The sequence below is a fragment of the Medicago truncatula genome, chromosome 8 (assembly GCF_003473485.1).
Source record: "Medicago truncatula cultivar Jemalong A17 chromosome 8, MtrunA17r5.0-ANR, whole genome shotgun sequence".
Classification (NCBI taxonomy): Eukaryota; Viridiplantae; Streptophyta; class Magnoliopsida; order Fabales; family Fabaceae; genus Medicago; species Medicago truncatula.
This window is the reverse complement of record NC_053049.1, coordinates 40,407,892-40,513,824: the sequence shown is the minus strand read 5'-3', so window position 1 is coordinate 40,513,824 and position 105,933 is coordinate 40,407,892. Positions and strand designations below refer to the sequence as shown.

The 105,933-nt window shown below is 32.7% G+C and overlaps 10 protein-coding genes, 1 long non-coding RNA gene and 1 pseudogene across 16 annotated transcripts; 7 read left to right on the top strand and 5 right to left on the bottom strand.

Annotated features, from left to right (window-relative positions):
* Positions 1 to 1,693: 1,693 nt before the first annotated feature.
* LOC11415882 (stachyose synthase-like) lies at positions 1,694 to 5,186 on the top strand (annotated as a pseudogene).
* Positions 5,187 to 10,548: 5,362 nt separating this feature from the next.
* Positions 10,549 to 15,882, top strand: LOC11406787 (SH3 domain-containing protein 3). 2 transcript variants are annotated; one of them, XM_039829385.1, is made up of 11 exons: positions 10,549 to 10,772; positions 11,124 to 11,246; positions 12,372 to 12,441; positions 12,559 to 12,704; positions 13,357 to 13,458; positions 14,318 to 14,515; positions 14,612 to 14,674; positions 14,778 to 14,867; positions 15,117 to 15,191; positions 15,343 to 15,462; positions 15,603 to 15,882. In XM_039829385.1, exons 1-10 carry the CDS (start codon positions 10,713 to 10,715, stop codon positions 15,460 to 15,462), a joined length of 1,047 nt encoding a protein of 348 aa, XP_039685319.1. In that variant the 5' UTR covers positions 10,549 to 10,712; the 3' UTR covers positions 15,603 to 15,882. The 2 variants fall into 2 exon arrangements, with proteins under 2 accessions (XP_039685319.1, XP_039685320.1); XM_039829386.1 differs by having other exon boundaries at positions 10,553 to 10,772; positions 12,555 to 12,704; positions 15,343 to 15,882.
* Positions 15,883 to 17,900: 2,018 nt separating this feature from the next.
* On the top strand, positions 17,901 to 20,166 carry LOC112417564 (uncharacterized). The gene is made up of 2 exons (XR_003008157.2): positions 17,901 to 18,141; positions 19,857 to 20,166. It is a non-coding gene; the product is annotated as an uncharacterized lncRNA (long non-coding RNA).
* A 1,730-nt stretch (positions 20,167 to 21,896) lies between these two features.
* On the top strand, positions 21,897 to 23,444 carry LOC11408342 (pentatricopeptide repeat-containing protein At5g66520). Its single transcript, XM_003629840.3, has one exon. The coding sequence runs from the start codon at positions 21,897 to 21,899 to the stop codon at positions 23,442 to 23,444; it is 1,548 nt and encodes a 515-aa protein (XP_003629888.1).
* Positions 23,445 to 32,759: 9,315 nt separating this feature from the next.
* LOC11406169 (elongation factor 1-alpha) lies at positions 32,760 to 41,702 on the bottom strand. 2 transcript variants are annotated; one of them, XM_003629838.4, is made up of 11 exons: positions 41,284 to 41,702; positions 41,035 to 41,193; positions 38,886 to 39,104; positions 38,303 to 38,380; positions 37,276 to 37,784; positions 37,079 to 37,189; positions 36,500 to 36,987; positions 34,891 to 35,059; positions 33,594 to 33,833; positions 33,379 to 33,513; positions 32,760 to 33,273 (listed from the first exon to the last, which is right to left on the bottom strand). In XM_003629838.4, exons 1-11 carry the CDS (start codon positions 41,375 to 41,377, stop codon positions 33,142 to 33,144), a joined length of 2,334 nt encoding a protein of 777 aa, XP_003629886.2. In that variant the 5' UTR covers positions 41,378 to 41,702; the 3' UTR covers positions 32,760 to 33,141. The 2 variants fall into 2 exon arrangements, with proteins under 2 accessions (XP_003629886.2, XP_003629885.1); XM_003629837.4 differs by lacking the exon at positions 38,886 to 39,104 and having other exon boundaries at positions 41,284 to 41,700.
* A 2,838-nt stretch (positions 41,703 to 44,540) lies between these two features.
* LOC11411391 (exonuclease 1) lies at positions 44,541 to 50,243 on the top strand. Of its 2 annotated transcripts, none has more exons than XM_024771901.2 (15): positions 44,541 to 44,888; positions 45,083 to 45,202; positions 45,301 to 45,424; positions 45,613 to 45,750; positions 45,878 to 46,087; positions 46,239 to 46,414; positions 46,517 to 46,589; positions 47,221 to 47,344; positions 47,691 to 47,893; positions 47,997 to 48,051; positions 48,168 to 48,508; positions 48,595 to 48,646; positions 49,337 to 49,556; positions 49,651 to 49,746; positions 49,844 to 50,243. In XM_024771901.2, the coding sequence occupies exons 1-15, from the start codon at positions 44,728 to 44,730 to the stop codon at positions 49,902 to 49,904; spliced, it is 2,154 nt and encodes a 717-aa protein (XP_024627669.1). In that variant the 5' UTR covers positions 44,541 to 44,727; the 3' UTR covers positions 49,905 to 50,243. The 2 variants fall into 2 exon arrangements, with proteins under 2 accessions (XP_024627669.1, XP_013446674.1); XM_013591220.3 differs by having other exon boundaries at positions 48,156 to 48,508.
* Positions 50,244 to 50,860: 617 nt separating this feature from the next.
* Positions 50,861 to 60,798, bottom strand: LOC11406168 (alpha,alpha-trehalose-phosphate synthase [UDP-forming] 1). The gene is made up of 17 exons (XM_024772452.2): positions 60,460 to 60,798; positions 59,829 to 59,926; positions 59,327 to 59,715; positions 58,870 to 58,984; positions 58,620 to 58,721; positions 58,334 to 58,484; positions 54,623 to 54,711; positions 54,307 to 54,355; positions 54,014 to 54,114; positions 53,638 to 53,825; positions 53,075 to 53,192; positions 52,654 to 52,827; positions 52,451 to 52,573; positions 52,275 to 52,362; positions 51,994 to 52,124; positions 51,770 to 51,868; positions 50,861 to 51,409 (listed from the first exon to the last, which is right to left on the bottom strand). The coding sequence occupies exons 1-17, from the start codon at positions 60,791 to 60,793 to the stop codon at positions 51,011 to 51,013; spliced, it is 2,748 nt and encodes a 915-aa protein (XP_024628220.1). The 5' UTR covers positions 60,794 to 60,798; the 3' UTR covers positions 50,861 to 51,010.
* Positions 60,799 to 70,698: 9,900 nt separating this feature from the next.
* Positions 70,699 to 73,602, top strand: LOC11413818 (GDSL esterase/lipase At5g45670). The gene is made up of 5 exons (XM_003629832.3): positions 70,699 to 71,025; positions 72,167 to 72,291; positions 72,390 to 72,635; positions 72,799 to 73,054; positions 73,158 to 73,602. The coding sequence occupies exons 1-5, from the start codon at positions 70,785 to 70,787 to the stop codon at positions 73,379 to 73,381; spliced, it is 1,092 nt and encodes a 363-aa protein (XP_003629880.1). The 5' UTR covers positions 70,699 to 70,784; the 3' UTR covers positions 73,382 to 73,602.
* Positions 73,603 to 76,542: 2,940 nt separating this feature from the next.
* Positions 76,543 to 79,135, top strand: LOC11411285 (GDSL esterase/lipase At1g29670). Its single transcript, XM_003629830.2, has 5 exons — positions 76,543 to 76,900; positions 77,241 to 77,365; positions 77,574 to 77,816; positions 78,407 to 78,653; positions 78,900 to 79,135. Exons 1-5 carry the CDS (start codon positions 76,663 to 76,665, stop codon positions 79,100 to 79,102), a joined length of 1,056 nt encoding a protein of 351 aa, XP_003629878.1. The 5' UTR covers positions 76,543 to 76,662; the 3' UTR covers positions 79,103 to 79,135.
* Positions 79,136 to 79,198: 63 nt separating this feature from the next.
* On the bottom strand, positions 79,199 to 85,402 carry LOC11418011 (floral homeotic protein AGAMOUS). Of its 3 annotated transcripts, none has more exons than XM_003629829.4 (9): positions 84,938 to 85,095; positions 84,395 to 84,633; positions 81,306 to 81,387; positions 81,087 to 81,148; positions 80,882 to 80,981; positions 80,721 to 80,762; positions 80,359 to 80,400; positions 80,086 to 80,263; positions 79,199 to 79,498 (listed from the first exon to the last, which is right to left on the bottom strand). In XM_003629829.4, the coding sequence occupies exons 2-8, from the start codon at positions 84,622 to 84,624 to the stop codon at positions 80,087 to 80,089; spliced, it is 735 nt and encodes a 244-aa protein (XP_003629877.1). In that variant the 5' UTR covers positions 84,625 to 84,633; positions 84,938 to 85,095; the 3' UTR covers positions 79,199 to 79,498; position 80,086. The 3 variants fall into 3 exon arrangements, with proteins under 3 accessions (XP_003629877.1, XP_039684904.1, XP_024628106.1); XM_039828970.1 differs by lacking the exon at positions 84,938 to 85,095 and adding an exon at positions 85,263 to 85,402 and having other exon boundaries at positions 79,248 to 79,498; XM_024772338.2 differs by lacking the exon at positions 80,359 to 80,400 and having other exon boundaries at positions 79,248 to 79,498.
* A 14,272-nt stretch (positions 85,403 to 99,674) lies between these two features.
* Positions 99,675 to 101,411, bottom strand: LOC11410369 (cyclic phosphodiesterase). Its single transcript, XM_003629825.4, has 2 exons — positions 100,940 to 101,411; positions 99,675 to 100,049 (listed from the first exon to the last, which is right to left on the bottom strand). Exons 1-2 carry the CDS (start codon positions 101,286 to 101,288, stop codon positions 99,844 to 99,846), a joined length of 555 nt encoding a protein of 184 aa, XP_003629873.1. The 5' UTR covers positions 101,289 to 101,411; the 3' UTR covers positions 99,675 to 99,843.
* Positions 101,412 to 102,247: 836 nt separating this feature from the next.
* LOC11406786 (protein NRT1/ PTR FAMILY 4.5) lies at positions 102,248 to 105,719 on the bottom strand. The gene is made up of 5 exons (XM_024772112.2): positions 105,602 to 105,719; positions 105,252 to 105,469; positions 104,083 to 104,526; positions 103,526 to 103,653; positions 102,248 to 103,232 (listed from the first exon to the last, which is right to left on the bottom strand). Exons 1-5 carry the CDS (start codon positions 105,717 to 105,719, stop codon positions 102,356 to 102,358), a joined length of 1,785 nt encoding a protein of 594 aa, XP_024627880.2. The 3' UTR covers positions 102,248 to 102,355.
* Between the last annotated feature and the right edge of the window lie 214 nt (positions 105,720 to 105,933).

Here is a 105,933-nt window from a genome sequence, read left to right as displayed (position 1 = left end):
GGGTAAGAAACTCGAAAGAAGAAATATTCTTTAAAATTTTGTGCATTCAATTTATAAAAAAGTGAAAGATTAAAATGCAATGCACACATTTCAATAAATTATTTTTATATTTGAATCATTAACATGTGCCTTAAGGGCGCAGTTAATATTTCCCTTTATTAAATTATTGAAAGGAAAGAACACTTCGAGATCCCAAGCCAATACAACCAGGCCAACCAAACTCAATGGGTTTAATCTAATATGTAAAACGAGTGATTTTAGTTTATATATATATATATATATATATATATATATATATATATATATATATATATATATTGAAGGAAATATGTAAAATACTTGAAATAATAACCTAAATCCCGAGAATTTCTAAACGGAATAAATAAACAAAAAAATGAGTGAAGAATTGGTATTTTTATGACAGAATAATGATTCATTAATTTTTTTTGACAGAATAAACAATTTTTTCAAAGGAGTGATTTCTAGTTTTTTTTTTTGTTGACCGAACTTCTAGTGTTTTTTTTTTTATATTGAAGGAAATCGAAGGAAAATTGCATACACCAATAATGCAAAAAAAAAAAAAATTACACACGTCCGATCAAATTGCTTCATTTTCAGTTAGTTCATAAAATATCTTTACAAATGACTATTTGAGATTATTCTTTATTTTTTTTGGTGCAAAACTATTTGAGATTATTAATTTGATGTATATGTAAAAAAAAATCTATACTATCACAAAATAGAAATTAATGTCATGTAAATATTTCTGAAGGTTTTTTAAGAACTAACATAGTAAAGTGGCACAGGGGTTCATAAAAAAAAAGTGGCACTGTGGTGTAAATTTAATTGGATACACGTGTAAAACTAATAATAGTAATAATCTCTAAAATATTTGTGTGAAAATTCATTTTTTTGGTTGTACAATCTTTTATGACATGAGTTTTTGAGACAATCATTGAATTAAATTATTCCTCTTTTGCAATTACTAGTAATTACTACTAATTATTAATTATAGTAAGTCAGGTACGGTTTTTCCGTAGTAGTACAAAATAACATCAATTTGTTCCAAAAATATAAAATAAGAGAATATCAATGGTAATAGTAGTACATCAATTTGTTCCAAAAAAACTTTCTTTTTTGTCCAGTAGTATAGTGGTTAAAACTCACACAATTAAATGTGGAGAAATGGGGTGTCCGAGATTCGAACCCCCAACCCCTGTATAAATTATACAATGTCCCTATCAATTGAGTTAAGTTTACTGGGACAAATTTAAACTTTTTATAGGTGTGTTTGATTTACTAAAACCAAAGGAATAATTTCAACAAGGGAGTCCCCTATTTGTACTCTGATTGGTTGAGTATACACTGTCTACACACGTGTTTCATACACCAAACATACTTGTAACAACAAAAATCATTTCTTGCAAAACAAGCCACTGATCATGCATATCCGTATCACCATTTATCTACTACTCCCTATTATCTCTCTCGCTAATTATTATTTCCTTCAATATACCTCAGCTCTCGGGATTTTTAGTGATAAATTGCATTCATTTCTTTTCCGAATTTTTCTTTGCAAAAAAAAAATAACATTGAGAATTCTACTATAAATACCCCATCATAGAGCAGAGTTTTTCCACACTTCACTCACTGTTTTTTCTTATTCTCTGTTCTCGTTCTTGTCCATTTGGCTTTGTTTTTGTTTTCCATGGCTCCTCCCAACACAACCCTTGATATTGTCAAAACTGAGTCATTGCTTGATTTATCCGAGGGAAAATTCACTGTTAGGGGTGTTCCTTTGTTTCATGATGTTCCTGAGAATGTTTCTTTCAGTTCATTCTCTTCTATATGTAAACCCTCTGAGTCAAATGCACCACCTTCACTCGTTGACCGTGTTCTTTCTTTTTCTCACAAAGGTGGTTTCTTTGGATTCTCCAATGAAACCCCATCTGATAGATTCATGAATTCATTAGGTAGTTTCAATGGTAGAAACTTTGTCAGTATTTTTAGGTTCAAAACTTGGTGGTCTACTCAATGGATAGGAAGATCTGGTTCTGATTTGCAAATGGAAACTCAATGGATTCTTTTTGAGATTCCTGAAATCAGATCCTATGCTGTGATCATTCCTATCATTGAAAACGGTTTTAGGTCTGCACTTCATCCTGGTTCTGATGACCATTTTATGATTTGTGCTGAGAGTGGTTCAACAAAGGTGAAAGCATTGAGTTTCAATGCTATTGCTTATGTTCATTTTTCTGAAAATCCTTATGATTTGATGAAAGAAGCTTATAGTGCTTTGAGGGTTCATCTCAACACTTTTAGGCTACTGGAAGAGAAAACACTTCCAAATTTGGTTGATAAATTTGGTTGGTGTACATGGGATGCTTTTTATTTGACTGTGAATCCTATTGGTGTTTTTCATGGTCTCGATGATTTCTCAAAAGGCGGCGTTGAGCCAAGATTTGTTGTCATTGACGATGGATGGCAAAGTATTATCTTGGATGGTGATGATCCTAATGTGGATGCAAAGAATCTTGTTCTTGGTGGTGAACAGATGACTGGGAGGCTTCATAGGCTTGATGAAGGTGACAAGTTCAAAAAATACGAAAGTGGATTGGTGTTGGGTCCTAATTCACCTCCTTTTAATCCGAAAACAATTAAGGAGTTGATTACAAAGGGAATTGAACATGAGCATTTGGAGAGACAAAGAGAGGAGGCAGTTTTATCCAAGAGTTCTGATTTGGCTGAGATTGAGTCAAAGATCAAGCAATTAGTCAAAGAAATTGATGATCTCTTTGGTGGAGAAGAAAGTAGTGGTGCTCCAAAAAGTGAATTGAAGGACTATGGATTGAAGGCTTTCACAAGGGATTTGAGGACTAAGTTCAAAGGTTTGGATGATGTTTATGTTTGGCATGCACTTTGTGGTGCTTGGGGTGGTGTGAGACCTGGAGCCACACACCTTGATGCCAAAATTATCCCTTGCAAACTTTCACCTGGCCTTGATGGGACAATGCATGATCTTGCTGTTGTTAACATTGTCAAAGGTGCAATTGGGCTAGTTCATCCTGATCATGTCAGTGACTTTTATGATTCCATGCACTCTTTTCTTGCTGAATCTGGTGTCACAGGAGTCAAAGTTGATGTCATTCATGTGAGTTCTCTAATTTGAATTTTCCTTTACTTTGCCATTATTGACCATGATAATTATTGTAGTGTGTTTTGTGGAGAAATAATAATCATTAGTCTTTTATTGTTATTGTAGACTCTTGAATATGTGCATGATGAATTCTTTGGATATAAGTTATAACTGCGTCACGATACGAAACATAATGAAAAATATATAATCCATGATCAGTGATAAATCGTCATATTTTAGTTAGTTCAATAAAACCAGGGTGCTGAAAACATGAAAAGGGGTCTTTTTTCAATTTTTATTTTCAGATTAAAAGCATATGGGATTTACTTACAAAATTTAGATCGTATAGCACTATTATTGAAGTGTTTGTTGTATGACCAAATAATCATTAATAGTTTTGTTTATTATGCAGACTCTTAAATATGTTTGTGATGAATATGGAGGCAGAGTTAACCTTGCTAAAGCTTATTACGAAGGGTTGACAAAATCCATTGCTAAGAATTTCAATGGAAGTGGAATTATTGCTAGCATGCAACAATGCAATGACTTTTTCTTCCTTGGAACAAAGCAAGTTTCCATGGGGAGAGTTGGTAAGCATTAAGCACCAATGTACAAACATAGTATCAATGAACTTTGCTATTTTTATTTATTCATTCACACATATGCAAGCAAAAAATATTTTATTAAACTAATAGTTACAACTTTTTTTTTGTAGGGGATGACTTTTGGTTCCAAGATCCTAATGGTGATTCAATGGGAGTTTTTTGGTTACAAGGTGTACACATGATTCATTGTTCCTACAATAGCTTATGGATGGGACAAATGATTCAACCTGATTGGGACATGTTCCAATCAGACCATATTTGTGCCAAATTTCATGCAGGTTCAAGAGCTATCTGTGGTGGTCCAGTTTATTTGAGTGATAATGTTGGCTCTCATGACTTTGATCTGATTAAGAAGCTTGTTTTCCCTGATGGTACAATTCCTAAGTGCATACATTTTCCCCTTCCAACAAGAGATTGCCTTTTCAAGAACCCTCTATTTGACCAAACCTCTGTCCTCAAAATCTGGAACTTCAACAAGGTACCTTTCTCTCACCCACATTTTTTTTTTATACCAAACTTCAATTCTAGGTGCTAATAAAATATTTTCCATATTTAAATACTCCCTCCGTCCCTATATGTAAGCACAAGGTGCCTCTAATAAAAGGGTGCTTAAATATAGGGACGGAGGAAGTACTATCTATGTAGTACTGTCACCTCAAATTGATGGCATGTTTGGTGTTTGGTACATGCTTGACACCGACCAACATGATAGTGACATAGTTCAATTCAAATATTTTTATTTTCTTAAATTACTATCAGTATCCATGTATCAATGTCGTAATCGTATTCGTTGTTTCAACATGTTTTTTTATAGGTTACTATATGTTAATATGTAATAACCAAATTTTGGTCATATATTGCGCAGTATGGAGGAGTGATTGGTGCTTTCAACTGTCAAGGGGCCGGGTGGGATCCAAAAGAGCACAAGTTTAGGGGATTCCCTGAATGCTACAAGCCAATAACTGGAACTGTGCATGTAACTGAAGTTGAATGGGCTCAAAAGAAATAGGCATCTCATTTGGGTAAGGCAGAAGAGTATGTAGTCTACTTCAATCAAGCTGAAGAACTTCGTTTGATGACCCCAAAATCTGAACCAATCAAGTATATCATTCAGCCATCCACCTTTGAGTTATACAATTTTGTTCCACTTACAAAGCTAGGGGGCAACATCAAATTTGCACCAATTGGGTTGACAAATATGTTCAACAGTGGTGGAACAGTTCTAGATTTGGAATATGCTGAGAGTGGTGCTAAGATTCAGGTTAAAGGTGGTGGAAATTTCCTTGCTTATTCAAGTGAATCACCAAAGAAGTTTCAATTGAATGGTTCTGAAGTGGCTTTTGAGTGGCTGGGTGATGGAAAACTGTCTCTCAATGTTTCTTGGATTGAAGAGGCTAGTGGTGTGTCTGAATTGGCAATTTTCTTCTAGAGTACTAGAATATTACTACAATTTGCTTTGCTTCTGTTTCGTTTTTTTTTTTTTTTGAAGGATTTGTTTCTGTTTCGTTTTTTTTTTAAGGATTTCCTTCTGTTTCTTGTATACCAAGAAATAGAAGTTAATTTATGAATAATACAATGTGTGAATGTTGTTCACACTTCTCTTAATCTAAATATTGATCAAAAGTGCTAGAATATTATTACCATAACAATGTACTTCTGTGTCTTACATGCCAAGAAAAGGAAGTTAATTTATGAATTTATGAATAATACACTGTGTGAATATTGATCACACTTCTCTTATATCATATATATTAGCCTAATGAAAGTAATGCTATGAATAGTTGTAAACGTGCTAAAGATTTTTCCCTTCTTTTATTGCAAACTCTTACATGATACACCGAAGTTTTCATGGATCTTTAGAAGTTGCATTCACACAGTGTTCTTGATGTACAAATTTGCACAAACCTTTACTTGAGTTTGCCGTAAATCACATTCCCCTTTCTTCTTGATATGGAATTCAATGGTTTAACTCTTAAAATTTAGAGAATTTGCTTAATAACCCTGAAGCTTTTAATTCTTGAATTTTTGTTCTCAATTCAATTTGAGTATGAAAAATGTTGAACAAATCATGAGATGCTTTCGAAGATTTGTATTTTTCATTATAATTTCAGTTTTGTTATGTCTACTATTTTATAAAACTAACGATATTTGATTTTAATAAATTTCATATGCAAATTTGAAATTGAAATGATCTTTAGACAAATCATGGTTCTTTTCTTATTTTTACTCACTATATTGATCTATTTAAATTTATGTTTAATTTGAATATATTTCAATTTTTCTTTTATTGATTAACATCAATAAATAAATTGATCAATATATATTACTAAACATAATATATGCAAGGTCAGGGGTTCAAACCCCGCCACCACAAAAAACACATAATACATGATAACGAGTACTATACATTTTTTAAAGGAGCAAATATTATACATGAATGCAATATATAAAATATATGTTAATAAAAAATACATAAAATATATGAGAATAAATAGTTTACAAAAAAATAATATAAACATTTTGTATTTTAGTTAGTTTTTGCATTTTAGTTAAAAAGAGAATTGTGTTGTATTAATGTGATCCATGAATCGATTATCATTTATTTTTTATTCAATTTTTTTATTTATTTTTAATAAAAATATGCCAATTTTTATTATGTTAAAATCTTAAGCGTTGAATATCTGAGTCATCGAATGTTCAGATTATTACTCTTATAATTTATAATAAATGATTTAGACAAAATTTCTAAATTATTACTCATATAAGGAAGGTAAATTCTTAGGTATCATGAAGTTTTGATCGGGTACCAATACTTCATAGGCAAAATTCATTTAAAATTAAATTTTATTTTCAAATAAATTAATACAAAAATATTATATGTTATTTTTTTTTTTGAAACTGCAAAATTGATTTAACGCAACGGAAGGGTGCAAGCCGCACAAAACCAACCGCCTTTGCCACCTAAAGCTAGAGAGTGATGCCACCTAAACAAATCCGGAAAATACATTCGGACAAAAGAGATAACCCCCTACGCATACCACCGCATCAAACCCAACCCCCAAACACACCAAAGCACACAGACCCGCAACACAGCAGCTGCTGGCAGCAGCAACCCCAGCTGACAGCAAAAGCAAACAACAGCTACTCAAACAGAAGGTTGCAAACCTGCTAACAACACCAGAAACCAGCACAGAAGACAAAAACACTAGGCGGCAGCAATGCCAAACCACCAGAATTTCACCCAGAACACAGTTACTGAATGCCACATTCACGCGCGTTCCAAATCCACTCATACAGCAGACACAGATACAGGTGTAGCCTATGTAAAGCCCAACGCCACGACAGCACCTTAATCTCCTTCACCAATTCATCACTACAACGAACCTCATTATTAAAGATCCTGTTATTACGCACGTTCCACAACACCCAAACAGTTGCATGCCAAACAAGCCGCAATGCCTTCTTGAGCCTCTTCCTACATCCTACTCTCCACCCTATTCCAACCCGCCCAATGAACAAACAAATTCGGAGGCATCACCAAACTGAAATTCCACCAAACCTCCATTGCCAAGTCACAATGTAGAAATAAATGCACCATCGACTCCTCCACTCCCCCACACCACACATAAAAGGTAGTAGTCTCCCCCGGAAGGACGTTCCTAATCCTAAGATTATCTTTAGTTGGAATGCGGTTGTGAAACGCCTTCCAAGAAAACACCACCACTTTCAATGGCACCAGACTCTTCCAAATACCTCCAAAAACAATCTTCTCATCATCATTCCACATCTCCTCCGCCAACATCAAATCAATCAACTTCTCATAAGTCGATTTCACCGAGAAGACCCCATCCTCCGTAAGTTTCCAACGCCACCTATCCTCCTCCCCCGGGGACCACACAAAACCATCCAACTTCTCATTCAACGAAGCAAACAATTGCTCCTCCCAATGAAAGAAGCAACGTCTCCACTCAAACACCCAATCGCCACTACCACCCATCTCCCTCACATATGCCCCTTGTTGAATAGAAATGGAGAAAAGCCTAGGATATTTATGACGGAAAGATACCCTTCCTCTCCAAGCCACATTCCAAAAACTAGTGGTAGCCCCATTACCCACCTCCCTCACAACCTCCAAATTAAACCACGTCTCACCCATACCCTCCTCCAATTTAACTATAGCCTTCCACCACAAAGATGAGAGTCTTGAGTTAAAAGTAGCCGGATAATCCATAAGGTTCCCCACACCATCACCATATTTCTCCCTAAGGACATCTTTCCAAAGGAACTCACCACCCCCCAAAAGTCTCCAACGCCACTTTGCCAAAAGGTTCACATTAACCACCCTCACATCTCTAACACCAAGCCCACCATCCCTCTTTGGTTGGCAAATCGACTTCCAACTCACAAGAGATCTTCTTTCCTGCATTCACTCCACCCTAAAGAAATTCCCTTTGGATACGCACTATCTTTTTCCAAACCGACACCGGAAGCTTCAAGAAGGAAAGATCAAAAATTGGGATTGAATTAAGCACGGAGGATCGAATTATATGTTATTGAAAAATTGAATCTCTTTCAATTTAACTAGAGGATCTTATGGTGTGTTTGATTTGCAAAACAATAAGTATTGAATAGAACAGTACAAGAAAGAACAACACATACAAAATTTTATGATATTGAATAATCTTCGGTTTTATATGGTTTTTTTTGTGGACAAAAGACTATTTTGGTATTTTAGACAACTTGTATGTGAGACAAAAAGATGTGTTGTGGTTTAGTAAATGACAAAATTTTTAGTTTTTGTCTTATCCCTTGCCTCAAGATTGTCGTGTCTGAACCAATTTTACAAATCAAACACGATACATCTTGAGTTATCATATCATGTTCCTAGTTTTTTGAGCAAACCAAACGCACCATTAGTTTGAATCCAACTCTAAAAGTGCAACTGTAGTTTGTGTTAAATATTTGAGAAATGATATTTGAACATCCATTTAAAGACAACTTTTGTGACAACTTTCTCACTCATACTCACTGATGTTGTATTTTTGCATCAAACAATTGTAAGTATTTATATCGTCTCCTCAGGGACTAGTGCGATATCGCGGACCGTTCGACACCAAATACCATTCCAAGTTAAAAAGATAATTGGTTGTTTGTTTTAGTAACTCATTTGCAAACGATAAAATTGAGATTAATAGGGCGTGAAACTTGTTAGGATTAGAGTTCCTTGATCAAGCGTCGCACGTAACCTAATGATCATACATGGATTCTAGCTTTTCTTTGATATTATCACGTATCCCTCGACAACACTATTCGTGTCCAAACAATATTGTGAAATCAATTGTATCATTCAATCGTCGATGTCTCAAACTATTGAATGATTCAAGAGTCGATCTTATCGTCCAATCGATGATTTCTTGATCTATTGAATGCTAAGAAAGCTTTAGGTTTGGATACACAAAGTGATTATCAAAACATCGATTCCATGTCTAGAACCTATGTTTTGATAGATGGTTATTCTAAACCTAGATTCAAAAGTATTTCTCAATCACAATTAAACCAAAGATAAAGATTAAAGTGCAAGAATAACATCAATATCAAATCAAATGCTAGAACCATATATTTATAGATCAAAAGATTACATGTTAAGCTAAGATCAAGTACCTCTAATCCCAACAAAGGAGATTTAGCTACTCATTGTCATGGAAGCCTTGCAAGAATGAATTGAAGGAGAAAGATTCATTTACAACTTGTGATTTCTCAACAAAGAATGAAGAATCCACTCTCTATCATTCTCACTCTATGAAGAACAAGCCCTATCTCTCTCTCTAGAAATATTACAAGTGAAAAACTCAGAGAAAAACTAAGTAAAAAACTATATATCAATGAAATGGTTGAGTGGGCTATTTATACAATTCTGACTCTGCATCAACTCGCCTCGCGAGCTCATTCATTCGCCATGGCGAGTTGAGGTTCCTTCGCCATTGGGTTTGTGCCACGTCAGCTGTGAGAGGCTAAACCGCCCTAACTCGCCTCGCGAGTCATTCCACTCGCCATGGCGAGTTTTCTCGCCTTCCACTCGCCATTGCGAGTTGGTGGCGAAAGATCTTTGATGCTTACTGGAATTGCTCGCCTTTGATGCTTGCCATGGCGAGTTGGAGGCGAAGGATCTTTGATGCTTACTGGAATTGCTCGCCTTTGATGCTTGCCATGGCGAGTTGGAGGCGAGTGATCTCATTTTTCTACCTTTTTGTACTCTTCTCCATTTTCTTCTCTTTGCTTGATGTCTTGAGTTCGAATCCTGCACAAATGGGTGAAGTAAGATAGATAAAGCGTAAAAGGGCAATAATCACTTATTTCTCGGCTTTTCCCTCAATAACTTGCAAAACAAGTAACAAAAGTGCCTAAAATATATCACTTAAAATACAACTTTCTAGCACTTATCACTCACATTATTTTTACTTTATCTCTCTATTGTTTTGGTTTCCGTGCAAATACATATTTTTTCTTTATAAATTATGGTTGTCACAAAAGTTATCAATCAAATTAGTTGTTCAAATAATACTCCGCTAAATATTTACAGGGAGAGTTTTCATATCCCGATCATTTTATCCGATTCATGTTAAAAAAACTTTACTTTAAAATATCGTTGTATTTTTCAATGTTTTTTTTAAAGGTGTTTATCTATGATTAATCTTTTTTTGCAATAACTTCTAAATTTTTTTGAATAAATTCTCCTAAAAATCAATTTTATTTATTTTTGACTATCCTAAAAATCAATTTTAGAAATATAAAGTTTGTAATTGTTTTCTTTCTTAGCTGTCTCGCTTTGTCAAAAGAAGACTTCACACTGTGTTGCGAGTGTTCTTGTGAAACCAAATTAGTAATCTTTAATTCTGAACTTTCTTTTCTCAGATAACAACATAACATTGGATTGGATCTGATTTTGCTACTCTCACTGTCACTGTACCGCCATGGACGCTTTTAGGAAACAAGCTAGCAAGCTCAGAGAGCAAGTTGTCAAACAACAACAGGTTTCACTGTTTTGCTTCCTTTACCGACTCATTTCACAAGTTTACGTTTTTCTTTCTTCTAACTTCAAATCCGCATCTGGGTTGTCAAAAAAATTCAAAATTGATAATGGGTTTTGAAACATTGTGATTCATTCTTCTCAATTGCATTTCAAAATGGGTTTTCTTCATATGTGCTGTCTCAGTTGAATTTAGCTGAATCAAGATGCATTCTTTAACTCAATTATTGCATCTTTGTTGCTTCAGAGCTTGTTGTGAATGAATGCTGTGTTATCTTGATGGTTTAAATTTAGCTACCATATAATATAATAGTGTTTTACAGTTTGTGATCTAAGTTTAAATACTTGTTTGCAGGCTGTGATTAAACAGTTCAGTGGTAGTGGTTACGAGAGCTCAGATGTCGTGGTTATTGATGAAGTTGAAATGCAGAGACATCAACATATGGAGAAGCTGTACAGGGCCACTCGTGCCGGGAGGGTAGACATTTTTATCTTGTTTTTAGATTTTAATCATTAGCTTACTATTTTTGAGATGCAAAGTGTTTCCTTGTAAGCTCGTAATTGTAGGTTGTATGTGTGTGTTAGGAAAGTATATTCAGTATTAATGGATTGTGATTGTGAGTGACATTATTGTGGCTGTCTGATTAGGTTTATGATCTCATATCTATATCTATATGTGTGCGTATATAGAAAGAGAACAACTTTTTAATCCACTTTATATTAAGTTTGGCTCTAGTGGAATTTGGATACTCAGAAGTGAATACAATGTAAAGTGAGAAAATCAAGAGTTATTGCTTCAACAAACTCATTAATTAGCTTCCATGTACTTTTAATATCCAGCTTTGATTTGTCAATCAATGGTTAATAACACTTACTTTACACTGTAAAGTGAGTTGCTCACATTAGAGGAGCCAGATCTGCTCGCGTGATCGGTAGATAATCTGGTTACAAAGTATAGAAAATATATTAAAAAAAGAAGGAAAATATATCAGAGAAGTGTGGCTTCTTTGTGACAACATCCACACACAAACATCCCAAAAAGACGGTCTAAGGTTCATACCGCCCCCTCATCCTCTTCATTTTAACATTCCCTTGCATAACTCATTGCATCTTCACTGCTGATTTCTTCATGATAGCTGTCCATTCTATTAGGTCCATCCTCTTCCTCTCTAACAGAACGCCTATTCCTAATTATGCCACTATTCCCTTTTTTCTTTCTTCTGTAGACTTTGATTGGAGGCCAAATTGTTGCGGGCCCATAAGATTTCCTTATTGGTTCCCTCAATACCCCCAAATATTGATATCCTGTTTTGGCCTTATTTCTTTCAAATATATCTTAGTTATGGGAGATTTATATTTAATCGACGGGCTTAACCTTAGGTGAGGTAGTGAGAGAGGAAGGGGCCATATAAATTGATGGGGGATTTTTAGACATGCCTTCTGAATCATACTTTTGTAGTGGAAGTTTTAATATAATATATATATATATATATATATATATGTATGTATGTATGTATGTATGTATATGAATTGTTATTTCATCGAGTTACCTTTTTGTGTCTATTCTGTTTATTGATATACACAAAACTGTCCTCTGATGCAGGACTTCCAAAAAGAAATTGTTAAAGCAGCAGAAACATTTACAGCTATATCTTATAAGCATATTGAAACAGGTGAAAATTAGTTTTTGTTTCTTTTTCCTGTGATTTGTGGTGGAATTAGAAGCACCACACAGTTTTTGTTTATTCAATTGTGAGTAAATCCTCATAAACAATAGTCATGGTAGACAGGAACAAAACTTTCTGAGGAGTGCTGTAGATATGGAGCAGAGAACAACAGTGACAACATATTAGCTAAGGCCGCATCAGTATATGGTGATGCTCGCAAACATGTAGAAAAGGAGCACGAAGAATTGAATCGGCTTTTATCTTCCCAGGTAAACTTTTCATATGTTGTCTAGTTGTATAATTTTTAGTGGAAGTTTAACATGTGATCTGTTTTTTGTTTTTTTTTGCGGATACAATAACTGTCATACAGTTTGTAGACTAAGTAATTTATGCCGAAGTTTCTAGTGGAACATAACAAGAGATAAAGTCCCAGAATGACCAAATTTCATGTGCCAATTGTCAAACAATTGGCTAGCTGACTAAGTAATATTTTACAAAGATGATAAGGAATGCTTAAAATATGAAGCTCTGGAAAAATCCTTACAATAAGGTTTCAATATGGATCTCTTGATTAGTTTAGAATATCAAATAGATCACACTACAGCGTAGCTAGTTTTGATACTAGAATTAGAGTTGTAAATTAGACCAACATCTGTTAAGGTTTCAAAATATCGTGCTGACTTCTTACTTTGAAAACCTATACGTGCTCCCTTTTTTAACTCTTATCGAACACACATGCCGTTCTCAACCCCCTTCTGCACAGATTCAAATAAAATAACATGACTATTTCTTTGTTTTGACTTTTGATACTATAGAGGAGGTCTATTTGATAGTACTTGAAATTTTTCAGGGAGGTAATTTACTATTCACATAATTGTCAAATTTTGAGAGAAATATGAATCAAATGGTTTCAGTTTCCAGGTTTTGGATCCTTTGAGACAAATGATCAACGGCCCACCTTTGGAGGATGCTCGCCATCTTGCTCAACGGTATAGTCGGATGAGACAAGAAGCGGAGACACATGTAAGTTAAAATTCTGAATGGTTTAGCAATCACTTAACTTGAATCAACCATTAATAATCTGATGCAGTTTTAACTTCATATCTCATGTATGGAATGTAATCAACATTGAAAGCTTGGATTCATATGTTTATTTTGTTTGTTGCATTAAAAAACTAGTAAAACAGACACAAATATGCTTTATAAATAGAGGAAAAGAGATAAGGAAATACTCTGAATAACTCTGAAGTGATAGGATGCGTTATGTCATATGTGAGATACGAAACTTTAAACTAATACTATTTGTTCTGATATTCTTGGTCGAGTACATGGGGAGTACTTCAACAAGCATTTAACAAGAAAAAAAGGTTCAGTCTTACAATGACTATAAATCTTCTAAACAATAGCTTCCTGCATAAGGCAAAATCAACTGCGCACTTCAACTTTTTTAGAAGCTCCCTCGTCTAACTCATCAATAAAAGGGTTTTTACACGAGTAATAAAACAAATATTTATCTCAGCTGAGGAGCTCCAATAAGCTAGAATGAAATCCAAATGGACCTAGATCAAGTAATAGTGTAATACAACTGGTATGAGTTCAATGACACTTCTAACCCCGCGCTATCAGTATTACACCTGTGTGCATTATATAGCTGCCCAAAGTCTGAGGGAAAAAGGAGGATTGTTTTCAGCTTTTGATAGCCAATAAAAAGGCTTAATCTTTATTGCATGGATCATCAAGGACCCCCGAAATAATTAAAATTATAATATTCTAATACTTTATTTAGATCATGGTTCTGCTCAACAAAATTCATTTCATAATTTGGAGTTCGTACTTATTTCTTCTTAATCTTATTACTCGTTGGTTTTTGAAATTCAATCAGAAAGAGGAGATTTCTAGAAGACAAGCACGGGTTAGGGAATCTCCAACTGCTGAGCAGGTTGCCAAACTGCATGCTGCAGAAGCAAAGATGCAGGAGCTGAAAGCCAACATGGCAGTTCTAGGTAAAGAAGCTTCGGCTGCATTGGCTGCTGTTGATGCACAACAGCAAAGACTGACTTTTCAAAGGCTTGTTGCTATGGTATGATAATACATATGATTGTTCTTATATCAGCTTATGCCAAACTTGTAATTGTTTTGGATTTTTATTTCAAAGATCATGCTTATGATTTTATAGGTGGAATCAGAGAAGACATTTCATTTAAGAGTTGCCGCTATTTTTGGTGAAATTGAAACTGAGGTGAGAACCGACCATCCTGAGATATATTATCTATTAAATATTTTTCTTGTTTGATTTTATTGTTTTATTTCTACGATTGTTAACACTTGGAGCTTTCTCTCAGATTGTCTCTGACAGACAGAAGAAAGAATCGGCCCCTCCAGTCGTTATGTCCCAGAATGGCTCAGAGAAAACAATGTACTTCTTGGCTGAGGTATGCCACATTTATCTAAACCTAAGATGATGGTTACTATTGTTATTGTTATGTGGTTGCTGTTGTTATTGTTGTTTTTGTTGTTGTTGTGAGTACCAAATTTTGGGAAACTGTCATTTGCAATTCTGTATGATCTTAAAAAATTGTTTTTTGGAATCGCTTGGTTCTGACGATGTGAGTGAGGCCTTATGAACCGTGTAATTTATTTCTTTATGAACTGATCTTTGGTGGCTGGTGCATCTCTTGCAGGCAATGCATCCTTACGATGCTGAAACGGAAAAGGAACTTAGCTTTTCAAAGGGTGATTTTATTGTCGTGCGGAAGGTGCATTTTCATCTCATCATCCTGTTATATATTTTTTTCTAGGGAACCAATTCATCTACCACTGTCATAATGAAATTTGGTTGATGAATTGGATTTGATCTTATATTCTCTTCAAGTCTCTATGTTTACCAAAATTCTAAATGTTACGCAGGTGAGCCAAACAGGGTGGTCAGAAGGAGAATGCAATGGTAAAGGAGGGTGGTTTCCTTCTGGCTACGTGGAAAAACGGCAAAGAATCCCATCTAGCAACATGGCTGGAGAAGTTTACTAGGTTCTCTTCTTTGTGCTGTTCATTCTTTGCTTTGTCTCCATTTTTTGGTTTTGCATTGCACTATTCAAAGAAGATGAACAAAAGGAATGTAGAGGATGGTGGAATTGATGGGAGATGTTACCTCTTGTCTGTTATCACAGAATGAAAAGAAGAAAAATGTGTCAAGCTGTGGGGTAACTTACATACGGTGGCTGTTGTATCAAGTTGTTCAAACAGTTTTTCAATGTCACATTCACAATTATTTTACGTTATCCTTTGTAATTGATTGATTTGAAATACATGTCTTTTTTTGTGCTTATGGTAATGCCTATTGATTGAATGAAGGATGATAGGATTTTGATGTAACTGAGGGTTGTAGTCTACAATTTGTACTATCTAATTAATATTATGCAAACAATTATCAATTTCTTTTAAACATTATTAACCACAATTTTAGATGTTTCAACTACATATAGATTTTTTAGATGCAAAGCAAAATTACTTCATTAACACGGGGCAAGATTCTAACTAATATTATGCTCTAGACTATGAACAACTCAACATTTCTTCTGAAAAAAATAAGATGCTAATCATCATGTGAGCAAGAATTTCACGACATTATTTCAAAATCCGTTCAAGTTCAAACCTAAGGACTGAGCTAGCTTGAGCTTCACCCAATCCAAGATATGTGAGCAACGATAAATTCTCCTGCAGACAGACGTCAACGCCAATTTTATTCTCACCTTGTCAAGGTTAATCACGGTGAAATTTGTGGTTAGTAAAACTCAATAGATGATTAATAAGCTAGACATCTAGTTTAGCCCCTCTATCCCTTTTTTTTATGTATTTTTAGTTTTAAATAATTATTAGATTCTTTCAGAAACTTTAAAAAATTATTAGATCGTTATGAGCAAATTCCCTTTTTTTTCCCTTCAAATTTATATATATTTTTTGTGGTTCTTGAAGAAAGTAGTTACATTTTCAAAGACCTTTTGTCCCAAAAGCACATCACTTTTGATTTAAATGTATCATCTAATTGATAGTTAATTCACGTGATCACTAAGTTATTATTTTTTTTTTAAACGATGTTAGTCTTTAAATGGATCTCACGTGTGCACATCATTTATTTATTACTTTTAAATAAAAGTACATATTATAGACTCCATGACTTAAATGATATTAAGCTAAAGAGTCTTTTAAAGTTGTGCAAAGTTTTTTAAAAAAATGATTAGTTGTATTGATTTTAATGGTAACTTTTTTTAAACACCATTATTAATTGTAGTTACAAAATTTTACAGTCCAGATTTTTAATATATGTAAATCTGACAAATTATCCCTATCGTGGACTGAATTTCTAATGGGATAATTTGTATGATTGACTAATGTGAAAAACTTGGATAGTAGAAATAAATAAAAAGAAATTGATAAAAGAAAGAATCACATCAACTTGAGATGGTGAGATCAACTATTATCGACTTTATTTCCTATTTTAATTATGAGACTCGATAGTTGCTGAAGAGAGGGAGTTCTTATATAGTTGTCGGTAACTAATATACCCATTTTTTTCTTTCTTCAATGATGGTCCTTCACATGTTGTGGTATTTGTTAAGTAAAGGACTCCCCGTTGAAGATGCTCCGAGTATACTAGTAGTTACTAATGAGGTTAATTTCAGATGATCGAACTTTGTTTATCTTTCGGCCTAATTACAGATTACTACCTGGTTAACAAAAAAAAGGTTGATTTCGAACAATTATCATTTCATTTCATATATGAAGAAGGCTAGTAACACTCTTTTTTTAACACTCACTCTCTTATCGGGTGAAATCAACGTAGATTCCATCATTTTATGAGTTTCATTTTCAAAGTGTAAGACCCGCATTGATTTAACTTAATAAAAAAGTAGTATTAAAGTCTGTAAAAGAAAATGTTGTTAGCATTACTCTTTCATATATTTATGATTTTACTTTAATCATTTACTATGATAGCAACCCACTTGAGTTCGCTTTCTTACGTTGGCTTAAGACTATAGTGTATTTTTCTTAAAATCTCACGTTTGATCCTCCGATGTCAATTTTGATGGGTTAGTCAATACAAAACTTTGTTTAGACCTTAAATGAGACCCACACAAATGAACAGTAGAATTAAATCTCTTAATTTAGTCTACCTTTAGACCAAATACCAAATTTTAACAAACTTTTTTTTTTTTTTTACCATGACAGCTATTGTTGGTGGGAGTGTCTATTAACCAGATCTAAACACTTTATTTAGTGTAACCAGATATAAACAGCTTATTAACCAAATGTGTGTGAATTGCATTAACATCTCTAATTTTATTGTTATTTTCAATTAACCTTTCACAGACAAAGTCCGTGTGTGCCATCATGTCAGCACACAACAACAGAACAGAAAAGAAAGAAAGGTGTGTTTGTTTGGCTTTTCATTTTCAAAACATCAAATTTAATTACCTCGTAATACGTAAAAAAAATAAAAAATAAAAAACCACTTTTCTCTCTCACATACAGACAAAGTGGCCATGACAGTAGTAATATAACACCAGTCTCAGGTTTCACATTTCTCTCCTTCTCCCTGTGTTGCTTTGTTCTCTCTGCACAATACAAATTTACCAATCAGTGGCCTTCACACTCCTGCCATGGCATTTTCCACACCCACCTCCCCAACTCATGTTTTCTGCTTTAAAGGTATATTTTTTACCCTCCTCTTTCTCACCCATTTTCTATTCTTATAGGGTTTTGGTTGGTTAAAATAGTACTATTAATATAAACTCTCTTATTTGATTTTGAGCTTTTTGTGTGTGTAATGTGTATACTAAAACCCTTAAGTGGGCTTCATTTTCTGATGTGGGTGTATCTATGTACATTCTATTTTCTGCTAGTAATTCTCATGTGGGTTTCTTTTTGTAGTCATTCTTATTGATAAAGCATGTGTCTTTTTTATTTTTGCTTAAGGATTGATTGTGTTTCTTTTATTTTGTGAAATGGGTTGGAGGGGTTAGATTAAATCAACTTTCTGTGATGTAAGAAATTCACATAAATGGATCTTAGGAAATGGGATAATAAGTCCTCTTTATTTTTGCTTTATGGTTCTGTATTGTTGTGTCCAACAATATCCGTTGTTGGTTAATATTGTTAATGATAGTCATTCCATTATGTTGCATTTAGGAGATGTCACTTGCTTGTAGAATTGTTTGTGATGTGTAAGAAGAGATAGTTGATTGGACATGTGAAGAGAGTCCTTTTGTGCCGAAAGTGTTTAATATTTTTTGTCTTGAAGAGGGTCCTTTTGAGTTAGTTGGGTTGCTTTTTTTGTAGGCTTTCTCTTGTTCCATAACTTACTGATTGAAAGCATTCTTTTCAAGATTATCCTTTGCCGCGAGTAATTTCTTTTGCAGTCTTAAATGATAGGAAAATTATCAAGCAAAAATACCTTTTGGTTTTACATTATATTCTTTTCAGTTTTCTGTCAATCCAGGGATGAGAAATTCGACCACAGATTCATTTGGACTGTTTTCTTGTAAATACGCATGTCCTTTTGTTACTCATTCTGAGATATACTTTAAATAAAGTGATTCAGAAGTTAAGTCAAGTCTTTTTGTTTAGATCACAGCAATGTTGTTAAATAGCTGCCTCGGTGCTGTGATGTAGTGGATTCCGAGCCAAACTCGATTTTATGGCTATGGTGTTGCTGGTTTCTCATGCCACAATAATACGGCGATGCTATGATGCAGTGGCCACAATTCAATTCAATTCAAATCGTGACAGCGTACATGTTGCTATTAGAGTGCTCTGCGCCAAAATAATAAAAAGCTGCACCATACGCATTTAAGAGAGTAGAGGTTGAGGTTTTGTTTTGCATTGTGGTAACATAATAGCAGCAGCTACTCAGTCGTTAGTATACACATTACACACACAAAAAGCTTAAAATTGGTTTAACATAATCAGTTAGGCACTTGTTTTTGCATTGCGATGCTGTTATTTTCATATGGAATGGATCATTTTTCCCTCCTACACTAAAACAACTTTCTACTATTGGTTTAACATTCTAGTAATAATAATAAAGAGGCAGAAAATGTGTGCAAATGTTTAGAGTATTTTTTTTCCCCTTCAAAATAATAAGGATAGGTAGGATTGTGTTACGGACTATTGCTGATGTTCTTTACATTTATCTTTGTTTTCATCCTTATGTCCTTTGTTCACTCTGCTTTCATGGATTTTTGTTCCTTTTTTCGTGTGTTTTCTCTCTTTTTTTATATACAAATATTCTGTGTTAAGAAAGAAAAAGTTGAAGCCGAAAATCTGGTTTTGATTTTTCTTTTCCCTGATATTACTGTTTGATTTGCTCGCAATTTTGCTTCCTCTCTTAATATTTTATCTTAACAACTTCTAATGGATTTTAGGTTCGGCAAAACTAATGGTGCCTGCTGCAAGGTATCAATCCTCGCGCGCAACACATGAAAAATTTATTGTCATTTGACAGTAATGAAGTTATGCATTAATATACCTAAAGTTTGGTATTGGGAATGAAGCCATCGGTCCAGATAGAGTTTATTTATTATTATGTATTTATATTGAAATTTTTGTACATTATTGATGTAGTCTTCTGGATCAATGATTTGTTGTACATCAATTTGCTATATAAATAGTGAGTTGTTTACATGTTTTTAGTTTCAATGCTTTTTGAATCACAAAGGTATATTGCTACTAGCACCTAATGCATCCTTTTGCAATTTTTCTGCACTTGGATCTGTTTTCTTCACAACATGATGATGCTAACATTAGTAGTTTCTATGGTACTTTAAAAGCCAATAGCAACCTTGCTATCATCTCCAAAGAATCTTCTTGTGCTTAAAAACATTTCTCAATGCAGACCAAAGCTTTCCAAACACAAGCGGTATTGTCCAATAAACCAAAAAACTTCCAAGTCCCTTTGAATTCACAAGCTAAACTTGAGACATATGCTTAATATCTCCAACGATCTGCATGTGTAGTTTCTAGTGTCTCATACAATTTTTATTACAAAGTTTAGAAGCCTCTGTGAGCAGAATTTTCTCATTCTTCACTCGTGTGAATTCAGACTGGATGATGGTGGGTGGAAAGTGATGACAATAGGGAACTTTTTGGTCAAGCTTTCCTCGTCTTCCTTGACATATTTTCTATAATAAGTATGTGCAAATGGCTAGTTTTGAGGACTATCCTTTTTCCCCCCAAGAGTGTTGATGTATGTATACAATCCTTGGTTTGACAATTGGATTTCGAATAATCCTACTCAATAGGTAAATATTCAAGTGTCTCTAAGGTCACATATTTTCAGAATAATATTAACTACCTAAATAAATTTAAATAATCTGAACTTGATCTTACTTACCAAATCATTATAGAATATTGAATCAAAATAATAACCATGTCTCATGGTTATTCAAAATCAAAATACTTATCTCAATAATAATTCTTAAGCTTTCACGCTTTTCTGCTGGAGTAGGTCTTTCAAAGGAAAAAATAACTTATAGCTACTATTTACCGTCTCATGTTGTTATCCCTTTTGTTTTCCATATAGTTTACTTGGCTTCATTCTCGCTAGGATGACATAGAGGACTTTGTAGGTCAGAAAACTAGCAGCTTCAAACTTTATCAATGGTCACTCGCTGTGGTAAAAGTAAGATTTGGAAATCCACATTAGGGTGGCAAGAATTGCAAATGATCTCATTTTTATCTTCATTTTAGAGGAAGGTTTTGTGCATGTTATCAAACCACTCAAGTCAATATGTTTTGCTTTGTATTTCAATTTTAGGTTATATACCTTTTAAGAAATGTATTTTTTTCTTTTAATGAAAAGATCATATTAACTTTCCAAAACACGAACAACAAGAGGAATGAATTCTTTCGTACGTTTGCACATATTACTATATTGTCGAGTACACAACATCACATCGACATCAAAATAAACACGATATGCAATAAACACAACAGGCATTAATTGAAATCAAAAGCAAACCAAACACAATAAAATCAAATTGAGTTGATTCTAATAATCTTAAAAAAAGAAAAGAAAAAAAAAACTTGCAATAACCAAATAGAAATATAACAAATCACACGGAAAGTTCATACTTAAATCACATATGCTTCATTATCCATCCAATATTATAAAATATTAATTGCCGATGATGATGTTGAATCATTTACGTCTAATAAAATATTGATCGTTGATGATAATCTTGATTGTTGTGATATATTTGTGATTTTCAATTAAAAGTTTGCTATATTATACTAGTTGTTAAACTCTTAATTTTGATTTACTACCATACATAGATTAAATCATTGTCATTTGTAATCGTTGCTGAGTTTCTAAGTGAAACTTATGTATTAAGCAACATCATATGGTAGGCTCAATCAGAAACAATCCATGTCTTCATCTCTTACAACAATGGCAAAACCTAACCATGAAACAAACAAAACAAATCCACGCTCATGCCATCACCAACAACCTCACTCGTTTCTCCTACATTTCCAGCAGAATCCTAGCATTCTTCGCTCTCTCACCACGCGGCGATTTTCGCTATGCAGAAACTCTTTTCACACACATTCCCAATCCAAATATCTTCGATTACAACTCCATAATCACTTCTTACACAACAAACTCACAATTCCATAAATTATTCTTCGTTTTCACCAAAATGCTTAACACCAACATTCGCCCCAATTCTCATACCTTCACCACGCTGGTAAAAGCATGCGTTTCTCTTTCTTCTCTCGAACAAGTTTTCACTCTATCCATGAAGTTGGGGAATTCATCTGACGTGTATTTCGTGAGTTCTGTTATCAATGCGTTTTCAAAACACAGTGCCATACACCTTGCACGTCAAGTGTTTGACGAATGTTCTAACAGAAATGTTGTTTGTTGGACAAGTCTCGTCAGTGGATATTGTAGTTGCGGTTTGGTTAATGAAGCGAGGGATGTTTTTGACAAAATGCCACTTAGAAATGAAGCGTCGTATAGTGCTATGGTTTCTGGGTATGTTAGGAACGGTTTTTTCAGTGAGGGAGTTCAACTATTCCGGGAGTTGAAGAAGAAGGACAAGGGTTGTGCATGTTTGAAATTCAATGGGGCTCTTTTGGTGAGTGTTCTTAACGCGTGTACAATGGTGGGTGCTTTTGAAGAAGGGAAATGGATTCATTCTTATGTTGAGGAAAATGGGTTGGAATATGATCTTGAGCTTGGAACTGCACTGATTGATTTCTACATGAAATGTGGATGGGTGAAGGGTGCAGAGAAAGTTTTTAATAAAATGCCTGTTAAAGATGTTGCTACATGGAGTGCTATGATTTTGGGTTTGGCTATTAACGGGAATAATAAAATGGCACTGGAACTGTTTGAGAAGATGGAGAAGGTTGGACCAAAACCTAATGAGGTTACTTTCGTTGGGGTTCTTACCGCTTGCAATCATAAAAGTTTGTTTGGGGAGTCAGCTCGGTTATTTGGAATTATGAGTGAAAAATATAACATCACACCATCTATTGAACACTATGGATGTGTTGTTGATGTTTTGGCTCGAAGCGGACAAGTGAAAAAGGCCTTAACTTTTATTAATAGTATGCATATTGAACCAGATGGAGCCATATGGGGGTCTTTGCTCAATGGATGTTTGATGCATGGTCATTATGAATTGGGGCAGAAAGTTGGCAAGTATTTGATAGAGTTTGAGCCTAAACATAGCGGTAGGTACGTCCTTTTGGCGAACATGTATGCCAATATGGGCAAGTGGGAAGGTGTTTCTGAGGTAAGAAAACTGATGAAAGATAGGGGAGTGATGATTGTTTCTGGTTGGAGTTTCATTGAAATCGATCAAACCATACACAAGTTTTTTGCTGATGATAAATGTTGTTTGTATTCAAGGGAAATTTATGATGTTTTAAGCCACCTGGGAAAGAAAGTTGAGGATATTTCAGGAGACAATGATGCTTTTTTTATTTGCAATTTGAATCAATAATTTGATAGGTAAAGAATTTGTAAATGAATTTTATATGTACATTGACACATTTTCAAGGTAAATGAAAGCAATTTGCAGGGTTAGATATTATCAAATTAGTAAATAATTCAGCATGTGCTGGTTGACATTGACACATTTTCAAGGTAAGTGAAAGCTTTATTTTTAGCAGGACTCTTCTCTTTACATCTATGGGTTGAACGTGTCATTATTTCGTCTGTAAAGATGGCTGAAGTGAAATCCTTGTTTGTTGCCCCAAACAAACAAAAAAGTATTGAAAATGAGGAAAATGTTATAGCAATCCTGTTGGTCAAATCTGGAATCAAGCCTAACAAGTATTTTCCTTAGTCTTGGTGGCACTATTAGGCTACATCTGTTCTATGATAGAGTCTAGAAACATATTGCTTCTTGATACACTGAAGTTCTGTTGATGATGTGTTTACTGATATTGAAGACGTGGCTTTCGTTTCACTGCTTCCAGATAAAATGTCATGATGTTGCTGTTTCGCTGCCTTCTGGATTTAGCTGATGAAGTTGTGGAATTTTATCTATTATGCTGTATGTATTGGTTGGTGTGCTGAAATTCTTCTTAATCTTGTTTGTTATGTTGTATTGGTTGGTTTGTTATGCAGTCAAAGTCTGTTTGACATTATAGCAGCGGGAAGGTTTGGTTTATTCGATTTTAAACATTCTGCACTGGTCTTTAGTGGAGTATGCTACCCAGAGTTTTGGGTTATAGTTTATATAAGATTTTGAACAGAGAACTTTTTATCATGCTGGAGAAGTCTCGTCTGATCCTACATATGTAGCTCCTTCTTTTCATAGTTAGTGACCTGTTAAGAGGCTTTGTGGAGCAATCCTATATATTATTTGACTATATCATTTCTCATCTGTTTGTAATTGTTGGTTGGTTAGAAATTAGTTTGTGTTGGTTATACATAAATGTGGGAAGTAGAGTATCTTTGTGGTGGAGCAGAATTCGGGTAGGCGCATGTAGAGTGATTGCTGGTGCCGTTACTCCCATTACACATAACGTTGGTGTTTTCGCCACCAGGAACAATGGCTTTGGAAACCCGTTGCAAATCTCCTTTTCTCAGTATCAAATCACAGACGCCTTGGGTGAACGGTTTACAAACCATAAAATTAGTAGACTGTGACACTGTGTTATTAATTTTTCCATTGAAATCCCCTAATTGTGGGAAACTGTAAAAAAGCAATGGAGGAGGGTTTGGCGGGTTTTTAAAAACTCCCAAACCCTTCCCCTCTTTTTATTTTTTTAAATTCCCGAACTAGGGGAGAGCCTATCATAACCCTCTGCCCTCAAAAACTCCCTAACAAAGCTTTAGTGTCTAAGGAAAGGAGTAAAGATGCCTCATTGATTGTCTTGTTTAATATGGAATATCATTTCTCGTCCTGTTATTTTTGGTATGGGAATATGGGACATGGAATCTCTTGGAATTTAAAAGTTTCTAAATTCGCGGGACCGTCCCTTTACCAAAATTACGGAGATTAAGAAAGTTGGTTGTAGTATTAAATTTGTATAAAATTACTATTGTTTTTACAATTTTATTCTTAAGAGAGAGAATTAATTTATGTTTTTAATATGATATTTATTGTTGATTGAAGAAAAAAATGCAAAATAAATAAGGGCAGTGGCGGAGCTAGGAAATTTATAGAGCCCGGGCGAAAAATTTATCGCAAATTCACATGTGAAAATATATAAACAGTCATAAATCGATTTTTTTTCTTTTTTAAATTTTAACTTTTTTTTCCTCAAAAAATCGAAATAAAAGAGGTTTATCATTTTGTCAACAAAAGTACAATTTAAAATAGGTTATTAATTGAAATTGACCATGTAATATACGTGAAGTCTGAAAATTGACCTTGTAAATTAAATCACATGTATTCTGACCATGTAATTCAAGATTTTTATTATTTATAACCTGTAATATACGAGAAGTACAAAAAAGCAACCGAGAGATTGAATTTTTTCATGATTTCTTAGAGGCGAGTTATGGTTTTACACAAAAAAAATATAATTTTTCGACAAACGACAAACTAATTATGAATTTTTAAAGTGTCAAAAGCTCAAAAAACAAAACAACGGCAATCTCGACCTATAAATCGAATTTTGAGCTCATTATTTGCAGAGACATCTATAAAAATACACAAAAAGAATCTGTAAAGTTTCATAGCATTTCGAAGTCGTTTATTTATTTTGATTTTTCAACCAAAACATGCAAAATTGAAATTTTGTTCCGCATGACTAGAACATGATTAGAACCTTCACAATGAAATTTTGTAGTTTTTAAACGAGATACAAATTAATTATAAGTTATAAGTTAGTTTAAGAAATTCATAATTATGAGGGAATAAAAATTCATAATTAATTTATCCCTAGTCGAAGAAATTTAATTTTTTGTGTAAAGCTATATTTTAACGTGCTAAACATGTATGAAAAAAATAGTGAAAAAATTCAACCTGTAGGTCACATTTTTAGACTACACGTATATTATAGGGTGGTCAAAAATAAGAAGAAATTCAAGTTACATATGTTTTATATTTTATTGGGTCATTTTTCAGACATAAAGTATATTACAGGGTCAATTTGAACAATTAACCTGTTAAAATAAGAGAGATGAATCCGGCAATAGTGTGTTAAATAAAATTCTGAGACCTATTAGCGTGTAAGAATTTTCAAATTGCCAAAAATTTTCTTTTTGTAAATGTGTTAATGGACTTTTGGGTTGGATCTAATGTGCAAAAATTATCGATCGAGCCCGGGCGACCGCCCGAGGTCGCCGGGCGGTGAAACCACCCCTGAATAAGGGTATGATGGTAAAGAAATAATTAATGTACTAGAAAATATCAAAGGGGTCTTATAAAAAGGGATAAATTATTTTTTCAAAAAGGTCTTATAATTAGGGACGGAGGTAGTATTTATATTAAAAATTTTGTACATTATTGATGTACTCCTTCCGGCCCTATTTATAAGAAAATTTTCAAAAAAAAACTTTGGTCTTATATATAAGAAAAAGTCACAACTTTAAGGTACATTTATTGTTTAACAAACTTTTTTAACCCTCGTTTAATGTTTGTCTTTTTAATATTAGTGGATATAATTAATACTTAACAAATTTTTATGAGGGTATATTTGTAAAAACATTCAAAAAATTATAACTACTAATAATTGTCTTAGTTTTGATGATTTTTGGTTTCTCTTCATACTGTAGGGAGTATTCTTCTGGATCAATCATTTGTTGTACATCAATTTGCTATATAAATAGTGACCTCTTTAGCATGTCTTGTTTACATACTTTCAATTTATTTTTTCTTTTAGTTTCAATGCTTTCTGAATCACAAAAGTAGATTGCTACTAGCACCTAATCCCTGCAGAAGCCATCTTGCATCTTTTTGCAATTTTTCTGCACATGGATCTGTTTTCTTCACAGCATATTGCTAACATGAGTAGTTTCTACAATAAGTATGTGCAAATGGCTAGTTTTGAGGACTATCCTTTTTCCCCCCAAGAGTGTTGATGTATGTACAAACCAATCCTTGGTTTGACAATTGGATTTCGAAAAATCCTACTCAATAGGTAAATATTTAAGTGTCTCTAAGGTCACATATTTTCAGAATAATATTAACTACCTAAACAAATTTAAATAATTTGAACTTGATCTTAGTTACAAATCATTGTAGAATATTGATTCAAAATAATAATCATGTATCATGGTTATTCAAAATTCAAAATCAAGATACATATCACAATAATAATTCTTGAGATTTCACGCTTTTCTGCTAGAGTAAGTCTTTTGTGGTTGGTGACGTTGTTCAACCACAATGTTACAAGTCCAATTATTAAGGAAGAGCCTTAGAAACTTTGTCTCGGCATAAAATAAGGAGAAAAAAAAATCAAGGATCATGACCCCCTTAGAATTTTAGAATTGTTTGGTGATATTTTTATGATTTTATTTGACAAGTTTTTATCATTTTTTACTTTGTTTTTTGGTTGTTTTTAAAAGCAAAATTCAAAAATGCTGAAATGGGAGAGATTCTGATTGCTGATTATACATAAGCATATTTAGGATTATAAAATTCGAACTTGTAACACCTCGTTTTCCCAACATGCAAAATAATACATAATAATCAGAGTATTAAGCTTAAACAGAATGTCACACTTTTTTTTTTAAAGATAAATAGAGTAAAATTACTATTTATTTAAAACATCTGCTGCCAATAATTTTCAAAAAACGTCGCAGCGGAAAATAATTATTCTTTCAACAAAATTGGCATTAAGGTCTCAACATAAACAACGTCATTAAAATCCAACAAAAAGGTTCAACAATGAAATCATAAGAAATACGTAACAATGGAAATAAATATCAAAGTCCCCATCCTGTTACGTATCAGAGCGACTCCTAAGACGACACAAGGAATCAACTCACATCAGCGGTTACTCCTGGTTATCTGCACATTACCCATGTAGAGGCAACATTCAAACAGAAGGGGTGAGATTTCACATTCAATAATAATAAGCATATAATTCTTAAAAGAATTCAACAACACATAACAACATCTCTTCATCATTAGTAAAACTAATAAACAATAATTTAAGTAAGAGAATTTATCACCATAAACAACAACAATTAAACAATGTTAATGCCAGGGGCGGAGCCACCCCCCAGCTAGCCTGGGCTAGTGCCCAGGCTCGGCTCCAACTTTCTTTGTAGCAAGCCCAAACATTACTATAATTTTTAGCTTTTCCTGTGGATTTACCTGCGGATATTTGTGTAAATTCCGTAGGAAACACATTTCCTGCAGATTTTGCCAAGGATTGAGGTTCCGCAGGAAAGATATATCCGTAGGAAATGTGAAATTATCTGCAAGAAATGTGAAATTATTCGCAGGAAGGAAGTAACGTTTTGCGATAAATTTTTTGCCCAGGCTCTATAAAATTCCTGGCTCCGCCACTTGTTAATGCTTCACATAATTCCATCTATAAATCATCAATTAATTTCAAATCATCATTAACAATGCTTCACATAAACAACAACAATAAATACTATTGATACTTCACATAATTCCAACTATAAATCATTAATTATTTCGACAACTTGACAACACGACGACAACACCGACAACTCGACATCAACGACAATGCAACGACAGCAACATCAACTTGACAAATGCAATATGCATGTGGTACCAATCAGGGCATCAAACCCCCAACGTATAGAGCAAATAGGCTCACAGGGCATCAAACCCTCAACTTAATAGAGCAAATAGGCTCACAAGGCATCAAGCCATCAACTTAAGAGAGCAAATAGGCTCACAGGGCATCAAGCCCCCAACTTTAATTAGTATGCATGGACTCAGCAACCAACAACTTTAACAACTTCGACAACTTCAACAACTTATACGACTTCAACAACTTAGAACAACAACTTACAACTTTAACGACATTGACGACAACAACGACGACTTCGCATCATAATATCATAATTCATTAATTATGAACAACATCATGTAACATCATATTCATCAACATATACATTCATATAATAATTCATCAATCATGAACAACATCATAGGACATCATATTCATTAACGTATACATTCATATAATAATTCATCAATCATGAACAACATCATATAACATCATAACTTAGGTTAAATACTATTAAACACATTAATTGAACTCATAGTACACAAGCTTTGAAGTTTGGAGACAATTCATAAGTTTTGGGTTGACCTAGAAATAGTTATGCGGAATTTTCATAAAATTTCACTAAGACCTCCTTGGAGTATTTTCATCATAACTCAAAAAACAAAAATCATTTTCAAATCAATTCAAAGCCACGGGAAAGCTAACACAATTATCTACAATTTTCATGTTTACACCAAAGGTCAATTCAAAACAGAAACGTGTGAAAAAGACGCAAGAACATGAAACAGGAGATGCTGTCACCGTGCAGCTCTCGGGAAAAAACCATTTTTCACCCCAAAATCCCAATTTTGACCTCCCAATGCCCAAATTTGATTCCAAAACTTGTCTAACCATTTCTATACATGATAAGGCACTCAAAATCATACTACAATCAATTTTAGTTTCAAACCATAATTCTACGACATCAAAACCTATTAACAACTACAAGGTTAAACCCTTTTCAGGGATTACATACTTATGATTAAAGAAAGTTAGTCACACCCTTACCTTAGATTGATTGATCGCAAGGTTCTATCGCTCTTTTCTGACTCTTCTCTTTTCTTGGTTTCTCCCTTTTCTTCCAAACACTGTTTTCACGTATTCTGTTTCTCTATTCCTAACCTCTCTTTTTATAAACCTAACATATTCTCCCTTATTCCAAATCTGCCCCTCACATCTCAATATTCTATTTTAATATATATATATATATATATATATATATATATATATATATATATATATATAATATTTCTATCCCAAATAACAAATATATCTCTATAATAAATATATTTCTACACCAGATAACATATATATTTCTACATCAAATAACAAATATATTTCTACACCACATAACATGTATATTTCTACACCAAATAACAAATATATTATACTAATAAATATCAACATATAACATAACAAAATATCACTCATCAAAATAAATCGACTAAATTATAAAAAAGACATCTAAACTCAATAAAATAAATAAATAATAAAATAGGGTGTTACAGAACTCACTTAAGATTTTATAATCTGAAAAGCGGAGGCCATTTTTAAAAATTTTACAAGGTACGTGAGAATGTCATAGGATGGAAAAAGTAATAGTCATATCTTTAATATCTTGCAAGGGTATGAGCAATACTGCCTTCTAATGAAATTAATGTTATAGTTTGCATAAAGATAAGATAATTACTTTTCCCACCCTATAGTTTTCCTCGCGCGCCCTATTTTTTCAAAAAATGCTCTTGAAGTTCCGGATTTTATAATCCGGAATGGAGTTTCCCTTTGTTAAAGGGTGAAAAAATGAGTTACGGATTATTCCGGATTTTGTAATCCGAAAATCTCAAAAAATAGGGCGTGTTACATGATTTTTCGGATTATATAATCCGAAAACTCCTAAACACCCTTTTTTTCATGGTGCTGATGCAATCCGGACAGCACCAGCACCAATTCTGAACATGTTTGTGAATGAAATCAAAGTGGTATCTTGGTTTTGGGCGTTGAGTAGACTTAAGATAGCTTCCTTCCTCTTCTACGAGTGGACTTGGAATCCTAGAGAATGTTTAAATAGAAGATGAAGGTGACTGTTTTTTTAGCTCTGCTATAGGGCTCTGTTGTGTTTTGTATCAGCTGTTATGGCAGGGCAGGTTTGCGCTGCAGCTCAGTGTTCTGTGCTTGGGTTTTTTTTGGTTTTGCATGTGTTTCAAAGCCATGTACAGCAGCTTTGCTGTTTGTTTTTGCCTCTTGTAACAGTTGGCCTTTGCACATCTTGTGCTAGGCACTTTTCTATGTATATATATAAGCTGATTCCAAAAAAAAAAAAAAAAATTCTTAGCTTTCGTTTTTGTGTTTTTATGATCAAGACTCCTTTATAAAGGATTTCTTACGGGACTCAAATTCCATCATTTACACCCTTTTTTTTTATGGTGTTAATGCAATCCGGATTACGTAATCCGGACTGCAAAGGGGCATTTTTGAAAATTTTACAAGGCGCGCGAGAAGGCTATAGGGTGGGAAAAGTAACTCTCTAAACATAATTGGCTTTGCGTAAAATATAGAAATTTAGAATTAGTACGTGAATTAAATTTATATTTACATAAATGCATTTATACAGAGTTTACATAATCCTATCGTGCTTAAATTGAGTTTTCGTAAACGTATTTGAATTAAGTTTGTGCAAGATTAAAAAAACTCAAACCTGCTTAGATTGGTCTAGTGAGCTAATTTACCTTTTTGAAAAAGAAAAAAAAAAACTCAATCTACACGTGGTATGTATACCAAGTTTAGTAAACGTACTTAGAACTATGTTTATGAAATATCTAAAAACACATAATTTACATAGGGCACATGAGCTAATTTTTAGATATGTAAGATAAAATAGTGGAATAAAGGAGAATTGTTTCAGCTGTTTATAACCAATGTAAGGCTTATTGAATCTTTATTGCATGGATCATCAAAAGCAACTCATAGGAGTTATTATGCACCAGACTATAAAGATTAATTTCATTAGAAAGCAAATCAAAAACTTTCAATTCCACATAAATTATATGCTAAAAAGTCTATAATTTGGTGGATTCTAGAGTGAGGGTCCAATTAGGTCCCTCACCGGTGGACCACGAGAAAAACACAGTTAGATAAAATAGATGGTTAAGATTTATTCAAATTAAAAGTGAGAACATATACAATTACTCATATTCAATCCTATCCTAACATGGTTTCCACCTCTGTTACTGTTAATGTTGTACATCTGTCCATAAACATGTACGCTTTTCCCCTCAAATCATCATCTTAGACTAAAACCATCAAAATTGAAAATCAAGTTATGAACCCTACAATTAACAAATTTCTTCTTCTGTTAAACAAAATCTCTTACAAAATCTCATTTATTCATCAAAGTCTCTATAATATCTGACATGGAGGTTCCATTCCTAGCACAATCATGGTGTGAAATGAAATGAGGGAATTGATGTGTTCATAAAATTAAACCCTTCTTGAATTGTTTGATAACACTTTTAATTTGATGGAAGGTGATGTTTGGTTGCATAAGAAATGGATTTAGGAGATGCCAAACTAGTAAGAATTTTCATATTTTTCTCCTCCAAATCTTTGATTTCTATTTCATAGTCTGATTTTGGACTGAAAAGAGGAATTGATGTCTGAAGAATAAGAAATTTCTAAATTTAGGATTCATAATTTGATATCAGATTTTATGGTTTGAGTGCATAATCATTGGAAGTAAAGAGAGTGTCTTATTTTGAAGGAAGAATAGTAGGAATTGTAAACATAAGTGAAAACCATCTGAGGATAATATTGAATGTGAAAAGTTTGACATGTTCTCCCTCTTAATTTGAATGAATTTAAACCATTTATTTAATCTATTGGTGTTTTTTTCGTGGTCCACCGGTGTGGGACCTAATTGGACCCTCACCCTAAAATCCACCAAATTATAGACCCTCGCCCTATAATTTATTTCAAAGAAGTAAACACCATAAAAAAATTATTAGTCATCCTAATTGACAAACTACAAGAAAAAATTATAAAAGGAAAAAAAAAAAAAAACTTGAGGGATATAAACATGAGTACATGACCAAGAACAAAAACAAGAAACAAAATTTAAGAAAAATAAACAAAACCGTTGGCAGAAAAATCCTAACCAATAAAGGATGGAATTGAATCCCATCAAGTGTGAAGCATTTAGAAGTAACCTCAAAAGAAGTCAATTTATCTGTTCAACAAGTCTAGACTATTGATGAGAAGAGCTCTCTTATGAGCTATCTATGATACATATATGGTTAAAGCATTTCTAAAAAGAAAGAAAGAAACTCAACATTTAACCATCTTTACATAATTCACATGTTGACCAGAGAAGCTCAACAAGAATTACATAGCCGACATTGTCTATTCTAGCTAAAGTAGATGGAAAACAAAGATTTTACCGGAACAACATACATGGTATACAGGGAACCTCTCCAATGTCATCACCGTCCGCATAAACTAATCTTGTTCTTCGATTATTCTTGACACAAGTCCAACAGCAATTGTTCTTCCTAAAGATCTAAGGGATACTCTTCCAAGAGCTTTACATCTAGAAAACTCTACCACACAGACTGGCTCATGCAAAATCACCTGAATATTAGAAACAATAGAAGCCAGTTTTGAGTCAGTTGCACTGTAGACGAAAAGATATTCACATGTTTACATTGAAATTACAAGTTTAGCTATGTTATTCACCTCAATTACTGCACTTTGTTTTGACGTGAGACAACGAGGGTTCTTTTTGGTCACCTTACCAGTCTTGGGATCAAGTACTGACAATATTCTTGAAACTCTAGCAGGCTCTTTTGCATGATGTATGTGAAACTCTAACTGCCAATATAGAAAAAAGAAAATTGACATTTGTCCCAATAAGCAATATTAAAAAATAAAGTGCAGGGAATAAAGCACACCTGAGCGCCGATCAATATGGGACTTGTACCATCCAAGACAAGCAATTTCAACTCCAAATGCTTTGCAACTGCAACAGGAAAGTCAGGATGGCATAATACGCCTCCAGCCAATACATGACTTCCGTCAACACCATGCAAGGTTACAGCTACATTATCTCCAGCTCTTGCAACAGAGCAGACGTTAGAGTCACGCTCCAATGTACGTACTGTTCCAACAACATCTGAAGGCCTAACTAACACCTATAATTATTAAGGTGTACAGTTAGGCAAGAAATAATTTCATTTCAAGCTTGAGCATAACTGACCACGCATATTACAAGAAATAGTGGGGAAATAGTTTATCATGTTTATTTTTAAATATGATAGGATCACTTCCTGATCCAAGAGGTAGGCCATAGGCCCATGATTGAACATGGGATTGATACAAATAAATGATCGGGCAAGCAAAGATTTATGCTTCAGAACAAGGAATAGCTGGAAAAACATTTACGGACCTGGGGAAAAGGCACATTTGCGAAGAACTACATAAAATGAGTTCATCAAGTACTTTTGTTTCATCATCCTGATGAAACTTGTTGTCCTTGTATTTTCAGTTGTCCTTTTCCAAATTTTAGTCTCTTAATTTACCAACTATATACAAAATTGTCTATACAGTAATTCTTCATCCAAATTATTTTGTTAAATATTTAAATTGTGACATAATTTTGAAAAAAAAAAGTCCCTATGGCTATTCATGTGGTAGTCTTGCATGAAAAAAAAAAAAGGTTTTTGTGACTGTCATGCCAAAATTTTTAAAATAAAAATTTAAATGGAAAATCACAATGACGGCAACAAATAAACAGGTGATTTGATGTAATTTGTAAATTAATGGACTAAAATGAACATGTTGATAAAGAAAAAACTAAATAAACACAATAAAAGCATTGGGTGTGAGGGACTAACTTTAACGGGAAGTTATTAATTCCTATCAGATGATAGCAACAAAGAGCATTATCCACCATTTGTCATGCCTAAAAAGATGACTAAGTTTAAGTGGGTGTTAGAAGGCAGATTTGGTACCAAAGATGAGTTCAAGGAAGCAATTACCAACTATGCTATCTACAATATGACTTGTTTGAAACGATTCAAAAACTAAAAGGACTTGTTTGGGACTTTTGAAACTTAAAGGACGACTTTGGGAAAAACGAAAAACTTAAAAGGACCTTTAGATGCATTTGACCTTCTAATTATTAGTGAGAATCTTTCATTTGGTTTTTCAGTTATAGTAAATTAGTCACAGCACAATCCAGTTTTATACCTTTGTTCCACTTCGAAGAGCTCCTGCTTCCAGTTTCCCACAAGCAGACACCTGTCCTTGTGCAGTTGATTTGATAACATCACATATTGGCATTAGCAGAGGTTTTGCGAATTCTCTAGTAGGAGGTTGTAGTGAGTCAACTGCATCTAACAGATAAGGTCCAGTATACCTGTTTCATAATGAAACAACCATCAAGTTTTAGCATACTATAAAATGCATAGATGCACTCAGTTTGATTTCCTATCAAATAATCACTCTTTGGTTTGATTTTCGTAAGTTTCAAGAACAAAGTGCATGTGACCCTAATTTTGATTTGGGTAAATTGGACATTTCTACAAAAAAAAATAGTACAAAACATGATTAGAGTTTGACTGAATAAAACATGGACAAATATACACTGCATGTCCGAAAGATTAGGACTCGCGTTGCACATATTAAGTTAGGTTTTAGGACCAAAGTAGCTTCAGTTGGAGGGTATAAATTGGACTTTTTTGCAATTAAAATATGAGAACCATAAATCGAGGTGAGAAGGACAACATACTAATAAATCAATATGGCCAAAATCTATTTTCTCAATTGGGATTTCAAAGCAGCAGCAACAGGCAAGCACTGGGCAACTAAGCTAAACGGATCAAATAGGATTTACAGAAAATAAGATGCCTTCTGTGAGACGTTAAACTTTCTACATAACTGTTTTATGCTTCAGAAATAGAGGAAGTTCAGCCTTTCTGAGGTGGGATTTACAAATTCATTACAAGGTGCGCACATAGCTATTTCTACCAAGGTGAGATATTAAAGTAAAGCAAAATAAATTATATATAGGAAACAGTCTGAAGCCAGTCTTTCTGGAACTAACACAATTAACAAAATGGCTGCATATGCTGCTTGTGGCAGCCAACTTAGAGACAAACCGGCTCCTTGGGAAACCATTTAAGTTGGGTTCCACTAAACAAAGATTAAGTTAAAACTAAATACATAATAATCTGAACTTATATGAATAGTTTATTTAAAATAGTTCTAAGTAAGTTTTTGAGAGTTATCAAACTATCCAATTTTACCATTAGATTTAGAATGATTATTGGGGTAAGTCCATTAGCATGCTAAGTTTGGGTTAAATCTAATTACAAAATAATATGAATTTATGAGTTGTTTAGAAGAAGATCTATACTAGCTTCGAGAGTTGTCAAACTACTCTTATGTCACCATCTATGAAGCCCAGATACATAGTACGGCTATGTGTACAATATGACACAGATATGAGGGGATACAGGAATTTTTTTAACTCATAATATGATATGGTCTAAGATACGTTAACAAAATTAAAATACACATACACACACAAATATAGAAAACTTGTAAAGAAAGAGACATTGATCATTCTTTCACAATTTACAAAAAAAAAAAATTAAAATTGTAAACACAAATTATAGAATTTAAGTCTAAATCATAATATTTTTTGAACACCTCATAAACAAAAGCATGATTGAAAAACTCAACAAAAGCCTTGGTTTTAGGCAATAGCCAACAATTCAAAAGCATTTTTAATAAATTATAGTCTAATGCCCACCAAGGGAAGTTAAAATTGCATCTTGAGTAATCAGTGACATACCAGTTTTTGAAATGAGCATCAGAAGGGGATGCTACCAAATTTTGATTTTCCATGGCACTCAAGGGAATCCATGAGAGTGAAGAATCTTTGAACCCACATGAGCGGAGAAACATTCCCAGCTGATGTCTTATAAAATCAAATCGGTCTTTGGAGTATGACACAGCATCCATCTTATTTACTGCAACTATAACATGGTCTACACCGAAACTTCTAATAAGTTGTGCATGCTCTCTTGTTTGTCCTTTGCCACCATCCATACCAGCTTCAAATGCACCAAGTGACGCATCTATAACAAGAACTGCAGCATCAGCTTGTGTAGCTCCAGAAATCATGTTTGGGATAAAATCTTTATGACCAGGAGAGTCAAGCACAACAACGTGATATTTCTTAGTGTCAAAATATGCCACAGCCACTGTCATGGTTATTCCCCTTTCCCTTTCTTCAGAACTTTCATCAAGTGCCCAAGCATAAGCAAAGGATCCTTTGCCCTGATTAAAAGAAAAGAGGAAGCAGAAATTGACACATGAATTCATAAGCATCAAGCACCAAAGAATAAAAATGACTCCACGGTGAAATTACCTGTAACTTGGCCTCCTTTTCATATTTGTGCATTTCTTTCTTGGAAATTCGTCCCAATAGGTGTAATAACCTACCAGATAGTGTTGATTTTCCAGAATCAACATGACCAACCTACAATTAACAGATTAAGCACTGTGAGACATTTCTTCCTTGAAATATAGTCCTGGGATATATGAAAGAATAGGTCATTTGCGTACAATTGCGAGATTCAACTGAGTCAACGTATCTTCAGATTGTTGAGGAAGCATCCACTTTTCTGGCTGGTAAGAAACTTGTTGATGAGGTCCCTTAGCATTAGTATTATCAGAATTTTGAGATCTTGCATCAGGAACCGTGTGGTTAAAACTGCTGGAAGCACTTTCAGACTTTCCGTCTTTGTTAGAAGACAAACTAAGTTTATCACTCTCTTCAACTTTTGGCAGTGCAGACAAACTACCAGACTTTTCTTCGCTTGATTGGATACCATTTGTACCATTTTTTGAAGAATTTATTTTATTCGCATTGTTTCCTTTGTCCTTTGGCAAAGAGGCTGATAAGCTGTTTGAAGTTTTACCAAATTTTTCGTGATCAATTTCTACATTTTTGGAAAGCTTGTTCTTTTGCATTAAGGACGATAAGTTGTCTGCACTTTCAGTATTGGTTTCTAGTTCATTCTTCTCTCTGCTGCTTGATGAAAGCCGAGAATCTTTAGAGTTTTTAACTTTGTCTGACAGCATAGTGAAATAAGATTCGTCGATATTTATCCAAAAGGAACTAAAACACGAAGATACTAAGGCTGCGTTTGTTTCAGATTTTTCTTAAAAAAAATCTATTTTTTTTTTCCTTAAAAATATCACTTTTTTCTATTTAAGTGCTTGTTTAGGATTTTTAGAAAAATCATTTTATCAAAAAAATCTATTTTGACCCTAAAATGAAAAGCTATTAGGATTAGCTTTTCTCAAAATCTATTTTTCTCAAACACAAGAAGGTAACACATGTACAAGTTAAAACTCATTTTTTTTAAAAAATGGATTTTTATAGGTAGTAGGCAAACAAAAATAACTTCAGATTGTTTTTAAAATCTCTAAAAAAAAATCTCTAGATTCTTTTAACACAAAATCTATTTTTTTAAAGCTGAAACAACCGCACCCTAAATGTGGGGAAAAATCTACTTTTTTTTTTTTTTGGTTAAAGCAAGGGTGTCAAAGTTACAGCCTGAAGACAGATAGGTTGAGGGAGGGATACCTTTCAAACCCATTTTTGAAGAATGTAGGCCGGTATGAACCACATCATCTGGGGATGGAACGTCAAACTTGAAAGGATCTGTGCACTCCAGTAAAAAAGATTTTATCAATATTGTTTAAAAATAAATGGCTAAGTAAGGTTTGCTCTCATGTACAAGGAGTTCCAAAAACTAAAACATAGCACATCATTAAAACAAACTCAAAACTTCACCTAATAAGATCTTTTATTCTAATCAGTACTCCTTCCGTCTCATATTAAGTGTCATGCTTGGAATATTTGCTTGTTTCATATTGTTTATCATTTTAGATTACAAATGAAGCATTACTTGCCTATTTCTACTAATACTACCCTTATTTATTCTATTACAATCCACCTAACTATTTTATTAATAAGGATATTTTAGTCAATGAAGCTAGTTTTATCATGGAAATCAGTATGCTTTATAACCTTAAAAGACATTTAATATGAGATGGAGGAAGTTCTGTCGAAAAAAAAAAATGAGATGGAGGAAGTATTAAAATAAAAGTCAAATTTCGTAGAAACTACACTAACTCTACAAATGTATTTTAAAACTTGTGAAGACCTATATTTAAAGAGGGATGGCTTTGAGCATTAAAAGCCTTATGAATTTCATGAAATTCTCCTTGGACATTCTCAAGCTTGTAGATGTTACTGCCATCTGTCCAAAAACCAATGTCTTGCATTGGAAATATCGCAACCTCTTTGGGACTCTGTTGTGGTAATGATTGAAAAAGAGACTGGGCCAACTTGGATGCTCCAGGAGTTTTGTTTATATCTTCAACTGCATCAAAGAGATTTTTCAGCGGGTTATAGGCATATCATGTCCATTGTTGTAAACCTAGCACTATACAATGTGGGATATACAGAGAGCCGAAGTTTAAGATCTCAACTATTCCTTTGAAATTTGCCTATAGTCAAATTCCCTCTAAGTTGCCAAAAACAGGACAATGACTATCACGAAAACCAAGACCAATTAATTATCAATTTTGCTTGGTTATTTTAATTCATCGGTCATCGGAAATTTGTGCGATAAGAAAGTACCACTTAAGTTGAAAGGAAAGTTCTATCGGACAGCAGTCCGACCGGCGTTGTTGTATGGTACGGAGTGTTGGGCGGTTAAGAGTCAACATGAGAATCAAGTAAGTGTTGTAGCAGAGATGAGGATGTTGCGTTGGATGAGTGGTAAGACTAGACAGGATAGGATTAGGAATGACACCATTAGAGAGAGAGTGGGGGTAGCACCTATAGTAGAAAAGTTGGTAGAAAATAGGCTTTAGATGGTTTGGGCATGTAGAGAGAAGACCTGTAGATGCCGTGGTAAGAAGAGTAGATCAAATGGAGGAAAGTCAAGTTAAAAGAGGTATAGGAAGACCTAGGAAAACTATTTGAGAAACCGTTAGAAAGGATTTAGAGGTCAATGAGTTAGATCCAAATTTGGTGTATGATAGAACACTATTGTGGCATTTTGATCCATGTAGCCGACCCCACTTAGTGGGATAAGGCTTCGTTGTTGTTGGTGTTGTTGTTGTTGGTCATCCTTCTGCTCTTGCAGAGAAACCTATGATGTACAGTTTGGTTTGGCTTGTCTTTCTCTAATAGACCTGTAAACAAAATTGTCACTCAGATCCACTCAAGGGCACACCATGAAGATGGGATACAGGATCATGACAATATCACACTCAATTAAGGCAGTAGCGTCACAGTGTCCAGCACTGAGCTGTAGGCCTGTAGAGTCATGATAATCGACTATTTACACTGAAAATACAACTTTATTTGATGGAAGCATTTGTCGCGAAGGAAAAAAAAATCAGAATTCAATAGCAACCACTGCAATACCTTCTAAAAGATGCGACATGGAAAGTAACGAATTCCACGAATTTAGAGGCTTTAAATTCCAAGAGATTCCAGATCCCATATTCCCATATTAGAAATAACAGGATGATTGAAGAGCTTGATATTCCATATCAAACAATACAATCAATGAGGCATCTTACTCGTTTCCTAAGACACTAAAACTTTGTTAGGGAGGGGTTTTCAAGGGCAGAGGGCTATGATAGGCTCTCCCCTAGTTCGGGAATTTTTAAAAATAAAAAAAGAAGGGAAGGGTTTGGGAGTTTTTAAAAACCCGCCAAACCGTCGTCCATTGCTTTTTACAGTTTCCCACAATTAGGGGATTTCAATGGAAAAATTAATAACACAGTCTACTGATTTGATGGTTTGTAAACCGTTCACCAAAGGCGTCTGTGATTTGGTATTGAGAAAAAGAGATCTGCAACGGATGTCTAAAGCCATTGTTCCTGCTCGAGAAAACATCAACGTTATGTGTAATGGACACAGTGGCGCCAGCGATCACACTACATGCGCCTACCGAATACTGCTCCACCGCAAAGTTCCTCTACTTCCCACATTTGGGTCCCCACCTCGAGAAACTCAACAAGTACGCAAACTATGTTATGTACCAGGAAAAGAACTTCAACTACAGACTGGCAGGATGGATTCGTTCAATAACAACTTTAACGGGGTGAACATTCCGGTGAATAATTTCCTGGGGCACAGCTGCAACTCCACCGTGCACCGGGCCACATGGACATAAAACTTGGACAGTTTCCCCATAAGAGCAACAGGAAGTTCAAACACTATTTGATCACTTCATTCCCTCCTTGGACCTAGTAGCACTAAACTAAATTATTATTGTTCGATAAATGGATTACCTGTTTTGTTGGTGTTGGAAGTTCCATTGATAACCAAGGGATGACGTAGAACGCCGCAAATATCACATGAAGTCATACTCTCATCATTGTCATAGGTACAAATTGAGCAACTCCAAACTCCAGGCTTAATGGTCTCTTTCTTTGTATCAGATTCTACTCCTGATCATTTAACAACACAAAAATGCTATGAGATTTGTAATAAAAAAAACTAAGTAAAAACGAGTAATAATTAAAAAGTAAGTAAGTAACCATAATTTTCAGCTTCAACATCATAATCATAGTCATCATAATCCTCATAGTCATCGTCGTAGTAATCGATTCCATAGTTTACTTTACGCGGCATGATTTCCCGTCGAATGAGTTTTGTATAAGCAGTTAACAGAGTCGCTGGTAAAACCTAATTGGTGAAAACAAAGGCAATGGAATAATTGAAAAGATAAGAAGAAGGTGGGGTTTGATTGGTTAATGAGAAAGCTTAATTAAATCTGAATCGGGAAGCGAATATTTAGGGTTGTTGTGAATTGAAGAGGGAAGGTTGGAGTTAAACAAACAAGTGTGATCGGAACAATCACTCGTATTGACATCCCTGCTACAAGTTTCTTCTTACTTCTAATCCAACCAAAACCATGTGTACTATAGATTTGTCTTCCATCTTTCCGATTTGCTAGAAAACAAAAATCAAATAACCAAGAAAATGCATTTTTAAGTTTTTTATTAATTAAACGTTTTTATTTGCGATTTTATCTTTATTTACTTAAAAAAAATTACTTTTCTTTGTAAATTAATTTCTTTTACGATGCATAAAATATGTAAGGTCTGGGCTTCAAACCCCAGTCACCACAAAAAAAATTGAATTGTTGAATGTTTCATGTGAGCTTAACTCAGTTGATAAAGACAATAGATAGTATATGCAAGGTTTGTGGTTCAAACTCCAACCACAAAAAAAAAATTGAATTGTTGGATTCAATTTGAATTTAAAATTTGATATAATGGCAATTTAAATTTTGAGATCAATTTATTAGAAAATATTACTCTACAAACAAACTTACTAGGAAATATGTGTTGAATTTATATTATTAGACTTATTTTATGTTTTTTTAGTCTATCTTAGTCTTTGGGTTTATTTGGAGGTTTGTTTATGTTGACAGATTTGTTTTATGCTGGAGGATTTCTTTTATTTTGATATTTATTTATTAATTATGATGTGAATTTGTTAATTATGTTGATGGTGTCAGTATGCCTCATAAGTATGTTTTTACCACAAATTTGTTGTCAAATAAAGACATGCATTAAAAAGTTACTTTTTGTCTGATAGATCAGTCAATCAATTGACTCAATCCATCTCGTTGTATTTTTGTGCAAGATTAAATGGGATGGACACACCCATTTTGTTGTTCCTACACACACATGTTATCCCGCTCTTGTATAATGGAGACTCTCCCTCCCTCCCTCCACCCCACCCCCCCCTCTCCACGAATAAGAATAATTGAAAAGTTGCATGGAGATATAACCGGTTGTTGAGTGAGAGTGGCAGAATTTTAGTTAGAGTCGTTTAGCTTTTAAGAGTTATGATATTTTGACAACCAAAACTGATTGTCACTATGCATACCGTATCATCAAATTAATAACTCAAAGCCTAGCACGCAGATTGAGGCAGGGAAAAATTATTAAAATTTTTAAAAAAGTAGATGGAATGATATATATATATAGGTGGTTGACAACTAATGAATGTCATAATATCATTACTCGTTTTTAAAGATGTCAATTCAAACCTAACAAATAATTATTTTTTAATATTTTAACAGTCGGTGCAAAAGCCTGAGGGAAATAACCTGAGATAGTCCATATAAAATAGAGACTTTGTGGGTTAGCCAAAAAAGACAAGGTCAGTTTTTTGAAGTTTTTTACAGCTCATCCCCTGATAAATTATATGCCTGGTGGGAGTGAATTCTCTCGATTGAAAACAAAAATGATGATATAATATGGAGATTTTGAACATTGGTCTTTATAGTATCGATTGTTAAAATATGCCATTAATTTTAACTATTGATAACATGTGGGTCAGTGGTTAAGATCTCCATGTTATTTCTTTTTGAAAAAAAATTAATTGAGAGGATCCATTCTGAATCGGTAGGTTAGGCATGTTACAAGAGCGCTACATTCAAATCCATGAACACCCTTGTTTGTGAAGCTCGACCCTATAATATTTGAGAATTTACTTTTGCACCATACCAACCCCTCATATGCCTCGTGAAATTCCAAAAATATCCTCGTTTAGATTATATAATATGAACCACTTTTGTTGAATATCAAATTACATAATTTGATTTATGTCAAAATGCTCATGGTATGAATGGTCAATAGTGACCATGATATCGTAACTCACTCCTAGATGATAAGTAAGAAAGCAAAGAGAATAAAAAATGAAGAGAGAATTTACGATGAAAATAGAGAAGAATGTAAGACTACTTATAGTTAAAGAACCATCTTAGACTGTAACTATATATCATAAACATTTAAAATGACAAATGCATAAAACATGACACATACCATCCAAACATTGCGTCTAACGTCATCGTCCATGTTATGGGTTGGTTCAGATTATATAATTCGAGCACTTACCCATATTGGTTCGACTTGTATAATCTAAAACCTTCCAAAATTGCATTAAAACTTGAGCTTCATAGGGTTTGATATGACTTTGAATACATATTCGAACTGTGCATAAAACACAGCAAATTGAAGAAAAAAAAGCATTAATTCAAACTATAGAACGACAACATCCATTAAACAACATAATTCAACAACCTTAAGAACATAATAAAACACATCCATTACCGTGGACCAAAAAAATTTGAATTCTTCGTACGGTCTATCGTCCATACATGTCTTGATTTCTTTGTAGGTTTTGTGCCGAATCAAACTTTCCTTAATATTATGAAAAGATCTGACAAAGGAAGTGTCTTACTTGATTGGTCATTTCAAATTGTGCTGACCAAATATAAAGAACATGGTCCTCACATTGTCGTTGTTCCAAAGATTCGTCTGCGTGAATCGGATGCTTCCATATGAGTTGATCGACAAACGATGATCCTCAACACTATCTGCCCAACTTGTGTCTTTGAGGTTGAGTCATCCGTCTATCTAATCCAGCTAATCATTCATGTCATATAATATAGACCTTAATCATGTTAGGTTTATTCCGTCGTAGTAAACTGCATTCTTGATGGTTATAGTAAATAAAATGTTAATGATTTTGTGGTGATGTTTGCAAATGAACAAAACACATGTGTTTTTTTATTTTTATTTATGGTGTTCGAGGTTGGAACAAAAAAAAATTAAATCTAATTAATTCGGATTATAAAATTTAAAAAACAACAAATACGTTTTAGAATATAAAATCTGAACGAGGTAAAATAGTCAATTAAGAGCAGAAAATATATTTTCATTGTAATTTTCTAAATTTGTTTAAAAAAACAAAAAAGGAAAGAGAGAGAAGCTACTACATGTGAGTGGAGGGAGGATCAAATCCCAATAATGAAAACTTTCCCGCCACACATTTTCGTGCGCGCGTCTCTCTCCTCTACTCTATTATAGAAAGCGAAGAGTCGCGTATCATGAATCATGAAGTAGAAGATTAACACTGTACAGTGAGAGTGTGTCTGTTGAAAACTACGAAGAAGAAGAAGTGAAATGGGAATCCATGGTCTGTTACCGCTACTCAAATCAATTATGATTCCAATTCACATCAAAGACTTTCACGGCTGTTCTGTCGCCATCGACACTTATTCCTGGCTTCACAAAGGTGCCCTTTCTTGCAGCACCGACCTCTGTAAAGGCATACCCACTACTAGGTTCCCTCTTTTCCTCACTTCCTCTCTTTCATTTTTCTTCAATTGGCTTGTTTTTTTAGTGTACCCTTTATGATTATTTTGTTGGGTTTTTCTCTAATTGATTATTTGACTCTAAATCAATGGTAAAAATTTGATTTTTAATAATGGGTTCAATTGGGTCAGAAAAGGGGTTAACTATGTATATTGTGTTACAGGCACATTGAGTATTGTATGCATAGAGTGAATTTGCTGAGACATTATGGTGTTAAGCCTATTCTTGTATTTGATGGAGGGCTTTTACCAATGAAGGGTGATCAAGAGAACAAGCGTGCCCGGTATTTATTAGCTGGTTTTTCAACTTTATAATCTCATCATCGTTATAGTTGTTGTATTTTTGCTCATGAAACAAGTATTTTCTATGGTATGTGTGTAGGTCTAGAAAAGAAAATTTGGAACGTGCGGTTGAACATGAAGCAAATGGAAATTCTACTGCTGCCTATGAGTGCTATCAGAAAGCTGTTGATATTTCACCTCAGATTGCACGAGAACTTATTCAGGTAGAATGTAATTTGATTTATCAGAGTTGGTCTGATTGTTGTCAAGGAGATGATCATAATAATAGAGTAATAGACTGTTATAAAATTCACACATATTTGTAATTTTGTATATTTGTATTTCATTTGAATATGTTATATAAATGTAATTATGCTTTCTCCTAAATGTTGAAACCTTGTTTTTTCGGAAGGTACTGAAGCAAGAGAATGTGCAGTATGTTGTTGCCCCATATGAGGCAGATGCCCAGATGACATTTTTGGCAATTAGCAAACAGGTTGATGCAGTTATAACCGAAGACTCTGATCTTATACCATTTGGTTGTCCAAGGGTGAGTTTTGACTAAGCTTAATTAACATACAAATGTCTTGTATCATCTGCATTGTAGTTTACATTACTTCTTAATTTGATAGACTCGCTGACTTTTGACTGATTTGTTTTTTTCCATTCAAATTTAGATTATCTTTAAAATGGACAAGTTTGGTCAAGGTGTTCAGTTTCAGTATTCCATGCTACAAAAGAATAAGGAGCTTAATTTTGAAGGGTTCAACAAACAAATGCTTCTTGAAATGTGTATTTTGAGTGGCTGCGACTATCTTCAGTCCTTGCCAGGCATGGGTCTCAAAAAGGCTCATGCAAGCATTAAAAGATTTAAAAGCTATGACAAGGTAAGAATGGAGGATACAGTTGACATGCATGATTATTCAAGACCAAAAAAACGTGTACATATCTGTACATATAAACACACACACAAACATCTTTTAGGTACTTTGTATATATGAAATTTGATGTAATTCTGATGCCAATTGTAATGTACAGGTTCTTAAGCACTTGAAATACAACGGTGTTTCTGTACCTCCCTTTTACGAAGAGTCGTTCAGGAAGGCTATTCTTACTTTCCAATATCAACGAGTTTATGATCCAGTTAGTGAAAATATTGTCCATTTGGCTAATATACCTGAGGATATTGGTGACGAGTTAGACTTTTTAGGCCCATATCCTTTAAAGATTTTGTTACCATTTTTTATTGAAATATTTGATATAAATTTGTTAATCATCTGAGATCTTATTCAAAATAATACCTTAACCCGATACACACCATTGCCAAAAGATATAGGACAAGGAATAGCAGAAGGAGATCTTGATCCAATTACCAAAATGCCATTTGAGGTATACCATCAAATTGTTACTTATCTTGATGGATATTTGCTTGTGTCGTGTGTTTAATTGAATCAATATATAAATTTCTTTATTTTTGCTCAAAATAACTTGACTTGTTTTATTTGTTCAGTTTTGGATTATGATGGTCAATTCAAATGACTTTGAAAGAAAATGGATTTTGATGATGGTATAAATGTGATTGACAACAATTTAAAAGAAAAATCTATAACTGCTGAACTCCCTTTTTGCATGGGTGTAAATGAGTGTGTGAATTTTGCATATAACTTGGATGATGTTTTCATTCGTATAATGTCCTATACAAGGTTTTCTTGGGAATTTGAATACATGCTTTTAGTGAGACAACAGTTTAAATAGATAACTCTTCCTCCAACCTGCCAAGCTTTGTCTAAACCCCTTTCCCCCAAAATTTTCAAAATCCTCCTATGTCGCCCTCACACCCTTTATAACCACCTCACCTCATTTCATACTCCGCCCCTTCTAACCATTCCCTCTGTCATACACATAATACCACACTTTATCACAAGTTAAGCAATAAACACAGATGTATGTTCTTCAATTTTTTACAGCCTACTTGTTTAAAGGTATTCTTTATTGATGTCTATTTCTTTTGAAATGGCAGGGAGACAAATTTGCTGCCAGATTGGAAATTGCAGGAACTAGTCAATTCAAAACACTTAATTCTGAAAGGGTGAAGAAAAGGATTGATCTGCCTGTGCAGAAGAATCTCTTGACCAAGTATTTTTGTATCCTCTGAAGCATTATACTCTTATTGAATTTAATCAGTTTAGCATGTTTAAAAGGGAGGAATGTGGGGTTGAATTCCATGGTTCACAGGAATACTTCCTGACGCTGTTGATGCATTAGCTACCATTTTCTAAAAATTTAGATTCTAGATTGTATAGCATCCAAGTAGGTCAAGAAAAGGCAATAACTTATTCAAGATAAAACAATGTATGAAGGCACAGGCACTGAATCTTGAAAGTTTCTTCATATAACATACTGCTGCTTTTAGGAAGCTTCCTTTTTCTATTCCTTAAAGTAAATTTTCCTTTTCTATTCATTAAAGTAATTTTTCCTTAGCCACGAAAGGTTTTGCATCCCTTGAAGCAAAAAGGGAATTCAAAGCGCCTCGGACGTCACCTACCACTGCTAATCAAAGTACACTGATTTCCTCTTCTGTCAATTCCCTAGAACATCAGACATTAGAAGCTGCTGCTAGAGAAACAGTGAACTCTGGTGCATCCACTGTTGACACTGAGAATTGTGACAGCAGCCTTCCTCCTAATAGCTATGTAAGTTGCCCGAACTAGAGAACTTTAATAGTGAAAACGCTGTTCATTGTTGCGAGTTAAACTCTTAGTTATTTTCTAACATACTATTTCCTTCATTCATTAGATTGAAAACAGTTTTCCCACCAAAACTTTGGAGCTTATGGAATCACCGAATCATGGTATGAATATAAGCCAGTTAGTTGCTTTGGGTGGAAAACTATATACTCCATTATTCCTTTGCATGTGTTAGCTGATATTCATTTCTTTGTCTATGTGAATTGAGTATCTATGGCAGGAGAGAAGAAAGGAAGTCCTGATCATACAATATTGAGACAGCCGAGGCAGCCAATTCATAAACCTTGTTTGGGGTTGCATAAGGAGCATGAGCTCACAAATGTCGAAGACAAAGCCGAAGAGAAAACCAAGGAGACAAAAAGAAAGGTAATTGTAAGGAGTCGTTATTTTCAGCAGAAACAAGTAGAAAAGAATGCTTGTGACGTGAAACAAGAGCAGCTGTCCTCTTGCATCGTCATTGATGAGAGAAAAAATGGCATATCAGGCGGTGATTTATGTAACAAGCATTTGAAGAATGATGACCTGAAAAAGAAGGTCTACCCTAATGACACTATTCAAAGTGTAAGATTTTTTATTGCTTTGAACCTTTGTTTTTTTTAACACTTCCTCCTATTATATTCAAGTAGTGATAGTTTGAATTTCTGCAGGAAAATTTGCAGGCCAGGAAAATGAATCCTACTTCATCTACTCATGATAATGGTATATATTTATTAGAAGAGAAACTTTGCAGGCAATATTAGTAGGTTTCACCCTAAGTGAAACTTATTTGTTAGCTTAGATCATATGGTTTTTCACCTTCAAATAAATAGCCAATATTGATTATCTTGCTATTCCTTCCAGCTATTATGATATTTGCCTTTGTTGTCATTTTATTTGTTGTTCTATATGGTGGCTGCTATTGTTGTTATTATTGCATCATCATCTTTTATGACAGTGATTTTACAACTTCAACAAAAGCTTTTCTTGTATATTGATTGACTACTTCAATTTTAAATTTCACTTTCAGATTCTTCTTTAATGGCAATTGGACTTTTACTGATAATGCAAAGTCACATTGTATACTGCATTACTTGTATGTTTTGCGGTTGAGGAAACACACAAGGGCTGTTTTTAATTGCAAGAAAATGAAGTTACTTTAATATGAACATTACTATTATTGGACAGTTATTTTGTATATTATAAACCTTTTGGCATATTAAACGATAACTTTTCCTGCATGTAGCAAACCACAATGTTAGGTACTTTTATGCATGATATGGCAATGTTTTAAACAAACCAGATGACTAAATGCTATAGTGGAGGGAGGAATGAGTCAAATATTTAAATAGATAAATATAGTTATAATCATGAAAGGAAGCATCTCTGAATTCTGATATTTCTTAAATTTAGGTTGCTCTGATCACAATGTTGGCGGGCCATTCAAAGAGAATAGTGCTCAAGAAGAAAAATTTGGAACCAACATTTCCCATTTAGGCCATTATTCACAAATATCTGAGAAGTCTTTGGAAAGATTTGCCTCTGTAATATCGGCTTATAAATATACCTCTGGCTCTCGTGTCAGCGGTCTTCGTGCTCCTCTGAAAGATGTTCGCAACACTCATAATAAGAGGTAATGTATTTCTGCCGGGATGCTGGATTGGTTGTACCTTGGAGTTCATATTAATATAATGATTTGTGACCGTATAAATACATGCTTATCATAGGCCTGCAGCTGTGGACTTGAGCCAATATGCATACGTGCCAAAACCAACAAAGACTAGAAGAGTAGCTCCTGATGTTCGCAACACTCGCAATATTAGGTAATGTATTTCTGACATAATCCTGATATTCATTTTCCATTGGAGTTTCATAACAAATAGCATGATTTGTGACCATCTATATACCTGTTTATCACAGGCCAAAAGCTGTGGACTTGAACCAATTTGCATATGTACCAAAACAAAGACTAGATGAATAGCTCATGGGAATTACTTCAAGTTGTTTAAGAAGAAATTTCCAGTTTTGATTCAGGTTAACGTCATCCCTCGGATGCCATTCTGCCCTAGCCAGGACCTGTACTGAGTTAATTCTTATTTGGCAGCTGTAAATTGTATTCTTAATCCAACCACTAATTTACTTGGGATTTGGGAATTAGTTGTCTTAATGTGATCTTCATGTAATACCGCAAGGCAAACTTGGTTGAATTTCATTATTAAACAGTGGAAGCTTCGGTATTAGTTGTATATCATGTTGTATGTCACCATGCTTGGCATTTTTCACAATTGATGCTAATTGAAAAATAGAAACATTAATTTTCTATCACTGGTTCATTTTTGGTGTTCAGATAGTTTTTTGTCATTTACAAATTATGCAACATGGTATTTACCTTCAGATTCATTAGTACCTTTCCTCCTTTTGATAGGGAGGAAGGTTGAGATAGCAGGTTAAATGTCATTGATGATCATGTGTTTTAAATCAATCAAGAAGCTAAAACTCATTGATGTGGCTTTGCAATTCATAAACTGTGTGGAAATAGCTTGCATGCAGAACTTGTTTTTTGTGTATACATGGCACATGTGATTTTAAAAGCGCCAAATAGGGATTCATTCCATTCACGGATACATTTAAATGAATGTCGATCGATGGAGTATTAATGGTTTGGGGTTTCTCTTTTAACAGCTAGTTTTAGAGAGGTTTCTCCAAATGCTTGCTTATCACCATCACTAGATCTTGCAACTGTCAAGACACTGCATTATGGAACCAATATTAGTCAGGTTAAGCCTACCAATGGGATAACTAGTGCATTTCGGAACTAAATGATACATCAGCAGGTACCAGTGTGCTAAGGGATTAAAGGAGTTGACGGGTTAAAAGACTAGGGTTCGAATCATGGCAAAGGAGAAAAATACCAACACAACAACTAATATACTAACATCTGTCATTAAAAAAAAGAAGGTACCAGTGTGCCCTTTTATCAGTATTCAATAAACCAATCATTGAGAAAAACTAAAACAAGTCAATTAGACAACATAAGACCTTCCAAAATCTTTTGACCTTCACATATATTGAAGGAGGGTGTATCGGTCAAGTTGATGGAGATGAAGAACGATCCGCCAGGTCACTTAAGAGATTGACAATATCTTGTGAGGTTTTAAGAAGGTAGCGGGCACTTGATCTCTTTCGTGCAACAGAACAGGAGAAGTAATTGTCACCTTTAAGATCAAGAACAGAAGAACCTTCATGTAGTGATGTTCTATCACGACCTGTTGGTCTCCAAGGATCACCACTTGCAGGGTCGACCTCTCTCCTATCTATATTTGACAGTGAACGTTGCTTCTTGTACTGGGATGCTTTTGGACCATTTTTGCCGGATGAAAATCTTGGCAGAGATGATGGTCTGCAAGAATTTGATCGCATAGCTTTTGCCATTGGAGATACTTCAGAGGGGAGCTCTGGCTCAAAAAATTTATAGACATCTTCATCCTGAAACAGTTTGCCATAATAATTATAAAAGGCTATGCAAAGGCTTAGCTATCACATGTCATTTTGTTCTGATTTTGATCAAGCTAATATTACTATTAAAGAATGACACTTTAATGTTTACAGCCAATATTTAACAGATATAGTAGTAGGTGTTGTGTGATTAGGAGGTAACAAGTTCAAGTTATGGAATTAAACCCTTGCAAATACAAGGTAAAACTGCCTATAATAGACCCTTATAGCACTAGATTGCCCCCCCCCCCCCCCCCCCCCCTTTTTTTTGGTAGATTGCCCCTTTATTAATGAGTTTTCTGACAACACAAAGCCACAAAGAATATAAAATCAAATCAAACAAATCAAAACCTTTGCTAGAAAGTGGCCAATGCATAGGACGTAATCAATTGGTTCCTTCATGCCTTTGCTATGAACTATCTCTCCCAGGATACGATCAATAGCTGCTCCCTACATCAAAATACATAGTAGGAAAGCCAAAAAACGAGTGTTAGGTCTTATAGTATATAGAAGAAAATTTTCCGAATAAAAAAGCCTAATAGAAATGTGTACTAGCCAACTGGAATTTTGTATACCTTTGACACACCAACTGCACGGACCTCGACAGATCGACCACCTTGGACAACATCAAGAGATGCATTTGATATTGGGCCTGTCCAAAGATGCTGAAGAAGGTCTCTTGCTTGAAGCCTTCCAAACTCAACATCTAATATTTATTTAGTCAAAATAAGTTGGCAACTAACCATAAAAAAGACTCAACTTTTGGTGACATGTATTAGCACAAAGATCTTACTAGAAGAAAATGAGTAAGTTTTAAAGGAAAGGGAAGATTGTCTCAGAATATACAGTCACATACCTGCATACTTATAATTCCATATTACTGAAGTCTCGCGTAGCTCAAAATTAGACCGCGGGGTTCTTTCAGTAAAATACTCAAAAACATGCTGAAGTTTCATAGAAATATGAACAGTTCAGACTTGAAATCCAAGAAGTTTAATACGAGAAACAGTTGTGTTCATGTAGCCAAACTACCTTTACGCTATCAACCCAATCCATGTTTAAATTTTCAGGCATGGTTGTCATCCATTCACTTGAAGTAAGTCGCAAAAACATCCCATTTTCTGCTGCCAACCACATATTGTATTCACCAAAGTTCTGCATGAAATAGTTGTTATTTATTACAAAAGCAAATGTTGCTGAACATTGAAAAACAAATAAACTTTTCTAAAGAATACTTTGTCTAGGACAGCTCTACCACTCCCACTCAGAACAACCACTGTTGTCTTTGGGTCATCAGATAGCTTCTTTAAAGGTTCCTTCATATCTGGGTGCACTTTTAGTTCTAGTTCTTTAATCTGACCACCCCTTCCAAAAGGATCCACTGGTTCAGTAAGAGTGGCATTGAAACCCTGCAGTCCAAAATAGTGGCAAAATGGTATAATGATAGTGAAAAGGAACTATAACAATACCAAGAGAGTGAAACCAGTCATGACCATTATGAAAATTAAGTCCACTTCAAAAAACATCATCTCTTTTTCTTTGAACAATCATTTTCCCAAGAATAATTTATCACATCATTGTACACAAAATAGGGTGGATAATTTATTACATGACATACCATTGTTAAGTGCTTGGTGATCTATTCTTAGAGCTTACCAGTATGATTAATCGGTTATTGGATTTTGAGTAACAATCAACTGCCACTTTATTGGGAAGTAATGGAGGAACTTGTCTTGTCCTAAGCTGAGCTTCAACAATGGTATCATTCAGTTCACTGTATAAACAGATTATCAGTGTGTTTATAATAGTTATTTCTGTTCTCATAGACAGAATATCCATCATTACATTGACACTATGTGCTCAACTATATCGTTAACTAACTACTCATCTCAAATTGAAATATTGAAAAAAATAAAAGAAAGAAACTGATAAAACTTTTGTTCTATCTATTTTTACATTTGACATATCTAATGATATTTCGTATGCATCTCATAAAACAATTTTTCTCGGCTTCCACTGTAATGTCATGTTACTATAGCAGGTCACACTCCTTGTCAAAACAATGTACTTAAAAAACAGTGTAATTGAAAGTCGGTTAACAGCAGTCTAAAAGTCATTTAAAACTGTTTCACCTCACTGTGGGTTTACAAGGGAAAAAAGGCAAGGAACAAAACTTATTCAAAAAAAACAAAAGGCAAGCATAGTTGGAGGATTAAAACCTAACAAAAGTTGCAGCCCATTCTTGTGACGTGTGAGTTGTCACATGCTTGAAATTAAACTGATGCCGTTTTTCCCTTTCATCAGCTGGCATGTCCAAAGCATAACCAATAGAAGCAGCAACCTCTGTGATATTCCATGGATTTACCAAGATAGCACCAGCACCAAGAGACTGCGCTGCACCTGCAAACTGATGACATTTAAATAGTTCAATATTTTTGAATCTCAACCACCAAGTAATTTTTATAATAATATAATTGGAGATATCAAAATTTAGTTATCTTTTTTAAAACAATATTATTAGGCAGACATGAATCGATAACAGATTTTTTCGACAATCTGATCCTGTTAAAAACATACATAAAAGAAGCCAATTACCTCACTTAAAATGAGAACCCCCTTCTTGGAAGCTTGACACGCAACAAATTCATAGCTGACAAGATTCATTCCATCCCTTAATGATGTTACAAGTGCTACATCTAAACAAGTGGAAAGTTTGGAAAGATTATGAAATTTTCAAATAAAACATAAAAGAATGTCCTACAGTTTACAGATATGGCCTTTAATCAATCATCAGATCAATATCACACCGCTAGGATATAAAAATATTATTATTAACTAGAAGGACAACATGAACTATATCTTATATAATACATTAGAAAAATTAGTACCAGTAACAGCATAGAGTGCACATAATGCATGAAAGTCAAGTGATCGGTCCTGCAACCATAGAAAAAGATGGTTCAGAAATCATCACATTATCAGCTAAGTAACAGTATCAAAGGTTTTCAGCATTATCTGAAATAAATTTATGATTTCACTGCATTTGTCACATATTCCGAGAAGGTCAATAATATGACAAGTTCTGTGTTTTCAATGAGATTCCAAATTAGAGAAAATTTAATCCTAACTCATGAATCATTATACTTGCACAGGATTGTCAAGTATCAAGCGAGAAATCTATGCCTAAATGTTTACAACACTAACCAGATGGTGTATTGGGACAGCAGTAAGTGTTCCGAATCTTCCATTGATGCGTCCTACAATTTCATGCACCTGGCTCGTAAGCTTTTGATCTGTCAAACATTAAGCGAAAAATATCAGAACTAACATGGAAAAAATAGTGACTCAGCCATGATAGCAATGCCAATAAATAAAATAGGATACAATAGTCTAAATCAAGAGCAGTGCGCGTCAAACGCTCATTCACTCGTTAAAGAACACACGCTTTATCATTAGTGCCACGGCAGCTTACTTTTAAAACTCTATACCGGATAACCAGCTCTGATAGAGAATGGTGAAGAATAATATGGAAGACTCTAGAATACTAGGGAATAATGTGGAAGTCTCTAGAAGACTAAAGAATAATATAGAAGTCTCTAGAATACTAGGGAATAATAAGGAAGCTACTAGACACTACTAAATAAGCACTAGGGAAGTCTTAACTTTTCTAGATCCTTCTAGGCTTATGTACTAGAGTATCCATATCTCTGGACTTTTCTTTGTTTCCAGATATTTCTAGTTTGTAATGGAGAGCCTTCCTAGAGTAGTATAAATAAGGCTCACCACCTGGGTGTTTTGGCATACTCAAGATAATCAAGCATTGAATGATTCAAGTAATATAACTTTTCCTTTGAGAATATTAGAGTGTTTCTCTATTTTCTCTACCTTTCCTTTTGTCCCTGAGCCAGATTTGGCATCAGAGCTGGTTACGATACCTCGGAGTTGAGTTTGTGCGAAAAAATCAACGGAAAGTGAGTTTTCAAGAGAGCAAGGAGTTGCCTTTGTTAAACTTCACTTTGCGGCCATTTTGTTTAGGAAGTGAAGAAAACCCTTGGTTAACAATCTTCACCACCCACAAAACCACCACTCATCACCACAATCATCACCAAATAGTTTGTTGAACTAATATCGTCAAAATGCCACCTTGAAGACATAATGCAAGAGGTTTGCAAGAGATGGAGATGGAAGAAATGAGGCGACAAATTCAGGAACTACAAGAGACCGTCAATGCCCAACAGGCCATATTGGAAGCAGAACGAAGAAGAGTTGATGATGATGGCTCCAGTGACTCTTCATCTTCTAGAAGCAGTCGCTCACACCGACGTAAAACTCTGATGAATGATATCAAGGTCGACATTCCAGATTTCGAAGGAGAACTGCAACCAGATGAGTTTGTTGATTGGCTCCAGGCTATTGAACGTGTATTTGAGTACAAGGAAATACCAGAGGAGCACAAGGTAAAGATTGTTGCAGTAAAGCTAAAGAAACATGCTTTAATTTGGTGGGAAAATCTTAAAAGGAGACGTAAGTGTGAAGGAAAAAGCAAGATCAAGACGTGGGACAAAATGTGTCGGAAACTAACCCGTAAGTATTCACCTCCTCATTATTATCAAGCCAATTTTAATCAAAAACAATTGCCTACAAAATCTTCCTTCCGACCTATTTCCCCCACCGAAAATCATATCGATTCTCAAAAACCACTAACCCACCAGCATATTTCCTCATTCAAACCCCAACATAATACATTCATAGAGAGAAATACCAAGATACCTAAATGTTTCAAGTGTCAAGGGTATGGACACATAACCTTAGATTGTGTGAATCGTAAAGTATTCACCATCGTCAATGAGGAGATAAACAATATTTTTGAAGAAGAAAGAGAAGACCTCTGTGAATCATTTGAAGAAGAGACAATGGAAGAACCAATATATGATGAAGAATATGTTGGTGTTGACTTTTGTGAAGAGTGTGAAGAAGAGGGAAAAGGAGATCCAATATATGATGAATATGGTCCCGGTAACATTCATGAAGCCTTTGAAAAAGAGGAGCATGATGAACCAATATATGACAAAAAATATATTCCTGCTGAATATGGTGAATCTTTGGAGGTTGAAAGAAGCTTGCAAACAACAATAACAAAAGACATGGTTTGTAATGTCATCATCGATAACAAAATCTGTGAGAATGTTGAATCCAATTATATGGTGGAAAAATTGAAGATGCCGACAAAGGAGCACCCACATCCATACAAGTTGCAATGGCTCAACAAGGATAATGAGGTAAAATTATCTCAACACTCAGCTGTTTCATTTTCCATTGACAACAATTATAACGAAAATGTATGGTGTGATGTTATTCCAATGGATACTTGCCACATTCATCTTGGGAGGCCTTGGCAATATGATCGTCATGCATTATTCGATGGTTATGCCAACACCTGCACTTTCGTGACGGATGCGATTAAAATCAAGTTTGCACCTCTGCCACTCAATGAAGGAAAAGAGGAATTCAAACCACTTGGATTTTTAGCCGACATGGAACCATTCAAGGATAAAACAAAGTTATGTCTGCTTCGTCCAGTTCCTAAGCCACCTTGGGAAGATGTTACTATTGATTTTTCCCTTGGATTACTTTGAACTCAACAACTGAAGGATTCTAAAATGGTAGTCGGGGACAAGTTTTCAAGAATGGCTCATTTCATCCTATGTTAGGAGGTTAGAAATGTTGTCTTGAGGAAGAAGAAGAAAAGCTTGACTCGAGGACGAGTCTCTTCCAACCCGGGGAGAATGATAGAGAATGGTGAAGAATAATATGGAAGACTCTAGAATACTAAGGAATAATGTGGAAGTCTCTAGAAGACTAAAGAATAATATAGAAGTCTCTAGAATACTAGGGAATAATAAGGAAGCTACTAGACACTACTAAATAAGCACTAGGGAAGTCTTAACTTTTCTAGATCCTTCTAGGCTTATGTACTAGAGTATCCATATCTCTGAACTTTTCTTTGTTTTCAGATATTTCTACTTTGTAATGGAGAGCCTTCCTAGAGTAGTATAAATAAGGCTCACCACCTAAGTGTTTTGGCATACTCAAAATAATCAAGCATTGAATGATTCAAGTAATATAACTTTTCCTTTGAGAATATTAGAGTGTTTCTCTATTTTCTCTACCTTTCCTTTGTCCTTGAGCCAAGCTCTCCCAGTTTAGAAATTTTAACAATTAATTTTTCTCTTTCTAAGACTGAAAAATCCAAACGCACACTTTTTCTCCACCTCTTCCCTTAGTACCGCGTGTAATGGAAATATAACTCCATTGACAAATCAGCCCTTTATAGGATCCAGTAATTCGTAATTAAAGCTTGCATCAGTTTTTTTTTTTGACAGTAAAGCTTCCATCACTTTCAAAACAAATTCCCTGCTTTTAATAATTTTTGCAATACGAGACCAATCTAAATGTTGAGCGTGTTTTAATAATATAACCCATTTCTCTCTCATAAAGACACTGCTTCAGTGCTTCTGCTGTAACTATTGTTTCGGTTTTTCTTGTTTCTCCAAAAAAAGAAGAAATAATATCTGTTTTACAATGCCGACACGGTGGAGTAGAAACAAAAACAATGGTGATAATAAGAACCAGGATGGTTGCGTCGGGATTGGCGGTGTGGGTGGAGGCGAGGGTGCCGGTGGCTAGTTACAACTTACAAAGGTTTTTGCTTGGTGAGAGAGAAGGACGTGAAGAAACACGTTGTTAGTTGCAGAGCCGGTTGCCTGGTATAGGTTTAATGAAATGGGGGACGTGGCACTGAATAGAGGGTGTGTTCTTTGGCGTGTGACTGAGAGTTTGACACTAGAAATACTCCTAAATCAATAGAAAAAACATGCTTCAAGAGATAATAACATGCCTAAAGAAGTAACATACATTCAGGAACATCTGTCCTAGTAGGTACAGCAATTTGCAGCAAGACAACTTTATCACGCCAATGAGAATTCTCCTCAAGGAACTTCTCGAATGCCAAGATTTTCTGGGGAATTCCTTTTATCATATCAAGACGATCAACACCCATTATTACCTGTCCATTTGATTATAAGAACGAAGTGATTCAAATTCAAATGATGCACATTCATTAGAAACATGCAGACAGAAGTAAGAAGCCAAGGAATGGTCTCAAGTTTCTCAAACTGTTGAGCTTAGGACTTTGGCATACCTTTCGGCCTGCAAATCTTTCCTTCAAATCTTTCATGTGAGTCTGGACTTCAGGAAGCGCAAGGGCTCGAATAAATCTTTCAGAGTCAATTCCAATAGGAAACTGAAGTTTCACACTCCCAAAAATAAAACATTGACATCATGAGAGGGAAATCAGAGAATTCATATTCATTGATGAAAGTATTTAATGCAGCTAACTCCACTGTTAAGAGTACTGAATTAGAAAAGATAGAGAATATGCGCAGATATACCGCAGCCACACGAGTTAGCTTCCCTTGATCTTCTACTCCTTCAGGCGTACCTTCTATCCCAAGAATTCGAGTACAAGCACTTACAAAATGCCGTGCATAATCGTAAGTATGGAATCTGGGAAGCAGGTAAATGAATGTATCAAAACCATAACATCAGACAAAATATTTCAGTTCCTAAAAATAATTTCATCAGACTAACCACTTGATACTTTTGAAGTTCACTCAGAAAGCAATAATAGTAAATTTCACCAGACTAATGTATGTATCAAAACCATAACACCTTACTTTGTTGAACAGAATTTACTTGTTCTAAGTGTATGTTTTTGATGCCTATTTACCAAAGTAATGTATCAAGTAGATGTAATTCTATACTTAACATCAAATATGAAACTTGTTCAATAGCTGATTATACAAATAGCATAGAAAACATATTTCTTTCATATAAATTAGCACTTACCCGACAAGGTCAGCGGCAAGTACAGATCTCAACAGCTCTGATCTTGATGGCAGAGTCCTATGTATTTCTGAAGAAGGAAAAGGTGTATGGAGAAACCATCCAACTTTCATTTTGTCATTGTATTCTTTTAAACATCTTGGAAGAAACATTAGGTGATAATCATGGCACCAGACAACATCTCCATCCTCATAATGCTGATTCACTACATCAGCAAACATTTGGTTCGCCTTCTTATACGCATCGAATTGAGTTTGGAAACTCCGCGTTGTAGCAAGCCTGTCCTCTTGTGGAAGTCCAAGATAATGAAATAGTGGCCACAAGATGTTGTTGCAATAGCCATTATAGTACTCATTAACTACTTCCTCGTCAAGAAACACTGGGATGCATCGCTGCAGTTAACAAATGCATAACTAAATTAAAGCTACAAACTATAAGAATCTTCATGCTTCTGAATTACTAAATTTTCACAAACTTCAACCATGAAATAAACAATATTGAATACCATTTCAGATAAAGCTTTAGTCAAAGCTTTCTGCCCAACTTCATCAGGCACATTCAAACCAGCCCACCCAATCCATCTTGTGTCAAACTCCTTTACACCTTCAACAGAAACAACAAAATTCATACAACACTTCACTCTACAGATAGAAAAATACTATCTATTTCTCCAAATAATCAGTATCATTAGAAAGTTCCGAAGATAAATAATTATAATCCTTGTAGGGCATATGAGGTTGGCTTGGTGTCTAGAGTGGGTGAGTTAAGGGGTGGAGTAATGAGAGTGGTCTCGGGTTTGCTTCCCACCTTCAGCAAATACTAACAAATTAACAATTAACATACTAGCATTGGCTGTTACAAAAAATAATAATTATCATTTTTGTAATCCAGTGTTGTCAACCGCAAATTGCGGAAAATAGCGATTTTTTTCAAATTCTGCTACGCAATAATAGTGTTATAGCATCGATATAACCGCTATTTAACAACACTGTCGTAATCTATAAGATCGCCGACACTGATAATTAGATAATAAATAACATACCTGAATTACATACAATAGACATGATATGGATAAAAAACAAATTAGCCAAAAGAATAAAACCAATTTAATGCAAGGTGACAAACTTTTTTCTTGCCTAAAAGTGCACTGACAAGACCACCAACACTGATCTCAAGGTGATACGATTCCACACCCTCCCTAACAGCAGAGACAGGCAACCTGTTAGCTACCACCAACAAACGTTGTTTGCGAGGCCTATCATCCGCAAACAACGTTTCCGCGACCTCTTCCTCATTGTCATTCTCATTTATGAATGAATCACTGTAAAGTTGCTCTCCCTCTTTGCCACCATCTCTTCCGTCCTCGGCCGATTGAGTATACCGGCTCGATTTCCTTAGTTCTCTTTCTCTCAAAAGCCTTTCCAATCTCGACCTCGGTGTTAAAGGAAGACTGTGATTGTTCCCCTGCATACGCCTGACCTGAAATTTTCCATTATTTGAACTTATTTTACAGTCCAGTACAAAATAACAGTCGATAATGTTTAATCTATGAAGCACTGACAGAGACACTGACACAGACGTCAGACACAATATTGGTACAAATTTTGAAAAATTGAAGTAATCACACTTGCCGTGTCCGTGCTCCAGAGTGTTCAATCATATTCTCAAAGAAACACATCAATAGTTGCATTGCACCACTCTAAAAATAAGTTTGGTACATTATTTTCATAAGTTTCTGTCACGTTCAAATTCAAATTGCCACTAAAAAAAACAAGAAACTATCAAGAATTCAATGATCCACGTAATATATTGAAAATTCAACAAGAATTTTACGATCATAGTATAAATTGAACGTGACATGAGATTAGGCAAAATTGTAACATTTGTAACACATTAGAGAAATTAGGCTATACTTGATAACAGAATTTGAATCGTGAACAAAGAATTATTGAAATGTAAATTAAATTTGATGAGAAAAACGTACCTTGATGATGATTATCAGAATGCAGATCGTTTGATGAGAAGATTTCAATCTTTCACGTTACGTCAAAGTGTTGTTCGCAATGTGTAGCATGGTTTTGTACAAGAGTGGTAAAACAAGGCAGTGATAATGGTGGAGTAGGGAAAATTATCCATATATGTAAATATTTATGTTAATTAATTAATGAGATCAAAACTCAAAAGTCATGAATTAGTAGTTTAAGTGCTTTTGTAGCTACTTGCTGATTATGGTTGATAACGAACCAAACATATGCTTAATCTTCACTTTTTTGTTTTTTTGATGAGAAATGGAAACTTAATCTTCAATTTTTATCATCATTACTCGTTAGTATTATATTTATATTTGGGTAATATATTTAATATCAGTGCCAATTTAGGCATAAAGTATAAGTGCAATTTAGGCATAAACTCATTTGGAGTTGGAGTGCGCTTCTTGCTTCTTTTGGAATTAATTAGTTTTTAAATTAAATATCGAGTTTTTTTTTTTTTTTTTAAATTGTTTTGATATTTTTTTTGACTCAATTAATATTATTTTGTTGACAAAAGCATATAATATGTAGATTTATATGCTATTAAATCAAGTAATTAGACTTAAATTATGAACTCCACCAAATAACAATTTATTTTAAGTTTGATCGTTGAGCAGAATAATTTTTAGAATAATTTTCTTGATCAATTTTACTGTTTTTTTTTTGTTGAGTAACCTAATAAGGGAAATTCACCTTAACGATGAATAAGTAGGATGTTTGGGTTTAAATCCGACCCCTACAAATATTATGTATTATCCATGATCAAGTGAGTCAAGACGATAAACTTTAGTTATTTTTCAATAAAAACGCAAAAGAAGATTAATATGCTAATATCAAAGGCTTGCCAATTGCCATACCCCGAAATGTGACCGTGGCTGAACTTTTCTTCCTTACAACTGTTAAGATATTTGATTCCTCTCAAATTTAATTAAGATTTAGGTAGTGCGTTACAATAAACTGATTTTTTTTTTTTGGTTACACTTAAACTGAAATTTAAAATGCAGGTTCATCAAATTTTTTTTTTAATTGAGTTTAATAATGAATTATTAAGATTTAATTAAGAAGATTAAGACAGTTCATTAATAATGAATTGAGTTTTTATTTTGAAAGGATTGTATTGTTATTTAACTCCTTGATTTTTTCTTTTATACTAATGAGTTGGAAATTGGAATATGCCCCTCGTAATATAACTTTTGCTTGTTTTTCATTTGTAAAAAGAGAAAGACATGTTTCCCAAAAAAATAAAATAAAATAGACATTATAAATAAATTAATTAATTAAAGGCATGGACCCGATAGCTCAACTGGCAAAATGCCGAAATTGTTAGGCCGGATATCATGACTGGGGTTCGAACCCCGATACCTCCACTTATATGTGTGAATTTATAACAGCTTTGTCATTTCGTCCATCTATAAAAATAAAGTAAAAAAGGCATGGACCCGTTAAGATTTGATTATATTTTTCCTATTTTCTTGGCCTAATAGAAGGGAGTTGATGAATCGTAAAGCATCGAATATAAATCTGCATTAGTTTTCTTAAAAATAAAAAATAGAGCACTTTGGTCAATTCAAAAGTTTGAAGCAGGAAAAAGACAATGCAATTTAAAATTACTAATAATTTCTAATGGATTTGTTTATCGTGCGAAAACTTGCACATTACAATAATAAATTTGTATTTTTTTTTTGACAAATAATAATTTTGTATTAAAACTCCTGTATTTTATATTAAAAATATAATTTTTTTAATAAAATAATTGTTGTTTTCGATCAAAGTTGTTAGTTTTAATTACTTTAACATTTGCAATATTGCATATATTACACAAACCCACTTATAGTAATGGTACTAATTTCTTACTATTTCTTTTGAAAATTTAAACTATTTTTGGCAATAGATAAAAATGTTAAATACATTTTTGATTCCTATAAATATTTAAATTTTTCGTTTTAGTTTTCCTAAATTTTTCGTTGTCTTTTGGTTCTAAAAAAGTTTTACTTCATCACTTTTTGTCTATGCTTTTAAGTCAACTTATATATATCATTCAAAATTTACGATATTTTATATGCAATCATATTTAATATATTATAGAATTCCCTCCTACATTTGACATGACATCGCAATCATATTTATGTTCATCTAGCGGCTTAGGCTCTATATACGTATAGTGAGTGGCTGCAGATCCAGGATTGTAGGAAACTAACTTAGGGATATATGGTGAAGACATCATCAATGAAAATGGAAAAAGTTGTATCTCAATTCTGAAATTTCATTCTCTAAATTCTATCTAGTTCCTCTTTACTTCGGTTGCTCCTACCCAGCTCTTGACGAATGAGCACCACTCTGTTGTGACAAGTTTGTGCCACCATCCATCATCATGTGCTTGGTTTAAGGAAGATTGGATGAAATTAAGATGACAAAGAAAGAGTAAGATTAAAGATTTGATGAAGGGATATTCAAAATTGGGATTCTAGGAATTTATAAAAAAAAACCAAAATGCGTGTTTCTTTGATTTTGGTCACCTTACTTGCCATCCAAAAAAATCTCTAAAACAAATAAAGAATCCCAAACAAATAATCAAATAAAACAGCTAGAGGCCAAATTGAAATTTTTTGAAGTATAATTAGGCCATCAGCCTATCACAATAGCTTGCAACAAATCTCCTATGCGTCGCCAATGCAATGGTTCCATGCAAAACAAACCCATGAGACACTTGATTGCAAGCTATCGTAGTGACCTCTTCCCTCAAAAAGATTGAATATTGCGTGAACCTTTGGTCCACACTTAATCTTAGCCAAATGTAAGAGAAAGGTATGAGTAAGAAGATGTGCCCACTGTTGGTTTTATATCTTACATCTGTACTGCTATTATTCATGTTATTCTCGTTGTGTGCTTGGCCTAGATATGAATTATGTTAACTTGGTACACATCAAAATAATCAGTTATACAGTAAACAACACTTGTGGAAGCAGGTACAAAATAATATTCAAACGAAGCTGTTTAGTGTATAAGGTGAAAACTTAGAAATAAACCTCTCATCAATATATAGGGGGACTTATTTGGATCCATATGAGATTCATATATAATATAATCAATCAGACAAGGTTCCCTCCTGTCTCTCACATACACTTAATTAATTGTTTCATATTTATAAAAGCATTGCTTCATAGAATATTTTATCTCAGCAATCAGCATAAGAATGAGGAAAAGTCACTTAAATCAAGGAAGCTTGGTTTGTGCATAAATAAGAAAATGATTACCAATAATAATGGATGTGAAGAAAAGTCACTTTCTCCCTTTGATACTTTATTGGGGAGTAACGACCTAAGTACTTGTGCTTAGGCTTTTCTTCTTTTCTTTCTAAGTATTTTACTGTTCTCTTAGAAATGGCTTACTCCATATTTCCCCTTGTTGATCTCTTGAATATTTCTTTGCACTGTGCTTGTGTTTATTTCCTTAAGGTGTCAAACCCTTACACAATCAAGTGAGTTGGTGTATATGATTAGGGGTGGGTAAAAAGAATCATGAACATAATCGAATCGAAAATAACCGAACCATTATAATAGATCACGAATCGAGCCGTTAATTTATTAACAGTTCTTGAACCATAACCGAACCATCTTGACTCGAATCGAACCGAACCACTTGAACTTTTTTTTTTTTTTTTAAGGAAACCACTTGAACTCTTTGTTGGATCTTTCCAAAAAAACAACTTATTTAAAATAGCTTATTTTAAAAAGCTTTTTTTATGCAAAACACCTTATTTTAAAAACAACTTATTTTATGAAAACAACTTATTCTAAAAAAACAGCTTATTTTATGAAAAAAAACTTATTTTAAAAAGACAGCTAATTTTAGGCAAAATAGCTTATTTGAAAAACAACTTATTTTAAAAAAAAACAACTTATTTTATGAAAAACACCTTATTTTAAAAACAGCTTATTCAAAACAACTTATTTTCAAAAAACAACCTATTCAAAACATGTTTTGAATAAAATAAGTTGTTTTAAATAAAATAAGTTGTTTTGAATAAGCTGTTTTCATAAAATAAGTTGTTTGAATAAGCTGTTTTTTAAAATAAGGTGTTTTGCATAAAATAAGCAGTTTTAAATAAGATATTTTTTAAAATAAGTTGTTTTGCATAAAATAAGCTGTTTTGATTAAGTTGTTTTTAAAAAGAGATCGTAACAAGCTATTTTTAATAAAATAAGCCTTTTTGAATAAGATGTTTTTCATAAAAGAAGCTGTTTTGAATAAGCTGTTTTCAAAAATAAGTTGTTTTTTAAAATAAGGTGTTTTGCATAAAATAAGCTGTTTTGAATAAGTTGTTTATCAAATAAGCTGTTTTTTTTTTAAAATTTTAAAATAAGGTATTTTCATAAAATAAGTTGTTTTGAATAAACTATGTTTTAAAATAAGGTGTTTTGCATAAAATAAGCGGTTTTGAGTAAGCTATTTTTAAAAACAGATCGTAGTAAATTGTTTCAAATCTGAAGCAAACTAACCACGATAGTAAATATTAATACATATTTTTTTACTGTGTTTAATCTTATATATTACATTAATTTAATCTATATTATTATTACTTCATATCTTTCAAAAAATAATCGATAATAATTTTCATACTAATTTTTATTTCTTGATATATTTTGCATTAAACTTATTATTTTACTGTGTTTGTGTAATAATAATATTAATAAAAAAAATTATATTCTTAAAAAAAGTAAATAAAAAAAATATTTTGCCTTTTGGATATAAAAACACAATTAAATTCACAAAAGGATAAAAAAATACATTTCGGTTCAAAATATTGGTTTTGGTTCGGTTCGGTTCATAGATAAGAAAACGGTTAACCGAACCATAACTTTGGTTCGGTTCGATTAGCTCAAACCATTTCAAAATTTTGATTCGGTTTTTTAGGTTAACCGAACCATGCCCACCCTATATATGATTGTTCGTTCATACTTTATTAAACGGCGAGTGAATTACCGTGAAATTCTTTTTTGGATTGGATTTACTGTGACAATTATTATTTTAGACAAATTCTTTTTTTGCAAACGCTACTGATTGATTCGACCTACAAAATTCTTTCTAAAAGATAATATGAACCTTGACAAAAAGAAGGAAATGATTAGGACGTACCATTAGCGGGCCTAACTGCGTAAGCATAACAACCAAACATGGTTGAAAGTTGCAGCACATTTCCCCTGTACATTAATATTAATGCTCATAATTATGACCATGTGGTGGGTGATTAAATGCTACAAATTGATAGCTTTGAACTTTTTGTAATTCTAATCAGTATGCATGATGTTCAAATATATTTATGTGGCAAGAAAAAAATGGGAATTGAATTATGTTATGCAAAACATCACTTGAAAGCTTTTGATTCAAATATCTTTCAACTTGGTATATGTTTGGTTCTGAGGCAAGTTTTCACGGCAACATTTTCATGTTCATGTAGAAGTTTAGTAGTTTTATTAGCTTCATGAAACCACGACAATAACACAATTGGACGTGAGTTTGGATTAAATACCAAACCAAACACACTCTACCAACTTTAAGTTTAAAAAAAAAGATTTTGTAATTGTATATGTAATCTTACTTAGTATGAGAGAATAGTCCAAATGCATATTGAAATTGACAATGAATTTAAAGAAGTTGTGGTAACTTCCATAAAATTTAGTTTTATTCATTAAAAAAATATGGCACTTATGAATGATTGGGTTGATATGCAATGAATGTAAACTCATTTTTTTTAATATGGCACTTATCAATGATGTATATAATATTAAATTCTAATAAAAAGAATTTTCTCTGTTATATTTACCCTATGCTTGAGTGTTAGGAGGAAAAGATGTGGGAGGACTTTGGAGAGAAAGACACCAGGGAAAAGATAAGACGTCTTTCAATTTTGTTGAGAGAGAATTTTTAAAAAAGTGAGATGAAAATACTTATGAGTAGCAATTTTTTATTTATGAGTAATAATTTTTTATTATTTTATTTTAAAGTATTATAATGAGAAATAACGGCTTAAAAAATTATTCGAAATCTTCTGAAGTCATTTTTCAATGCACTTTTTGAGTTTATATATGCATATTGGAAAGTTTAAGTCCAATGAAAATTACTACAATACTTTATTATATTTGAACTTTTTTAAAATATAAAAATTAAATAATTTTATGGATGGATGAAAATTGTTAATAGATTGGATGTTATTCAATGGATATTGATTAATTGGGTTTTATTCTTGAAATTTTAGTGGATAATAAATAGATTAAAGTGTTGTTTTGATAGATCCATTAAAAAATTTAATTTAAATCCGTCCATCCTATCTATTTTTCCACCATTACAAATTGCTAACCTATCTTATTTACTATCATTACTTTAGAAATTCATTTCACTTATTTTTTATTTTCCATAAATTTCCTTCGATAGAGATAATTTTATTTGAAACAATGTCAAACACTAATATAAACACATTTTAAATTCGATATTGGAAGACTAAATCTCTTCCACTAAACTTTACTACCATCTTGAGTACAGTCAGTTAATTTAAGACAAGTGAAATTGGAAGACTATCATTTTAATGTGTATAAATATAGTTATTTGCTTATTTTATTCGAATTTAATTAGTACTACTGCTGCACCAATACCCTTGGGTAAAATACCTAGCGACGAAGGAAAGTTTCACAAGGCATCAATATTGTTGCATAAATTCATGAGGGATGAGTGAGGTAGACATGTATTGTTGCACAAAACCATTAAAAATGGATGAGTATAGACTTTAAGCTTTAAATGCATAACAATGGATTGCTCAAACAAAGCACGTTACTCGGTATGATATAACCTAAGTCATTAAATACTTCTACCAACTAACATTTATGACATAATATGGTAGTTGGTACTAGTTGCATTGCATGGCTTCGATATGCCAAATTAAGTCTCAATTGCTGGAATATCTATTTTTCTTGTCAAACCAGCAGTTTATATTCCCAAATCAAGCCCACATTGCTCTCACCGCCGTTTTCAATTTTTTTAGTATGCTTCAGCTCTGACATTGTAGGAGAGAAATTAAATGCAGAACAAGGTCTTGTACAGTCTCAAACGGCGTTGACAATGATCCTTAATTTCTTACCTTAAAAAAAATATCCTTAATTTCTTCAACATTTTATATATTATCTGGAACTCATATTTTTGAAATGATAACCCTTGAATTAAAAATTATGCTTACTTGGTATGATATACTTACCAGCGTACTGTATACTACTACCTCCGGTCCTATTTATAAGAAAAAGTTAATTTTTTAGATTCATTCAATAATTGATGTACCTAGCCTAGAAATAGACCAAATACATCAACTATTGAATGAATCAAAAAAGTAAATTGTTTCTTATATATAGGACCGGAGGGAGTACTAGATAGTTACACAGCCCAATAAATATTAAATGATGTAAAATTATTATTGTTCCCTTAAGCATTTTGTCAATGGTTTAATACCCCCGACCCGACCCATAGATGCTAATCCTTTAAATCATTTTTAGCTACCTCAATCGATTAATCTCTATAGTTTACTTGTGGAAGATATAATAGTTTACCAAAAAAAATGACATTTTGTACGATTCTTTATATAACTTATTATAATAAAATAGTAATTAATTATTCTTATAATTTGTGGTCGAGCATAACATTAATAAACACTTGTTCATACTATCTCTTATCTAATGCATGACTCTAACACACACCCTTACGTCCGTCACTATTAGATTTGACGCATGTATATAAGCGGTGGATGATCAATAATGAAAATCTGAGGTGGTCTAAAGAATCCTGAGAGACTTTGATACCATCTTAAAATTTGTGGTTTGGTGTAACACAATTATATATAACCAGTTTGAACAATAGCCACACTTACAAACACTTGTTTAAACAATACCTTATCCAATGTAAAACTCTTTAATTACTCTCTATTTCTTTCTATTTATCCTTTTTGTAAAAAAAAATGTTTCTATTTAATTGTCTTTTTTAAAGTTGAATGCAATGATACATTTGAGTATTTATTGCATAGAGAAATATGTGGATTGTGATAATATATGAGACAAGTATTCTATCAAAAATAACAATTAAATGTAAAGCGACACTTAGATTGACAATCCTTGAAGTTCTGTTCATTGAGAGTTTGAGACCATTGATCCAAACTATTTTATACAATCGTTTCGGATACATAAGCAATTATACTCCCCCTTCTATTCAACAAAAAAAAAATAAAAAAAAAAATACTAACTTTCAATGTAAATAATGATGTGTCAGAACTATAATATCCTTGTGTTCTCATTTTTTATCATCGATCACTTATATCATACTAGTACTTGCAATTGTCTTACATAAAGGTAATATCAGAAAGATGATCGTAATAGGTGCTTTATTGAAATTCTAATATTAATATGACGCTATGCTTCTTCAAAAAACGTGATGCATAAATGTTGGTGTGTGAATAAGAGTCTTATATTGAAAAATTGGATGCTAAACAATAGTTTGAGAGCCCATAGTTTGATTAAATCTGAACAACTTCTTGTATTGAAAGTCTAATTGACAATTATGGTTTGAAACGTGACATGTTGATGTACGTGAGCAATGACAATACACAAGTGTGTGGAATGTGGATGAAAAAACTTCAACTCGCAAGGTAAAACATTACAAAATGGTACGTATGAACTCAGATGGGGTGTATTGTTGTGTGTTAAGTGCGAGTTGAAGTTTCAAAAGCAGATGTTGAACTAAAGAAATTCATATACATAATGTCTTAAGATTTTGAGTGGTGATTTGAATCTAAATCACTTATATATGACAGTTCTTGATTCAACATGATGATCCTCATGCATCTCTTAAGACTCAGAGAGTAAGAATCATAAGATTCATGAAAAAATGGATGTTAAACAAAACATACTCAAAATGAATTGTTAGGCTCACGAAGTAGAGAACACTATAAATGCAATTTCTGTTATTTCAAAAGAAACGGTATTTGATTAGTCATTAATTATGTATTTAATTAGCATACTGTTAATAACCTCGACATTTAATTAAATAATGAAGAAATGTTAAAGAATTCGTTCCACCCCTGCAATATGCAATTTGAACATTAAAGTCAGAGTAATCAGTGATTGGATATGAATGAGGTGGTGGTAGTAACAGTATTCGATTACTCTGGTGGTAGTGGGGCTATGATATTGAATCTCACGTTATATCCGCGTCAATTTAATGCACCTAGCTACACCCCCCAACTGTAAAAGACTATATACAAAATGTACTAATTTTTTATCTTTACTTTTTCCACTATATATTTACACTCTTCTCACACACTTCATTCATTCACTCACTCACACCCTATCTAGCTAGCTCACTCCCACTCCCACTCTTAACCACCAATTTTTGCTTCAATGGCATTTGAGGATGTCATAAACATGTTTGCATTGTTGGTTGTTGTGCTTGGTTTGTGGAGTGGAGTTGGAGCTGATCCACAAGTTCCTTGTTACTTCATATTTGGTGATTCTTTGGTGGATAATGGTAACAACAATGGTCTTCAATCTTTGGCTAGAGCTGATTACCTTCCTTATGGAATTGACTTTGGTGGACCTACTGGAAGGTTTTCCAACGGAAAAACCACTGTTGATGCAATTGGTAAGAGCCTTTTCCCTTATTTTCTTAAACATTATATGCATGCACTTATATGCTCTTAATTCTTAAACTAGTTGCACTTGCATGCACATAAATAATCATAATTCTCTAAAATTTGGCATTAATTATACTGGTAGTATTTTGTTTTTATTTTAAATTTGTTATGTTATATTTCACTGGCTTTCAGTTGATCAGATAAGCATCTAAATCTAAATATTATGCACTAATTTTAATGTTCAAATGAATGTCAATTTATTATGATAAATTCAGAAAATAAATTCCCTCCAGTTATTTTAACTACCTAGAAACATGATCCATGAAATGTCAGCAGCTCAATAGCAAGCGTTTGAATTTGTAACAGGGATGAAATTCAAATCTTTTTTAGGATGGTGGTTAAATAGTACTAGTAATACTCAATACCACTTTAATTGAAGTTTGATTCCCTATTTTAGCCAAATTTTCTATTATGGTCACTCTATTTTTAATTGGCAATTTTATTCTCCATTTCCATAATTTTGACCATTCAATTTAATGATGTGACAATAAATTAGATCAAAATGGTGTCTTATAGGGTTGTTAAATTAAGTCGTGATGGATCATAGAAAATCAAAATAAGATGGATTGAAATAATTAAATACAGAAAGATCCAAATTGAGATTTAGTCAAAATAGGGACCAAAAAACTAAGCCTTATAATATTTCCCAATTCCCCAATTTTTTATAAAAAAAAAAAAAAACCACCTAGAAGCATGGTCCTTAATAGTGAAATCATAATATAGCATGCACAGAACTAAAACAGAACCATGATGCTAGTACTCTACTACACCTCTTGATGAGTGTGAATCTTGTGACCGGGCTTTAAATTCCATTCCATTCCATTCACATGGTTCTGTTTGGTAGCATTAAATATGCAATTTAAGACAGTATGCTTTATATTTTTGACAAAGGTAAAGTGCATCATGAGACATAAATTTACTGCCAAAGAGATAAAAAATTACCAGAATTACCGATTTGGTAAAAAAAATAACAAACACAAGATTAAAGTAGGACATATTCTTGCATATAATATTGATTCTTTCACATTTTGTAAATGCACAGTAATTTTTTTTTTTACTGTTGTCTAACTAACTGTGGAAATTTAACAGCTGAGCTATTGGGATTCGATGATTATATTCCACCCTATGCATCTGCTAGTGATGATGCCATACTCAAAGGAGTCAATTATGCTTCTGCAGCAGCTGGAATTAGAGAGGAAACTGGACGGCAACTGGTATGCATTTATAGTATACAGTTTCATTTTGTTTGCTTAATAGAACGTTATAAACTTTTTGAATATTTAACTGTTTAATTATGTTATAATATTTGTAGGGAGCTCGCCTTAGTTTTAGTGCCCAAGTGCAAAATTACCAAAGCACTGTGTCACAAGTGGTGAATATACTAGGAACTGAGGATCAAGCTGCAAGTCACTTGAGCAAGTGTATTTACTCAATTGGATTGGGTAGCAATGATTACTTGAACAACTATTTCATGCCTCAATTCTATAACACACACGATCAGTATACACCAGATGAGTATGCTGATGATCTTATTCAATCATATACTGAACAACTTAGAGTAAGTTTCTTACTCAGCTTTTTCTTTTACCACTTCAATTTCATCATATTCATTCACTGTTAGTCTTGTAACATCAAGACACTGAGTTTAAATTCTCCGTTGTAAAATGACCATTAGTGTCACTTTAATTATTAAAAAATTCGCGTTTGTATTTGTGATTCAGACTCTTTATAACAACGGAGCAAGGAAAATGGTACTATTTGGGATTGGTCAAATAGGCTGCAGCCCAAATGAATTGGCTACAAGGAGCGCAGATGGCGTAACATGTGTGGAAGAAATCAATTCAGCAAACCAAATATTCAACAACAAATTGAAAGGTCTTGTTGATCAGTTTAACAACCAGCTTCCTGATTCAAAAGTTATCTACGTAAATTCTTATGGTATTTTTCAAGATATTATAAGCAACCCTTCAGCTTATGGTAATTTAATTTCTATCCTAAACATTTTTCTAGTCACATTTCTTTAAAATCAAATAACATATATATGAACATGTCACCTTATTGACATCAATTTAATTTTCAGGTTTTAGTGTTACAAATGCTGGATGCTGTGGAGTAGGAAGAAACAATGGTCAATTTACATGTCTACCATTGCAAACACCATGTGAGAACAGAAGAGAGTATTTGTTTTGGGATGCTTTTCATCCAACTGAAGCTGGAAATGTTGTTGTTGCTCAGAGAGCTTACAGTGCTCAATCTCCAGATGATGCTTATCCTATTGATATTAGCCACTTAGCTCAGCTCTGATCCTATCAGCATGGTCTTGCTAGTGGCATATTAAATTGTGTCACTACCATAGTTAATGTTCTTGGAATGTGTTATTTCTTTTGGAGCATTTAAATTTTCTTTTGTTTATTGTCACATACTATATTCATATGCTAAGTGTTCATAAGTGTCTTCACAATGGACTATGTTGGCTGAGTAATGCTAATTTTGAAATTTTCGTCCAATTTTATCAACATTTTAAACTTCTGCTTTCAAATCTCTTATAAAGAAGATATATCAAATACATACTATTTAAAAATATTATAAATGTTCAAGTAATTTAAAGCTTAAAAATAGAAAGTTTAAATAAATAGAAAAATTACATATATTGAACTGAGAAATTAGATGATTATTTTATTAAAAAACAAAATTTAAGATTAATTTTATTAACATAGAGAGCTCAAATCATTCTAAAAATGAAACATGGGTGAAAGAAACATACACCGTTTTGGTGAAATGAAACAAAGGAGGTATTCAATCCTCAACTCACTAAAATCTCTCTTCTCTTTCGACTTACGAACATCAAACCATAATTTTTTTTCTAAGAGTATTGTGATTAAGATGGATGTAGACGAGTCGTTCACGTAGATAGGGGTGCGCTTTGTAAATTGTAAGGTTGGGTCGATTTTGTTCAAATATTTTGGCCTCCAAGTGGGGGCGCTAACCGCATGCATTATGACTATGTGGAAACCTCCATTTATGTGTCCCTACAAAGTAGACTTTGGTCTTGGACTAACAAGTATGCGAGCCTAGGAGGAAGCATTGTCGTTCTATACTTGATTCTTAAATAGCATCCAAATATTTTACCTTTTCCTTTTTGAAGATGCATGTTAAAGTTTGAAAGCCAATAAAATCTCTTGAATCAGGTGGTATGATGTTTGTAAGACAGTTTTTAACAGATTAGAATCTCAACCCAACTAAACCTCTCTATCATTTGAAACCAAAAACCTAATCTATTTAAGCCACATAAACTCATAGTTTGCTTACTCTAAACCCAAAAACCTAATCTACTATAACTAAAAAGACATGTATGTCACACTAAACGTTTTGGGACTATTAGATTAGATATGATATGTCTACTTAAGTATTAGATTTATTTGATGGGCTCGTAAGTATAGATTTTGTATTTGCATTGAAAAACTTTTTATCACTAGTAATATATTATAGGCCAAATACCAATTTTGGTCATTTTAGTTTGACAGAATTTCCAAGTTAGTCTTTTAAGTTTCGAAAGTTTCAAATAAGTCTTTTTAATTTGACAAAATTGCCAAGTTAGTCCTTTAAGTTTCAAAAGTTTCAAACTAAAAGGATTTATTTGAAACTTTTGAAACGGTGACGGTAAAATAGTTTATCAACTAAAATGACCTATTTGAAACTTTTAAAACTTAAAGGACTAACTTGGGAATTCTGTCAAACTAAAAATACCTAATTGAAACTTTCGAAACTTAAAGGACTAACTTGGAAATTCTGTCAAACTAAAAGGACCAAGAGTGGTATTTAGCCTATATTATAATATGTAGTTTGTTTAAATTATAAATAAATTTGAAAATCTTTTCAATAATTTAATCATATTAGTCTACATTATTTTTTTTCCATAATTAATATATTATTATATGCAGGGGCCGGAGTTCGAATCCCGGACACCCCACTTATTCACCTTATAAGGTGAATTCTAGCCACTAGACTACCTGACAAAAAATAAAAATCATATTTTCTAAAATGTTATTATATTATATAAAAACGAAGTTTAATTTTATTGGCCTATTAATTCGTTTTAAAAATATGACATTTTATTTATTTAAAAATGTCAATATAAAATACTATGTCTTTAATTAGGCTAACCAAGTCATACTATACTTTCCCCTAAAAAAATGTAATACATACTTTTAGAAAGTCTAGATCCTAGTCCCAAACAAAAAATAAGTCTGTGATATGAAATAGGTTAGACCTAAGTCTTGGGTATTTTTTTATAAGATTAGATTTGAGGCTGACAAACTCTAATTCGACTCAGCCTATTCTCACATTCTTTGTAGGTGTCTTCATTTTACTTTTTAATTAAGTTTCCTTTAAACTGGTAATCATAGGTATCTTTACTTCCATATTATATTGTTATATTAGATTACACACTTTATTTAAACTATAAATAAATTTGATAATCTTTTCAATAATTTAATTATATTATTCTACATTAATTTTTTTGTACATATTTAATATATTTAATACAATTGGCAATACGATATCATATAAAAATCGTATTTTCTAAAGTGTCTATTAAATATCAAAATGAAGTTTTTTATTTGTCAAGTAGTCTAGTGGCTAGAGCTCACACATTTTAAAGGTGAAGAAGTGCGGTGTCAGGGGTTCGAATCCCTGCCCCGCATAAATTATGCAATATCCCTACCAACTAAGTTAAGCTCACGGAGACATATCAAAATGAAGTTTAATTTCATTGGTCTATTAATTCGTTTTAAAGATATGACATTTTATTTATTTAAAGATGTCAATATAAAATACTATGTCTTTAATTAGGCTAATCAGGTCATACTATACTTTCAAAAAATCTAGATCCTTTCTTAAAAAAAAAAAAAAAAAGTTTAGATCCTAATGCTAGATTAAAAATAATTTTTTTTTTAAGAAAGTCCGTGATAGATAACAGGTCAGACTTAAGTTTTAATTTTTTTTATAAGATTAGACTTGAGTCTTACAAAGTCTAATTCGACTCAACCTATTCTTAGGTAGGTGTCTTCACTTCATTTTTGATTAAGTTTCCTCTAAACTTGTAATTGCATGTGTCTTTACTTCACTTTTTTTATTAAGTTTCATCTAAACTTACACTTGTACGTACTAGTCTTTCCTTGGTGAAGTTTCCTCTAATCTCTTCACTTGATTAAGTTTCATCTAATACTACGCGGTAATTAGGACATTTCAACGGAGAGCAAGTTTCCTCTCTAAGTTGTACACTTGTCGCTTTTTCAAAACTTTGAGAATTTTATGGTCGTTATATTCATGACAAATAGTTGAACAGGTCTTCTCTTTTGTAGGCTCCAGTAGTCATTTATCCAATAGTGCATGCATGGAATTATTTCACTTCACTATATATGAGGCATACACATTTCAACAAATTTCACACCACAAAACAAGGTCATACAAATTTTTGTCTTTCATCTCTATATATATATATATTTAGCTACACCTGCAAATCTTGTGCTTGGATTCCAAATATTTTGGATCAGAACAAACTTTTGACATTTTTTCTTTTTGATATGGATCATAAGACTAAGTTATGGATGGTGTTTTTCTTCTTCTCAAGTGCAACATATTGTGTTGTTGGGAAGCCCCAAGTACCATGTCTTTTCATTTTTGGAGATTCTTTATCAGACAGTGGAAACAACAATAACCTAGCTACCGATGCCAAAGTTAATTACAGGCCTTATGGGATTGATTTTCCAGCTGGTCCTACCGGAAGATTTACCAATGGCCGTACTTCAATTGACATAATCAGTAATATTTTCTCACACTTTGAATATATTTATGTTGACAAGTTTTATATTGGACGAGATATAGTTTGAAAATATGTTTATAAGTTGCGGACGGTTCTCATCTTATGTTTTGTAACATTTGAATTAAGTTCGGTCTAAATTCTAAGATTAATTAAGCACCTTCGACAATCCTAGATTCAAATTTAGGACATGGTTTTGAATTGTGTTAAGTGTTTCCTAAATTTTGATAACAAGGAAAATTATAGATTTACATACACATATTTTTGCATTTTAATTTTGTGCCATTCTTTAATCAACTTTCTTGGTGCATTTATATTGATCCAAGAATTCTACTATTGCAGCTGAACTTTTGGGATTTGACCATTTTATCCCACCTTATGCAAATACCCATGGTGCAGACATAGTTCAAGGTGTTAATTATGCATCCGGTGCAGCAGGGATCCGCAATGAGACTGGAACACAGTTGGTATAATGTCAAGCTCTTTTAATTCAATTATATTTATCTAAAATTTGGTACAATTATACCTGTCACATTGAAGTTTATGTAACATTTCTTCAAGTATTTATATGTGTCATGATTTTTCATCTGGATTTCATGCATATACCTTATACATGTCTATAACAATAAGATTACATCACAAATTTATTAGTCACTTTGGCAATGTTGATTCCAGGGTCCAAATATCAGCATGGGATTGCAGTTACAACATCACACAGACATTGTTTCCCAAATTGCTAAGAAACTTGGATATGACAAAGTGCAACAACACCTTAACAAGTGTTTGTATTATGTGAATATAGGCAGCAATGATTTCCTTAACAATTACTTCCTGCCACAACATTATCCAACTAAAGGAAAGTACACTACTGATCAGTATGCTGCAGCTCTTGTCCAAGAATTATCAACTTATTTAAAGGTGTTTACTAGTTGCATTTTTAGCATAGACCCAATTAACGAAATGTTACTGACTAGGCTTAAATGGTCAAATTTATGGATACATCTTTCAAACCCCCTAAATTTACTTTGGAAGCTTCGGTAGTATACTTTAATTTGTTGACTTAGAGGCTAGTTTATTTAATTTTTTTAGTTGTTTAGACTTAGTTTAATTTTTGAGAACTACTTTTAACTCTAATGAATAAATCTGGATGGGGTGGAAGAAGCTCCCTTACTTTGTTTTCTTTTTGGGAGTCATATCGGGCTCTAATATCATGTTGGACTTTTACTCTAGAGCCCAATTAGTTGAGCGTTGCGGTAACTTTAGACAATTTCTTTTTCCACCCTCCACATCTAATTCATATTATGAGGATTATATGATCGAAAATGTTGTAAAGTGCGCGAGAAACTAGTAAGATGAATGATCAATATATTGCATACACTCACTTTGTCCATGAATTATCACACGTTGGAGTTTAATATTTGAACATCACTTGTATGATTTTGCTTAACAATCACATGATTTATTTGCAGCAGTTAATGTTTATCTGATTTGTGTGAGTGCATGTGCAGGCTATACATGGGCTTGGAGCAAGAAAGTTTTCTTTAGTTGGATTAAGCCTTCTAGGTTGCGTTCCACATGAAATTTCTACCCATGGGAAAAATGATTCAAGGTGTATTCAAGAGGAGAATAATGCAGCACTACTTTTCAATGACAAACTTAAACCCCTCGTTGACCATTTGAATAAAGAATTAACTGATTCCAAATTCATCTTCATTAACAGTGCTGTCATAAGACTTAGTCAGTTAAAGCTACAAGGTATTTCAAACATTTTTTATTCCGATAACAAATATTCCAAATCGTGTTTTCATAAGACATGGGGTCTTGTTACTCTTTAAGAATCCCAAATTAAGTAATTATTCTTTTAAAAACTATTGCAATTTCTAATGCATTTAATACACAACTTTTCATTAAAAACTTACCATTTAAAGTACTTAAATAGTGTCCCACATGCACTCGTTAACATTATGGTTGCTGTAATAACTATAAACATGTTGATTTCAGATCTTGTGAAATGTTGCAAAGTGGGGTCAAACGGACAGTGTATCCCTAATACGAAACCGTGCAAGGCAAGAAACCTACATCCATTTTTTGATGCATTTCATCCAACTGAGGTGGTCAACAAATTGTCTGCAAACTTAGCTTATAATGCTCCTGCTCCATCCTTTGCATACCCAATGGATATCGGTCGTCTTGTTAAATTGTAAACAAGATGGATCTCTCTTGTCTATATTTATCTGCTCATGTAAGAAGATGGAAGCCTCTGATAATCATATACTAAAGTCAATTGAGATTGCAATTAATTAGTAAAATTGATATTGTAAATTTGGAAATATGGAAAGTAGAATAAGGTTGATACATGCCAATGTGTAATCTCCATACTCAATGTCTTGGTAGACAAGCTAAATAGGTCATAGAAGCTTTCACAATATATAGATAGATACAAAGCCACTACATAGTTTTGAAGGGAAGTTGTTAAATAAATCCCCTACACATAGTTCTGCTTATATTTCATTTAGCCATCTGTTATCATAAGATTCCCATATTACAAATAACAGAAAATCTAAGTCTTTGCTCTTCTCAACCGCGAACACATCGATCAACTGCACAAGAGTAAAATATAAATGAGTGCTTATTAGAATTTCATGTTTGATTATTCTGAATATATACAATGAGTCAAGTGCCCATATATAGATTCAGGTGTGTATATGATTTATGACTCAGTTAATTACTCTAATAGTAAGTCTTCTTAACACTCTTAATTAACAAATTCAACAGTTGAATCATGTATACCAAAATTTAAATAAGTTGCTAGTTATTTACAGATTACATAATAATATAAGCAAGTTTTAGTCATATTATTAAATAAAAACTATAGGCTAAAATAAAGTTATTTAACAAAATATCAATATGTATGAAACTGTTAAAAGAGGTCATGACTTATTAGTTTCTATGCATAAAACCATTGGCGTCATTCTACACCTACATTTGCTATGAATATATGAACACTATAAGTTTTTTCTTCTTTTGATAGACAAATATAAGTCAGTGATCAACTAGTTAGGAAAAGATGCAAGCAGCACGGGTTGAACACTATAAACAAGATAATTAGTTCATTTAAAGTTAACAACAATTATCATGAAGTTATATATAGAATGAATGTGAAGGGTCTAGAAAGGGAGCTAATTACCTTACACAAATTGAAGAGACATCTGATCTTGCCTGGCATACTGATCATTGGGTTGTAATTCGTTCACTTGGAAGTAGCCACGAGAGTCGAACTGCTGCTGAGGTTGCATGCATTCAAAGCTTGTGCCCCCAGGCAACACATTAACATTATGGTTGCTCCTCTGCTCACTTTCTGATATCTACAAAGCAATAAATAAAAATAAAATGCCATAATTAGTAATTGATATGATGATTTCAAACATTACATATACAGGACAGAGAGACAACAACAAACCTTTGCTCTAAGAACTTGGTTACTATTATGCAACTCTACCTCCTGTATGTAATATATATGTACATTTTAGTTATCATACTTTGAAAAACGTTATTATATAAAATCTTGTTTGTTATCATACAATACATGTCTTCAAATATGGAGGTTATTTCATTATGAAACAAATTTATTTTGGTGACGACTAATGTATAATCAATAGATAAGTTGAAAAATATAACTTGAATATAATCAATAGATCTTGTTGTGAATATTTTGTATTATCGCCTTTTTGAACCAATGACTAACCAATTAATGTTGACAAAGACAAAGGAAAATATAAGTTGAAATTTTTATTGAAAAGTGAATACAAAGAAAACATTTACCCTCTTCTGCATGTACTCAAGTTCTGCAAACAGCATTTCATTCTGATGTAGCACAAACAAAGTTAGAAGGAAGACATTAGTATTTATCAGCAGAATATTGCATCATATCTATTCATTTAATTAATTGATACAGAAATTAAGAATCTTGTGATTATAAGTACCTTCTTGGAACGAATTCTGCTAATTCCTTTTTCTAATTTACTCTCAAGGTTTCTGAGATCCTTACCATTCATATTGCTCAAAGATTCACCCATCATTTGCCTGCATAATTAAAATATTTTCATCACTATTTAGAAACCATTAAAATGCTCAATATCTCTTTGCTTGTCCTAATATATGAAAGTATAAGACACTTGTTCAACTTACCTGTTATGATTCTGCAAGTTACTGATTTGCACACGCAGTTTGGCAGCTTCTTGCTGGTAATACTGAAATTAAGCAATCATGTTTAAAGGGGTTAGTTTATTTATTACATTATTTTATATTCAATTTACTTTTTGTTGTAGTTATCGTTAGATATTCATTTTGCTTGTGCTTGTGCTTGTGTTTGAGGCTGTGTAATTGTAGTGAATAAATAATGAATACCTGAACATTAGACTCAGAAGCTGATTTAGCACCAGAAGAATCTGAACATGCTTTCTTGTACCTCTCAATTGATGCTTTGACACTGAAAAGTGGTATATATCATTTTCATCAATTATGCTAGATGTTGTTTGACAATGGCATATAATAATAAAGAAGGGGAAATTTCTGAATTCTTAATTATCATCATATCATGAAATACTATCAATTACTAACCAAAAACAATGATTGTCCCATTCCTGGCCACAAATTAATAAAATCTATAATTCAATCCATTTAATTTGAAATTTAATTGGGCATTAGTCAGTCAACAGGAACAAACTATATATAGCCAATATCACATCACATACATGATATCAGTACACTCATTCTCCATATACCCATACCATTGGAAGGCTCATTTCCAAATGTTTGATTTTGAGAAAGAGAAGGGTTGGAATCATAATGTTGTGCCAACTCATGTTGTAAGTAGTGTGTGTTTGGTGTTTAGTAAATATATATTTGAAGAAATTTGATTTCGTAAAATTGAGTTTAAAGTGAAGTAATTTATATCCATATATTTCTATTTGAAAACAAGTTTAATGTAAAGGTTAGCATAAAATCACATGTACACTAAATTCGTGATAGCCCGAGTTTGAAAACTAGTGATGGCACCGTGCGATTGACCAAAGAAATATTTGGTATTAAGTTGGCTTTGACAAAATCAAAGTGACATTATTTATTGAAGTTCTATAAGTATAATTTTTGCAAAATCATTGCACCGTGATTCATTCATCCATATCCATACTCACTACAAAAGCAGACATGGACTAACTTGTCTAGAGAGTAACCAAACATAAGTGTATAAACTATACATTACTTCTATTCTAGATGATACCAGAAACCGCTACCTTTTGAATTATCATAAAAAATAGACTCTATTCTACATATCATCTTTATCCAATTTTTATATGAATCTTCATCCAAGTATTTCAGTTACTCGTTGAACAAGAATAAACAAAAGTAAAGTAATAAATCTATTTCAAAATAATGACATAATTTGCAGTCAAATCATCCAGCTAGTTGAGTAAACTGAACCTTAAAACACAATCTTGAAAAACACACATCAAAAGATCTCATTCCTCAAAACCTTGACGTCAATGTTGATTAGATGTGCATTCATCAGAAACAAAGTTGATTGGATGTGTTGATAATAAAATACAATAAATAATAGCATAAAAAGAAATGGTAAAAAACCCTTTTTATTTTTGTTTCATTTTCAGCATATTTGACCAGTGATACCTTAATTTCGTCGAGCCATTGATTGGCTGCACCTGCCACGCTGGCTCAGGTTCCTAAATATGATTGGTTCAACCATTTTTAGTGCTTTTTTTAAATTATTTCCACTGCCATATGAAGGAACCATCTCATACACATTGGATAATACTCTCAAATACAATTTATTACCTACCTTGTTTTTTTACCAAACTTATTAGTAAAATATTAAAATAATATTTTATTTTGTTTTCAGTCTTTTCTTTCTGAATGTGATAAAATCACAGCCGTCCAAATAGGTTCGGGCAGACACTGCTATAGATGTAGCAGAAGGAACAGTAGTACGTTTCCGTTGCATGGAAGAAGACAAAAATGTTGATAACAATCTTATTGGCTGTCTCAAATTGTCGTACGTTGTCTCTGCCTCCATTTACATCATTCATTTAGCTTAGAAAGAAAACCCTTTCCTTTTTCTTCCTCAGTCTATAACTTTCACAGATTTGATCTATTATTTGAAAGATCTTTGGCAACAATGAAATTATGATAACCACCCTATTCATTACATCATCACTCTCTATTGTATTGTTCTTTTCTAACTATGTAAAACAATATATTTAGATTAATAAAAAAAACAACAGAATATTTGGATTTTTACCTTATGATAACTGAAAGATTAACTAAGGATATATAGGATTAACTTTAGGATTCATCTTTAAAGAGAAAATTCACTTGTGACATGACTAAAGATTCTTTTCATCCAAGACAAAATTGAAATCAGTGTCTAGCTAGTGAGTCCTTTAAGCCCTAACCAGAAATAACAACAACAGGCCCTATTTCCTAAATTGGGGAAATTAAACAACAAAATGAGATTTCCAATATACCCTTTTGACTATAATTTTGTAAAGTTTCTGTCTTTCTTTCATTTTCATTTGTATCCCTTTGATTAGTTGTTATCCATCTCATAAATTAGATGTTAATAAAACCCTAATTTCTAGGGTTATTGTTTATCCAAGCTGAGATTTGAGGGAAACCCTTTTTTCAAATTAAGAATTGAAAATAGTGTTCTTAATCAGATTTATTTCTGTCGAATTAAAAAAGAAAATTTCCTGTATAATTTCTTCATTAAGAAATTTTTCTGTATAATAAGTGAGGAACTATAGTTTTAGGCTTTTCACAAACCCTAAATAACCCTTGCTTTTTCTTTATTATTTTATTAATAATTTCAATTTAACTCATTGACAACTAGCTTTTTCCACTTGCTTTAGGCCTTATTAGGAGGAATAACATTAGAAAGAGAAAGAGAAAAAAAAAGAAAAAGTGGAAAGTTTAAGAACAAAATGAAGAAGGAAGTTAGGGATTGGCTGATCTCACAACCCTTCTTCAAATCTTCCCAAATCCTTACCTGAATGATACTACTAACAAATAACAACCATAGTGCTTCTATACATTTCTGTTATACCAGATCTATGTGTCCACCAAACCCAAAAAAAAAAACTAGGAAAATTCTCATAGACACAAAGAAAAGAGGTTGAGAAAATGAACTTAAAAAGTTTATGGAAGGAACAGAAAAAGGCCAAAATAGAAGAAACAAACACAAGTGAATCTTGGTTGCAGAAAACAGACATACAAAGAGAAAAATTTAACACAAAAATGATTAGTCTCTTTTGGTTAAGTTAACTAATGTACTCTTTCAAAAGATCTATTAACATGAACATAAATATAAACTCAATGTTCCTCAAAAAGAAGCAACAAAGACATTTCTTTGACTTATCAAAAACTGCAAACAAATAGAAAAAGAACAATAACACAAAAAGCTAGAAAAATTCTTCAGTAGTTACCTGTTATTTGCATATTCATAGAGGCGGCCGCGAGTCGAGAAGACTATAAGAGCAACTTCAGCATCACAAAGCACAGATAATTCATATGCCTTCTTAAGCAAGCCATTTCTACGCTTGCAGAACGTAACTTGACGATTCGTTGTGTTCTCAATCCTCTTGATCTCAATCTTCCCTCTTCCAATCTTTGCTCTCTGTGGAGAATCTGGCATGGATTCGTTTGGAAAACTCATAGTTTCAACCTGCATCAAAATAAAACATCATCAACACATTTCTCCTATAAAAAAAATAGTCTATATATTAGCAAAATTGATTCTTAAATTAGTCCTATAGTATTGTTTGATGAGGAAGAATCTTCATTGGAAAAAGAAAAGGAAAAAGATTGAAACTTGATACAACCCATCTTCACCCTTTAAATCAGTGGCTATTTAGCTACAAAAATTTTCATGGTTTTCAGGTGAAAATGGTTTGATTTTTCCTAAAAGAGAGATATCATTGTGAAAGGATTTAAAGTGATGTTTCAATATTTTGCTGAATAACACTAACCTTTTTGGTGATGAAACAAAATGGAGAGAAAATTAATATTAAGGACAAAGAGATATAAGAAAATGAAAGTAAAGTAAAGGGGGCTAAAGAAAGGGTATTTATAAAGTGAAAAACCACTTTTCATCCATGATGGTTTTATGCATATGAAAGTATACTCAACTGCATTTGAAGATATTTTTTATTTTTATTTTTTATATATAAATCTAATAGTTTTTTATTATTATTTACTTCCCACTCCATCCCCCCCCACTGTTGAGTGGTGTGTGTTTGAAGAGAATAAAAAAGGTAAGGATAAAGATGGAATAAGTCTTTAGAGTTAACCAACCTTAGTTTTTCTTCTTCTTCTTCTTGGTTTTGAAAAATGAATTTTGAGTGAATGAAGTAGGGCACCAGAGGGAGGGGTCTGAAAAGGATTATTAATGGGGTGAAAAGGACATTGAGCTAAGTTGCAAAACTTAGCACTAGTGGTATTTCAAAATATATAGTGCATATGAAGCTCTTTTCCTTTTGTGTAGACTAGCATATTTCAATTTAGAGATAATGCATAAATGCTAATTAAATATAATGGACATCTTGTGTGTAAATTTGGTATTTGTAGACTTTTGAGTTAAAAAGTAAAAACCAAACCACAAGAACTTTTTCTAAGAAGAGTTGGAATCGTTTAAAACTTAAAAGACTAGAGAATTGTGAAATTGTTTTGTTACAAAAAGTTTCATCTTTGTTAGATATTATAACAACTAAATAGAGCTTATCAATTTTTAAGTCAATTTTGCGATATTGGTTAGATAAACATTTGGGGTGATAGTTATTTTGGTCTCTTAGTATGTAACGACTAGTCACAACAGTCTTTCAATATATCGAAATTCGAAAATAGTCTTGGTTGTGCATTATGTTAGTCAAAATAGTTGCTTAACGTTACTTATATGGATTGAAATGACAATATGTATGAATATTAAGGGACTAATATGACAATATTAACGAAACACTTTAAGGCGATGACTATTTTGATTATTAGGGAGTACCATTAAAGACTATTTTGAAAATCCGATACTTTCAATGGTTAATGTGCTACTCATCACATATTCACTGATCAAAATGACTATTACCCCTTAAAATTATGAGTGGACTGTGGAGTCCTCCCTCTGCCGCTTAGCTTAGATTTTTTATTGATTCCCCGTGGTTTTGGTGGTTTTTCTCCTAATTATGCTTCATAAAAAAACATGGGTCTTGTTAACGAATGTCTCCGGGGCACTTTTTAAGCACACTAAAATAAGCAATTATTCTTTAAAAAAGTTAAACATTTTGATTTTCAATGCATTGATTACATGTACTTTATATAAATACTTGTTACTTATAAGTGCTTCACGGACACTCGTTAACATTTCCCAAAAAACATTAATTACAAATTAGTTTCCTTTTTATATTATGTACCAAAAAACCATTCTTTTTGAACAAAAGATAGAAATGGGACTCTTGAAAACCGATTTCTCACTTTAATTTTCATTCTATTTATTTTCCCCTAGCGAGGAATCGGTATTTAACAAACCGATTTCTCACTTGCTTTTTTTTTTTTTAAGGAAAAATGGATTTAATCGTCTAAATAATAATCTTAAAGATTGTTCACAGTTATTTGTACAAAGACGACTACAAGTATAGAAGTAGTCATCTACATAGGTGTCGAATTAAGGGACATAACAAGAATAAATTCCCTAATCGTATGAGCTCTTGAACAAAAGTAGAATTTTTATCGGTTTTATTTAAAATTTCATTTTTTTTTATATTTTAAATTTTTGAATCAAGTTCAGTTATTTCCCTTCTATTTCTATTGTTAACAATTATAGTTCAGTTTGACTAAAAAAATAAAATAATTAACAAAATGGTGAATTTAAAAACAAAGAAAAACTACATGGGTGATCATGTATGCCTCTATGAACATAAATTGTTATATTTTAACAAATAAAGATGTACTCCATCCAATTTTGAATATAAATAATAAGAAAACTCAGACGGGTTAATCAAATTTAATTTATTTATTTGTATTTGTCTTTTAATTTATTCTCCTTAACAATTCGTCATTAGAGCGCAATTGCTTGATCTTATTTAATTTTCTTATTGTAATCAAAATAATAATTAGACTATAATATCTTAAATGACCTTCATTAAATTTGTGTCATAAAACTAAAATAAGTTTTTGAAAATTAAATCTAAGTTATTTTAAAAATATTTTAAAATATCTTATATAGAGTAATAGTATTAGTTCACATCTCTTTACTTCATTTTAGATTATCAAACTAATTAAAAAAATATCTACGTATATATTTACAGATCAAAAGGGAAAAAGTATATAATAGAAGTTTCCTAAATATCTACTTCCTCTTGTCTCGAATATAACTAACAATTTTTTATTTATTTTAAATGGGCTAACGATAAAATCTACACATATTAAGTGTTAAAAGAAAAAAACCGTGAATTGCAGATTCGAACTCTCGCTACAACATATCAAAGGTCACAATAGTTACTTTCTTGAAAATTACGAAAAATTCTATTTGATAATTTTAAATATAAGTACATGTTAACTATTTATATTTTTTCACTTTGAGAAAATTAAAAAGGAAATCAGTTTGATAATGATGGAGTGACATTCCTTCTTGGGCCCGAACCAACAAATCCCTTAAAAATATGATTCAAAATGGACATCGTTTTATCTTTGATCATATTTTTCTTTATGAAAACTATGAATCAGGGTTCGAAGAAGGGGAAGGAGTCCTTGACCAACAATTGCTGGAGGAGGATTTATTCAATCACAAAGTTTGGGCTCCTAGAATATATGGCAGACTTTTTATTTGATGATTACATATACTTTTTTTGGTTTGTTGATGAAGTGTCAAACACCACCATAAACTCACACACTTAGCATAAAATTTTAGGTTTTTGTGGATACATTAACTATGTTTTAAAATGGTGTACAAAGTTAAGTTTTTATTTTCTTCGTATGAAAACTAGAAGCATATACTTTAACTCGTTGCAAATTTTCCATTTTCAGTAAGCGCATAAAAGAATTCCCATTGTCCAGTGTCTAATTGTATGAACTTTTGCAGCAAGAGCAAAGTGACAATTAACAATGCGGATTTGTTCTTTTTAGTCCTTGTTTGCTGATACATTTCCAACGATCAAAGACCATTAAACCAACAAGTCCTTGCTGTTTAATCTTGAAGTTGTACGAAGTTACGTACATTATTGTGGCTGTATCCTTTGCCTGCAAAATTCGTTGTACGTACCCATAGGGCGAAGGTGAATCATCAATTTTACTTTTTGACCACAAAACTGTAGTCTTGGTAATTTTTGTTTTTTCGTGAGTTGTATCTACAACACAACAAGAAAACTCAAAACAAAATATTTTATTACTTCAGCTGCAATTAAGATGTGTCACCCGTAAAACCTATAACGATGGTTATTGTGGTTGGGTATAGTAAATTAATTGATGTCATTAAAACTAGATGTTGGACGTCACGTGAACATAGTTCATTTGACAGAGACGTTATAATATGCAGTAGTTGAAATTCGAATATCAAATTTTTCATATATTTATCTAAAGAGATGAATTTTTAACGTTAAACTATTTGATCAAATAAAAAAAAAAAAACTAAATGATGGACTAAATTGTGTCCAAGGATGTCAAAATACCGTCTTGTACACTATAGTAAAAAAAAAAAAAAAAGAATTGAATCTTTCGAATTGTTGACCAAAGAAAGAAAAAAAAACTTGTTCATATAGATATTAAATTACATTTATTATCTTTCATACTTGAGGATTGCTGGTTACACATTTGGTTTGGCTGATAAACACGAGTAAATTACTCAAATGTTCTTCGACAGTTAACTGCCGAAATTTAAAAGCACCGGCTGCAGTTAACTGCCGAGGAATTTCAAACCTGAAATTAAATAAGGAAATACACCTAAATTTTCCTTAATTAAATTTAATTCTTTAATCTTTTAAGGAATTAAACATAATTATTTTTATGATTTCATTCATATGATTTTGTTGCCATAAATGAAGAAATATGAGAGATGAATAATATCTGCAATCGGTAGTTAATGGACCTAAAATGATGATTCAATAAAAAAAATGCAACAAAAACGTTACAAATGATAGAATAATTATATTTGTAATTATATTTGACTAACCTATTATTACTTTATACTAATATTTCAGATATTATTACTTTAATTAACATGAAAAACACAATAACAAAAAATAAAAATGTTTGCCATCGGTAATTAATAGATCTAAAATGGTGATTCAATAAAAAAAATGCAATAACAAAAAACATTATAAATAAAAAGAGCATTTAAGTCCTCAAAAAACATTTCAATAAGAGTAAAAATTAAGCATTGGAACATTATTTTGCAAATTACTTAAATAAAAAAAATCTTTGTGCACAATTATTTTAATATAGAAAATATAACAGCATATTATACCTTAAAAAAAATCGTTGTGCACAATTATTTTAAAGATTTTTTATTATTATTTTTATTTAAGTAATGTGCAAAACAATATTCAAATGCTTAATTTTTACACTGATTTAAATGCTATTCTTAATAAGTTATATACGCATAAGTATGATACTGCAATTGTTTTAAACATACAAAAATAATGATTGATACATTCAAAATCAATAAATATTATTAATGACAATTTATGGTTTTTGTCAAAAAAAAAAAAACAGGTTTGAGGTTTCCTCGGCAATTAACTGCCGAAGTTTTCAGTTTTCCTCGGTAGTTTACTGCCGAAGTTTTCCTCAGTAGTTAACTGCAGCCGGTTCCATAATTCGGCAGTTAACTGCCGAGGGGCATTTGGGTAAATTACTAGTGTTTCTCAGCCAATGGTAATGTGGGAACATCAATACTCTTCATACTTTATCTACAGAATTTTCTGTCACAATCAAATTTTTTGTAATGACGAGTAACATCTTTTTTTTTTGTGGTAGCCGGAATTGGAACCTCGGACCTTGCATATATTAACATTGTGCTAACTAACTGAGATAAGCTCACGGGGATAGGTAACATCTTTGGCACAATAATTTTTGTTTTAACCCTTAATGAAAAAAGTTAGGCAAAAAAGTTATCATAGTAAATTTGGATTTGACATTTAATTCCAATGGATTTGTTTTTGGTGTCAGTCCAATGGAATTTTATTCAATGGAATAATCACTATGTGCGAGCTGAACATGAGAAATATGGCAAAATCGAGCTACTTGATTTAAAGATGTTACTCGTTGATTAGTTACCTTTTGTTGCATAGTTATAGATTTTCCTTACTTGCTTCGACCCAAGTTTACCATCCATATCCCAAACAACGCAATAGGAAGGGAAATTCATTGTGCAGTGGGTAGAATTTGGTCTATTCGTAGGTTCTGCCCCATCAATCCATGTGGCACATGACATGTCACCTATATCCATCAAATATGTTGCCAACAAGTAAATACAAGCACATTATTTAAAGATTAAATTGCATTTTTTATCCTTTAACTATTTAGGTAGTATTGCTTTGGTCTTTTAATTAAAATTTGATTTATTTTGATCCTTTAACTTATTTCCGTCACACATTTTGGTCAATTCCTTTAATTTTGATTCAAAAACATTAAATTTTCTTCATTTTCTTCTAGATTTTTTTTGAAATTCTTGTTGTGGAAGGTTGATGGAGATGATATGAAGATGAAAAAAAGAAGAAGAAGATGAAGAAAATCTAACGTTTTTGAATTAAAACTAACGAAAAAGACCAAAATGTGTAACATAGAAAAGTTAAAGGACCAAAATTAATCGAATTTTAATTAAGGGACCAAAATAATACTACCTAAATAATTAAGAACCAAAAATACAATTTAGCCTACATATTTAAAAATACAACTTTTAATCTCTTACAAAATTTTTGGCTTCTTCAAAAATCAAACTCTTACAAAATAAACTAGAATATAGTAATCTCTTACAAGATGTCGGGATGTTTTTTTTTTTCAAAGTTACTATGATACCAAAAAAACGCTTATATGTTACGAGGATTAATTAATTTAAACTAATTTTAACCATAGCCAAGACAATCTAAACTCTTTGACAAATAGTAGCAGGCAGACAATAGAAACAATACCTACCACATCCATATTTAGATGCATATATAGTTCACCAATTTTCCTAAATCAAACAATATACAGATTTTTACGAAATTAAAATGAATATTTTTTAGCACTCCATCAAAAACATAAGAGTCCCAAACCAGAGTTTTCATACCAATATATATTATATTATATATAAACAAAACTACCATTTTCAGCATTTTTGGATTGGATTTTTCTTTTCAAAAATACCCTCAATTTTTAATACAAATAACACATGTAACAAATAGATATGAATAAATTTATGGGTTAATGGTGCTTTACCCCTGCAATATAGGCAATTTTTGGCTTTCCCCCTATAAAATTATTTTTTTGATTTAGCCCCCTATAAAATGTTTTTGTTTTAGAAAACCCCCCTAATAGGTCATTCAAAAATCAACTTTCTTTTTTTTTTTTTCGCAAAATTTTTCGTTTTTGAATGACCTATAGGGGGTATTCCAAAACAAAAACATTTTACAAGGGGTAAATCAGAAAAATAATTTTACAGGGGGAAATCGGAAATGATCTATATTACAGGGGGTAAAACACTATTAACCCTAAATTTAAATATTAAAACAAATGTAACAAACACAATATGAATATATTTTTTTTTTGTTTTTTTTCCTTTATCATTTAAAAAGTGTAACAAACTAGATGAATATATTTATACATACCTTTTCATCATTCCAATTATACCCTTAAACAACTTTTTCTCTAATAAAATTGTTATTGGTGTCATTGAAAAAAGAATTTAGATTTTTATTTTGTTATATTGTAATATTATCGGTATCGTTGAAATAAATAATCATGGTTAGTTTAATTTTTTATAACTTGAAAGTATCAAATATTTATATTTTTTTTTTAGTTTTAATCAAAATAAAAATTTCATAAATAAAAAACACGTACCGTTCATAATTTTCAAATGTTAGTGCAATAAAGAAAACTACCCCTTTCAACACTTTTGGATTGAATTTTTCTTTCAAAAAATACTCTCAATTTTCAATACAAATAACACATGTAACAAATGATAAGAATATATTTAAATATTAAAATAAATGTAACAATCACGATATGAATATATATATATATATATATATATATATATATATATATATATATATATATATATATATATATATATCATTTTTCCTTTATCATTTAAAAAGTGTAACAAACTAGATGAATATATTTATACTTAATTTTTCATCATTCCAATTATACCCTTAAACAACTTTTTCTATAATAAAATTGTTGTTGGTCAATACAAAGTAGAACTAAAAGATAGGTGCTATAAGAGAAGTGGGGTGAAACTGGGTCATCTACAACCGGCTTTATCATGCAGTCGGTTGCATGATGATAGATTAAAAGAGAGAAATTTTGTATCTCTCTTTAGTCCAACAGATTGTAATCCAATGAATCATATAACTGACTGCAAAGGATTCAAGTCCAAGTGAGCCAGGGTAAGGAGGGAGAGGAGACTTGGAAAGAATGGCAATTTTCAGTTTTTTTTAAACTGCAACATATCGTACTTTAGATGGCTCATACAGTACATATACATCATTACTATTAAAAAGTTGGTGTCTACATTATTTACATATATCACATTCTTAAAAAGAATGCTTTCTAATCAGTGACATTACATCTAAAATTTGGTATAGTATGGAGTGTTAAAAAATCAACATTATATTTTTGGTCAAATGCATCTAAAAGTCCTTTAAATTTTTCATTTTTCCCAAAATCGTTCTTTAAGTTTCAAAAGTACTTGTTGGAAGATATCAATCCCCTAAATCGATATTCATACTTTAAGGAATTAGTCTCTGACTTTTGGTGGGAGAATTCACCTGACAATAAAAAACACACAAGTGGAGTTAGGTTAGTTAGTTAGCTCAATAGCTTAATTCATCTAAATTCCCCCTCACTCACACACACATATACTTTACCTTCCCTAATTACCTCATCTAAATATCATGCTTATGTTTATGCATACATAAGAAAGAATTTTTGTATACCAGAAAGAATTGCCCATATCTGCCAAGACAGGACCACAGGAATTGGGGTGAGTGGTAGGTTCCACATGCCTCCTGCTTCAGCCGTCCAAATGCTAAAGTTAAAAATTGTGTCATCATCAGACAGCATATATGTATATATATGCAACCTTTCAATGAGAAATTCTTATGTTCTCTATTATTGAGTGCGTATATATATCATCTTAGTAATAGAACCATTAATGATGCAATTACACATGGTTTTCAATGTCATGTGATCTAAGGAATATGTATATCCAGCTAACTAACTAATTTTATGCAACTGCTAGGACCACTTTTATGTAAATGGTCAAGGTTAAAACTTAAAAGTAAAAATCATATTCCTTTGAGACGAGTTCTAGCGTGAGCATAGAAAATAGGTCGCTCACTGTGAAAACTGAAAATCTACCGCTTATAACAGGTGAAGCCGGTTTTACCATTTTTTTATTAATTACATTTAATATGTTTTTTCCATTTCTGCATCTTCAATAAACTTAATACGTTTACGGATCAATTTTAAGCTTTAATAAAAAAATATTACTCATTATATAAAAATACATCAATAGACAATTCTATGTATGTATCTTATTTTTAGTAGGTTAATGATCTTGTTAACAAGTGGAATTTTTTTTTTCCTTCAAAAAAAAAAGTGGATTTTTTTTTTCTAATCCGATATTATCAACCCATTTGGTTTTAACCGTATCTTATTTTTTAAATTAATCTCCTCCCATTTGGTTTTACTAATTCGCGTCGTTAACTCCCGCATAAAATGCCAAACGAATGGGTATTTGTGGTGCGGTGCGGTTCGATTTTGAGGCTAAATTTCATCTGAACCGTAAGCTGAAAAAGTATGCGGTTTGATTTGGTTCGGTTGACTTTTAAAATAAAATCCGAACCAAACCAAACCAAATCAAACAAATGCAATTTGGATTGGATCGGTTGCTGTAATTTTGCTTATACCATAATTTTTTTTGTTTTCAACATTAAAATAAAATTTCAAAGATAAAACACAATATATTTTCAGCAATGTTTTAAATTTCATCCAACATTACGATTTTATTTTCATCAAACAATGTACCCAACTACGTACACCAAAGTTTAAACGTGGACAAAAAGTAATTAAATTTTGTAAAAATTACAAAAGACTAAATTTTTTATCATTCTTTAAGAGTTCAAATACCACAAAAATATGTTTTTTAAAGGAAAAAAAAAAGAGAGGAAACTTAACAAGAGAAAAAAAAATGTCATTTTCTTAAAATTTCCATTTAGTTTTTTTTTTTTTTGATGTTGCTGTTTGGTTTGGTTCGATTGGTAAAATCAAAACCGCAAACCAAACAAAATCATGCTATTGAGTAAAAAAATTGTCTGAATACATCCGAACCAAGTGCCATTTTTTGCGGTTTCAATTTAGATTGGTTCGGTTTGCGGTTTTTCTATTTTATTAGTTCGGTTTTAAACACGCTTAGTCAAACGTGATTTAAGGATAATGAATACATCGAAATACATAATTTAGTTTAAAAAGAAATTTTACTAATTGTGATATTGGAATTTTAAATCATCTTAATAATGTAACCGTGCTTTTATTTTTTGTCAAAAATAAAAGAAACTGTACAATTTTGAAGGGAATAACTCACTACAAGAAATCTGGTTTTTACTGACGGAATAATCCCTCAGTAATGCTTTGTCAAAACTACCTCTGCATTACTGAGGGAAAATTCCGCCAGTAATGTTTATATTGATCTACATTACCGACGGAAATTTCAGTCAATAATGTACTTCTCACTTTTTTTTTTATTCCTTTCCACTTTTTAATTTTAATTAAAGAAATAAAATTTATTAAACACAAATAAATTAATGAAAGAAATGGATTTCACGAACACGACCACGGGAGCCTGAAATTTGGACGCGAACGGTGGTGGGGAAACCCTTGCAAATTGGTCGATCTACAGGATCCTCCGAAGAACAGCAAAGCCTTCCCTGTAACATTTATTGATTTCGGATACTGTTGAAAAAAAAATTAAAAACAAATGGACACTGTTTCACACCCGGTGGAAGACAGGTTTCCAGTAAACCATCCTAACCACTACATAATATATTTATATATCTGATGGACAAAATTAAATTTTTACCGTGAGAGACCTATTTTCTATGCTCACGCTAGCCCGGACCTTCCTTTGATTATATTGTATAACTAACTACAGGGAAGGGAGATGTAAGTAGAAATCAAAATCTTTACCAACTCCATTGATGCAACGAGTTTTGAAGAAGCAAATTAAATGTACAAATACAAACTACAGTTCCTTTGAAAACTATACCCCTCCTACAGAAGGGGACCACTAAACAATTACAACATGATTCTATATCACGATTTCCACTGATGCTACATGTTGCAGTTCTTCAATGCAAAACCTAATCTCATAAATGCATCAAACCTAAAGGTTGTCATAATCTCACCACCATCTTTGTCATAAAGCTATTGTATGATTTCAAATTTTTAACAGATTCAAGTATATATAGTGGCCTTTCTCACCAGTTAGCTCAAACGGTAACTGAATTGAATTCAAAGAGTGAAAGTAGACTGCAAGAAACTTGTTCTTGTTTAAGCACTCTCTATCGGAACTAAGACACGTGAACTATTCGATATTAACAAATAGACTTGATAACTCTTCGAGCATTTCATGTTGCTCCTAAATCATTGAAGCATACAATTTTGAGCCTATACACAAATTCAACAAATTAGACATTGTTTTGCAAAATGTTTTTAAAAACCAGCAAATTGTTAAAGCTCTTCTTCGGCACTAATTGTGTTTTAAATATAACTAGTTCATTGATTTCGCATACTAAGGCACTAATTGATTTTTTTTTTTTCTTTCACAAGACTCACAATAATGTCTTAATATTTTATTTGTTTTATGTTTAAATTTTAATTTTTTTCACTCCTCATTTGATTGAAAATAACAGAATTTTCTTTTTAATGTGACACGAGAACCATGGGGATATGTTTCCCAAGGACAAGGAATGGGGACGGGGTAAAGGACATTTTGGGTGGCGGGGACCGGGAACAAGAGAGTACTCCTCGGGAGTTTATCTTTCGTAAAAAAACCCAACTTTTAAGAAACTTCAAAAACCCTTATAAAATTGTCAAACGTTAGTCAATTATCTCATTCCATTTGTTTTGATTGTTAAACTATGTGACGTGGCAGTTAACTGTATACATGGCACCTCACGTGGACTAAACGTTATGCCATGTCACATGGGTAATTGACTATTCACAATAGGTTATCATACAAACACTTATTTTTTTAGCAAAAAAATAAAATGAAGTTGAATTGTTTTCTTGTATAAGATATAAGCTGTTTTTATAAAATATCTTTGAGAACTTATGAAAATAAGCTGAAAACAGATCCTGCCCCTAATTAGTTAGGAGAACTTGTGAAAACAATTTATGACATTTTTCCAAAGCTATTTTCAGCTTATTTTCATAAATTCTCAAAAATATTTTATATCTACTAAACATATGTTAGTAGATATGCTTAAATAAGTCAATCCAAATAGACCATGCCCCCAAGTTTATTGAACAAGCGTCCTCTCTATTTCTTAGACTCAATTTCGATTAACAACTTAATTAGGTGGTTATAGCATAAGTGCTTAAGTATAAGATATTTTTATAACAAATTATCAAATAAAGTTAAACTATTTACGTATAAGCTATAAGCTATGCCCGAGAGCTTATGGACATGCCATAAGCTGTTTTTATAAGGTCACCCAAACAACCTCAAAAGTGCTTACGGAAATAGATAGTCTCAAATAAGGTAAGTTAAACAGGCACTTAGTATGCTAGTTTCTTTAAATGGGCAGTAGTGGATTCGAGAGCTAGTTTCTTTAGTTGTTGTTTTGTAATGCTGCTCAATCACTTGCGAAATATGTTGAAGGAAAGGTGGATTTTTTTCAGCTTCTTTGTCTATATGAATTTTTGTAGTTCAACCTTGACTACTATATTTTTTAGGCTTAAATGCACTTTTCCCTCTTTAAGTTTCAAAAAGTTGCAATTTTGACCCCTATTAAACAAAATGACAAATTTAGTCTCTTACGTTTTAGCCCCTTTACAATAGCAGTCCTTTCCTTTTGTCCAATTTTGACTTGGTCAACGCTTACATGACATGCTAGGTGTGTAATAATTAAATTAAAAAATAAAAAAAAACCACATAATCATATTTTAAATTAAATAAATTAAAAAAGAAATTGAAAAATTAAAAATATCACAAAAATTAAAAAATAAATAGAAAAGGAAAAGAAAAAAGAAGAAGAAAAAAACGTGAATTCATAGAACAACCACAATTTCAGCAAGGTTCCATTATTCTTCAATTTATTTCCTTCTTCAATTTCAATTCCAGCCCCAATTATTTGCAGAATTTTGGAAAGTTTATGTTTTGTTAAAAACAAAAATAGGGGAGATGATTGTTGGGTTTGATGAAGTTACCGGGTTAATAAGATGAAGAAGAAGGAGATTGATGAATGTGCACTCTAGAGAGAAAGAAGGTTTGAAAGAATCATGGAAAGAAGAAGATGAATAACGTTTTTGTTTTCCTTTTCTAATTTTTTTTACTTTTCAGATTTTTTTTAATTTCTCAATTTCTTTTTTAATTTATTTAATTTAAAAAATGATTATATGGTTTTTTAATTTAATAATTACACACTTGGAATGCCATGTAAGCGTTGACCAAGTCAAAATTGAACAAAAAGACTATTATTGCAAATGGACTAAATTTGTCATTTTGTTTAATAGGGGGCCAAAATTGTAACCTTTTAAAATTTAAGAGGGAAAAAGTGCACTTATTTAGGTTTTCAACATCCTTACTCAACATAGACAACACCGAATGTGTTTGTTTCCAGGTGCAAATGGACATTGAGAGAGAAGCAACAATTTATTTACTATTCTATATTGAATTAATATGATAAATTTGAAGGGGATATTTGCACATAAATTTTGAATTTGAGGGTGGTATTTGCTACATAAGTTTTAAATTTGAGGAGGTATTTACATATAAGTATTAAATTCGATGGGATATTTGACTATTTTATAATCACACATATTTTAGACCAAAAAAAAATTAGACAAAAAAAAAGCAACAAAAAAAAGTCAATTACCCTCTTGTGATGTGGTGTAACGTCAGTCCACGTGGAGGCGCCACGTCACATGGTTTAACAACCAAAATAAATAGAGAAGATAATTGACTAATGTTAAACAATTGCAAAGGAGTTTTTGAAGTTTCTTAAAAGTCGGGGGAGATTTTCCTATTCACTCACTCTCCGCTCTTGCCTAGTTGACATCTTTAGTTAAGTTTCTGGTGTTTGCAAATTATACAACTCTAAGCCATGAGGAATTAGTTGATGGTGAGGGAAATTTAGACAGTTTAGAAGAACTTCAAAATCCTCCATGCCCACATTTTTTCCCTAGATCAAAGCCTGACAATATTGAACACTACGTAAGAACTCTCGACTGTTGCTTTTCTGACATCCAATATGTCTTGAAAACACAAATAAATGATTAAAAACCCCAGCCGTAGTTAACTACTGCCGGATTTTCTAGTTATAAGTCCGTGGTAGTTAACTACCACTGAGATTATTTTAATATTTTACTTATATTTTTAGGAAGTTTATGATGTTAAAAAAACAATTGTCTAAGAACTCAACCTATACAGTGTAATATCTCCGTCTTTATCCCACTCACCTTTATGTCACTTGAGTTTTGACAGCCCATGTTTTTTCTAAAGAAAATCATTGCAATGGTTACCGGTAGAAGCTTGTAATTCACAATTGGAGTACAATTCTGCAGTCCATTTTACACCTCAAATTTCTTTACTACCTTTTCCTTTAAGCCTATATATAATTTAGTTGATGGGTCTAAATTTAATGACACACGATGATTTGTGCAAAAGTTGCTAGGGTCCTCTCAGACCACTCTTTAGTTGGATCACAGAATAGGCAGAAGTTCAATAAATCTGTCTCTCATGATGGAAAGTTTAAACCTTATTTGTAACATGATATGATATCCTACGATGCTTCTCCTTAATGTAAAATAAAAATTTCACAAGTGGTTAATCGAAGTGTTTTCTTATTGCACTATAAAAATATACTTATAATATGTATTGTGAGTGTCAATCATTTTATACATCGCATTATACTAAGAAGGAAATTTACTTTTTAATGTATATAAGAAAAACAGCTCTAGTGTATAATGTAGGCAGTCTCTTTGAACCCGACACTTTTGATTAGATGTGTGTTCAACGTCCAACATGTGTTGGTGTCAGACACCAACACATACGGATATAATTACGTTGGATTAATTAATTTTCTCAAATTTATCAGTGTCGATGTGTTAGTGTCATTACTCATTATCATGTCCGTGTCTGTGTTACTGCTCCATAATAGTTTTAGAAATAGTTTATCAAATTTAAGTAATTTCAAATTATTTAACTGTTTTCCTCGTCATGTCATCTATGGCACATCTCAACTTCCAGTAGTCACATAAAAACATTACTTGGAGTACATTACACAGTACAAAGACTGAGAATAAAACTACAGAGTAGAGAATATAAATAGAATACAACGCAGTGGCAGAAAACAGACAGTTTATAAGACATACAGACAATATTAGAGGTAAAAAGAAGTTATTTATTTATTTATGCTGTACACAACAGTTGTGAAGTTGTGATGGTATAAGTGTTGTTGGCAAGCTAGTTTGGAGTAAGAGTGCATTCAGCAATTTTCTCCCAAGATTTAAGAGATTTGTCTTCAGTGTCTGTTTTGTATAATGCAAGCTTACTTATCTGAAAGCTGAGGCCACTGAGACTGTTGTCAAGAATATTAGCTCTTTCTTGAGCCTTTTGCTTCTCTTCATCAGTCAAATCTCCATACACAAGGCTCACGTGTGGCATGTAAGCTGCACATTAAAACAATGTATCAAAATACTCACACAGACACTGGTAAAAAGATGAGCCAAAAAGTAAAAAAAACTCACTCACACTGTAGTATTAGTGAGACTCTTTCGTCTACTTCAACTCAAACTTTTATGGTTTTACCCTAATGCTGTTGCTACATAATTCATTAACTCTTGTGAACTAAAGATGCTCTTTGATTTTAGAACAAGCGCGCAGAGTCTTCAGAGATGACTACATCCTTCATTGGATTAGCTAACACTCTGATATCAATTTATGTTCCAAGGGAAAGTAGATTGAACTAAAAGGGAAATGAATTTCAAAATTACAAAGATGCATCCTCCAAGTGAAGTGACAAGTAGTGTTCGCCATCAGAGTACAAAGTTTTACCTTAAACAGATTAAGAATAGTAAATACTTTGTTTCAGCGAAAGTTTTTTTTGATTGATTCACCAGGGCAGCCATACTAGAGTTTCGTACCATATTGCACTTGAACCTGCAACTTGTTCTTTAAGGTAGTTTTCTGGTCTAGACCCTTGAGATTAAAAAAATCTCATTAGGCCCTAACTAATCCAAGGATACGAAGGAGGGAAAACTCTCGACATCTATTTGTACTACAATACTCTAATTCAAGACTTTGCCTGAAGGGAACCAAACTCTTCGCTACTTGATTATTAAACGTGAATTTGTAGTTAGCGGAAGATTGCATTTCATTCAAACTCCACTACGCAATAGCGCCATTGTAGCACCTAATTGACAATATTTTGTAAAAAATAGTGTATAGCGGAACAATAGTGATCTGATCAAAATAAAGAGAAAGCATCATAACAATCTATTTGATTCAACCCATCAAAACAATGTAAAAGATGAGTATCAGAGTAAAAGTTAAAACTTACGAGTTGAGTTCTTATAACCGAAATGGGTGCAGCAGTGCGCATTGGTTTCCAGAATCTGAGGGGTGGGATGAAGGAGGAGATAAACACACTGATAAAAGAAAGTGCCGGCGGAAACACGGTCAACGGTGACTTGGAAAGACTTAACACCTTCAGACGCTGATCGGAGTTTTTTGAGTGCGTCGTCTGGGGTTAACTCTATTGCTCCCACGACGGTCATGTGGGGTTCGAACTGGGGTCCACCGAAATCGGATCGGAGGGAGGTCATGAGCTTGGTAAGGCGGTCGCGTACGTCTTCCGGTGGGATCGCCCACACTGAATACACCTCCTTCTTTATTGATGATGTTGCCATTTGGAATATCAATCACCTCCTTCTTGTCGATTGTCACAGTCACAGTCACAGGGTTTCTTTCTTTCCCTTAAAACATGTGAATAGTCCATGTGCCACATGCTCCGCATATTCCCTCTCCGGTCTCTACTCACCCACTTACTTACATCAGATTTATATTTTTGCAAGAGACTAATCCAAACAAGTCATATCATAATATTATTTTCATACGTAATTGTCGCAAACGTTAATTTTATCTTTAACTTTTATCATTTTAAAATATTTATATTTAATTAAAAAATTCTAAATGAGGTATTGAATGAGTATATAAAACTTAAGAGAAATGTTAACTAGTGTCTCGGTAGTTAAGAAGACTAATATTAAAAATTTACATTGAAAATTGTTAAAAAAATGATATATTCAACTTTTTAAAAGTCCAAATTTTGTTGTTTTCAAGTAAAAAAATTTATTTTTTACTTTCTTAACTAGTGTATCGAGGGTACTAGTTAACATGACCAAAAACTTAAATATATTCATGTTTCATCGTTATGATTTGAATCTCCAAACTGTGAAGAGACACGCCTTTCTTTATTCCCTTATTTCAGAAATCTCTCAACAATGTATTTTTTAATACAAGAATGTAAAACAAAGGTGGATATAAGTGTAAAAACGGAGTTCCCGTGAGCTTAGTTCGATTGATAAAAATGTTACATTTTATATGCAGAGGTTGAGGTTCGAACCTTAGATACCACGTATATTTATCTTAAAAGGTAAATTTCTAACCACTAAAGTACTTAAAGAAAATAAAATAAAAAAGTGCAAAAACAGAAACCAAATATATGTAAGAATTTTAAGGTGAATTGCTTGAATGATTCTATTTAGAAATAAAAAAATAAAAATAAAAAAAAATAAAAAACAAGAGGTACAATAAAACTTCAAATTAATTTCTTTAAAACAATAGCCACTAACTTAACAGACGTGCAAGGAAAACAAACGTGCAAACCTCTATTTCTTCACTTACGTTTGACATATAAAGAAAGCATAACATCAGTCCCAAATTTTTAACTTACTATTGGTTAACCATATATTCCCTATTGAGAATCCACACCTTTAACAGTAGGACCTTGAGGCCTATACTTATACCTCTTTGAAATTACCAAATAAACAAAGAAATTGATCAAGCTGATCAAAGAAAGCAACAAGTAGAAAAGGTTCAAATGGTTTCTGTTAATATTGTTCCCTGCCAACCATCCACCACTTGCAGTAACATTCTTGGTAGCATTATTCACAATTTGCACCATAATGCTGCTTAGAAAATAGCCAAGTGCCATAGAGCTCCAAAGGAAGCATGTTGATGTAGATTTAAGCCCTTTTGGTGCCTCTGAATAGAAGAACTCAAGAAGTCCCACATAGGTAAACATATCAGCTATACCAAACACAAAGTACTGAAAAGAAAGCCAAAATATACTCAAAGGTAATGGTTGAACTCCTGGAACAGCATCAAGCATGTTATTGTCTCTAGCTACATTTTTTCTTTTCACTTCTATGATTGCTGCAATTGCCATCGAGATGCAGGATAGTATTAGGCCGACACCTATGCGCTGCAGGTGCGTGACTCCGGTTGGTATGCCGGTGAATTTACGAAGAACTGGCACGCATATTCGGTCGTAGACAGGGATGATAATGACTAAGAAACCAATTGGGATGATTGGCAAGGATGGTGGTGGGATGTTGAAATGTTTGGTGATTCTTGTGTCCATTGTGAAGCCTTGTTGGACTGAGAAGGTTTGAAGCTGTGCTAAGCAAAGAGTCATTATGATTGTGCAACAGAATATTGGAATCATGCTTAGGATTATTTTGGCATTTTCTACTTGTGTAACTCTGCATAGTTTCCATGGATTTGGAATCTCTTGTTTTTCAGATTGTAAATCATCAGATTTTCTTTCAATGGCTGCTTTGTCCAAGAACCTGTGCAACAATTTTACGATGTTAGCATGAGTAATTTTACGCGTTTTTGCTGATAAAACTTAAGTGTTTTTACTCGTTGTCCAAATATCAAACTTAAGTGTTTTTACTCATCGAGATTTCAGATGAAAGTGTGTATATTAACTATATAAATTAATTCATTTTTTCAAATTATTACTATTATCGACTGCCAGGGTTAATGCCACATTCGGTGTCAAAGTATTTCATACGTTTTAGTGCTTAAGCTATGATCAAGTGACATATAGTGTTAGTTTTGGATAGTAGTTGAAGTGAACCTGAAAATGTCTCTATGTGGTAGATACTCTATTTCCACCGCAGCTTCTTTGTCATGTTCAATTTCATATAGTTCTTCAGAGTCTGCAGGATGGGGCAGATTTCTGTTGCGAATTGCAGCAATATAAACCTGGAAAATGAATAGGAAAGCGAACAGCTTGAATAATGCTACATTTCTATTATTTTAATATAAAAATTTAATATATGTAAATTTTCTTCCATGAGATTCTATCACTGATAAATAAATAAATATACAATAACAATGTCAACTAAAACATTGTTCATAATGTAACAAAACCATGAAGCTATTTAACAAAACATGGTTCTTCAAATGTGTCAGTTATTTGATTAAATCTCCATATTATATCTTCTATATATAAAACAATATTAAGTTTTGGTGCAACTTTTTTTCGTCCAATCTAACTAACTATTTTATATATAACTTGTTTTTATTAATTTATTTAATCAAATAACTGAATAATAACATATAATTATGCAACTTTAAGGATATACCACCGTGTAAGTGGCCGTTGCACGCTAGATTAATGTAATATACTACCTGCAAGATCTCAATAATGCAATTAGTTCTTTGTGCAGCATGAATTCTGTATAGTGGCAATCCAAGGGCAAAGATGATCATAGCAAAGACAATAGCAATGGTGGATATTCCAAATCCCCAATCCCATCCTTTGCTGTTTTGTATCCATACATTAAATGTTAAGCTGACAGAACCACCAATGCAAACAGCAAGCAAGAGAGCATTAAAGAAGCTAGACATTTGTCTTGTTTCTTTGGGATCTTTTTCATCAAACTGGTCAGCACCATGTGCTGGCAGAGAAGCTTTCAAGCCTGCACTACCAAAGGCCAACAAGTATAGACTAATGAAGAGAAAAGCTTCATGGTTGCCATTAATTTTTTCACACACTGCATTTTTGTCAAGTAAGTTGCATATGGCTGGTTTCAGATTAGGGTAATGTGCTTGTACTGTGAGTAACGCCAGTCCCTGCAGCATAGTTCACAATAAGACTCCATTACTTGAAATTTTTAGGTGTTAAATAGAGCAAAACATGGTATAAAAGTTCTCATGTAAGGTAGGAGCGTTCATATTCAATCTAATTCAAATCAAAACTGCAAACCGATTAAAAAAAACTGAAAAAACCAACTAACGATCTCAACAAACTAAGTAACTCCTCTGACTTGTTCAACAAGTCACTAACTAACTAAAACAGTTATTTGCACAATATAAATCAATTCATGAATCGATTCACTACTTACTTGAATTACAAGTAATTATTCCTAAATATGAATTATCTCACAACAATTAGATAGAACTTGTTAGATTCGTTAGAACTTAATTTTGGTCTGCCCATGCTGCTTTTCCTAGGGTCATGGACTTATTATCTGTTATCCGTGATGGGCTTATACTGTTTCTCATATGGTATAAGGGGTTGCTAATTGCTATTTGCCACCCTTTTTCTACTACACGCCATCTCCATGTAAATTAACTTGTCCCCTCAAAATAACTTTTTTTCCTACCACACATTATCTATCCAATCAATAATTTAATTAATAACACATAAATCTATCTCTGAAAGTTTTTTTTTAGCAAAAACCTATGTTCTGAAAGTTGTTTCCAAATTATTTATACTTTTGGGATATATAGAATGTTGCCGATGAAAGGTGTATATATTAGCAAAAATAAAATGTGTATATAGTATGAAAACTTACCAAACACTCAAAGAAGCCAGAAATAAGAACGGTTTTATATCTTCCAATGAATGAATCAGCAAGAACGGCGACGACAATGGAGAGCAAGTTACTAACTCCCATGAAATTGGTTACCATGTTAGCTGCATCTGCTAGTTCATAATGCATAATCCCAATGAAGTATGACACAAAGTTCACTGCTAGTGCTAGAGTTGCCATGCTCTCAAAAGCAAACGCCCCTGCACCCCCATACCCAACGGTTATTTTTCATACGTGACTATTACTTTCAAGGAAAATATATTGCCATATAATTCTTGGTCTTTTATTTTTTTTTTTTGTTGAAAAAGATGAAATTCTTGGTCTTAAATTACCTAGTACGAGCAAAGAAACTTTCATTCCCCCATGTTTGTGTCTCACAGCTCTTCTTCCTCTCCAATCAACTTTTCCATCAACTAACTCTTCTTCCTGCATGCATGCATGGACATACATAATATTAATAATTAATTAAGTAGCTTGTAAGAAATTAACACTAGTACAAAATTAAGTTGATGATTCAACTTTTTCAAAATTAGAAACCAATTATATATTTGCCTGTCTCTAATTTTTGTTGTGATTCAACTTTTTCTAATAGTTTAAAACAAGAATGTACATAAACAACGAAGAGTACCATTGTTCTTGAGAAAAGAAAGAGAGGAACAAGTAA

Coding starts and splice junctions, on each gene's coding strand:
- LOC11410369 (XM_003629825.4), bottom strand. CDS start 101,288: ATGGCAACATCATCAATAAAGAAGGAGGTGTATTCAGTGTGGGCGATC. Junction 100,050..100,939: donor CGGTTATAAGAACTCAACTC/GTAAGTTTTAAC, acceptor TTTAATGTGCAG/CTTACATGCCACACGTGAGC.
- LOC11411391 (XM_013591220.3), top strand. CDS start 44,728: ATGGGAATCCATGGTCTGTTACCGCTACTCAAATCAATTATGATTCCA. Junction 45,751..45,877: donor TACCATTTGGTTGTCCAAGG/GTGAGTTTTGAC, acceptor ATTCAAATTTAG/ATTATCTTTAAAATGGACAA. Junction 48,647..49,336: donor TTCATCTACTCATGATAATG/GTATATATTTAT, acceptor TCTTAAATTTAG/GTTGCTCTGATCACAATGTT.
- LOC11406786 (XM_024772112.2), bottom strand. CDS start 105,719: ATGTATGTCCATGCATGCATGCAGGAAGAAGAGTTAGTTGATGGAAAA. Junction 105,470..105,601: donor AGTTTCTTTGCTCGTACTAG/GTAATTTAAGAC, acceptor ATGGGGGTGCAG/GGGCGTTTGCTTTTGAGAGC. Junction 103,654..104,082: donor GCATTATTGAGATCTTGCAG/GTAGTATATTAC, acceptor TTCATTTTCCAG/GTTTATATTGCTGCAATTCG.
- LOC11411285 (XM_003629830.2), top strand. CDS start 76,663: ATGGATCATAAGACTAAGTTATGGATGGTGTTTTTCTTCTTCTCAAGT. Junction 76,901..77,240: donor TACTTCAATTGACATAATCA/GTAATATTTTCT, acceptor CTACTATTGCAG/CTGAACTTTTGGGATTTGAC. Junction 77,817..78,406: donor AATTATCAACTTATTTAAAG/GTGTTTACTAGT, acceptor GTGCATGTGCAG/GCTATACATGGGCTTGGAGC.
- LOC11413818 (XM_003629832.3), top strand. CDS start 70,785: ATGGCATTTGAGGATGTCATAAACATGTTTGCATTGTTGGTTGTTGTG. Junction 71,026..72,166: donor AACCACTGTTGATGCAATTG/GTAAGAGCCTTT, acceptor GAAATTTAACAG/CTGAGCTATTGGGATTCGAT. Junction 72,636..72,798: donor CATATACTGAACAACTTAGA/GTAAGTTTCTTA, acceptor TTTGTGATTCAG/ACTCTTTATAACAACGGAGC.
- LOC11418011 (XM_039828970.1), bottom strand. CDS start 84,624: ATGAGTTTTCCAAACGAATCCATGCCAGATTCTCCACAGAGAGCAAAG. Junction 80,982..81,086: donor AACTTGCAGAATCATAACAG/GTAAGTTGAACA, acceptor TTAATTATGCAG/GCAAATGATGGGTGAATCTT. Junction 80,763..80,881: donor GCAGAATTCGTTCCAAGAAG/GTACTTATAATC, acceptor GTGCTACATCAG/AATGAAATGCTGTTTGCAGA.
- LOC11406169 (XM_003629838.4), bottom strand. CDS start 41,377: ATGCCGCGTAAAGTAAACTATGGAATCGATTACTACGACGATGACTAT. Junction 37,785..38,302: donor TTCAAAAATGGGTTTGAAAG/GTATCCCTCCCT, acceptor CTATGCTGTCAG/ACAAAGTTAAAAACTCTAAA. Junction 33,834..34,890: donor CTCTTCGAAGTGGAACAAAG/GTATAAAACTGG, acceptor TAATAATTATAG/GTGTTAGTTAGGCCTTCAGA.
- LOC11408342 (XM_003629840.3), top strand. CDS start 21,897: ATGAAACAAACAAAACAAATCCACGCTCATGCCATCACCAACAACCTC.
- LOC11406787 (XM_039829385.1), top strand. CDS start 10,713: ATGGACGCTTTTAGGAAACAAGCTAGCAAGCTCAGAGAGCAAGTTGTC. Junction 12,442..12,558: donor TTATAAGCATATTGAAACAG/GTGAAAATTAGT, acceptor CATGGTAGACAG/GAACAAAACTTTCTGAGGAG. Junction 15,192..15,342: donor ATTTTATTGTCGTGCGGAAG/GTGCATTTTCAT, acceptor AATGTTACGCAG/GTGAGCCAAACAGGGTGGTC.
- LOC11406168 (XM_024772452.2), bottom strand. CDS start 60,793: ATGCAGGGGAACAATCACAGTCTTCCTTTAACACCGAGGTCGAGATTG. Junction 59,927..60,459: donor TCTTGTCAGTGCACTTTTAG/GCAAGAAAAAAG, acceptor TTTCTGTTGAAG/GTGTAAAGGAGTTTGACACA. Junction 52,828..53,074: donor ATAACCGATTAATCATACTG/GTAAGCTCTAAG, acceptor TTTGGACTGCAG/GGTTTCAATGCCACTCTTAC.